We start from the raw sequence: 144,179 nt of genomic DNA on the forward strand, positions 1-144,179 counted from the left end.
TGGCCCACTATTTGAGAGAGATGGCACACAGGACTGGCACACAAGCACAAAGGCTAATATTAATCTCCCACTGTTTATTTTTTTTCATGGAGAATTTAAAAACCCAAAACAGACACTAGGCTTTCTGTGGCCCACTATTTGAGAGAGATGGCACACAGGACTGGCACACAAGCACAAAGGCCAATATTAATCTCCCACTGTTTATTTTTTTTCAGGGAGAATTTAAAAACCAAAACAAAAAAAAACAAAAAAAACAGACACTAGGCTTTCTGTGGTCCACTGTTTGAGAGAGATGGCACACAGGACTGGCACACAAGCACAAAGGCCAATATTAATCTCCCACTGTTTATTTTTTTTTTCAGGGAGAATTTAAAAACCCAAAAACAGACACTAGGCTTTTTGTGGCCCACTATTTGAGAGAGATGGCACACAGGACTGGCACACAAGCACAAAGGCCAATATTAATCTCCCACTGTTTATTTTTTTTTTCAGGGAGAATTTAAAAACCCAAAACAGACACTAGGTTTTCTGTGGCCCACTATTTGAGAGAGATGGCACACAGGACTGGCACACAAGCACAAAGGCCAATATTAATCTCCCACTGTTTATTTTTTTTTTCAGGGAGAATTTAAAAACAAAAACAAAAAACACAGACACTAGGCTTTCTATGGCCCACTATTTGAGAGAGATGGCACACAGGACTGGCACACAAGCACAAAGGCCAATATTAATCTCCCACTGTTTATTTTTTTTTTCAGGGAGAATTTAAAAACCCAAAACAGACACTAGGCTTTCTGTGGCCCACTATTTGAGAGAGATGGCACACAGGACTGGCACACAAGCACAAAGGCCAATATTAATCTCCCACTGTTTATTTTTTTTCAGGGAGAATTTAAAAACCAAAACAAAAAAAAAACAAAAAAAACAGACACTAGGCTTTCTGTGGTCCACTGTTTGAGAGAGATGGCACACAGGACTGGCACACAAGCACAAAGGCCAATATTAATCTCCCACTGTTTATTTTTTTTTTCAGGGAGAATTTAAAAACCCAAAAACAGACACTAGGCTTTTTGTGGCCCACTATTTGAGAGAGATGGCACACAGGACTGGCACACAAGCACAAAGGCCAATATTAATCTCCCACTGTTTATTTTTTTTTTCAGGGAGAATTTAAAAACCCAAAACAGACACTAGGTTTTCTGTGGCCCACTATTTGAGAGAGATGGCACACAGGACTGGCACACAAGCACAAAGGCCAATATTAATCTCCCACTGTTTATTTTTTTTTTCAGGGAGAATTTAAAAACAAAAACAAAAAACACAGACACTAGGCTTTCTATGGCCCACTATTTGAGAGAGATGGCACACAGGACTGGCACACAAGCACAAAGGCCAATATTAATCTCCCACTGTTTATTTTTTTTTTTCAGGGAGAATTTAAAAACCCAAAACAGACACTAGGCTTTCTGTGGCCCACTATTTGAGAGAGATGCCTCACAGGATTGGCACACAAGCAGAAAGGCCAATATTATTCTCCCACTGTTTATTTTTTTTTTTCAGGGAGAATTTAAAAACCAAAAAAAAAAAAAACAACAGACACTAGGCTTTCTGTGGCCCACTATTTGAGAGAGATGGCACACAGGACTGGCACACAAGCACAAAGGCCAATATTAATCTCCCACTGTTTTTTTTTTCAGGGAGAATTTAAAAACCAAAACAAAATAAAAAACAAAAAAACAGACACTAGGCTTTCTGTGGCCCACTATTTGAGAGAGATGGCACACAGGACTGGCACACAAGCACAAAGGCCAATATTAATCTCCCACTGTTTATTTTTTTTTTCAGGGATAATTTAAAAACCCAAAACAGACACTAGGCTTTCTGTGGCCCACTATTTGAGAGAGATGGCACACAGGACTGGCACACAAGCACAAAGGCCAATATTAATCTCCCACTGTTTATTTTTTTTTTCAGGGAGAATTTAAAAACCCAAAACAAAATAAAAAACAAAAAAACAGACACTAGGCTTTCTGTGGCCCACTATTTGAGAGAGATGGCACACAGGACTGGCACACAAGCACAAAGGCCAATATTAATCTCCCACTGTTTATTTTTTTTTTCAGGGATAATTTAAAAACCCAAAACAGACACTAGGCTTTCTGTGGCCCACTATTTGAGAGAGATGGCACACAGGACTGGCACTCAAGCACAAATGCCAAGATTAATCTCCCACTATTGATTTTTTTTCAGGGAGAATTAAAAAAAAAAAAAAAAACAGGGACTGTCCTACAATTACTATCTCCCTGCAGTAATCTCAGCCAGGTATTGCAGGCAGCAATAACAAGGAGTGGATTGCTGCACAAATTAAATCAAAAGTGTGGACAAACAAAAAAGATAGCTGTGCAGAAAGGAAGGAACAACAGGATTTGTGCTTTGAAAAAAGCAGGTGGTTTGCACAGCGGTGTACACACAGCAATGCAGCTATCAGGGAGCCTTCTAGGGCAGCCCAATGAGCTACAGCACTGAGGAAAAAAAATGTAGCTTCCACTGTCCCTGCAAACAAAAGGTGGTGTTGGACAGTGGAAATCGCTACAGCACAAGCGGTTTGGGGGTTAATGGACCCTGCCTAATGCTATCCCTGCTTCTGACGAAGCGGCAGCAACCTCTCCATATGCTCAGATCAGCAGCAGTAAGATGGCGGTCGGCGGGAACGCCTCTTTATAGCCCCTGTGACGCCGCAGACAGCAAGCCAATCACTGCAATGCCCTTCTGTAAGATGGTGGGGACCAGGACCTATGTCATCACGCTGCCCACACTCTGCTTCCACCTTCATTGGCTGAGAAATGGTGCTTTTTGCGTCATTGAAACGCAACTTTGGTGTGAAAGTCGCGTACCGCATGGCCGACCCCACACAGGGATCGGGTCGGGTTTCATGAAACTAGACTGTGTCAAAAGTCGGCGACTTTTGAAAATGACCGATCCGTTTCGCTCAACCCTACTGGGCATCCAAATTAGACACCTGGCCTGAATTGGCAGAATATGCATTGCAGGAGCATGCTTGCCCAGCAGCTAGTGTGCTATCAGAAAGAGTATTCAGTGCTGCTGGTTCAATATTGACCGAAAAAAGGACTCGTCTGGCTACCCAAAATGTTGATGATCTAGCCTTCATTAAAATGAACCACTCATGGATTTCAAATTATTTTGCCCCACCTTTCCCGGCTGACACCTAGCTTTCCTATAAAAAGGTCTTGCTTGTGGACTCATCTTACTGACTGTTCCAATCTCTTAATTTGCAGCAGCTGTTTGTCCAGCATACAACATGTTTACACCTCCCTAAATGGGCTAACTCCCCCCACAGGGCCGTGGTCGCGCCACTTGGCGCAAGCACCCATGAGAGTGCCGTTTGTCTGAAGAGGTGGGTGTGCCCGCTTTTGGTTGATGGCACTGCAACTGGGTCCCTCATAGTACAATAAAGTGTCTCTGGCGGTGGTGGTGCGCACCCAACGTCAGACACACCGTTGTAACATGAGGGGCCCTGGGCTTGTACCGCCGGCCACAAGAGAGTTCCCCCCCAGCTCAAACAGTGCTCTACCACTTGCAAAATTATCTCTCATAGCTCCACCAATGTTTAGTCTATGCGCTGACATCCTTCAATGCCTGGCACTGACAATACCAATTTGTTGACATGTATGATGCTAGTTAAAATAGTCAGGGTCAGTGTCCTATATTGACACCAGTAAATACTTAGCGCCAAATTACTATGTTTGAAACTCAGCAGAGGAGCCCACCCCTGTACCTAAGTATGCCACCCTTTTGTTTTTTGGTTTTGTTGTTTTGCGAGACATTAACATCTATTTATTTTTTGGGAGTACTAACTGTGTCAGACACTCCTTCCAATCGTCCTCCACTGACCACACCAATGCTGCATGTGTAACTCTGCAAGACAAATCAAACTGCTTTGAGCCTAATTTTTTCTTATGCCTACTAAGTGTCTGCGGTCCCTCCTTCCAATTGTCCACCGCTGACCACACCAATGCTGCCTGTGTACCTCTGCAAGATAATTGAAACTGCTTTGAGCCTATTTTTTTTTTATTTTAGGCCTACTAAGTGTCTGTGTTCCCTCCTTCCAATTGTCCACCGCTGACCACACCAATGCTGCCTCTGTACCTCTGCAAGATAATTGAAACTGCTTTGAGCCTAATTTTTTTTATTTTAGGCCTACTAAGTGTCTGTGGTCCCTCCTTCCAATTGTCCACCGCTGACCACACCAATGCTGCCTGTGTACCTCTGCAAGATAATTGAAACTGCTTTGAGCCTAATTTTTTTTATTTTAGGCCTACTAAGTGTCTGCGGTCCCTCTTTCCAATTGTCCACCGCTGACCACACCAATGCTGCCTGTGTACCTCTGCAAGATAATTGAAACTGCTTTGAGCCTTATTTTTTTTATTTTAGGCCTACTAAGTGTATGCGGTCCCTCCTTCCTATTGTCCACCACTGACCACACCAATGCTGCCTGTGTACCTCTGCAAGATAATTGAAACTGCTTTGAGCCTAATTTTTTTTATTTTAGGCCTACTAAGTCTGTCTGCGGTCCCTCCTTCCATTTGTCCTCCGCTGAGCACACCAATGCCGACCATGTACCCATGTAACTTTTTGTCATCCTGCAGTGAGCCTACTTTGTGGTGTAAGGCCTACTAGCAGTGTCTGTCTGCGCCACTTAATAGAGCTGTCCTCCTCTAAAAAAAAAAAGAAAAAAAAAAGGCGGATTTTCAGCTTGTCAGAATTATAAAACTGCATTGGGGCCACAAGTTTCGTCGTGGTCTACAAACTGAGTCTTCTGCTACAAGGTGTTCTCCAGGTTGCCTCTCCATAGCTTCAATCTTCATGCTCTTGTTAAGTAGTTGTTGAAACAACACTGCATTAGGCCTACAAGTTGGGTCTGGGTTGTAGAGATGGTGTCTGCCGCTCCAAGGTGTTCTCCAGGTTGCCTCTCCATAGCTTCTATCTTCTATCTCTCGTTAAGTAGTTGTTGAAACAACACTGAATTAGGCCTACAAGTTGGGTCTGGGTTGTAGAGACAGTGTCTCTCGCTCCAAGGTGTTCTCCAGGTTGCCTCTCCATAGCTTTTATCTTCATGCTCTTGTTAAGTAGTTGTTGAAACAACACTGCAATAGGCCTACAAGTTGGGTCTGGGTTGTAGAGACGGTGTCTGCCGCTCCAAGGTGTTCTCCAGGTTGCCTCTCCATAGCTTCAATCTTTATGCTCTTGTTAAGTAGTTGCTGAAACAACACTGCATTAGGCCTACAAGTTGGGTCTGGGTTGTAGAGACGGTGTCTGCCGCTCCAAGGTGTTCTCCAGGTTGCCTCTCCATGGCTTCAATCTTCATGCTCTTGTTAAGTAGTTGTTGAAACAACACTGCATTAGGCCTACAAGTTGGGTCTGGGTTGTAGAGACGGTGTCTGCCGCTCCAAGGTGTTCTCCAGGTTGCCTCTCCATAGCTTCAATCTTCATGCTCTTGTTAAGTAGTTGTTGAAACAACACTGCATTAGGCCTACAAGTTGGGTCTGGGTTGTAGAGACGGTGTCTGCCGCTCCAAGGTGTTCTCCAGGTTGCCTCTCCATAGCTTCTATCTTCTAGCTCTCGTTAAGTAGTTGTTGAAACAACACTGCATTAGGCCTACAAGTTGGGTGTGGGTTGTAGAGACGGTGTCTCTCGCTCCAAGGTGTTCTCCAGGTTGCCTCTCCATAGCTTTTATCTTCATGCTCTTGTTAAGTAGTTGTTGAAACAACACTGCAATAGGCCTACAAGTTGGGTCTGGGTTGTAGAGACGGTGTCTCCCGCTCCAAGGTGTTCTCCAGGTTGCCTCTCCATAGCTTCAATCTTCATGCTCGTGTTAAATAGTTTTTTAATCGAACAACTGCAGTGGGGCTACTAGTTTGGTTGGGGCCTACTAACAGTGTCTGCCGCTCCAAGGTGTTCTCCTGGTTGCCTTTCCTGAGCTTCAATCTTCATGCTCTTGTTTAGTAGTTGTTGAAACAACACTGCATTAGGCCTACAAGTTGGGTCTGGGTTGTAGAGACGGTATCTCTCGCTCCAAGGTGTTCTCCAGGTTGCCTCTCCATAGCTTTTATCTTCATGCTCTTGTTAAGTAGTTGTTGAAACAACACTGCATTAGGCCTACAAGTTGGGTCTGGGTTGTAGAGACGGTGTCTGCCGCCCCAAGGTGTGCTCCAGGTTGCCTCTCCATAGCTTCTATCTTCTAGCTCTCGTTAAGTAGTTGTTGAAACAACACTGCATTAGGCCTACAAGTTGGGTCTGGGTTTTAGAGACGGTGTCTCTCGCTCCAAGGTGTTCTCCAGGTTGCCTCTCCATAGCTTCAATCTTCATGCTCTTGTTAAGTAGTTGTTGAAACAACACTGCATTAGGCCTACAAGTTGGGTCTGGGTTGTAGAGACGGTGTCTGCCGCCCCAAGGTGTGCTCCAGGTTGCCTCTCCATAGCTTCTATCTTCTAGCTCTCGTTAAGTAGTTGTTGAAACAACACTGCATTAGGCCTACAAGTTGGGTCTGGGTTGTAGAGACGGTGTCTCCCGCTCCAAGGTGTTCTCCAGGTTGCCTCTCCATAGCTTCAATCTTCATGCTCTTGTTAAGTAGTTGTTGAAACAACACTGCATTAGGCCTACAAGTTGGGTCTGGGTTTTAGAGACGGTGTCTGCCGCTCCAAGGTGTTCTCCTGGTTTCCTTTCCTGAGCTTCAATCTTCAGGCTCGTGTTAAATAGTTTTTTAATCGAACAACTGCAGTGGGGCTACTAGTTTGGTTGGGGCCTACTAACAGTGTCTGCCGCTCCAAGGTGTTCTCCTGGTTGCCTTTCCTGAGCTTCAATCTTCATGCTCTTGTTAAGTAGTTGTTGAAACAACACTGCATTAGGCCTGCAAGTTGGGTCTGGGTTGTAGAGATGGTGTCTGCTGCTCCAAGATGTTCTCCAGGTTGCCTCTCCATAGCTTCAATCTTCATGCTCTTGTTAAGTAGTTGCTGAAACAACACTGCATTAGGCCTACAAGTTGGGTCTGGGTTGTAGAGACGGTGTCTGCCTCTCCAAGGTGTTCTCCAGGTTGCCTCTCCATAGCTACTATCTTCTAGCTCTAGTTAAGTTGTTGTTGAAACAACACTGCATTAGGCCTACAAGTTGGGTCTGGGTTGTAGAGACGGTGTCTCTCGCTCCAAGGTGTTCTCCAGGTTGCCTCTCCATAGCTTCAATCTTCATGCTCTTGTTAAGTAGTTGTTGAAATAACACTGCATTAGGCCTACAAGTTGGGTCTGGGTTGTAGAGACAATGTCTCCCGCTCCAAGGTGTTCTCCAGGTTGCCTCTCCATAGCTTCAATCTTCATGCTCTTGTTAAGTAGTTGTTGAAACAACACTGCATTAGGCCTACAAGTTGGGTCTGGGTTGTAGAGACGGTGTCTGCCGCTCCAAGGTGTTCTCCTGGTTTCCTTTCCTGAGCTTCAATCTTCAGGCTCGTGTTAAATAGTTTTTTAATTGAACAACTGCAGTGGTGCTACTAGTTTGGTTGGGGCCTACTAACAGTGTCTGCCGCTCCACGGTGTTCTCCTGGTTGCCTTTCCTGAGCTTCAATCCTCATGCTCTTGTTAAGTAGTTGTTGAAACAACACTGCATTAGGCCTACAAATTGGGTCTGGGTTGTAGAGACGGTGTCTGCCGCTCCAAGGTGTTCTCCAGGGTGCCTCTCCATAGCTTCAATCTTCATGCTCTTGTTAAGTAGTTGTTGAAACAACACTGCATTAGGCCTACAAGTTGGGTCTGTGTTGTAGAGACGGTGTCTGCCGCTCCAAGGTGTTCTCCAGGGTGCCTCTCCCTAGCTTCAATCTTCATGCTCTTGTTAAGTAGTTGTTGAAACAACACTGCATTAGGCCTACAAGTTGGGTCTGGGTTGTAGAGACGGTGTCTCCCTCTCCAAGGTGTTCTCCAGGTTGCTTCTCCATAGCTTCAATCTTCATGCTCTTGTTAAGTAGTTGTTGAAACAACACTGCAATAGGCCTACAAGTTGGGTCTGGGTTGTAGAGACGGTGTCTGCCACTCCAAGGTATTCTCCAGGTTGCCTTTCCATAGCTTCAATCTTCATGCTCTTGTTAAGTAGTTGTTGAAACAACACTGCATTAGGCCTACAAATTGGGTCTGGGTTGTAGAGACGGTGTCTGCCGCTCCAAGGTGTTCTCCAGGGTGCCTCTCCATAGCTTCAATCTTCATGCTCTTGTTAAGTAGTTGTTGAAACAACACTGCATTAGGCCTACAAGTTGGGTCTGGGTTGTAGAGACGGTGTCTGCTGCTCCAAGGTGTTCTCCAGGTTGCCTCTCCATAGCTTTTATCTTCATGCTCTTGTTAAGTAGTTGTTGAAACAACACTGCATTAGGCCTACAAGTTGGGTCTGGCTTGTAGAGACGGTGTCTCCCGCTCCAAGGTGTTCTCCAGGTTGCCACATAATCGAAGCTGCATAGAGCCTATTTTGTTATTTTAGGCCTACTAAGTCTTTCTGCGGTCCCTCCTTCCAATTGTCCTCCACTGAGCACACCAATGCAGACCGTGTACCCATGTAACCTTTTTTAAACCTGCGTTGAGCCAACTTTGTGGTGTAAGGCCCACTTGCAGTGTCTGGCTACGCCACTCAATACAGCTGTCCTCTTTAAATAAATGACCTGCAATTATCAGGTTTTCAGCCTATCGTAATTTTAAAACTGCAGTGGCGCTACTAGTTTGGTTGGGGCCTACTAACAGTGTCTGCCGCTCCAAAATGTTCTCCTGGTTGCCTTTCCTGAGCTTCTATCTTTAGGCTCTTGTTAAATAGTTGTTAAATGGAACAACTGCATTTGGCCTACTAGTTGGGTTGGGGCCTACTAACAGTGCCTGCCGCTCCTTGCTGTTCTCCTGGTTTCCTGTCCTGAAATTCCATTTTTTAACCCTTCCCGCATACCATACCAGCTTACACGGGGACAAAGAGGAAGGTGCAGATGAAAGTGCAGGTTCCTTCATCAGGTGGGGGGAGGAATACTCGTTGGCGACGTCTCTGGCACAGGGCCCCTCATAGTATGCAAAAGTGTCACTGCCGGTGGGAGGCGCCCCCGCCGTGCAAACACACCGCCGTACTTTGAGGGGCCCTGTGCCAGTGCCAATGCCAACGAGTGGGCCCCCCTGCTTGCTCAGGATCACAGCACTTGCAAAGTTGAAATACTTACCTCTCCCTGCTCCACTGCCGTGACGTGGTCCAGATTTCCTGGGCCCACTAAATACTTGAACCAGCCCTACCCCCCACAACTTTAGCCAAATGACCCCCAATTTCCAATGCCTTACTATTATTATAAGGTAAATTAAGATTGACAAGCTTCAGTAACAAGAATGTATGTTTTTGCCATTAAAATGGGCACTGTACATGTTTTCCTGGCCTCCACTCACTGCCGACTATGCTCCCCCATTGACTTGCATTGGGTTTCGTGTTTCGGTCGATCCCCGACTTTTCGCGATAATCGGCCGATTCCACTCGACTCGACTTTTGAGATAGTCGGGTTTCGCGAAACCCGACTCGACCCTAAAAAACTAAAAGCCGCTCAACCCTAGCCGCACGAATAACTTTCACTGGAGTAGGTGGTAACTGTACTGACCACAAATCCTGATCTAACACCGCAACTAGAAGTAGCCGTGGGGTGTGCCTAACAAACCCTAGACACCTTGTCACAGCTGAAGGACTAAATACCCATATAGATGGAAATAGGAATACTATCTTGCCTCAGAGCAGAACCCCAAAGGATAGGCAGCCCCCCACGAATATTGACTGTGAGTAGGAGAGGAAAGACACACACAGGCAGAAAACAGGACTTAGCAAAGGAGGCCACTCTAGCTAAAATAGGAAAGGATAGGACAGAATACTGTGCGGTAGGTATAAAACCCTTCCAAAAATATCCACAGCAGATTATACAAAAAATTCCTCCATCTAACTAAAGACGTGGAACGTATATATGTGCAACTCCAGAGAATCCTACACACAGAGCAGAAATAGAATCAAAAATCCAGCACACAGCATGTGTGCCATAGAAAAAAAAACAGACTCTTATCTTTGCTGAATGGGCAGCTAAGCAGGAGAAACCAGACAGAGGTCCAACACCTCCCAATAACCATTGACAACTGGCAAGGACTAATGAATCCTGCAAACCTAAATACCCCAGTCAGAATTGCAATCAGCAGATACACCTGACCAGGACTGCAGCCCAGGGACAACTGCATTACCACCTACAACCACCGGAGGGAGCCCAAATGCAGAATTCACAACAGGGAACCTCTGTTTTTCCATTGACAGATGATGGACCTGAGTGGGGACTTGTTTTTTGTGAGATGAGAATTAATATTATTTTCGCCTACATAAAATTAATTGGTTTCTTTTTATTTGATATTTGGGAGGCAGAATGAACAAACAGTTGAACACCACACACTACTGGTTCATCCAACAAGGTTTTCTATTAGACTGTGAACAGTCATTGTGTTGGTAAATAACACCATGGAACACAATCTTTGTTGCTGGCTTCCAAGTGTAATATTTCAAGTGCTTATGTTTAAAGACTATGGAAAAACGACTACAGTCAAAAATCTCTCAAAAAGGTTCAGAAATGAGTAGGTGTTTTATATTTGCAGGTGTACTGCAAATCACTTTCTCGATGAAGCTCCCAAATGTAGTCCTCCATCATGTTTTCGTTATACTGTCCTTGGTAACGTTCAAAGTCCAATATATCTAGATGAAAGCACTCGCATTGCTCCTCTGAGTTTTCTTGTTCTCCTTGAACTTGTCAAGATGAGCGTCAAGGATATGGACTTTGAGAGACATTCTGCATCCCATTATGGCATAATTCTTTGAAAGTCTGAACCAACTACACATAGTTTTCATAGTTTTGATGTCATCTAAAAAAAAATTGCTCTTTAACTACGATTCGTTATTCTCTTACTCAGCAATAGCAAATCGAAATGTTGGTTCGAGTCACCTGTGCTTTTATACTTGCATGACTACTATTGAACAGTCCTAGAATGTTCTTGAAAGTTCTAAAAGTTTCTAGAAACTTCTAGATAATTCTGGAATATTGTAGAAACCTCTCCACAATTCTAGCAGTTCAAGAATATTCTAGAAGACTACTCAGTATTGAATAAGAATCGAGATTTTTACAGAAAATATAAAAATTTCTAAATTTCATTGACTTGATCACAGAAGCAAAGTTTTGGTGGAACAACAACTATTTTCTATTTGTTTTAGGGTTAGGAAAACACACTGTCTACCCAGGAAAACAAATAATTGTTACATAGTGTAATTAAAGTTTTTTTTACATAGCATGCCATTTTTATGGACAGTTTAAGTAGAAATGTTCAAAAATATAAAACTCAAGGCTATTTTATTAAAAAATAATAGTTGTTTTTTATCTTAACAGATGACTGTACAAGGAGATCAGAGGGACAGTTGACATCTTCAATTTTCAAATCTAATGATCTTGAAATCCTCCAAGATACAACTAAATTGAATGCCGTTACTCCAGATATATCATCATCCATTCACAGCAAAGATCTGTCATCTGATCCTATGAAACAGGTCCCATCTTCTGATTCATTACTGACTACTAAGGAAAATCAAAGTTACAAAAGAGGCATTAGAAAACAAACTGCTCCTGAGGCAAAGAAGTCATTTTCCTGTTCAGAATGTGGGAAATGTTTTAACCAGAAATCAGATTTGGTTATTCACCAGAGAACTCACACAGGGGAGAAGCCTTTTTCATGTTCAGAATGTGGGAAATGTTTTAACCAGAAATCAGATTTGTTTAGGCACCATAGTACTCACACAGGGGAGAAACCTTTTCCCTGTTCAGAATGTGGGAAATGTTTTACTCTCAAAAAGAGTCTTGTTAGACACCAGAGAACTCACACAGGGGAGAAGCCTTTTTCATGTTCAGAATGTAGGAAATGTTTTATCCAGAAATTCGATTTGGTTATTCACTATAGAACTCACACAGGGGAGAAGCCTTTTTCCTGTTCAGAATGTGGAAAATGTTTTGCACATAAATTACAGCTTGTTACACACCATAGAACTCACACAGGGGTGAAGACTTTTCAATGTTCAGAATGTGGAAAATGTCTTCGCCAGAAATCAGAATTGGTTACTCACCAGAGAACTCACACAGGGGAGAAGCCTTTTTCCTGTTCAGAATGTGGGAAATGTTTTAAGAGGAAATCATATTTGGTTAATCACCATAGAACTCACACGGGGTAGAAGCCTTTTTCCTGTTCAGAATGTGGAAAATGTTTTAAGAGGAAATCATATTTGGTTGATCACCAAAGAACCCACACAGGGGAGAAGCCTTTTTTCTGTTCAGAATGTGGGAAATGTTTTAACCAGAAATCAGATTTGGTTAATCGCCATAGAACCCACACAGGAGAGAAGCCTTTTTTTTGTTCAGAATGTGGGAAATGTTTTAAATGGAAAGCACTTCTTGTTAGACATCAGTGCAGTCATACAGAGGAGAATCCTTTTTCATTTTCTTAATGTGGGAAATATTTTACTTGGAAATCAACTGTTAATAAACATCAGAGGTTTCACATAGGGGAAAAGCCTTTTTTATGTTAATAATGTTGGAATAGTTTTAACCAAAGTTGAATCTTATTAAAGGAGTTGTCTCTTGTCATTCCTCATGTTTGCTGTCAAAAGGATAAAACTAAACTTTATTAATTCCAAATGTAAAACTATACCCATAATTCACCCCCTGAAGATTAGTCAGTAGGTGACTAATAGAAAAAACATGTACCCCACAGTTCAGTAAATAGGGTGAGGTGACATATACACACTCACTCTCCAAGACTCTCATTTCTACGGGTTTCATCGTCCTCACCAAAGGCGACTCGTCAGGAGACAATTTAATATTGACCTATATTCAAGCGGGAATAGTATGTGACAATACAGTATAATTCTTGTGTTTTTTCTTCTATAGGGACTGCCCTAGTTTGGTATTGTAACAGCTGTTAATTTGTAGCGCAGACAAATTGTCCTAGACTAAACTCCGTCTTCAGATGGCCCAATATGTACCACTCAGGGAAAACTTACCTGCTCCAAAGATCAATAGCAGCTTCTAACTAATGGCCATGCTGCAGTCTGTCAAGGAATGAGTGCAGTATCGTTATAAAGACTAGGGATGTGTGCAATCATAATGTCTGGAAGATCTGTGCCATTATTTAGTATGAATATGGAGATTATCTCTGGAAGTTAAGTGTTCCCTGAGTGGTATATACTGTATTGTCTCATACTATGTATTCCTGACACTGGAGTGGATTATAAACTTACGAAGTATATAGTTTGAGGTCTGGGATATGCCAATATGTGGCTAGTTTTCTGACTGTTTCGGATAACATGATACATGATTTTAGGTTTTTTTTTGTCTAGTCTCACTTGAGTATAGGTCAATATTAAATATTCTCCTGATGAGTCTCCTTTGGTGAGGACGATGAAACCCGTAGACATGAGAGGCTTGGAGAGTGAGTGTGTATACGTCACCTCACCCTATATACTGAACTGTGGGGTACATTTTTTTTTTGTTAGTCACCTATTGACTAACCTTCAGGGCGTGAATTGTGGGTATAGTTGTATATTTGGAATTAATAAAGTTTACTTTTATCCTCTTGTCAGTGAATTTTATAATCCATGAATCATTTTATATATAATTATATCTTATTAGAATGTTTTTTCTCATTGAACTCATTCCTCATGTTTGGCCTCATTAAAATAAAAACACTCATACTCCTCTGGCGTGTCGCCTCCTCTTCAGCAGTGTCGAGACTCACTGTCTCGGGGCTTATGTGAGGTTGTTACATCACATGAGCCCTGCACCCGATCAGCGGCAGCTTCACTGCTCCTTCCTTCGGACATATCGAACATGAACAGGAAGCCAGGGCCGCGGTTGCTCTCTGACTCATGATGCTTGATTTGTCCGAAGGAGGGGACAGTGACGTCAGCGCTGATTGGGCACAGAGATCACATGACGTAACAACCTCAGAAGAGCCCCAAGAACACAAGCGCCAACACCAGTGAAACGGCGCCACCATGGGAGGTTTGTATGAGGATTTTTATTTTAACAGGACCAAACATGAGGAATGAGAAGGACTTGTCCAACTAGTTGTCAACCTTTATAAACAGCAAAAATCCCACACAGGGAAAAGCCATTATTATACCTAGAGGGTGAGAAATGAATTACAGGAAAATCGTATTTTGTTCACCTTCAAAAATAACTCAGACGGGAAGAACCTACAGTGGGGCAAAAAAGTATTTAGTCAGTCAGCAATAGTGCAAGTTCCACCACTTAAAAAGATGAGAGGCGTCTGTAATTTACATCATAGGTAGACCTCAACTATGGGAGACAAACTGAGAAAAAAAAATCCAGAAAATCACATTGTCTGTTTTTTTAACATTTTATTTGCATATTATTGTGGAAAATAAGTATTTGGTCAGAAACAAACAATCAAGATTTCTGGCTCTCACAGACCTGTAACTTCTTCTTTAAGAGTCTCCTCTTTCCTCCACTCATTACCTGTAGTAATGGCACCTGTTTAAACTTGTTATCAGTATAAAAAGACACCTGTGCACACCCTCAAACAGTCTGACTCCAAACTCCACTATGGTGAAGACCAAAGAGCTGTCAAAGGACACCAGAAACAAAATTGTAGCCCTGCACCAGGCTGGGAAGACTGAATCTGCAATAGCCAACCAGCTTGGAGTGAAGAAATCAACAGTGGGAGCAATAATTAGAAAATGGAAGACATACAAGACCACTGATAATCTCCCTCGATCTGGGGCTCCACGCAAAATCCCACCCCGTGGGGTCAGAATGATCACAAGAACGGTGAGCCAAAATCCCAGAACCACGCGGGGGAACCTAGTGAATGAACTGCAGAGAGCTGGGACCAATGTAACAAGGCCTACCATAAGTAACACACTACGCCACCATGGACTCAGATCCTGCAGTGCCAGACGTGTCCCACTGCTTAAGCCAGTACATGTCCGGGCCCGTCTGAAGTTTGCTAGAGAGCATTTGGATGATCCAGAGGAGTTTTGGGAGAATGTCCTATGGTCTGATGAAACCAAACTGGAACTGTTGGGTAGAAACACAACTTGTCATGTTTGGAGGAAAAAGAATACTGAGTTGCATCCATCAAACACCATACCTACTGTAAAGCATGGTGGTGGAAACATCATGCTTTGGGGCTGTTTCTCTGCAAAGGGGCCAGGACGACTGATCCGGGTACATGAAAGAATGAATGGGGCCATGTATCGTGAGATTTTGAGTGCAAACCTCCTTCCATCAGCAAGGGCATTGAAGATGAAACGTGGCTGGGTCTTTCAACATGACAATGATCCAAAGCACACCACCAGGGCAACGAAGGAGTGGCTTCGTAAGAAGCATTTCAAGGTCCTGGAGTGGCCTAGCCAGTCTCCAGATCTCAACCCTATAGAAAACCTTTGGAGGGAGTTAAAAGTCCGTGTTGCCAAGCGAAAAGCCAAAAACATCACTGTTCTAGAGGAGATCTGCATGGAGGAATGGGCCAACATACCAACAACAGTGTGTGGCAACCTTGTGAAGACTTACTGAAAACGTTTGACCTCTGTCATTGCCAACAAAGGATATATTACAAAGTATTGAGATGAAATTTTGTTTCTGACCAAATACTTATTTTCCACCATAATATGCAAATAAAATGTTAAAAAAACAGACAATGTGATTTTCTGGATTTTTTTTTCTCAGTTTGTCTCCCATAGTTGAGGTCTACCTATGATGTAAATTACAGACGCCTCTCATCTTTTTAAGTGGTGGAACTTGCACTATTGCTGACTGACTAAATACTTTTTTGCCCCACTGTATATATATTATCAACAAATTGTACAAAAACATGATGTGCGCGGCGTTCAAGGTGAGAATATTATATGGGAGTTTTATAGGATAAACCAAATACCAACAGAAAATAAATGACCCAAAACAAACATTTATCAGTAAAAAGTACTCATCTTTATTAGGTAAAGTATAAAGGAGAAAACAAAAGACCTTTAGGACAGTATAAGTGTAAATACCGGTGACTGCAGGCCTAAATATCCCTGCCACCACAAGCATTAGCCATGGAACCACTCCACACAAGATTTTTGACAAGAAGAAAATTTAGAGTGAAAAAATCCACCAAAGAATAATAAAATCCAAGAAGTTTATTATATAAACAATTACATATATGGCACTGTAAAATGTATATTACATCATGAAAAACAGGACATAAGCTACATTGAAGAAAGACTCTGATGCAGCACCACATGCAGACCAACAAGACACCAGGGTAAGTATTTAAATGATACTTATAGCACGAGCACTATATCAATTTATTATTGTTTTCTTACCCTGGTGTCTTGTCGGTCTGCATGCGGTGCTGCATCAGAGTCTTTCTTCAATGTAGCTTATGTCCTGTTTTTCATGATGTAAAGTATAAAGGAACATGCAATTAAAAACCGAGTTTAACCCCTTAACCACCAGAGGTATTTTTGGTTTTGCATTTTCATTTTTTGATCACCTTCCTCCCAGACCCATATCTTTTTTTTTTTTAATTATTATTTTTATTTTTTAGTCAAAATAGCCGTGTGAGGGCTTGTTTTTTGAGGCACGAGTTGTACTTTTGAACAACACCATTGGTTTTAACATAACATGTACGGAAAACGAGAAAAAAAAATTACATTTGGTGAAATTGCAGAAAAAAGTGCAATCCCACAGTTGTGTTTTTTTTTTACCATGTTCACTAAATGCTAAAACTGAGCTGCCGCTATGATTCTCCAGGTCATTATGAGTTCACAGACACCAAACATGTTTAGGTTCTTTTTTATTGAGGCGATGGAAAAAAATTCCAAGTTTGTTGGAAACTTTTTGTGTTGGGTGAGGGCTTATTTTTTGCGTGCCGAGCTGATGTTTTTAATGATACCATTTTGGTGCAGATACAAGCTTTTGATCGCCCGTTATTGCATTTTAATGCAATGTTGTGGCTACCAAAAAAAGTAATTCCAGCGTTTTCACTTTTTTTCGTTATGCTGTTTAGCGATGAGGTTAATTCTTTTTTCATATTGTTAGATTGGGCGATTCTGAATGCGGCGATACCTAATATGTGTATGTTTGATTTTTTTATTGTTTCATTTTGAATTGAGGCGAAAGGGGGGGTGATTGAACTTTTTTTTTTTTAATTATTTTTTTGTTGTGTTACTTTTGGTATTGTGAAGACAATAATCATTGTATCTTAATTAAGCAGAAGACTATTTTTAGCAAACGAAGAATAATAGAATGTTATCTGTATGTTGGCTTTCAAATTTAAGTGTTGATTTCTGGTTGGTCAAGAAAACAGACTTTTGTTTGTTTAAGTCGGTAATATTGACTTTTATTGTGCTCTTATCCTTGATCACTAGTGATGTTTGCTGATATGCTAATTATGCATTGTGTAAACTGTGCAAATAGTTTAAATAATAAGTAATGCTTCTTGATCTTATCTCCATTCTTACCCTTTATGTAAATACTGAATGAGGGACACTTGTTAAGTCTAAAAATAGGTTACATGCCTCTGTATAAAGAGACAGAGAGAGAAACAACCAGAGAGATTCTGCCAAGACATCCATGCATATCAAAAGAACCAGAGACAGGACAGCAGCCATTTTACATCATGGCTCCATCACGAGGAACACGGAGCTATTATTCTACAGGAAACAACCTAGGGGTTTTCGGCCTCAGTTGGAAGAATACAGATCTGCTATATTGGCCATCGCTGAACCATGAATACATTTGAAGAAGCCAGGTTGTGATTCTCGGCTCAACTGGCCTTGTACCATGTATGGACTTAATGGTCTGTCCTCTTCCTACACTTGTTGTTGCCTCCTCTCTGTACGTGCCACAAGTGGAGTAACTGATCCTGGAAGATGAAGCCAGGTTGTGGTCCTTGGATCAACTGGCCTTGTATGGACTGAATGGACTGTTATCTTCCTACCCTAGTCGTTGCCTTCTCTCTGTGTGTTCCACAGGTGAGGTAGCGACCCTTGAAGATCTGAAGTCACAGCAGCCATTCTCCCGGTGAGTCAGTGGAAGGGCGAGACTCTGTAATGTACACCATCTTGAGTATTTTGCTGGGACTGTTCTATGTGTTACCTGCCTGTTTTGTAGTTCAATAAAGCATTGCCACACTGTTATACCCTCACCCTGTGTTGTCTAAGTAGCTTTTTGCAATGTTAAAAGGAATGCGGGTGCGGAGGGACGATCCCTGGTCCATGCAGTTTCGGCTAGCCCACCGACCACCCCCCTTCCTCCCATGTGTCCACAGACATGCTTCAAAGTTTTCTTTGGAGATTAGAAGCTGTCATAACCCGATCGGCTCTGCTACATACAGGCGATGATCAGATTGCCTGTGTGTAGCAGACTTGATCACTTGCTATGAGCGCCGTCCACTGGGCGATGCTCATGGCAATCCGGCAGTGACAGCCACAGAGGTCTGCTGGAGACCGCTGGTTGTCATACCAACCCATCGGTGACTCGTGCCAGAAAAGATGTGGGCTTAGCGCCAGACCCCACATCAAAGGGAGGGGAGTCCGACATCAGCATACGTTTATACCTTGTGTCAGAAAGGCATTACAGGGGATTGTTTTAGTAGAAATAGAAGTGGTAATTAGGGTTGAGCGACTTTTCTTTTTTTAGGATCGGGTCGGGTTTCACGAAACCCGACTTTCTCAAAAGTCGGGTCGAGTGAAATCGGCCGATCCTATAGAAAAGTCGGGGTCAGGGTCGGCCGAAACACGAAACCCAATGCAGTGCAATGGGATACTAATGGTTCCCAGGGTCTGAAGGAGAGTAAACTCTCCTTCAGGCCCTGGGATCCATATTAATGTGTAAAATAAAGAATAAAAATAAAAAATATTGATATACTCACCCTCGGACGCGCCCTGGTTCTAACCGGCAGCCTGCGTTCCTAAAAATGAGCAAGTGAAGCACCTTCGATGATGTCGCGGCTTGTGATTGGTCGCGTGAGCGGTCACATGGGCGGTCACGCGACCAATCACAAGCCGCGACATCATCTAAGGTCCTTCACGCGCTCATTCTTAGGAAGGAAGGCTGCTGGTTAGAACCAGGGCGCGTCCGAGGGTGAGTATATCCAGGCGACTTCTGAAAATGGCCGACCCGTTTCGCTCAACCCTACATGTATACATACAAATAATGACAAAAATACACAGCTTAATAATAATTTTATTTATATAGCGCCAACATATTCTGCAGCACTTTACATTATAGATGGGATTTGTACAGACAATAGACATTACAGCATAACAATAATCCCAATTCAATAGATACCAAGAGGAGTGAGAGCCCTGCTGCTTGCAAGCTTACAATCTATGAGGAAAAAGGGGAGACACAAGAGGTGGATGGTAACAATTGCTTTTGTCATTCAGACCAGCCATAGTGTAAGAATCGAGTGTTAATGTAAAGCTGCATGAACCAGGTATCAGCCTGAATATGTAACAGTATAGACACAGAGGGCTAATAACTGTATAAAGTGTATGAGAACATGATGTGAGGAACCTGATTATGGTTTAAGTTTTTGAATGGGCCAGACAGGGATAGGTTAATGCGTTGAGGCTGTAGGCCAGTCTGAACAAATGCTTTTTTAGGGCATGCCTAAAACTGGGGGGATTAATCGTATTAACCTGGGTAGTGCATTCCAAAGAATTTGCGAAGCACGTGTAAAGTCTTGGAGACGGGAGTGGGAGGTTCTGATTATTGAGGATGTTAACCTCAGGTCATTAGCAGAAAGGAGAGCACAGGTAGGGTGGTAGACTGAGACCAGGGAGGAGATGTAGGCTGGTGCTGAGTCAAGAAGCGCTTTGTGAGTGAGGGTAATAAGTTTGTACTGAATTCTGCAGTGGATGGGTAACCAGTGTAATGACTGGCACAAGGTAGAGGCATCGGTGTAACAGTTGGTGAGGAATATGATCCTGGCTGCAGCATTAAAGACAGATTGGAGGGGAGAGAGTTTGGTAAGAGGGAGGCCAATTAGTAGAGAGTTACAATAGTCCAGACGAGAATGAATGAGTGAAACAGTAAGAGTTTTTGCAGAGTCAAAAGTAAGAAAAGGGCGAATTCTAGAAATGTTTTTGAGATTCAGATAAGAGCGAGCCAATGATTGGATGTGGGGGGTGAATGAAAGCTCATAATCAAGTATGACCCCAAAGCAGCGGGCATGTTGATTGGGAGTAATGGTGGAACTGCACACGGAGATGGCAATGTCAGGCAAAGGTAGGTCAGTAGAGGGAGAAAACACGAGGAGTTCAGTTTTTGACAGGTTCAGTTTCAGAGATCCCGCCCAGCAGTGTGTTCTGATTTATTCACACTGCGGGGCGGGATCTCTGGCCTCGGCTACATGCAGGCGCGAGATGAATACATCAGGTGATGTGAATTGAGGGCAGCACAAACGGCGCATGCCCGAAAAAGGAAAGCACGGCGCAGGCGCCGGGTAAGTGAATGAAGACAGAGGAGGCGGCGCCCGGTGCACTGAGGGGCTGACTGATGGCTGGGAGGCGGTTGTGTCCGGGGGAAAAGACATGCCCCCCGGACAGACTAAAGGTATGGTGTGAAAATTATAAAATTTAATATTGCAGCGTTAGAAGGGGGCACAAAAAGAAGAGCCACCTTCACAGAATACAGCCTTAATGCTGCACTTTTACTTAAAAATGCCAGGGGGGGTGACAAGTTCCCTTTAAGTGCACCATACAGTTGTTCTCAGAATTGTTGCTTTCTTGTTTTTTTTTCCAGAGAATACGATAGACAATACCAAACCTTTTTCTTCACTCAGTTAGTGGTTGGGTGAAGCCATTTATTGTCAAACTATTGTGCGTTCTCTTTTTAACCCCTTCAAGACCCTGCCTTTTTAGTTTTTGTGTTTAAGTTTTTGCTTCCCTTCTCCCAGAGCCATAACTTTTATATTTTTCAATCAATATGGCCACTTGAGGGCTTGTTTTTTGCGGTACGAGTTGTACTTTTGAATGACATCATTGGTTTTACCATGTTGTGTACTAGAAAACAATGAAAACATTCCAAGTGAAATTGCAAAAAAAAGTGCAATTCCATAACGTTTTTTTTTTGTTTGTTTTTTACCGTGTTCACCGAATGCTAAAACTGACTTGCCATTATGATTCTCCTGGTCATTACTATTTCATAGACACCAAACATATCTAGGTTCTTTTTTATTTAAGTATTAAAAGAAAAATTCAAACTTTTCTAAAAAAAATAAAAATTGTGCCATTTTCCGATACTGGTAGCGTCTCCATTTTTCATGATCTCAGGTTGGGTGAGGGCTTATTTTTCACGAGGTGAGCTGACGTTTAAATTGATACCATTTTGGTGCAGATACGATGTTTTGATTGCTCGTTATTGCATTTCAATTCAATGTCGCGGCGACCAAAAAACGTAATTCTGACATTTTGACTTTTTTCTTGCTGCGCTGTTTAGCGATCAGGATAATCTTTTTTTTATTGATTGAGCGATTCTGAACGCAGCGATACCAAATATGTGTATGTTTGTATTTATTTTTTTTTTTTAATGAGGCGAAAAGGGGGTGATTTAAACTTATATTTTTTAAAACATTATTTTTTTATAGTCTCCATGGGAGACTAGAAGCTGCCATAGCCCGATCAGCTCTGCTATATATAGAGTCAATGATCAGATCGCCTCTATGCAGTAGAATTACTTGCTATGATGCTATGGAATTTCTTGCTATGGATCACTATTCCACTCGCAGCTATTCCGGGCACGTCAGCTGTTCAAAACAGCTGACATGTCCCAGGAAAGATATGGGCTCAGCGCCGGAGCCCACATCAATGGGAGGGAAGCGACCTCTGCAGTACAAATGACCCTGATGAAAAGATCACATACTACATTTCTTAATACCGTGTATTGACCCCTCTGGCATCAATGACAGCTAGAAGTCTTTTGTGGTCGTTGTGGATGAGGTTCTTTATTTTCTCAGATGGAAACGCTGCCCACTCTTCTTGGAAAAAAGTCTCCAGTTCCTGCAAATTTATTCCTGGGCTGTCTAGCATGAACTGCGCACTTAAGATCTCCCCAAAGTGGCTCAATGATATTGAGGTCAAGAAACTGAGATGGCCACTCCAGAACCTTCACTTTGTTCTGCTGTAGCCAATGACAGGTCCACTTGGTCTTGTTTTGGATCGTTGTCATGTTGGAACATCCAAGTACGTCCCATGCGCAGCTTCCGTGCTGATGATTTGCCCCCAGTATTTGCTGATAACATGCTGCATTCATCTTTCTTTCAACTTTGACCAAGTTTCATGTGCCTTTGTAGCTCACACATCCCCAAAACAGCGATCCACCTCCGTGCCTTGCAGTAGGAATGATGTTCCTTTCATCATAGGCCTTGTTGACCTCTCTACAAATGTAATGTTTTTGGTTGTGGTCTCATCACTCCAAATTGCCTTGTTCCAGAAATTTTGAGGCTTGTCTCTGTGCTGTTTTGTGTATTGTAGGTGAGGTACTTTCGCAGTAATAGGTTTCTTGTGGCGACTCGACCATGCAGCCTATTTTTCTTCAAGTGCATCCTTATTATGCATCTTGAAACAGCTACACCACTAGTTTTCAGAGAGACCAATATTTCAGCTGATGTTATTTGTGGGTTTTTCTTTGCATCCCGAACCATTTTCCTGGCATTTGTGGATGACATTTTTGTTGGTGTACGTGACCGTGTTTTTGTCTTTACAGAGCCCCTGATTTTCCATTTGTTAATCAGTTTAAATGCTGCTGACTGTCATTACAATTCCTTGGATATCTTTTTGTATCCCTTTCCTGTTTTATACAATTCAACTACCTTTTCCATAGATCATTTGACAATTCTTTTGCTTTCCCCATGATTCACAATCCAGAAAAGTCAGTGGCTGGATGAAAGATGCAAGAGTCTCTCTGGATCCCAGAAACACACTCAGCTTTTATGCACACACACTGATTCACATGTGGAAAAACGAGAATCCAGCTCCAAGAGATAAAATCACTTAACTTTAATAGTATTCATTTAAAATAAAAATAGGCTATAAGACATACAAAAACTGGATATACCGGAAGGAGAGGGCCTGTGTAAATTGTTCGCCTTTCGAACACACAAGTGCTCTTATTCTGTTAGCTCTGGCCACGCATAGCATCAATTTATACAAAGACATAACAGGTGTGGAAAGAAAAAACACACATTACCACCTTCAACAAATATATAAGACAATTAACTAAATGTTAAAACTGGAATTGTCAAGTTAATGTTAATGAAATAAAAAAGAAAAGTCAATAATGTAACATGATTTCTTTTTTAAGATTTAACCCTGATGGAACACGTGTATTTAATAAATGTATCGAAAATGCTTCTTTATCACGTAATTTCATCTCTCTGTCCCTGCCCCGTGGATCTACATTAATTTGTCCTATTGCAAAAACTTGAAGGAACGCTGTTTGTCTATTGTGAACGGTAACAAAATGATTTGATAAATTAGAAATATTCCGTGTAGCTGGTTGTGAAATGTCATAAATGTTCCCTTGTTCTAATTTTTAATTTGCGAATAGTGGAACCAACATATTGGAGTTTACATGCTGAGCACTCAATAATATAGACCACATGGTCAGAACTGCAATTAAAAAATGTTTTAATTTTTTGGATTTTTTTTATTATCTGAAAAAGTCAAAGTTTTTTTACAATGTGAACATGTTTTACATGGAAATTGTCCACACTTGTAAAAACCTGTCGGGGTCAACCAATGAGATGGGTGGAATTCCTGTTTGGATTGTGGAAGCTTGGAGACAAATAACCATCTAACGTCGGTGCACGTCTGGCCAATATTTTAATGCCATTTTTTAAAATACTTTCATAGCATCATCATTTCTGAGAATATTCACAATATTCATATTGTCAATGCCAAACAGGTTGCTCTGATGAAGGGATTGCAATGGTATTACAGCCACTGTTCACACTAGGATCAGGACTGATCTAGAATCCACAATTTGTAAAGCTCCATTAATAGTCCGGCTGTGATATTTCCTTTTAATAAGACGGCTTTTTATATTGTTCTTTTCAGTTTGAAAAAAAGAACCATCATTAAAATTGCGCTTTGCCCTTATTGTTTCACCTAGTGGAATTGATTTAATGGTATGGAAAGGCTGGAGACCGCGGGTCTGCAGTGTGGCGTTCCTTGCAGTTGGTTTGTTAAGTGTGCAGCTGGTGATGATAAACAAAGATCAAGAAAATGTATTGACTTTTTATTGAAAAAATATGTACATTTTACATTGAATGGATTATTATTGATGTAATTGAAAAATATAAAATTTTAGAAACATTATCATTCCAAACTAGCAATAAGTCATCAACATATCTAGAATACCATTGTATGGACTCAAAAAATGGATTATCAGTATTAAAAATGTATAAATCTTCCCACCAAGCCATCCCCAAATTAGCCACCGATGGGGAGAATTTAGCACCCATGGAAACTCCACTGTTTGGAAGAAAAAAACCTTTTGTCAAATAAAAAAAATGATGAGTTAGTAAAAAGGACAAAACCATAATGATATAATTTTTTAATTCATCGGTGTAAGTACTATATCTGTTGTGGTAAAACTGTACTGCAGTGATGGCTATTATGTGTGGAATACACGAATATAACAAAATGACATCACATGTTAACCAAGTCCAGCAAGGATTCCAATCAACATTTTGAAACATAGCAAGAATGTCTCGAGTCTTTCAGAAAGTCATTGATTATTTTAACACAACAACTGAGCCCCAGCAACAAATGCGGTGGAGGAGTTGGCTTGCTCCTGTCTGACACCTGCTCCTTTACTCCAATCCCACTACAACCCGAGGTGCACTCCATCCGCATCTATTTCCCCTCCAACCTCCAGCTGGCTGTCATCTACCGCCCCCCAGAACTAGCCATCTCCACCTTTCTCGACCACTTCCCCACCTGGCTACTTCATTTTCTCTGTTAGAGATGGGATTTCTAACCTACTCAGGTGTTCTGTCTTATAGGTACCTAAGCAATGAAGCAATATTCAGAGAGACACACGCTCGTTGTCTGTCCAAGTAGTCTCTGGTCTTTATTTTCAGGGCTGGGCTTTTAAAGCCCCAAGATCAAAAGGAAATATAGAGTTACATAATATATTGGCAAGGATGTCAGCGTGCCCTGGTTCTGAGATTTTGGCTGAATATTCAGGATTTTTGGGTGGATGAAGACAAAAACAGACATATATCGTTAGTCTAGAAATAAACTACATGTTCTTGACCTATTCTGAGAAATTCTGACCACTACTATGTGGAATGTCCAGGAAATTGTCCACAAGGAGACCCAGATGATAACATCTTGCACAATACTTGTTTTTTCTGTAATTCTGTCATTTTTCTGTTATTTAAAAAGTGAAGATTAACCATTTCTTTAACAATTCCCCTCTTTTTATGATCTGATCTACCTTGCCCTAGCTGATTCCTTCCTATCCTTAGGCCTGCAAGATAACCCTACTTCACGAAATACATGGCTTATCCGGTGTATATCATGGGATACCGACATGCTGTGTATCCATTCAAATTATACTTGGGGGTCAGACCTTCTGTTCCTTCTAACCCTATTTCTATCGAGGGATTATTATAAGGGGATGATATAGATACATTTTTATGACATAGAAATATAGACATTTATGTTAATATATTAAAATATGTGTTAGAAAATAAAATATAATTTTTGTTTGTTAGTATAATTCATAGAGTCCATATTGTCAATGAGTCTTTGTAAGTTCTCTGTGGGCTCTTTGTCTTTTATCAGACCTTTGGTCTTCTGAAATACAATCCCCAAGTCTACTGAAGTTTGCTGGTTGCAGAATATGCATTCAGGTTGGAGTGCAGTTATTGAGGTAGTCATCACTTGAGTTTACTTTCTTATCATGGTAGTCATCACTTGAGTTTGCCTTATCTCAGAGTCAGTATCGATTTTAGCTTTACGTTTACCTGTAAAACATTTACAATTAGAACTGAGAATTTTCTTTATTGCATAACAAATAACTTTATCATCCCTGCAATGATTAGTATCACTAAAGCTGCTTGAATTAGGACATGAATTACACCCGATATCCATCCACCTATTCCTTTGAACAGGTTCACGGGGATCTCCCTCCCTCCTGCTGCAGGGGCGGGTTGTGTCTGCGCTTGCTGAATTTGTGAAGGAGGGGCTGCCTGTTCCGAGGGGGGCGAAGCTGCAGATTTCTTTACATACATCCTGCTTCTCAAGTGTGCTTCATCACTATCATCCTCATCATCCTTCTCAGTATTAAAATACAGATCATGTCGTTCAGAGGTTCTGATCCATACTGCAACTTGCATCCCATAGTCATATTTATCAGTCCATGTGGCATGCTTCTTACATAAATGCTTCCATCTCTCAGCATCCAAACATCCATTCCTTTGGCATTCCTGCCTTTTCCAGAACTATTAGCGGTATCCTTATCTGCTTTATTTCCCACCAGGTCCTTTATCTTATATCTCGGATCCGTAATCTATCCTGACCTGGTTAATGTATCACCCATAACAGCTGTCAAAGGTAGCGACCCCTATCTTCAGCCCTGTTATCTATAAGCTGGATCCCACTGGTCTACTATGATAGCCAGCAATCCTTCTTCCAAAGCAATAAGCTGAACCGCAACTCACTGTTCTGTCCTGATGCTGATGCACACTGTCCTGTAAAAGTAGATCACTATGAACAATGCAGATCCAACCACAAGCGCTATATACTCCTCATACATCTGGATCTGAGTCCTCACTAGACTCTGAATATGCAAGGTCTATTCCTGAACCTACTCCGGGTTCAATAAGATAATATTCGTCCGTGACATTATCTTTCCACCTTGGCATATACCATCTAGAGTCTAATATATCTACCCAGCTTCTCATCAATCCATGAGGATGAGTTACTTTATGACAAGAGTACTCTCTGCGCCTAAACTGGTGAACTCAATATAGACACTTTTCACACAGCACGTGCTGCACCCATGGGAAGCATTTGTCTGATTTTTCAATTACATCCATACACACATTACGTCTGTACTTTCTCGCTCCTCACATTTTATCAAAATGATCTAGTGCCAATGCACAAAAACATAAATCACATCTATTTATGGAATCTCTTACTTGGTTCACTATATCCTCTAATTCATTTACTATCTGAGTACGGGATTGCATACAAAAATGAGCATTCATGTTCACATAGATTGTCTTCACGTGCTCTTTCCCACTTCACTACAAACTCCCACCCGGGACCTTCCTGTAAGTTTTTTTTCAAGTAACAACTAACCGGAGAGTTTTATCTTACTCACTGCTTTTAATGAGAAGGCTATTTATACACTAAGCACACATCATTTAGTCTCCATACATCATGAGCGCTGCTCCGTACCCCACAACATAGATTCAGCAATATATCAGAAAGAAACACAGTATAATCAGAACAGTTCAGCACAGCTCTATCAGTACTACTTATCAATTATCAACTGACAAGGCACCACTAAACTCAACTAATATAATTAACTAACCAAAAGCAGAATAAGAGTGATAAAGAAGGAAAGAAATCTAGAACAATCATAGTACAAGTATAGCAGAGCAGAATCAAGACACTTCTATTACAATATTTACAGTATTAACATACATTGACATCGTTACAAACAGACAAACAAGAACCCTTATTATAGATATTGTCCAGAAAGATGAAGGCAGCACTCCAGTAGAAAAAATAAGAGTATTTTATTGGCCCATGTGTCACATGGGCCAATAAAATACTCTTATTTTTTCTACTGGAGTGCTGCCTTCATCTTTCTGGACAATAGCATGAGGTTTGGTATATACCTGGAAGGATTTTTTGCACCCTCTGTCTTCTTTTGGTGCTGCTTTTTGTTTTCTTTTCCTTATTATGGATAGAGACAAAACAAATGATGGAAAATCATTGTACTTCATAATGAAACAAAAACAATTGTTAACAGCACTTAAACAAACAACAAACAAAACAGACAAAAACAAGCAGGAGACAGCAAAACAAATAACAGATATTTTCAATTACCTGAGGGCTTTCCCGTTAGAAATCCCCAAAGACTGACTCTAGAAAGCCTCCTTTCTCGGAGAGAAAACTGTGTGAGTAATAAATCTACTCACTTACCCGGGATTTGGTTTTCTGTTCAGGATGGAGGCAGTCAATTGTTCAGTCTAAGATGAATGTCGAAGGAGAAATTATATTATCTCGCTGGGGCCTCCAAGTTGTTAGAGAAGAGATTTCCAACCTACTCAGGTGTTCTGTTTATTAGGTACCTACGCAATGAAGCAATAATCAGAGAGACACACGCTCGTTGTCTGTCCAAATAGTCTTTGCTCTTTATTTTTAGGGCTGGGCTTATAAAGGCCCAAGATCAAAAGGAAATGTAGAGTTACGTAATAAATTGGCACAAATGAATGTCTTATACAATAAGTTGTCAAAACATCCTGGGATATAAGATGGATGAGGTGAAAGAATGCGGGGAGTTGTGCATGTCTGCGGTATTATTAGATTTTGGCTGAACATTCTGGCTTTTGGGAATATTCTGACCACTACTATGTAAGATAAATCCGGGAAATGAGACTCAGATGATAATCTTGTGCAATACTTGTTTTTCTGTAATTCTGTTATATAAAAGTGAAGATTAACCATTTCTTTAACACAAGAAAAAAAATGTGCTGGAAGGTCGATTTCACAGCTACACGTGACACTAGCTGTCTAAACTATCTGACGTAGAAACAACCGCCTAGATAACTAGTAAAAATCTATCAGCCCACAGTCCCAGCATCAGGAGCAGCCTCTCTGCTCTGTTATATTGGCAAAATGGCACTAAAACAAGATGTTCACCCTTTATATACAGCCAATTACACAAGCCATTGTGACAGGACATTGTGGATGTTTCTTGTGCACTGATTATCTAGCCACAAAGTGCATATATAAAGTTAGAAAAACATTTTTTTCAAGCACACCACTCCTCTGAGCTCTCCCCCAACCCCTCCCCTCATCAAACACGTGCCCCCTGCTCATCATACATCACCTCTATCCTAGCCAAAGTGCTAAAAATACTTTAGCGGCAACGCAAATATTTTACCGCACTTTTACCGAATGTTACTTATTTTTCCCGATTTTATGAAAATTTGCTTGTTGTCATAGGATTACCGTGACAGAGAGGAGCCAGAAGATTGCAATGTCTGATTGCTCCTACTTCTGCACTCAAAAGAAGCACTTCACCTTATTTTTAAACAATATCAATTTCTTTTGACAGTACAGCGGTTAATTGGCCGTGTTGGGAGCTCTGGGAGTCTGGGCCCTCAGGTGAGCATGGTTAGCCACTCCTATCCTCTATATAATCTGGATCCTGACTGAAACACATCATCACACACTAGCTTACGCTTCATGGCTAGGAGGATAGTTGTTTGGTGGTTATATTAGAGAGAGTTTGGTCAATTTATCTGTGACTGTTGCTTGGGTTTGTAAGCGTGATAATTCCCTTTCCTTCTCCTACTTTTGTTTTTCCCCATCCTCCATACTCAGGTGTATTCCTCTGTTATATGTGAGTGAATATTTGTGTGCCTGGTATTTTCAGTGACCCTTGTTCGTGTTGCCTTGTTCGTCTAGTTGGTGTACTGCAGTGCACAACTGCTCCCCTCTTCCCTTTGTGGCGGAAGGGAACAGACAGAGGGCCGATTTAGGAGATAAGGTAAGGTACATGGCCCTGGCATCTTCACCTTCAGAAGTAACCTGAGGAACAGGGTGAGCTAGGGTGCCCTTTAGCGTTAGGGACAGGGAAGGATCCCCTGTCCTGGGTCACCCAACATCTGAGTTGTGACACTCGTGTTTCCGATCATGAATCTGAAAGTGCCAAATTTATGTTTGGCGATCATTTTCTGAACATATTCGCTCATCTCTACTACCTACCCATAAATTCTGTCTTGAAAAAGAGGTATTCACATCTACTCAGAAATTCAGACTTCAGCCTAAGAGAGGTATTCACACTAGACACGTAGGTTCCCAGCAATTTTGAGACCGCGTTATCATTGGCTGCTGTGCATGCATGAATTGGTCAAATCATGAACTAAGCATCTACTTTTTTCAATTTGATGGGAGTAGTAGTCCCATCAGCCGATAGCAGTGACCGGAGGAAAACTTTTTACTTACGGTCACAGCTGCGGACTCACCCTATCATTTATGTGAGAGCCACGGGTCTCTGACCAGCGGTAATGATTTAACCGCCGATCAGAGGCAGTGTTTGCTGCTCTGTCATGTACATGACAGTGTGTCCAATACCAGATGTTCGGGCTCCCTATTCAAGTGAAAAGTTTCCGTGTTCGCGTACTGTTTTTAACTGTTTGGTCGAACCCCGAACATCCAGGGGTGTGCCCATTACAACTTAGGAGAAATTGCAAAACCAATTTTGAGGTTCATTTTCTCCTGTTAACCTTGTTAAAATAAAAAATTGGGGACCAAAAACATTATTTTTGCTGGGAAAATGTGATTTTTTAATTTTCATTGCTCAACGTTATATACTTCTATGAAGCACCTGGAGGTTTAAGGTGCTCACCGTACATCTAGATAAGTTGGTTGAGAGGTCTAGTTTCCAAAATGTGGTCATTTCTGGAGGGGTTTCAACTCTGTGGGCACTTCAGGAGCTCTCCAAATGAGATACGGTATCTGCTAATGATTCCAGCATTTTTGGAGGATTCAAAAAGTAAAATAGCGCTCCTTCCCTTCCGAGACCTGCCATGCACCCAAACAGTAGTTTTCCTCAACATATCGAGTATTGGCGGGCTCAGGAGAAATTGCCCAACAAATTTTGCAGTTTATTTTCTCCTGGTACCCTTGTGAAAATAACAAAATGGTGCCTAATGTAAATTTTTTGTGAAAAAAAGTTAAATGTTAATTTTTTCCATCCACGTTCCACTTATTCCTGTGAAACACCTGAAGGGTTAATAAACATGTAGAATGTGGTTTTGAGAACTTGAAGGCTGCAGTTTTTAGAATGGTGTCACGTTTGGGTATTTTCTGTTATATAAGCCCCTTAAAGTCACTTTAAGGACGGCGTCACACTAGGCGTAGGGAAATACGGTCCGTATTTTACAGGTGTAATACGCAGAAATCCCAAAACAGTGATCCGTATGTCATCCATAGGCAGGGTGTGTCTGCGTATTTTATGCATGTTAACCTCCGTGTGTAATCCGTATGGCATCCGTAATGCGTTTTTTTACGCAACCTTACAAAATGGACATTTAAACGGTTTTGAGGCCTGAATAGAATTTAAATCATCAGCATAATCCTATTTAAGGCCTATACAACAGCTGCAATTCACACCAACTCAGCGGGTGTTATTTAATTGGGTCTTGTCACGCCGCTTTGGCCAGCTATACCCTAAGACAGTTGATCCGCGAAAGAGGAGAAGAAGAATGTGGGTGCATCCACTTTTGCGGCAATGCCTCACTAAAGGCCATTTTCACAGGCTATATTCAGCTCTGCGGACACATCTGGACAAATTCTTCCAGTACTGTCGCATGACAATACCCACCTTTGATATCTTGTAGGAGACAGTACATCCTGGAATCACCTATCAGGACACCAGGATGCGGAAATGCATATCCGCAGAGGAGCGTCTTCTCCTTACCTTACGGTATGTATTCATCATTCTCACATACTGTATGTTGATGATGTTTTTAGTACTATTTTTATTTTCATAGCATCTTATTTAAATTATATAAATAAATTTTTACTAAATCCTATACAAATATGTAGTAAATGGTAAATGTTAGTACCCAGTGTAAATTTAAAAAGGTGCACTGCCTTTTTATAGCCTCATATTACTTTGTTTTACTAGGGTTTTTTAAAAGCATTGTAACATAGCTAATTTTTTTTTGTTTTGTGTGTGCTTTCAGGTTCCTGTCAACTGGATTATCTCAGCGGGAATACATCTTAAATTTCTCATAGGGCGGTCCACTATTTCAGGCATTGTGAGGAATACATGTGTTCAAATATGGGGCAAACTACATGAACTTGTGATACCGATGCCCAAAATGGAGGATTGGCTGAAAATAGCCCGTGGATTTTCTGACTCTTGTCAATTTCCGCACTGTATTGGAGCCCTGAATGGGAAACATATCAGGGTGCGTAAGCTGCCCAACTCGGGCACCCAATTCTATACTTATAAGCAGTTTTTCTCTGTAGTTCTGTTAGCTGTAGTTGACAGTAACTACAGCTTTATAATTGTAGACATTGGGGCCTATGGGCGAACTGGAGACTCTAGAGTCTTCAATATGTCCATTATGGGTCGGCGGCTACGTGAAAACCTGTTTGACCTCCCACCACCACGACCACTCCCAGGCTCCAATGCTGAAGCAGTCCCATATGTACTTGTTGCAGATGAGGCCTTCCAATTTTCCAGGCATGTAATGAGGCCTTATCCCTGGCGCAACCTGGACCACCGGCGGCGTGTCTTTAATGTCAGACTTTCACGGGTGCGGCGACTGGTGGAGTGCGCCTTTGGCATTATGGCATCCAAATGGCGTGTTCTCCAGACTGCCATTCAGCTGAGTGAGACAAATGTTAGTGAAGTCATAAAAGCTTGTGTTGTTCTACACAACTTCACAAGAATTCATGAGTGCTCCTCAGCTGACAGTGGTGAAGGCATGTTGGCTAATGTGGGTAGGCCTACAACAGAAGTCCTTCCTCAGCGGAGTCCCCTTCCTGGCATAAAAGTTAGGGATATTTTGACAAATTATTTTGTTTCTCCTCAGGGAGCTACTCCCTGGCAAGATAATGATGTTTCTTTGTTGTAATTTTTTTCATATATATCTATATATATTTTCTGAAAAAATGCATACATTACTTAAATTACTTAACTATGTGTGTTTTATTGACTTATGTAACAGATGTTTATCAACTGAGTAATTGAGTATGATGTTGTAATGATTGGTCCAACAATCTGAAATTGATTTTTGACTATACTTTTTTATTATAGCAAAAACCTTTTTTTGTTTTTAAACACCGTATTAATATCATGTTGTTTTTTTTAAAAAAAACATGACAACCCATTTTGTAAGATAAATATAACAAAGTGCTATCACAGCAGAGTCAAACAAAAACATGTTTAGATCCAAAAAATAAAAAGAATCATCATAAAACAATTCTCATTAGAGATTTCTGTAAGTTGGTGGAGGTGATGGCAGAAGGTCCGGGTCCTGGCCGGTGGCCTTTGTTGGGCCAATTGTCCATCATCCTGTGTGTATGATGTCTGTCCCTGCTCAAAATGATGCCCTTGCTCATATTGGCCAGTTGGGTATTGGCTATAATAAGGGTTTTGTGTAGGGCCCTTATGAGGTTGAAAATAAGGCCTTGCCTCATACCCCCCCCCCCAATATGGCCATGTCGTCCAAACCCAGGTTGGGACCAGCCTCCAGCACTGGGTCTGGACAAGTGGCCATATTGGGAAGGTTGATGGTATGATGGCATATGGTAATTTGCTGGCCTTGGTGTGTTTTGGGTGGGAACTGGTAGAGGTGTAGGCACACGTGGAGGGGGTGCTTCAAATACTTGTTGAGCATGCATCTGTTGAGAAGATGGAAGGCGCAGGACGTTATTTGCTGACAGCTGCCACCTCTCAATGAACTCAAACATTTCATAGGGTTCATTGGGGGGGTGCATGCATCAATAAGTATTTGAAAACAACCTCTCACACGTAGCCTCACCTCACGGGGTATGGGACGGAGGTACCGGGCCAGGCTACTTCGATAGGCCTCCTCAGCATCATCCTGTGCAGCCCTGGCCAAATAATCAAGGACTCCAGTGTCCACATTCCTGCGACTTTCTTGCAGCTCTCTCCTTCTGCGGCTACGGTGGGAATTGACAGCAGGCTATGGGGATGTCTCCAGTGGAACAGTAAGGCTGCTACTATTTCCTGGATCATCCTGGCTTATTACTGGAACTGGTGCTGCTGTGGGTGGTGGAGCAGCTTTTTGGCCAGTTGTTGCCGAGTCTTGTGGTGCAACTGAAGAGGTCACTGGAAGGATGTGAAGATGGGCCAGCCACCTCTTCTCCTTCCCCAACCGGATCTATGATGGCCTCCGGGTCTGAGCTGCACTCCCTCTCAGTGAGGTTTGACTTATTCTGTTAGTAAAGTATGAGAATAATTAATTTAAATGTTACCTTTATAAAACATGTGTAATGTGTTTTGATGTTTTTACTTATGGTCTCAGACCCATACTGGGATCCAAAAAGGAGTCATAATAAATATATTTGCGCTTTTTTTTGCAGGCGCTGCTGACCCACTCCTGGCCCTCTGCTGCTGCCTTTCTCTCCTATATTCGTCCCTTATGCTGTGCCATCGTCTCATAACATCTTCCACTGCAATGAAAGAGAAGAAAATAATGTATAAGGCCATTGTGCACAGTGGTACCACAAGGTGTCAGTGATTTAACAGATTTTAATGTGGCCTAGTAACCTGCATTTCTTAAATAATACCATCAACATAAAGATTGAAAACACAAACAGCACAATACAATATAATGGAAAATACCAAGAATTTCAGGCCATAAGGACAGGGTCCTCTCCCCTCTGTACAGGTCTGTCATTGTAAATTTGGTTAATGTAAGCGATATCTATAACTCTGTATGTAACCACTTTCTCATGTCCAGCACCATGGAATTAATGATGCTATATAAATAAATGATATTAATCTTAATGAAAATAACAATAGGCCCAAACTCATGTAGGTAATGCAGTTTGCAATATTATTCATAGAGAAACGTGAGTGTACTTACTTATCTGCCTCTGGACCTCTCGTGGCTGCTGCTCATATTCTGGGAAAAGGATCCCACAGATGCTCCTCCAAGTCGCCTCTTTTCTGGCATCTCGGTGATCCCATATTTCTGGCCTCTCTTGCACCAGGACCAGCAGCATTTCGACATTAACAACATTAGACATGATGCAGGAGACTCCGTGGAGGCGTGCGGCAGACTTCCGGGATGTCTGGCATAAAAGTGAAAAATTTAATAATTTCAACATTTTCAAAATTTTCATCAATTTTTTTTCAAACAAACACAAGTCATATCAAATAAATTTTACCACTGTAATGAAGTAGAATATGTCACAAGAAATATGTCGGCACATAGTAGTATACGTCCAGTTAGCTTTGTGAAAATAAAAACAAATTGGGGCTAATAGTTCCCTCATGTGTGGGGTCTATTTGTCTCCAGAGAAATCACACGTTACATTCCACACAGAACATTGTGTAGAAAAGGCGGCGCGAGGTAATTGTGCCAGTAGTGAGGGCGAATAATGGCGGAAATGTCACTGACTGAGGAGAAGTCTCCATGTAGCGTCTTCACTGCGGATCACGTGACCCCTGACTCCTCCCTCCTGTGACCTCATCACAGGTCCTGTGCGCACAGAGCAGCCATATATGGGGAGTGCGGCTCTGCAGGTGGAGGTATGTGGAGATTCCCCATTACTGAGCGCGGGGATATTAACCCCTTCTGCACGGAGACTCTTTTGGGGTTGTTGTTGCCACTTTATAAGAATCATAACATTTTTGTTCTGTTTCCTGTAATAGATACATACGAGCCAACTATGGAGGACAGGAAGTGAGGGAGCGGATTGTTCTCCTAGTACAAGGCCCCTTTCTTGGCTCCTACACAGTGTAATGCTCCTTATGTAGTATGTATGATGCCCCCCACACAGTATAATGTTCCTACAGTACCGCCACAGTGTAATGCTCACACAGTACCGTCATCCCCACACACAGTATAATTTTCCCACAGTACCTCCATCTCCCAGAAAGTATAATGTTCCCACAGTACCTCCATCCCCCCACACCGTGTAATATTTCCACAGTACCTCCATCCCCCCACACAGTATAATGTTCCCACACTACCGCCATCCCCCACACAGTATAATATTCCCACAGTATCGCCATACACACACACACACACACACACACACACACAGTAATATTCCCACAGTACCTCTATCCCCCCACACAGTGTAATGGTCCCACAGTACCACCATTCCCACACACACACAGTGTAATGTTCCCACAGTACCGCCATCCCCCCACACAGTGTCATGGTCCCACAGTACCTCCATCCCCCCACATAGTGTATTGTTCCCACAGTACCACCTTCCCTCACACAGTGTAATGTTCCCACAGTACCGCCATCCCCACACACAGTGTGATGTTCACACAGTACCACCATCCCCCCATACAGTGTAATATTCCCACAGTACCACATCCCCCCACACAGTGTATTGTTCCCACAGTACCGCCTTCCCCCTACACACAGTGTAATGTTCCCACAGTGCCACAATCCCCCACCCAGTCTAATGTTCCCACAGTACCACTATACCCTCACACAGTGTAATATTCCCACAGTACTGCCATCCCCCACACAGTGTAATGCCCCCATTATGTCCCTGTATTGAGTGACCAGATACAACACACAAACAAACACAAGGCAGAAGTAACCAATATCATTACTTATTTCCCTGATAATGGTGGAATTGTGATAACTATAGCAACAGTGAATAATATAAAACATGGTGATTACGAGGTGAAATATACAATATCATAAATACACTTTTCAAAAAAATAAAGGGAACACTAAGATCCCACATCCTAGAAATCACCGAATTAAATATTCCAGTTGTAAATCTTTATTCATTACATAGTGGAATGTGTTGAGAACAATAAAAACTAAAAATTATCAACATAAATCACAACTAATATCCAACGGAGGTCTGGAGTTGGAATGATGCTAAAAACCAAAGTGGAAAACGAAGTTACAGGCTGATCCAACTTCAGTGGAAATGCCTCAAGACAAGTAAATGATGCTCAGTAATGTGTGTGACCTCCACGTGCATGTATAATCTCCCTACAACGCCTGGGCATGTTCCTGATGAAGCAACGGATGGTCTCCTGAGGGATCTCCTCCCAGACCTGGACTAAAGCATCCGCCAACTCCTGGACAGTCTGTGGTGCAACATGACGTTGGTGGATGGTGCGAGACATGATGTCCCAGATATATTCAATTGGATTCAGGTCGGCGGAACTGGCGGTCCAGTCCATAGCTTCAACTGCTGACACACTCCAGCCACATGAGGTCTGGCATTGTCCTGCATTAGGAGGAAGCCAGGGCCAACCACACCAGCATATGGTCTCACAAGGGGTCTGAGAATCTCATTTCGGTACCTAATGGCAGTCAGGCTACCTCTGGCAAGCACAGCCCTCCAAAGAAATTCCACCCCACACCATTACTGACCCACTGCCAAACCGGTCATGCTGAAAGATGTTGCAGGCAGCAGATCACTCTCCACGGCATCTCCAGAATCTGTCATGTCTGTCACATGTGCTCAGTGTGGACCTGCTTTCATCTGAAGAGCACAGGGCACCAGTGGTGAATTTGCCAATACTGGTGTTCTGTGGCAAATGCCAAGCATCCTGCGCAGTGTTGGGCTGTGAGCACAACCCCCATCTGTGGACGTCGGGCACTTAGACCATCCTCATGGAGTCAGTTTCTAACCATTTGTGCAGACACATGCACATTTGTGGCCTGCTGGAGGTCATTTTGCAGGGCTCTGGCAGTGCTCCTCCTGTTCCTCCTTGCACAAAGCCTGAGGTTGTGGTCCTGCTGCTGGGTTGTTTACCTCCTACGGCCCCCTCCACATCTCCTTTTGTACTGGCCTGTCTCATGGTAGCGCCTCCAGCCTCTGGACACTACGCTGACAGACACAGTAAACCTTGCCACAGCTCGCATTGATATGCCATCCTGGATGAGCTGCACAAACTGAGCCACTTGTGTGGGTTGTAGAGTTCATATCATGCTTACCACGAGTGTGAAAGCACAACCAACATTCAAAAGTGACCAAAACATCAGCCAGAAAGCATTGGTACTGAGATGTGGTCTGTGGTCCCCTGTTATGAACTGGTGGTTTAGGAGCAACATGGGACGAGCTCTGAAGGAGGTGGTACCTGTACTTACCGCAGTCCCTAAGCTCAACACAACACTAGAAGTAGCCGTGGGATGCTCCTGTCACTCCCTAGGCACCTCGTCACAGCCTGAGAACTAACTACCCCTAAAGATAGAAACAGGAAAACTATCTTGCCTCAGAGAAAATCCCCAAAGGATAGATAGCCCCCCACAAGTAATGACTGTGAGTGGAGAGGGAAAAGACATACATAGAATGAAACCAGGATGTAGCACAGGAGGCCAGTCTAGCTAAATAGATAGGACAGGATAGAATACTGTGCGGTCAGTATTAAAAACTACAAAAATCCACACAGAGTTTACAAAAATCTCCACACCTGACTAAAGGTGTGGAGGGTAAATCTGCTTCCCAGAGCTTCCAGCTTAACTGAATTAATCCATACTGACAAGCTGGACAAAACATAGAAAGCACAGAACGAATAAGTCCACAACCTGTGGACAGGAAAGAGCAAGCAAGGACTTAACTTTGCTGAACTGGTCAGGATATCAGGGAAATCCAAGAGAGATGTGAATCCAACCAGGAACCATTGACAAGTGGCACTGGCTGAAGAGAAGAGCCAGGCATAAATAGCCGAGCAGAAAGACAATCAGTGGAAGCAGCTGCAGACTGCTAAATCCAAGGAGCAGCCATACCACTTAAAACCACCGGAGGGAGCCCAAGAGCAGAACTCACAAAAGTGCCACTTACAACCACCGGAGGGAGCCCAAGAGCGGAATTCACAACAGTCCCCACCTGCAGAACCACTCCTTTATTGAGTGTGTCTTGATAATTGCCAATAGTTTCCATCTGTTGTCTATTCCATTTGCACAACAGCATGTGAAATTGATTGTCAAACAGTGTTGCTTCCTAAGCGGACAGTTTGATTTCACAGAAGTTTGATTTACTTGGAGTTATATTCTGTTGTTTAGGTGGTCCCTTTATTTTTTCAAACAGTGTATAGATAGATACAAGAAATAGAAAAATAGAGCAGCGCATGCAGCATGGAAAGAATCTGTGTGCAAAAGAGCTTCCACAGGCATATACCAAACCTTGCATGTAGTAGTCCAAAAAAGGAAGCAGCACTCCACTATCTGTGAATAAGGAGCTATTTTATTTAGCCCATGATGGCGACGTTTTGGTTCAGTGTAGCTTGAAAAAGGTTAGCTTTAAACCTGCAACGGTCAAAACCAAGAGATAGCAAGGTAACCTAGGGGTAAGGTTGAGGGATAGTGAGAAAGGGAGCCAAAGGTCAGAAAGCCAACAGAACAAACAAGTAGAGCAAAACAAGCAAATGCAAACCGAGCACACACTCAAGGGGTCAGACACACAGGCTAAACAAAAGTATAGCTGACATGGAATCCTAGTCTGGAGTGTGTATAAATACCCCTCCAGATCCAAAGAGAGGCCAGCAATATTAACCCTGAGAGAGCAGGACATGAACCGCGTCCTGTACCATGACACATAGTAGAAGAGGAAGATGTCACCCTCATCATTTAGTAGTTATTTTTCATGTCACGTGTAGTGAATATCTCCTGCAGTATTGCTAATGCCGATTCCAGGGTCGGTAAATGAGATGAGAATTAGCGTTATGGAAGATGAGTCTATGAGAAACGTATTCAGCTGCCGACTCCGAGGAGGAAACTGCTTGTTGTCTGTGGCCTAAATATATAGGTTTTATTAGTAGATGTGAAGAAGAAAACTAAATACTGTAAAATAATAAATCTCCTCATACGTTTCCCTTATTATCCCCAGTAATTGTATTATTACACAGGATTCTTATGATGTTACATCAGCTCATCTTCTCATTCAGGTCTCTACAATATCAGATCCTCTCAGTGAAGATCTTCTACAAAAGAAAAATTTCCTGATTTACCCATCAAAGATGGATATGGACAGAGACAAGATGGCTGAGAGGATATTACACCTCACCCTAGAGATCCTCTTCCGGCTTACTGGAGAGGTGAGAGATTCTGATGACGTCACATTACATCATTCTTATCTATGGGAATAACAGATGGACAGAACTGGAGAGGTGAGGACTCTGGAAATGTCTGTAGTGAGATTTATTAATGAGTCTCTCCATTACCAGGATTACACAGTGGTGAAGAAGACCTCTAGTGATCGCTGTCAGGACCCTGTGTTTGAGGGATGGAGAAGACCCCTGAGCCCAATCACGGGGCCTCCACCTCACCCCCTGATCCATGAGGACATCAATGACCAGAAGATCCTAGAACTCATCTACAAGATGATTGAGCTGCTGACTGGAGAGGTGACACTGCTGGGAATGCTGGGACATTATACAGTAACACTATGAAGAGATCAGGGGGGATGACGGTATCATTGTATGTGTCAGGTTCCTATAAGGTGTCAGGATGTCGCTGTCTATTTCTCCATGGAGGAGTGGGAGTATTTAGAAGGACACAGAGATCTGTACAAGAACGTCATAATGGAGGTTCCCCAGCACCTCACATCCCCAGGTAATAGACAGGACTAAATACACACGGCCTACAATTATCTGTATGTAAAGAATGAATTCACTCCCTGTATGTGTTTCCTCCAGATCTATCCAGTAAGAGGACAACACCAGAGAGATGTCCCTGTCCTCTTCTTCCACAGGACTGTAACCAAGAAGATCCCAATGCTCCTCAGGATCATCAGGTAGATGGAGAGAAGGTGTCAGGAGATCTCCCCTATGATGTGTAGACACCGGTGAAGGTCTTGTGCTCAGTCTTGTTTTATCCACCAGTATTATATGTTTTATACTTGTGTAATGAGAATGGTGGAGATGGCAGGATTAGAGCTGATCATAGATGTGACTTCTCCATCTGTCGGTGACTTTTATAATATTTGTTTCAGGGTGAAGATCTGACCCATATTAATACTGCAGAGACATATGTGAGGGGGGATGAGTGGTGTAAAGAGGAGATTCCCACATATGGCTACCCAGGTGAGTAGTGACCACTAGGGTTGAGCGAAACGGGTCGTTCATTTTCAAAAGTCGCCGACTTTTGGCAAAGTCGGGTTTCATGAAACCCGATCCGACCCCTGTGCGGGGTCGGCCATGCGGTACGCTGCTTTCGCGCCAAAGTCGCGTTTCAATGACGCGAAAAGCGCCATTTCTCAGCCAATGAAGGTAAACGCAGAGTGTGGGCAGCGTGATGACATAGGTCCTGGTCCCCACCATCTTAGAGAAGGGCATTGCAGTGATTGGCTTGCTGTCTGCGGCGTCACAGGGGCTATAAAGGGGCGTTCCCGCCGACCGCCATGTTACTGCTGCTGATCTGAGCTTAGGGAGAGGTTGCTGCCGCTTCGTCAGAAGCAGGGATAGCGTTAGGCAGGGTCCATTAACCACCAAACCGCTTGTGCTGTAGCGATTTCCACTGCCCAACACCACCTTCGGTGTGCAGGGACAGTGGAAGCTACATTTTTTTTTTTTTCCCTCAGCGCTGTAGCTCATTGGGCTGCCCTAGAAGGCTCCCTGATAGCTGCATTGCTGTGTGTACGCCGCTGTGCAAACCAACTGCTTTTTTCAAAGCACAAATCCTCTTGTTCCTTCCTTTCTGCACAGCTATCTTTTTGGTTTGTACACACTTTTTATTTAATTTGTGCATCAGTCCACTCCTTATTGCTGCCTGCCATACCTGGCTGAGATTACTGCAGGGAGATAGTAATTGTTGGACACTCCCTGTTTTTTTTTTGTTTTTTTTTGTGGGAGATTAAGATTGACATTTCTGCTAGAGTGCCATCCCTGTGTGTGCCATCTCTCACTCAGTGGGCCATAGAAAGCCTATTTATTTTTTTGCTTGATTTGGGTTATAAAATCTACCTGAAAAAATCACTACATCAATCAGTGGGAGAAAAATATTGGCCTCAGGGCTTGTGTGCCACTCTTGACTCCTGTGTGCATCATCACTCACTCAGTGGGCCATAGAAAGCCTATTTATTTTTTTGCTTGATTTTGGTTCTAAAATCTACCTGAAAAAATCACTACATCAATCAGTGGGAGAAAAATATTGGCCTCAGGGCTTGTGTGCCACTCCTGACTCCTGTGTGCATCATCACTCACTCAGTGGGCCATAGAAAGCCCATTTTTTTTTTTTTGCTTTATTTGGGTTCTAAATTCTACCTGAAAAAATCAATAAATCAATCAGTGGGAGATTAATATTGGCCTTTGGGCTTGTGTGCCAGTCCTAAGCGTGCCATCTCTCTCTCTCAGATAGTGGGCCATAGAAAGCCTATTTATTTATTTTTTTTTTAATGGGTTTATAAATTTTCCCTGGAAAAAAAAAAAAAAAGTGGGAGATTAATATTGGCCTCTGGGCTTGTGTGTCAGTCCTGAGCGTGCCATCTCTCTCACAAATAGTGGGCCATAGAAAGCCTATTTATTTTTTTTTTTTTGGTTTTATAAATTCTCCCTTAAAAAAAAAGGGAGATTAATATTGGCCTTTGGGCTTGCGTGCCAGTCCTAAGCGTGCCATCTCTCTCTCTGTCTCTCAGATAGTGGGCCATAGAAAGCCTATTATTTTTTTTATTGGGTTTATAAATTTTCCCTGGAACAAAAAAAAAAAAGTGGGAGATAAATATTGGCCTCTGGGCTTGTGTGCCACTCCTGACTCCTGTGTGCGTCATCTCTCACTCAGTGGGCCATAGAAAGCCTTTTTTTGTTTTATTTGTTTTCTAAATTCTCCCTGAAAAAATCATTTTATTTTCTTTGGTTTCTAAATTCTTCCTGAAAAAATCATTTTATTCTATTTTTTTTTTCCTAAAGTCTCCCTGAAAAAAAACAAATCAGTGGGAGATTAATATTGCCCTTTCTGCTTGTGTGCCAGTCTTGACTCCTGGGTGTGCCATCTCTCTCTCTCTCTCCAATTGTGGGCCATAGAAAGCCTATTATTTTTTTTAGCTTGATTTGGGTTCCAAAATCTACCTGAAAAAATCACTACATCAATCAGTGGGAGATAAATATTGGCCTCTGGGCTTGTGTGCCACTCCTGACTCCTGTGTGCGTCATCTCTCACTCAGTGGGCCATAGAAAGCCTTTTTTTGTTTTATTTGTTTTCTAAATTCTCCCTGAAAAAATCATTTTATTTTATTTGGTTTCTAAATTCTTCCTGAAAAAATCATTTTATTCTATTGTTTTTTTTTCCTAAAGTCTCCCTTAAAAAAAAAAAAAAAACTCAAATCAGTGGGAGATTAATATTTACATTTGTGCTTCAGTGACAGTCCTGCGTGTGTGGCATCTCTCTCATTTGTTGCCACCAACAACAGAGTGTGTAACATTGTGCCTGATTTTCGTTGTGGTCTCACTCACCTGTAAAGGGGTAGCTAAATCATACTGAAGTTATAGCTCACCGTGTAAGTTGTGTGACAGCAACAAATACCGTTAGTTTGGTTACGTTTTTAAAACAATGAGGAAGTCTGGTGGAAGAGGTCGTGGCCGGGGGCGTTCATTGTCAGCTGGTAATGAGGGTAGTGGTAGTGGTGGAGCATCAGCTGGTCGTGGGAAAAAAAATATTGCACCTAAGTCTGGAGCTGTGGAGCCAGGTTCGTCGTCTGGCTACACAAGGCCTCGAACGCTCCCTTTTCTGGGAGTAGGAAAACCGCTTTTAAAGCCGGAGCAGCAAGAGCAAGTTTTGGCTTATCTTGCTGACTCAGCCTCTAGCTCTTTTGCCTCCTCTCGTGAAACTGGTAAATGTCAAAGCAGCGCGTCGTTAGTGGATGTTCACGGTCAGGGACAAGTCGCTTCCTTGTCCTCTTCAGCAAAAACAACAACAGAGAAGAATGCAGCAGGCGACACAACGGGTTACTCCATGGAGCTCTTTACACATACCGTCCCTGGCTTAGAAAGTGAAGCAGTTAACAGTCCATGCCCATTACAAGTTGAATCTGACATGGAGTGCACTGATGCACAGCCACAGCCAGACTACTATGCTGGTCCTTTGACTCAGACCACAACATTGCCCTCGCAGGGTGCTGATCAAGAATCAGACCCTGATGAGACTATGTTGCCCCATCACGAACGCTATACCACCGACCGACACGGTGACACAGACGAAGTTGCACACGAGCTACAAGAAGAGGTAATAGATGACCCAGTTCTTGACCCCGATTGGCAGCCATTGGGGGAACAGGGTGCAGGCGGCAGCAGTTCTGAAGCGGAGGAGGAGGGGCCGCAGCTGGCATCAACATCGCAACAGGTTCCATCTGCCGGGCCCGTATCTTGCCCAAAACGCGTGGCAAAGCCAAAACCTGTTGGAGGACAGCGTGGCCATCCGGTTAAAGCTCAGTCTGCAATGCCTGAAAAGGTATCCGAGGCTCGAAAGAGTGCAGTCTGGCATTTTTTTAAACAACATCCAATTGATCAGCGCAAAGTCATCTGTCAAAAATGTTCAACTACCTTAAGCAGAGGACAGAATCTGAAAAGTCTCAATACAAGTTGCATGCATAGACATTTAACCACCATGCATTTGCAAGCCTGGACTAACTACCAAACGTCCCTTAAGGTTGTAGCACCCTCGGCCAATGAAGCTAGTCAGCAACGCAACATCCCTTCCGGCAGTGTAGGGCCACCATTTTCCGCACCACCTGCAGTATCTGTGCAGGTTTCTTTGCCAGGCCAAAGCAGTCAGGGTCAGGGAATCACCAGTTTCATAGTAGGAAACACTGCATCTAGGGCACCGGTGGCAACAATACCATCTCCCACCGTCTCTCAGTCTGCCATGTCCACCGGCACCCCCGCTAGTTCCACGATCTCCAGCTCTCCAGTCCAGCTCACCCTACATGAGACTATGGTTAGAAAAAGGAAGTACTTAGCCTCGCATCCGCGTACACAGGGTTTGAACGCACACATAGCTAGACTAATCTCGTTAGAGATGATGCCCTACCGGTTAGTTGAAAGCGAAGCTTTCAAAGCCCTGATGGACTACGCTGTACCACGCTACGAGCTACCCAGTCGACACTTTTTTTCCAGAAAAGCCATCCCAGCCCTCCACCAGCATGTTAAAGAGCGCATCGTCCATGCACTCAGGCAATCTGTGAGCACAAAGGTGCACCTGACAACAGATGCATGGACCAGTAGGCATGGCCAGGGACGTTACGTGTCCATCACGGCACACTGGGTAAATGTGGTGGATGCAGGGTCCACAGGGGACAGCAAGTTTGGGACAGTTCTGCCTAGCCCACGGTCTAGGAAACAATTGGCTGTAGCCGTTCGCACCCCCTCCTCCTCCTCTTCGTCCTCCTGCAGAAGCGAGAGCTCGTCCACAGACCGCAGTCGCACAACCACTCCATCCGCAGCTGCCACTGTTGCACACCAGGTCTCCCATTATGGGGCAGCTACTGGCAAACGTCAGCAAGCTGTATTGGCTATGAAGTGTTTGGGCGACAACAGACACACCGCGGAAGTTCTGTCCGAGTTCTTGCAGAAAGAAACGCAGTCGTGGCTGGGCACTGTAGATCTTGAGGCAGGCAAGGTAGTGAGTGATAACGGAAGGAATTTCATGGATGCCATCTCCCTTTCCCAACTGAAACACATTCCTTGCCTGGCTCACACCTTAAACCTGGTGGTGCAGTGCTTCCTGAAAAGTTATCCGGGGTTATCCGACCTGCTCCTCAAAGTGCGTGGACTTTGCTCACATATCCGCCGTTCGCCCGTACACTCCAGCCGTATGCAGACCTATCAGCGTTCTTTGAACCTTCCCCAGCATCGCCTAATCATAGACGTTGCAACAAGGTGGAACTCAACACTGCACATGCTTCAGAGACTGTGTGAACAGAGGCGGGCTGTTATGTTTTTGTGGGAGGATACACATACACGGGCAGGCAGTAGGATGGCAGACATGGAGTTGTCAGGTGTGCAGTGGTCGAAGATTCAAGACATGTGCCAAGTCCTTCAGTGTTTTGAGGAATGCACACGGCTGGTTAGTGCAGACAACGCCATAATAAGCATGAGCATCCCCCTAATGCGTCTGCTGATGCAAAGTTTGACGCACATAAAGGATCAGGCGTCTGCAGCTGAGGAAGAGGAAAGCCTTGATGACAGTCAGCCATTGTCTGGCCAGGGCAGTGTACAGGACGAGGTAGCGGGCGAAGAGGAGGAGGAGGACGAGGAGGATGATGGGGATGATTATATTTTTAATGAGGAAGCTTTTCCGGGGCCACTGGAAATTGGTGGCGCGGCAAGGCCGGGTTCTGGTTTTTTGAGGGACACAAGTGACGTGGATTTGCCTGAAACTGCCCCTCAACCAAGCACAACCGCAGATTTGAGAACTGGAACTTTGGCCCACATGGCGGATTATGCCTTACGTATCCTCAAAAGGGACACACGCATAACTAAAATGATGAATGACGACGATTACTGGTTGGCCTGCCTCCTTGATCCTCGCTATAAAGGCAAATTGCAAAATATAATGCCACATGAGAACTTGGAACTAATATTAGCAACCAAACAATCAACTCTTGTTGACCGTTTGCTTCTGGCATTCCCTGCACACAGCGCCCGTGATCGTTCTCACACGAGCTGCAGGGGCCAGCAGACCAGAGGAGTTAGAGGGTCAGAAATCAGAAGTGGCGTTGGCCAGAGGGGTTTTCTGACCAGGTTGTGGAGTGATTTTGCTATGACCGCAGACAGGACAGGTACTGCAGCATCAATTCAAAGTGACAGGAGACAACATTTGTCCAGTATGGTTACAAACTATTTTTCATCCCTTATCGATGTTCTCCCTCAACCGTCATTCCCATTTGATTACTGGGCATCAAAATTAGACACCTGGCCAGAATTGGCAGAATATGCATTGCAGGAGCTTGCTTGCCCGGCAGCTAGTGTCCTATCAGAAAGAGTATTCAGTGCTGCAGGTTCAATACTAACAGAAAAAGGGACTCGTCTGGCTACCCAAAATGTAGATGATCTAACCTTCATTAAAATGAACCACAACTGGATTTCGAGATCTTTTGCCCCACCTTGCCCGGCTGACACCTAGCTTTCCTATGAAAAGGTCTTGCCTGTGGACTATTCTGAATGCCTTTTCCAATCTCGTAATTTTCTGCACCTGATTGTCCAGCATACGACATGTTTACACCTCACTAAATGGCCAAACTCCCCACACGGGGCCGTGGTATCGACACTTGGCGACAGCACCCGTGAGAGTGCAGTTTGTCTGAAGAGGTGGGTGAGCCCGCTTTTGGTCGAAGGCACTGCCACTGGGTCCCTCCTAGTACAATAAAGTGTCTCTGGCGGTGGTGGTGCGCACCCAACGTCAGACACACCGTTGTAATATGAGGGGCCCTGGGCCTGTACCGCCGGCCACAAGACAGTTCCCCCCCCAGCTCAAACAGTGCTCTACCACTTGCAAAATTATCTCACAGCTCCACCAATGTTTAGTCTATGCGCTGACATCCTTCAATGCCTGCCACTGACAATACCATTGTATTGACATTTTTGTTATGTTAGGCCTTCGATGCCTGTCTGTGGTCACTCCTTCCACTAGGCCTCCACTGACCACACCACTGCTGCCCGTGTACCCCTGGAACCAATCTAAAATTGCCTACAGCCATGTGTTATTATTTTAGGCCTTCGATGCCTGTCTGCGGTCACTCCTTCCACTAGGCCTCCACTGACCACACCACTGCTGCCCGTGTACCCCTGGAACCAATTTAAAATTGCCTACAGCCATGTGTTATTATTTTAGGCCTTGATGCCTGTCTGCGGTCACTCCTTCCACTAGGCCTCCACTGACCACACCACTGCTGCCCGTGTACCCCTGGAACCAATTTAAAATTGCCTACAGCCATGTGTTATTATTTTAGGCCTTCGATGCCTGTCTGCGGTCACTCCTTCCACTAGGCCTCCACTGACCACACCACTGCTGCCCGTGTACCCCTGGAACCAATTTAAAATTGCCTACAGCCATGTGTTATTATTTTAGGCCTTCGATGCCTGTCTGCGGTCACTCCTTCCACTAGGCCTCCACTGACCACACCACTGCTGCCCGTGTACCCCTGGAACCAATTTAAAATTGCCTACAGCCATGTGTTATTATTTTAGGCCTTCGATGCCTGTCTGCGGTCACTCCTTCCACTAGGCCTCCACTGACCACACCACTGCTGCCCGTGTACCCCTGGAACCAATTTAAAATTGCCTACAGCCATGTGTTATTATTTTAGGCCTTCGATGCCTGTCTGCGGTCACTCCTTCCACTAGGCCTCCACTGACCACACCACTGCTGCCCGTGTACCCCTGGAACCAATTTAAAATTGCCTACAGCCATGTGTTATTATTTTAGGCCTTCGATGCCTGTCTGCGGTGACTCCTTCCACTAGGCCTCCACTGACCACACCACTGCTGCCCGTGTACCCCTGGAACCAACATCAGAAAATATAAAAATAAGTATTTTGCTTATAAAAAAGAAAATACTGGAGAGATATCAAATGCAGACATTTTAACATTTAAAACAAACACATACAACAAAAATCTGGTACAGTACTAAAAATGGCCACCAGCTACAATAACTTTCTCCTGCAAGTAGTTAACTGAAAGGTTTTTTCAATTTTAAACACAGATATGGCATCCACCGAGTGTTGTCCTGTCGCGTCTTCTTTATATTATTGCCAAGAAGATGCAAAACAATGAAAATAATAAAATCATTATTTACCAAAAAAATAGAGTAAGTCAAAACCACATTGCAAATAAACATTCATTACAAATAAAGAAGCAGGGCGCGTCCGAGGGTGAGTATATACCTAATAAGAATATAACCACCCTCGGACACGCCCTGCTTCTTTCCGACAGCCTTCCTTCCTAAGAATCAGCCCTTCCGTGGTGTAGAGAGAGGGTTTGTTACACTCCAAGGTGTTCCCCAGGTTGCCTTTCCTGAGCTTCGATCTTCCGGCTCTCGTTTAGTAGTTGTTGGAAACTACGCTGCATTAGGCCTACAAATTGGGTATGGGGTGTAGAGAGATGGTGTGTTACACTCCAAAGTGTTACCCAGGTTTCCTCTCCATTGCTTCGATCTTCCGGCTCTCGTTTAGTAGTTGTTGGAAACTACGCTGCATTGGGCCTACAAATTGGGTATGGGGTGTAGAGAGATGGTGTGTTCCACTCCAAGGTGTTCTCCAGGTTGCCTTTCCTGAGCTTCGATCTTCCGGCTCTCGTTTAGTAGTTGTTGGAAACTACGCTGCATTAGGCCTACAAATTGGGTATGGGGTGTAGAGAGATGGTGTGTTCCACTGTAGAGAGATGGTGTGTTCCACTCCAAGGTGTTCCCCAGGTTTCCTCGCCAATGCTTCGATCATCATGCTCTCGTTTAGTAGTTGTTGGAAACTACGCTGCATTAGGCCTACAAATTGGGTATGGGGTGTAGAGAGATGGTGTGTTCCACTCCAAGGTGTTCTCCAGGTTGCCTTTCCTGAACTTCTATCTTCAGGCTCTCATTAAATTGTGGTTAAACGGAACAACTGCATTTGGCGTACTAGTTGGTTTGGGGCCTACTATCGGTGTCTGCCGCTCCTTGCTGTTCTCCTGGTTTCCTGTCCTGAAATTCCGTTTTCAGGCGCTCGTTAAGTAGTTGTTAATGTTAGACTGCATTTGGCCTACTAGTTGGGTTGGGGCCTACTATCGGTGTCTGCCACTCCTTGCTGTTCTCCTCCACTGAACAAAGCTGTGCCGCCTGTTTACTATTGTTGCCAATTTTGAACTGCATTTCGACTACTTACTGATTTGGGCCTACTCTCTGTGTCAGCCTCTCATTCCAGTTGTCCTCCACTGCAATGCCCCCTGATTAGTCCTGTGTTACCAATTTTGAACTGCATTTAGCCCACTTTATTCTTTGGGCCTATATCTGTGTTTCCTCCTCATCCTGCCCATTGCCCAGCCAGTGATAGATGAGTCTGCTGGTACATTGACCCATAACGCAACATTTCCCGTGCACGCTACACTGCAAGATTGTGACCCTGCTGAAAGTCAGGTCCCCCTTCCCGCATACCATACCACCTTACACGGGGACAAACAGGAAGGTGCAGATGAAAGTGCAGGTTCCTTCATCAGGTGGGGGGAGGAATACTAGTTGGCGACGTCACTGGCACAGGGCCTCTCATGGTACGCAAAAGTGTTGCTGCCGGTGGGAGGCGCCCCCGCCGTGCAAACACACCGCTGTACTTTGAGGGGCCCTGTGCCAGTGCCAATGCCAACGAGTGGGCCCCCCATGCTTGCTCAGGTTCACAGCACTTGCAAAGTTGAAATACTTACCTCTCCCTGCTCCACTGCCGTGACGTGGTCCAGATTTCCTGGGCCCACTAATTACTTGAACCAGCCCTACCCACCACAACTTTAGCCAAATGACCCCCAATTTCAAATGCCTTCCAATTATTATAAGGTAAATTACGCTTGACAAGCTTCATTAAGAAGAATGGATGGTTTTGACATTAAAATGGGCACTCTAGGTGTTTTCCTGGCCCCCACTCACTGCTGACTATGCTGCCCCATTGACTTGCATTGGGTTTCGTGTTTCGGTCGATCCCGACTTTACGTCATAATCGGCCGATTTCACTCGACCCGACTTTTGAGATAGTCGGGTTTCGCGAAACCCGGCTCGACTCTAAAAAGGTCAAGGTCGCTCAACTCTAGTGACCACTAAATGCAGAGAAGTCACAGATTCTTCTCATCACCGGCTGTGGCTGCTTTATCGGTGGTGTAGTCCGGCCGTATTACCATGATCACCATTTTGCCTCTAGACCACAACATTCTCCTCCACCCAAAACTGTTCAAATGACTTTGGTCATTGAAAGCCCTTTTCTATAGAACTTACAACCTGGTAGATCCACCTACCCCCTGGGTTTAGGAGACGCTGTTACCTGCCCAGATCTGTGAACTACAAAGCCAAATGACAGCGTACGTAGAATGTGCTGACAAGATAGAAAATCACTTGAAGAAAAATATTATGATGGGCCTGTAAGAGAAAGCGGAGGGTAATGATGCTGTTGGCTTCCTAGAACCCTGAGATCTTATCGGATGAATCTCCCTTCTCTCCCTTCTGTGCTGCTGAATGTGATCATATGGTCCCTACAAGACCAGGTCCAGTCTTTCTGGCCAAACTTCCAGGAGGATTGTAATAATCTACATAAACCCATCACACCGGTGCCATGATATATCTCTGAGCTGTGCGTGACTGATGGCTGTAATATACATTTATTCCCGCCTGCAGGAGATGTGTTGGCTCCAGCCCTGGTTTAAGATCTAATTTAAAGGGAACCTGTCACCAGGATTGTGCTCAGTGACTACAGACACTGTCAGGTTGGTGCCGTTATACTGATTACACTGATACTTGGTGATGAAATCCGTCTTGTGGTTGTGTAGTCTGTATTTGTAGTTTTATTATGAGGCTTAGAAAAAAAAAATACATCCATCAAAATGACACTAGCAGCGCCTGTCCAGTAGCATCTATCTCTTACTTATAGACTGCGCAGGTGCTGCCATCGCCGGTGACATTTTGCTGGATGTAATTTTTTTTCTAAACCTACCAATAGCCACAATATTCTAGGCATTATCGAGAATAATTATCAATCCTGTTATATGCATTATGTAAAAATGGGGGCAGGTCAGTGAGGGATCAGCGACCTGTCATAAGCCAATACAGATGAATATGCAATCAGAGCACCACATAAAGCCCCACCCACAACCCGCCCCAGAGAACCACATAAAGCCCCGCCAACAGCCCCGCCCCAGAGAACGAGCATCTCATTAGCTGAAAACTACAAATACAGATTAAACAACAACCACAAGACGGATTTCATCACCAGGTATCGGTGTAATCAGTATAACGGCACCGACCTGACAGTGTCTGTAGTCACTGAGCACAATCCTGCTGACAGGTTCCCTTTAAGACATCTCCGCTCTGCACTATTATACACAGTTCTCTATAAATGTGTAATATTTCTTCTTGAAACTCATCTGACAGATAATATGGAGCTTATGATAGTTTAGATTGTGAAGTCACCGAGCCCCGTGCTCTAATTACCCCAGAGAGTTTTCACCACTAGCTGCTCATTTATTACTGATGGAGACTGTTCAGTTTGAGCATTTCAGTAGATGTTATTGTTTATAGTCAGTTTTTGATTACAGTAGTGTCCAGAATCCTCTGATTTATCCTCTTCCTGCAGCCAATTTTGTGTTCTTAATCCGGCCCCATTTCCCCTGGAGCTTTTTTTCATTTTTTTCCCTCTCCTCTTCCCGGAGCCATAACATTTTAATTTTTCCATCAATTTGGCCATGTGAGGGCTTATTTTTTGTGGGACGAGTTGTACTTTTGAACGCCATCATTGGTTTTACCATGTCTTGTACCCAAAAACAGGAAAAAAATATTTCAAGTGTGGTGAAATTGTCAAAAAGTGCAGTCCCACACTTGTTTTTTGTTTGGCTTTTTTGCTAGGTTCGCTAAATGCTAACGCTGACTTCCATTATGATTCTCCAGGTCATTACGAGTTCATAGACACCAAACATGTCTGGTTTTAATGTAATTGGTAAAAAAAATTCCAAACGTTGCTAAAAAAAAGAAAAAATTGCGCCATTTTCAGAGACCTGTAGCGTCTCCATTTTTCGTGATCTCGGGTTGGGTGAGGTCTTATTTTTTGCGTACCGAGCTGACGTTTTTAATGATAGCATTTTGGTGAAGATACGGTCTTTTGATCGCCCGTTATTGCATTTTAATGCAATGTTGCAGCAACCAAAAAATTTCTGGCTTTTGGATCTTTTTTCTCGCTACGCCGTTTAGCGATCAGGTTATTTTTTTTTCTTTGATAGATCAGGCGATTCTGAATGCGGTGATACCAAATATGTGTAGGTTTGATTTTGTTTTTTTTATTGTTTTATTTTGAATGGGGCAAAAGGGGGTGATTTGAACATTTATTTATTTATTTATTTATTTATTTATTTCATATTTAAAAAAAAAAATTTTTTTCTTTTGCCATGCTTCAATAGTCTCCATGGGAGACTAGAAGCTGGCATAGCCTGATCAGCTCTGCTACATAGAGGTGATGCTCAGATCACCTCTATGTATCTCAATTACAGCATTCCTATGAGCTCTGACCACAGGGTGGCGCTCACAGCAATCTGGCATCAACAACCATAGGGGTTTTCAGGAGACCCCTGGTTGTTATGCCAATGCACCGATGACCCCCGATAACGTGACGGGTGTCACCGGTGCGCTCATTTCTAGCCATATGACCAGAAGCGCTTATTAAATGCCGCTGTCAGCATTTGACATGAGCATTTAACTAGTTAATAGGTTAATAGTGGCGGGTGGATCTCGATTTCACCCGCCGGTATTGCAGGCTTGTCAGCTGTACAAATCAGCTGACATGTCCCGGCTTTGATGCGGGCTCACCGCAGGAGCCCGCATCAAAGCAGTGGCTCTGCCATCAGACGTAGTATTCCATGAGATGGCAGAAAGGGGTTAAAATCGGACGTGTGTCACTTTATGTGGTGATAACTTTGGAATTATTCACAAACGATAATAGAAAACAAATGGATCTTACAAATTATTTTCCACCTTCTCACAATACCCTACATACGATTGTACACTACTCTCTGGGCACACGGCCGTGTTTAGAAGGGAAGGAGCGCCATTTAGCTGTTTGAATGCAGATCTAGCTGGAATAGTTTGCAGACACAATGTATTGGGGGCACTGTTCATGGTCAACTGGCAGCTCAAAAGATCTCCACCATGAGCATGCTTGGCACTATCTTCTCTGCGTTCCATATCCCAAGGATCGCCTTGCTCATCGCCCTTTAACCCCTTTCTGAAATCAGACGTACTATCCCGTCGAGGTGGGGTGGGCCCCTATGACCACCGACGGGATAGTACGTCATATGCGATCGGCAGCGCTCACGGGGGGAGCGCCGCCGATCGCGGCCGGGTGTCAGCTGTTTATCACAGCTGACATCCGGCACTATGTGCCAGGAGCGGTCACGGACCACCCCCGGCACATTAACCCCTGGCACACCGCGATCAAAGATGATCGCGATGTGCCGGCGATATAGGGAAGCTTCCCGCAGGGAGGGGGCTCCCTGCGGGCTTCCCTGAGCCCCCCACAGCAACGCGATGTGATCTTACCTCCCTCCCTGCCTGCTCCAGCCTCGGATCCAAGATGGCCGCAGATCCGGGTACTGCAGGGAGGGAGGTGGCTTCACAGAGCCTGCTCAGAGCAGACACTGTGAAGGCTGCACTGCTCTAAGTGAGATCAGTGATCTGACAGAGTGCTATGCAAACTGTCATATCATTGATCTGTGATGTCCCCCTCTGGGAGAAAATTAAAAAAAAAAAAAAATTTCCAAATGTGTAAAAAAAATAAATAAAAAAAAATATTCCTAAATAATGAAAAAAAAAAATATTATTCCCATAAATACATTTCTTCATCTAAATAATAAAAAAAAAAACAATAAAAGTACACATATGTAGTATCGCCGCGTCCGTAACGACCCAACCTATAAAACTGGCCCACTAGTTAACCCCTTCAGTAAACACCGTAAGAAAAAAAAAAATGAGGCAAAAAACAACGCTTTATTATCATACCGCCGAACAAACAGTGGAATAACACGCGATCAAAAAGACAGATATAAATAACCATGGTACCTCTGAAAACGTCATCTTGTCCCGCAAAAAACGAGCTGCAATGCAGCATTATCAGCAAAAAAATAAAAAAGTTATAGTCCTGAGAATAAAGCGATGCTAAAATAATTATTTTTTCTGTAAAATAGTTTTTATTGTATAAAAGCGCCAAAACATTAAAAAATGATATAAATGAGGTGACGCTGTAATCGTACTGACCCGAAGAATAAAACTGCTTTATCAATTTTACCAAACGCGGAACGGTATAAACGCCTCCCCAAAAGAAATTAATGAATAGCTGGTTTTTGGTCATTCTTCCTCACAAAAATCGGAATAAAATGCGATCAAAAAATGTCACCAATAACAACATCAACTCGTCCCACAAAAAACAAGACCTCACATGACTCTGTGGACCAAAATATGGAAAAATTATAGCTCTCAAAATGTGGTAACGCAAAAAATATTTTTTGCAATAAAAAGCGTCTTTCAGTGTGTGACGGCTGCCAATCATAAAAATCCGCTAAAAAACTCGCTATAAAAGTAAATCAAACCCCCCTTCATCACCCCCTTAGTTAGGGAAAAATTAAAAAAATGTATTTATTTCCATTTTCCCATTAGGGCTAGGGTTAGGGTTAGGGCTAGGGTTAGGGCTATGGCTAGGTTTTAGGGCTAGGGTTAGGGCTAGGGTTAGGGTTAGGGCTAGGGTTAGGTTTGGGGCTACAGTTATGGTTGGGGCTAAAGTTATGGTTAGGGTTTAGATTACATTTACAGTTGGGAATAGGGTTGGGATTAGGGTTAGGGGTGTGTCAGGGTTAGAGTGTGGTTAGGGTTACTGTTGGAATTAGGGTTAGGGGTGTGTTTGGATTAGGGTTTCAGTTATAATTGGGGGGTTTCCACTGTTTAGTCACATCAGGGCTCTCCAAACACGACATGGCGTCCGATCTCAATTCCAGCCAATTCTGCGTTGAAAAAGTAAAACAGTGCTCCTTCCCTTCTGAGCTCTCCCATGTGCCCAATCGGGTTTACCCCAACATATAGGGTATCAGCGTACTCAGGACAAATAGGACAACAACTTTTGGGGTCCAATTTCTCCTGTTACCTTTGGGAAAATACAAAACTGGGGGCTAAAAAATAATATTTGTGGGAAAAAAAAAAGATTTTTTATTTTCACGGCTCTGCGTTATAAACTGTAGTGAAACACTTGGGGGTTCAAAGTTCTCACAACACATCTAGATGAGTTCCCTGGGGGGTCTAGTTTCCAATATGGGGTCACTTGTGGGGGGTTTCTACTGTTTAGGTACATTAGGGGCTCTGCAAACGCAATGTGACGCCTGCAGACTATTCCATCTAAGTCTGCATTCCAAATGGCACTCCTTCCCTTCCGAGCCCTCCCATGCGCCCAAACGGTGGTTCCCCCCACATATGGGGTATCAGCGTACTCAGGACAATTTGGACAACAACTTTTGGGGTCGAATTTCTCCTCTTACCCTCGGAAAAATACAAAACTGGGGGCTAAAAAATAATTTTTGTGGGAAAAAATTTTTGTTTTATTTTTACGGCTCTGCATTATAAACTTCTGTGAAGCCCTTTGTGGGTCAAAGCGCTCACCACACATCTTGATAAGTTCCTTAGGGGGTCTACTTTCCAAAATGGTGTCACTTGTGGGGGGTTTCTACTGTTTAGGTACATTAGGGGCTGTGCAAACGCAATGTGACACCTGCAAACCATTCCAGCTAAGTCTGCATTCCAAATGGCGCTCCTTCCCTTCTGAGCCCTCCCATGCGCCCAAACAGTGGTTCCCCCCACATATTGTGTATAATCTCACTCAGGACAAATTGGGCAACAAATTTTGGGGTCCAATTTCTCCTGTTATCCTCGGGAAAATACAAAACTGGAGGCTAAAAAAATAATGTTTGTGGGAAAAAATTTTTGTTTTATTTTTACGGCTCTGCATTATAAACTTCTGTGAAGCCCTTGGTGGGTCAAAGTACTCAAAACACATCTAGATAAGTTCCTTAGGGGGTCTACTTTCCATAATGGTGTCACTTGTGCGGGGTTTCAATGTTTAGGCACATCAGTGGCTCTCTAAATGCAACATGGCGTCCCATCTCAATTCCTGTCAATTTTGCATTGAAAAGTCAAACGGCGCTCCTTCCCTTCCGAGCTCTTCCATGCGCCCAAACAGTGGTTTACCCCCACATATGGGGTATCAGCTTACTCATGACAAATTGTACAACAACTTTTGGAGTCCAATTTCTTCTCTTACCCTTGGGAAAATAAAAAATTGGGGGCGAAAAGATAATTTTTGTGAAAAAATATGATTTTTTATTTTTACGGTTCTGCATTATAAACTTCAGTGAAGCACTTGGTGGGTCAAAGTGCTCACCACACCTCTAGATAAGTTCCCTAGGGGGTCTACTTTTCAAAATGGTGTAACTTGTGGGGGGTTTCAATGTTTAGGCACATCAGGGGCTCTCCAAACGCAACATGGTGTCCCATCTCGATTCCAGTCAATTTTGCATTGAAAAGTCAAATGGTGCTCCTTCGCTTCCGAGCTCTGTCATGCGCCCAAACAGTGGTTTACCCCCACATATGGGGTATCGGTGTACTCAGGACAAATTGTACAACAACTTTTGGGGTCCATTTTCTCCTGTTACCCTTGGTAAAATAAAACAAATTGGAGCTGAAGTAAATTTTTTGTGAAAAAAAGTTAAATGTTCGTTTTTATTTAAACATTCCAAAAATTCCTGTGAAGCACCAGAAGGGTTGATAAACTTCTTGAATATGGTTTTGAGCACCATGAGGGGTGCAGTTTTTAGAATGGTGTCACACTTGGGTATTTTCTATCATATAGACCCCTCAAAATGACTTCAAATGAGATGTGGTCCCTAAAAAAAAATGGTGTTGTAAAAATGAGAAATTGCTGGTCAACTTTTAACCCTTATAACTCCCTAAGAAAAAAAAAATTTTGTTCCAAAATTGTGCTGATGTAAAGTAGACATGTGGGAAATATTACTTATTAAGTATTTTGTGTGACATATCTCTGTGATTTAATTGCATAAAAATTCTAAGTTGGAAAATTGCGAAATTTTCATAATTTTCGCCAAATTTCCGTTTTTTTCACAAATAAACGCAGGTACTATCAAAGAATTTTTAAGACTATCATGAAGTACAATATGTCACGAGAAAACAATGTCAGAATCACTGGGATCTGTTGAAGCGTTCCAGAGTTATAACCTCATAAAGGGACAGTGGTCAGAATTGTAAAAATTGGCCCAGTCATTAACGTGCAAACCACCCTTGGGGGTAAAGGGGTTAACACCATTACATGGATCTGGACTTACACTGGGACCCCTAGGCTTGGACCATGGTGTTACCTGCTATTCTGTGGTATTAGATGGAAGGAAGAATAGTCAGGTAGCTGGGTCAGAACCGGAAGGACAGAATACAGAATCAGAAGACACAAGAGTAGTCAGTAAACGGGCCACGGTCACAACAGGGAACAAATACACAAGCCGCAAGCTGAGCACAGAGGACTGAACCAGAGGAGAACAACGCTGATTCTGGCAGATTCCGGCCATGTGCTTTGAGCTTTAGTAGGGTGTGGTACTTTCCAATTGGCTGAAGTAAGGAGCAGATTACTCCAGCTGGACAGCAGGATGACTCCCAGATGAGATTGGACGCACCATATGCAGGAGCCCTAATATGACTAAATGACATAAAACCAGAAGAGTCGAAATCCCCATAAAGTGATTCTATTTTATAAGTTAATTCACTGAGGGTTATAATCTATACATATGTGATCAAAATTGTTGGTGCCCCTCGTTTAATGACAGAAAAAAAACACAATGGTCCCAGAAATAACTTGAATCTGACAAAAGTAATAATAAATCAAAAATGTATGAAAATGAAAGTCAGACATTGCTGTTCAACCATGCTTCCATAGAATTAAAAAAAAAAATAAAAAAAAATCATGAAATAGGCCTGGAGAGAAATGATGAGAAATAAAAGATCTATGAAAATGAACAAATGAAAGTCAGACATGTATTTTTTTTAAATTCTGTGGAAGCATGGTTGAAAAGCAAACACATGAAATAGGCCTGGACAGAAACGATGGTACCCCTGAAAATAATGTGACAAAAGGGACATGATAAATTGCGGTGTGTCTACTAAGTAGCATCACAAGGGTCTACAATCTTGGAATCAGTGAGTGGCCTGTATATAGTGCTGAGGAGGTTAGAAAGAAAATTATAGACAAACACGTTAAAGGTAATAGTTATAAGACCATCTCCAAACAGCTTGAGGTTCCTGTGACTACAGCTGCACATATTATTCAGAAATGTAAGATCTATGGGACTGTAGCCAATCTCCCTGGATGTGGCCGCAGGAGGAATTTTGATGACAAATCAAAGAGACGGATAATACGAATGGTAACAAAAGAGACCAGAAAAACTTCTAAACAGATTAAAGGTGAACTTCAAGCTCAAGGAACATCAGTGCAAAGATAAACTTGGCACTCAGAATGATGAAAGATTAGGAAATGTCATTTATTTTGCATCCAGACAAAAACAGAAGAAATAACTGAATGTTTTCGGTCTCATATTGAACCTTCATCAGAGCTTCTTGCTGGTTCAGAAAGATAAGACAGTGTGCTTCAAATAAGCTTGGAGGATGATAAGAGGAAAATGCCTGAATGTTGTTTAAGGAGGCAAGATTAAATGTGGCTAAATTAAATGTAGCGCGTCCATAAATAGCGACTGCCGCCGCTGTGGTGGAGTACTGGATGCTGCGTGGGGAATCAGAATTCAGTTCAGCATGTCCTTTATAGGTAATTACTATCGCTGTGACCAAGTGCTGGTTGCTGTATATGTAGATCAGATGAAGTGCAGCGCATCCATGTGAGGGGACTGTGGACTGGTCACTGCTTTAAAGTACTGCGTGTGTGGAGGTCCTGGGAGCTGGACAGGAGGACTTCATCATTTTGAGCGTCAAGTTTATTTTTGCTTAGATTGCGGGTTGATACCCTACTTGAGCACCATCCACAAGTCATTTTTTGTTGAGTGCCTTGTTGTTCTCTACTATCGCACCATCCATCATTGTATGAGTCAAAGTGGACTTCATGGGAGACGACCAAGGAGGACACCATTGTTGAAAAAAAATAAAAAAGCCAGACTGGAATTTGCAAAACTACATGTTGACAAGCCACAAAGTTTCTGGGAGAATGTCCTATGGACAGATGAGACAAAAATTGAACTTTTTGGCAAGGCACATCAGCTCTATGTTCACAGATGGAAAAATGAAGCAGATCAAGAAAAGAACACTGTCCCTACTGTGAAACATAGAGGAGGCTCTATTATGTTCTGCGGCTGCTTTGCTGCATCTGGCACAGGGTGTCTAGAATCTGTGCAGGGTACAATGAAATCTCAAGACTATAAGGGGATTCTAGAGAGAAATGTGCTGCCCAGTGTCAGAAAGCTTAGTCTCAGTCGCTGGTCATGGGTCTTGCAACAGGATAATGACCCAAAACACACAGCTAAAAACACCCAAGAATGGTTAAGGCTACTTTCACACTAGCGTCGTACGACGCACATCGCAATTCGTTGTTTTGCAGAAAAAACGCATCCCGCAAGATTGCCCGCAGGATGTGTTTTTTCTCCATAGACTTTCATTAGCGACGCATTGCGACGGATTGCCACACGTCGCATCCGTTGTGCGACGGATGCGTTGTGTTTTTGCAGTCCGTCGGGACAAAAAAACATTCCATGCAACTTTTTTTGTCCGTCGGTTCCACTTTTTCCGACCGCGCATGCGCGGCCGGAACTCCGCCCCCACCTCCGCGGACCTTACAATGGGGCAGCGGATGCGTTGTAAAACTGCATCCGCTGCCCCCATTGTGATTTTATTTCACAGTATGCGTTGGTACGTCGGCCCGACGCACTGCGACGGACCTCTACCGACGCTAGTGTGAAAGTAGCCTAAGAGGGAAACATTGGACTATTCTGAAGTGGTCTTCTATGAGCCCTGACATAAATCCTATTGAGCATCTTTGGAAAGAGCTGAAACATGCCGTCTGGAAAAGGCAACCTTCAGACACGAGACAACTGGAGCAGTTTGCTCTTGAGGAGTGGCCAAAATACCTGTCGAGAGGTGCAGAAGTCTCATTGACAGTTACAGGAATCGTTTGATTGCCTCAAAAGGTTGTGCAGCAAAATATTAACCCTTTCACGCCAGAGCCTGTTTTTGCACATTTTTTAAATTCTGACCTGTGTCACTTTATGAGGTCATAACTCTAAAAGTTCAATGAATGCTGATGATTCTGAGACTGTTTTCTTTTGACATTTTTCTTTATGATAGTGGTAAAGTTTCTCTGATATAACTTGCGTTTATTCGTTACAAAAATGGAAATTTTCCGAAAATTTTGAACATTTCACAATTTTCAAAATTTTAATTTTTATGATCTTAAATCAGACAGTCATATCACACAATAGTTAATAAATAACTTTTCCCACATGTCTACTTTACATCAGCACAATTTTGGAAAGTTTTTTTGTTAGGAAGCTATAAGGGTTAAAATTTGACCAGCAATTTCTGATTTTTACAACAAAATTTACAAAACCATTTTGTTTAGGGACCACCTCACATTTGAAGTGCGTTTGGGGGGTCAATATGACAGAAAATGCCCAAAAGTGAAACCATTCTAAAAACTGCACCCCATAAGGTGCTCAAAACCACATTCAAGAAGTTTATTAACCCTTCACAGGAATGAATGGAATGTGGAAGGAAAAAATAAACATTTACTTTTCTTTCACAAAAATTTTCATTTAGACCTAATTTTTTTTACTTTCTCAAGGGTAACGGGAGAAATTGGACCCCAAAGTTGTTGTGCAATTTGTCCTGAGTATGCTGACATCCCATATGTGGGGGTAAACCACTGGGCGCATGGCAGAGCTCGGAATGGAAGGAGCGCCATATTGGAGAGCAGATTTTGCTGGAATTGTTTGTGGGTGACATGTCACATTGTCAGGGCCCTTGAGGTGCCACAACAGCATAAGCCCCCAAAAGTGACTGCATTTTACAAAATACTTCCCTGAATGAATTCTCCTAGTGGTGCAGTGAGCATACTGACACCACAGCTGTTCCATAGAAAATTATACCATTGGACAGTGAAGAAAAATAATTACATTTTTACCACTAAGATGTTGTTTTAACCCCAGAATTTAGGTAGATAGGTAAATGTCACTACACCCATAGATGAATTCGCAGAAGGGTGTCATTTCCAATTCCCAGAGGGGTGTAATTTCCAAAATGGGGTAACTTCAGGGGGAATTCTGCTGTTATGGCATTTTGGAGAGTCACTAAGTGCCAGAACAGCAGAATCTCGTTGAAGTGACCCCATTTTGGAAATGACACCCCTCTGGTTATTCATCTATGGTATAAAGCTGCAGTAGCATCGAATGTGGTGAAGAAGCAGTGACCCACAAATTCAAGCACAAAAGTCTCTTTTAATGTGTTTCTTCACAGCATTAAAGTCCAATTCACAGAAATGCATATAACTTCAGTGGATATTATCAGTGACCAGTTTACACCAGTTTAAAGCAATACATATCACATGGCTTTAGATTTGTGGTCCCTAAACAGGCCAGACTTTCCTTGTCCAGTTTCCCTGGGTGACCGCACGCCATCTCACAGTCTCTATACATCTCCATACACACAGCCTCATATGTTGCAGACACTACACACACCAGCCCTCCTCTGACTAGTTCTCGTGGGTGTCCTGCATCGCTGTATCACAGTCTTTTTACAGACTCTTTACTCACACAGTCGTACACAGTTCAGGATATCCTCCGGATAGCAGCCGGGCACCATATCCACCTGTTTGCAATCGTTGCACATGCTAGTCCTTTTTTGGGTACAGGACATCCACCTCCGGGTACAAGACTGTCCACATCCGACTCCTTCGGGCACAGGACATCCACCTCCGGGCACAGGACTGTCCATTTCCGAGACCAGTACCATGGACGACTTGCATCTCTGTGTACGCTGCGGGTGCCAGGCTATTCAGCTGCCCTGGGTGCTGGCTCTGCTGGCCTCCATGCACTCTGCAGACCAGAACACACCAGACTGACACTGACGTGCACCTCGCACACCTGGCCTGACCTGGCCAGACACCTGACACACCCATACCCCTTACTGCAGGGTTTTAAAACACACACACACACACCTGTGGCCTTCAGCCACATGGAAAACCCGGACCGGAAATCCATGACTCTCATGCACACCTATGGACTTCATCCATCTGCATGCACATTCTGGGGAGAACAAACAGCGCCCCCTAGCAGTATCAGAGGCCACAGCCTCACAATGGATATAGTGACCATTATCACTACATGGATGATTTCCAGAAACACGTAGTGGAAGCTTTAGAACAAAAATTGTCATTGTAGTGCCCAATATATTGTGCCCAGCTTGTGTCTCTGGAGACATCCCCCCACCTAGCCCCGGAAATTGTTAAGTCAGGTCTACTTAAATGTGTCTGTCACTAAATAAACCAAATGCTTGAATGTCAAAACAGTTTAAAAACGTGGTTTTGTGTGGAAGATTATAAATCAGTCATGGAGGCATAAAGCTGGCAATGATGGGCGTTGTGGGCAGTAATAGCGGGTATCATGCCTCATTCCTCTCTTGGAACATACACGACATCTCTTCTGGGGGTTCTTTCTTGTTTCAGTTTCTTGGAAAAGTGCAATAGAATGTCGCTCAGTGAGTCTTCTGACATCTTCAGATTCTGAAGGATTGGCGGAGACAACATTTTTAAAAACAAGATTTTCAATGACCTTTTCCTGATAATCAAGGAAAGTATCTGCATTTCCAGCTTTTTTCTATAACACAAAAGAATTATATGAGGCCACCTGAAACAAATGACAAACTTTTTATACCAGGTATATGATTTTCTTGATGCCTGGTATGGCTGTAGAACCTAATCTGCAAGGTCCACACCCCCCATATATTTGCTGTAGTCAATGACAGACACAGGTTTTGGAGTAGTGGATCCCTGATGGTCTGCAGTGGCCCTTGTGGCATCTGTGTGGATCGAGCGCAGGATAAAAATATCTTTATCCTTATTCTTAAGGGCAAGCATCTATCCATTGCGTAAAGCCCCTGACTGGCCCTTTCGGAACATTTCATTGACCAATGATTGTGGAAACCCCTTATGATTTTTGCGAATGGTCCCTTAAGCCCCCATGTTATGTTCAACCAGACTTTTAAACGGGGGTATGCTGGTGTAGAAGTTGTCAACGTACAGATTGTAGCCTTTTTGTAAATATGGAGTTATCAGCTTCCAAATGATTTTTCAGATGTCCCCAGATAAGTAGAACATCCTGGTGGGATCATAAATGTGAAAACCTTGCCCTCTTAGAAGGAATAAATTGCTCGAGGTGCAGTCTTCCTTTGAATTTTACAAGGGACTCAATGGAAATGTTTTCTGTTGGGGTGTAAAGCTTTAAGATCTTTTCTGTTATAGCCAAATCAGAATCTCAATTTCCAGACACTGCGTTTCGGGGTACTGCCCCTAGTCAGTGCAAAGCGGAGATCTGGTTTGGCTGTGCGAGAGGCGTCAGACCGTTATCCAAGAAGTATCGTTTCTCCTTGCGGAGATCGACATGCTAAACATGCCGAGATGAGGAGACTTAAAGCGGCAATGCTCTGACGCCTCACGCACAGCCAAACCAAATCTCTGCTTTGCACTGATGAGGGGTAGTAACCAAAAACACAGTGTCTGCAAACTGAGATTCTGGTTTGGCTATTATCCTAAGTCACGTGACAAGGTGTTAGGTGTCGAGTTCCCGCCTCTGCACAGGGGGAATCTCGAACCACCTCCGCTGCGGTGTCCCATTCTTCTCCAGCCGCAGTGGAGCCTGCTCAGCAGAGACGTCTGTCCCAGGGTAAGGCTCAAGCTGATACTGTGCGGCTGGTTACAGCTGCCGCCCCATGTTCAGCCTTTGTAACCAGCATTGATCAGCGGCGAGCAGACGTTCCAGGGACTAAGTCCTGCTTTTCATCTACTGAGCATGCCCATGGGACGATCTCTCACTGGAGTTCGGAGGTCACATGCTCAGGTCCTGTAGCAGCTCCGATTGGACCACTAGGATGGTCCTGGAAGGCTACATCTATAAAAGGCTCGCATGGCCGCTCGGCCATGCGCTAGTATAAATCAGTACTTGTGTGTGTGTGTGTGTGTGTGGATGTATGGCTGTTCTGGTGAAAGCTCCGAATCATTCCCATCCCTAGAGTTGATGAATGTTCGCGAATGTTGGAGCTGTCATCCAGCACCAAGCACAATCTATACTGCGTCTAAGCAGCAGTGTCCGCCAGTGCAGTGCTGTACGCACTCTGTGTGGCTATCTCCTGTTGCTCCTGACAAACCGTCAGTGTAGGGTGGGAACTCCCGCTTGGTCCCAGCATCTGACTCTGGGCGTCCTCAGGCGCAGGCTCAAAAGCCACCGATGGTCAGAGCGGAATCAACCAGCAGCATAGTGGGGATGAATTGCAGGGATCCCACTAGTATCCATTTGCTGCACCCTGTGTCTGCTAACAGGGCACAGCGCTACCTTTATTCCCGGCGACTCTGTGAAGCAACAGAGTTCGCTCCTATACAGACCGGGTGATGGAACCCGTGTCTATTCTGGCGTAGTACAGCCATATAGTGCCGCCATTTACCAGCAGCAGCTCCCACTCCTGCACGGTGGACCTCGGACTGCGAACGCACCTTTACTATCATTATATTTACTTGGTGCATTCCGCCAGCCCTAACACAAGGCTCGTTAAAGAGTCAACATTGACTTGTAGGATTGCTACCTTCCAATAGGTGGCACTAGAGTTCTAGAGCTCTTCCTCTCTGAAGAGACAATTTGCATAATTAGCATACTACCCAGAGGAGCATTGCGGCTTTAAGTCTCCTCATCTCGGCATGCTTAGCATGTCTATCTCCGCAAGGAGAAGCAATATTTCTTTTCTAGGACATTAGTTGGTGTCCATAAATGTGACCTAACATAATAGGATTGTGGATTCTAGCTGATGAATTGGGACATATATAAATTTGTTTGTAGGACAATTTGCTCTAGCAAGCTATCTGTCAGAAACAAATTAAAAAAATTAACTGGTCCAAAATTTTCCACCTCCACATTTATACTAGGAATGGCATTAAAATTAGGGATGAATGGAGTAGCCGAATCCGAAGCCTCCCATTTGAGAAATGCTACATCAAGAGGCATAACCCCTTGGACATTGGTGTGCGCCATTCACGAGCACTAGGGACATCGCTAGTACTGGACATTGTTCCCTGAGTTGGAGACATTTCTCCAGAAGCGCTATTTGTCCTTCTTGTTGTACTGGTCCTTGTGTGCGAGGATGGAGCAGAATCACTGCTCATTTCTGAGCTATCACTGTCGCTGCTACTAAAGCCCTCAAAATCCACATCGCCATCTGGCACTGCACTTTCTTCGCTGTCAGAAAAAAAAAGAGCATAAGCCTCCTCTGCACTATAATACTGAAAGGCCATTTTATTTGTTTTTTATTTATTTATTTTTTTCTGGAAGTAGAAAACTCTGATGTGACGAAATTATTGGGGAGACAATTGAGAAAAGCCTAGTTCTTTAGGCTAACGGCAACGCTAACTTTAGCCTAACGGCGAAGCTAACTTTAACCTAACGGCGACGCTAACTTTAGCCTAACGGCGACGCTAACTTTAGCCTAACGGCGACGCTAACGTTAGCCTAACGGCGACGCTAACGTTAGCCTAACGGCGACGCTAACGTTAGCCTAACGGCGACGCTAACGTTAGCCTAACGGCGACGCTAACGTTAACCTAACGGTGTTTTGTTAAGGTTCAAGGAATTGTGATGAATAAATAAATGCTCACACGAAAATTGAATAAACAAAATGAATTTACTTAATAAATAATAAGAAAATACACAGTCACTAAAAACAGTAAAATAACATTATTCATACATTACATTATGGTACAGGTCATCATCTCAGTGTCTCTCATCTCTCTTCCATATGAGTGTTCCCTATATCTCCTCTCTTGCATGTCTGTCTTTTATATCTTAAACTGTCCAATGTACTTGAGTGAAAAACTTTGGTCATTGGAAGGCCAGGAAGAAACCTCCTTAAAGGGGACCTGTCACCTGAATTTGGCGGGACAGGTTTGCGGTCATATGGGCGGGGTTTTCGGGTGTTTGATTCATCCTTTCCTTACCCGCTGGCTGCATGCTGGCCGCAATATTGGGTTGAAGTTCATGCTGTGTCCTCCGAAGTACACGCCTGCGCAATTCCAACCCTAAGGCTATGTGCCCACGTTGCGGATTTTTTCGCCCCGTTTTTGAAAGTGTTTTTTGTGCGGATTTCACCTGCGGATTCCTATACAGGAACAGGTGTAAAACCGAGCGGTATTTTCCTCACCATGGGCACAGCGGATTTGGTTTTCCACAGGTTAATATGGTCCTGTAAATGTGATGGAAAAGTGCTACGAATCCGCAGCGGCCAATTCTAACCGTAACCCTAATTCCAACCCTAATTCTAACCCTAACGCTAATTGCAACCCTAACCCTAGTTGCAACCCTACCTCTAATTGCAACCGTTTCCCTAGTTCTAACCCTAATTGCAACCCTAACCCTAATTGCAACCCTAACGCTAATTGCAACCCTAAGCCTATCCCTAGTGGAAAAATAAAAATAAATATATTTTCTTTATTTTATTATGTTCCATACCTATGGGGGTGCTAAAGTGGGGGGTTATATACTATTTTTGTAATTTTGATCACGGTGATAGAACCTATCACCGTGATCAAAATGTACCTGGAATGAATCTGCCGGCTGGCAGATTCGGCGGGCGCACTGCGCATGCGCCCGCCATTTTTGAAGATGGCGGCGCCCATGGAGAAGACGGATGGACACCGGGAGGGACACCGAAACTCGGTAAGTATGTGGGGGTGAGATCGGACAGCGGGGGTGACAGCAGCGGGTGACATCGGACTGTGGGGGGAGCGGACGGGAGGACGGAGGGGAGCAGAGGACAGGACAGAGGATGAAGGGGAGCAGAGGCAGATCGTGGTGTCCAGCCATGGCCGATGATATTGCAGCATCGGCCATGGCTGGATTGTAATATTTCACCAGTTTTCATTGGTGAAATATTACAGATTGCTCTGATTGTCTGTTTCACTTTCAACAGCCAATCAGAGCGATCGTAGCCACGGGGGGGTGAAGCCTCCTCCCGGGCTGAAGTACCACTCCCCCTGTCCCTGCTGGTTGGGTGAAATTACAGTTAACCCTTTCACCCGATCTGCAGGGACACGATCATTCTGTGATGCAACATATGCATCACAGGTCGGATTGGCACCGACTTTCTTGACGCATACGCTGTGTCACAGGTCGGGAAGGGGTTAAACGAGTCAGTTACTGATAACAAGTAGCTGGTCAGTTACTAATAACAAATACATTCACTAATAACAACTAAGTGGTCAGTTACTAAACAACAAATGATCTTCTGCTAGATGGGTCATCTGGTTGGACATTTAAACTTCAATGACCTTATGCAAACTCCATACAGTAAGGATATACTGAATATTAGAACTGATTGAAACCATATCAAAGTATCAATAATTAGTATTAATTAATCGGAGTGTTTGAAACCATTAAAGATAACTTACTACACAAACAGCAAAGCTAACTTTAGCCTAACAGCAACGCTAGCTTTAGCCCCAACACTAACCCTAACTATAGCACTAACCCTAACCTGCCTTATCTGTTTTTTTTTACTTTATAACAAGATCGCTGACTGACTCAGCTGTTGCCAGCAGCACTTGTAACACTGTTTCTCCTCTAGTCTCTCACTGACAGGAGATCTGAGGAGAAACAGCGTTTTTATGAGGCAGATCGCCCGGGAAAGTTCGTTGCTATAACAAAGTTCCTAGTGATGTCTCATTGGCTTCTGTGACGCTGACATCATCAGGACCTGAACCAATCAGGTCTCGATGAAGTCAGAGGAAGCGTTATAAGGTACGTGGGGGTCCTGATGAGCACAAAACCGCCATCTGTAGAGAAACGTTGGTGCTGCACAAAGCCCTGCTAGCGCCGACATTTACCTACCATTGGCGATCACGAAATGGTTAAGTTAAGGGTACCATCATTCCTCTCCAGGCATATTTCATGAGTTTTTTATTTTTTAAAAAAATTCTGTGGAAGCATGGTTGAAAAGCAATGTCTGACTTTCATTTTCATACATTTTTGATTTATTATTACTTTTGTCAGATTCAAGTTATTTCTGTGACCATAGTGGGTTTTTCTGACATTAAACGATGGTTACCAACAATTTTGACCACGTACAGTATGTAGGAGGAGTGAATATTTTGACTCCACAGCCACTTTCTGGAAATTAACCCCTTACCGGCATCGGATGTACTATACCGTCCGATGCCGCCTCCCCTGCTTTGATGCAGGGCTCCGCGGTGAGCCCGCACCAAAGCCGGGACATGTCAGCTGTTTTGAACAGCTGACATGTGCCCGTAATAGGCGCGGGCAGAATCGCGATCTGCCCGCACCTATTAACTAGTTAAATGCCGCTGTCAAACGCAGACAGCGGCATTTAACTACTGCTTCCGGCCGGGCGGCCGGAAATGACGTCATCGCCGACCCCCGTCACATGATCGGGGGTCGGTGATGCTTGTGAATGGTAACCATAGAGGTCCTTGAGACCTCTATGGTTACTGATTGCCCGTCGCTGTGAGCGCCACCCTGTGGTCGGCGCTCACAGCACACGTGCAATTCTGCTACATAGCAGCGATCAGCAGATCGCTGCTATGTAGCAGAGCCGATCGTGCTATGCCTGCTTCTAGCCTCTCATGGAGGCTATTGAAGCATGGCAAAAGTAAAAAAAAAAAGTTTAAAAAAATGTGAAAAAAATAAAAAAAACATAAAAGTTTAAATCACCCCCCTTTCGCCCCAATCAAAATAAATCAATAAAAAAAATATCAAATCTACGCATATTTGGTATCGCCGCGCTCAGAATCGCCCGATCTATCAATTAAAAAAAAGTATTAACCTGATCGCTAAACAGCGTAGCGGGAAAAAAATTCGAAACGCCAGAATTACGTTTTTTTGGTCACCGCAACATTTCATTAAAATGCAATAACGGGCGATCAAAAGAACGTATCTGCACCGAAATGCTATCATTAAAAACGTCATCTCGGCACGCAAGAAATAAGCCCTCAACCGACCCCAGATTATGAAAAATGGAGACGCTACGAGTATCGGAAAATGGCGCAACTTTTTTTTTTTTTTTTTTAGCAAAGTTTGGAATTTTTTTTCACCACTTAGATAAAAAATAAGCTAGTCATGTTTGGTGTCTATGAACTCGTAATGACCTGGAGAATCATAATGGCAGGTCATTTTTAGCATTTAGTGAACCTAGCAAAAAAGCCAAACAAAAAACCAATGTGGGATTGCACTTTTTTTGCAATTTCACCGCACTTGGAATTTTTTTCCCGTTTTCTAGTACACGACATGCTAAAACCAATGATGTTGTTCAAAAGTACAACTCGTCCCGCAAAAAATAAGCCCTCACATGGCCAAATTGACGGAAAAATAAAAAAGTTATGGCTCTGGGAAGGAGGGGAGCGAAAAACGAACACGGAAAAACGAAAAATCCCCTGGTCATGAAGGGGTTAAAATGCAGTGGATGTTGGAGAGTGAAAATTACATATTTTCCATTTGTTAACCCAGCACATAGTGCCCAGATTGTGCTCCGGGAGACACACACTGCAAATTAAGTGGATTCATCTCACTATATAATATTGCTAAATACAGGGATCTTAATGGTATGTGCACATGTTTTGGATTTCCTGCAGATCCGCAGCATTTTTTTCCGTGCAGAAACGCTGCAGTTCCTCAAGTGATTTACAGTATAATGTAAATCAATGGGAAAAAAAATGCTAATGGATTGGAAAAATCCACACAGAAAACACAGCAGATTCAAAAAGGACCATGTCAATTCTTTTTGCGGAACTGCAGCATTTTTGCACCCATTCCATAACAGAAATCTGCAGGGGTAAAAAACGCCTGAAATCCGCAGCAAATCCACAAAACAAACCTGAAAAAACGTGCAGATTCTGACCTGTGTTTTCTGCCAAGAAATGCAGAATCTGCACAGAAAATTCCACAGCCAAATCCGCAACTTGTGGATATAGCCTTCATGTTGTTTGAGCACACTGCAAGACTCAGAAGCGAGAGCGGATTTTGCTGGATTGGTTTATAGAAACTCTGTTGCTTTTCAACAGCCTTTGAGCCACTAATAGTGTGGGAGCCTCTGTTTTTCCATTGACAGATGATGGACCTGAGTGGGGACTTGTTTTTTGTGAGATGAGAAAATGGTATTATTTTCGCCTAATAAAGTCACAGAGAAAAAAGCAGAGATGATTACGTGCTGAAGCCTCCAAACAAATGCACTGGCAGGGTGCAGCAGACCTGATTAATGATGGCAAAAACACAGGTGCAAAGAAATACCTATGAAACAACCACTTTTAATCCAGTGTTGGCTGTTTGGTATTAGTGCACAAAAAGATAAGAAATAATAGTCTGTATGTGGCATTGTTCACACAGGCAATGCAGAGCATCTGGTTTACAGCCTATTACTAACGCACATACAGGCTGGCCGCCCAGTGCTATTATTTTCGCCTACATAACATTGATTGGTTTCTTTTTATTCTCTATTTGGGAGGCAGAATGAACAAACAGTTGAACACCACGCACTACTGGCTCATCCAACACGGTTTTCTATTAGACTGTCATTGTCTTGGTAAATAATTAAAGTTTTTTACATAGCTTGCCATTTTTATGGAGAGTTTAAGTAAAAATGTTCAAAAATATAAAACTCAAGGATATTTTATTTAAAAAATAGTTGTTTTTTATCTTAGCAGATGACTGTACCAGGAGATCAGAGGGACAGCTGACATCTTCAATTTTTAAATCTGATGATCTTGAGATCCTACAAGATACAACTGAAGTGATCACTGTTACTCCAGATATATCATCATCCATTCACAGCAAAGATCTGTCATCTGATCCTATGAAACAGGTCCCATCTTCTGATTCATTACTGACTACTAAGGAAAATCAAAGTCACAAAAGAGGCATTAAAAAACAAATTGCTCCTAAAGCAAAGAAGTCGTTTTCATGTTCAGAATGTGGGAAATGTTTTAACCAGAAATCAGATTTGGTTTATCACCATAGAACTCACACAGGGGTGAAGCCTTTTTCCTGTTCAGAATGTGGAAAATGTTTTAAGCAAAAAGGGAATCTTGTTACACACCAGAGAACTCACACAGGGGAGAAGCCTTTTTCATGTTCAGAATGTGGGAAATGTTATAGCCAGAAAGGGAATCTAGATGAACACCAAAGAACTCACACCGGAGAGAAGCCTTTTTCATGTTCAGAATGTGGGAAATGTTTTACCGACAAAAGGAATTTTGTTAAGCACCAGAGAACCCACACAGGGGAGAAGCCTTTTTTCTGTTCAGAATGTGGGAAATGTTTTAACCAGAAATGGCATCTTGTTAGTCACCAGAGAACTCACACAGGGGAGAAGCCTTTTTCCTGTTCTGAATGTGGGAAATGTTTTAACCAGAAATCATATTTGGTTACACACCAGAGAGCTCACATAGGAGAGATGCTTTTTTCCTGTTCAGAATGTGGGAAATGTTTTAAATGGAAAGTGCATCTTGTTAGACATCAGAGAGCTCACACAGGGGAGAAGCCTTTTTCCTGTTCAGAATGTGGGAAATGTTTTAACCATAAATGGCATCTTGTTAGTCACCAGAGAATTCACACAGGGGAGAAGCCTTTTTCCTGTTCAGAATGTGGGAAATGTTTTAACCAGAAATCATGTTTGGTTACACACCAGAGAACTCACTCAAGAGAGAAGCCTTTTTTATGTTCAGAATGTGGGAAAGGTTTTAACCAGAAATGGCATCTTGTTAGTCACCTCAGAACTCACACAGGGAGGAAGCCTTTTTCCTGTTCAGAATGTGGGAAAGGTTTTAACCAGAAATGGCATCTTGTTAGTCACCAGAGAACTCACACAGGGGAGAAGCCTTTTTCCTGTTCAGAATGTGGGAAATGTTTTAACAGGAAAGTGCTTCTTGTTAGACATCAGAGCAGTCACACAGGAGAGAAGTCTTTTTCATGTTCAGAATGTGGGAAATGTTTTACCAACAAAGGGAATCTTCATGAACACCAAAGAACCCACACAGGAGAGAAGCCTTTTTCCTGTTCAGAATGTGGGAAATGTTTTACCTACAAAGGGAATCTTGTTAGTCACCAGAGAACTCACACAGGGGAGAAGCCTTTTTTCTGTTCAGAATGTGGGAAATGTTTTACCTACAAAGGGAATCTTGTTAGTCACCAGAGAACTCACACAGGGGAGAAGCCTTTTTCCTGTTCAGAGTGTGGGAAATGTTTTACCTACAAAGGGAATCTTGTTATTCACCAGAGAACTCACACAGGAAAGAAGCCTTTTTTGTGTTCAGAATGTGGGAAATGTTTTAACAGGAAAGCGCTTCTTGTTAGACATCAGAGCAGTCACTCAGGGGAGAAGCCTTTTTCATTTTCTTAATGTGGGAAATATTTTACTTGGAAATCAACTGTTAATAAACATCAGAGACGTCAGTCACATAGGGGAGAAGCCTTTTTATGTTCATAATGTTGGAATAGTTTTAACCACAATTGAATCTTCTTAAATGGGTTGTCTCTTCATGTTTGCTGACAAAAGGATAAAACTAAACTTTATTAACCCCTTAATGACAGCCAATACGCCTTTTAACTGACCTGAGATATAAGAGAATAGCCTCCCCATACAGGTGACAATCCAGCAGCTATCGGCTGTACACTATAGCTGACAACTTGCTGCATCAGCCACGATCAGTGTTTGCACCGTCCAACTCTGTTTAACCCCTTAGATGCTGCTGTCAATAGAGAGGCTTGGAGAGTGAGTGTGAAAACGTCACCTCACCTTATATACTGAACTGTGGGGTATATGTTTTTTCTATTAGTCACCTACTAACTAACCTTCAGGGGGTGAATTATGGATACAGTTTTACATTTGGAAATAACCCCTTAGTGACTGAGCCAAATTTTTGAAATCTGACCAGTGTCACTTTATGTGGTAATAACTCTGCAACGCTTCAACAAATCCCAGTGATTTTGAGACTGTTTTTTCGTGACACATAATACTTTATGATAATGGTAAATTTAGGTCAATATGTTTTGTGTTTATTTATTAAAAATATCAAAAATTTGAGAAAAATGTTAAAAAATTAGCAATTTTCTAAATTTGAATGATTATCCCTTTAATCCAGATGGTCATACCACAGGAAAATATTAATAAACTAGATGGCAGCCCGATTCTAAAGAATCGGGAGTCTAGAATCCATATATACTTTATTTATTCAAATGTAAAAATAATACAATTAATAAATAATAGTAAGAAAGAACAAAAAATGGCTGCACTCACCAGCTCTTGACAATTCTTGTTATTTAAGGTACAGTTACACAGGATCCATGAACATGCTTATGAGGGGAGGGATGAAAGACATCAGACGACAACTTTGCGTGTTGTGGCAAATGCCACAACAACGGTTCTTTGCTTAAGAACAATGTCAGGTAGTAGGAAAATACCCAGTTAATAATAGGCAATAGTTCTTTGCAGGATTGCAGATATTAATAAATAGGCAGTTTATATTGCAGAGAAATTGCTGGGCAATAATGGACAATGTCCTTATGTGGCAAATAATAGAGCAATATACCCAATGTGGCAAAGAAGAGGTTAATAAACGGCAGTCTCTCAGTATAACAGTCAGTGAATAATAGGCAGTATATGGAGAAAACACCAAACAAAAGTTCAAAATTGGTGTGAAAATGTCACTGAACCACTTCACAACTAAATATATATAGTTTTGGTAAATGGTATTATCATTTTTTTGACGAAATTCGGCAGGAGCTTGAAGAGCAACGTCACTGGGCCCGCCTCCACGCAGTAGAAACTTGCTGTGAGGTAAAAATTCAAAAATCACACCAAAATGGCGGGCGGAGTGTGTCACAGTACGGCACGTTTCTGATTGGTCGCTCGCGAGCAGGCGGCAACCAATCAGACACTGGACACTGTTGACGTCACTTATCTCCGGACATTAGCTCCGGACATTAGCTCCGGACATTAGCTCCGGACAGGAAGTTGGCACAAATTGCAGGAAGTAGTATTCTAGGCAATTATATATTAGATAACATTTCCCACATGTCGGCCTTACATCAGCACCATTTGTAAGATGTTCTTTTATTTTTTTAGCATTTTAGGAGGTTTAAAAATGTAGCAGCAATTTTTCATTTTTTCAAGGAAATTTACAAAATTTATTTTTTTAGGGACCTATCCATGTTTGAAGTGACTTTAGGGGTCCTATATATTGGGAAACCCTCAAACGTGATACCATTTTCAAAACAGCACCCCTAGACATATTGAAAACTGCTGTCAGGTAGTTTATTAACCCTTCAGGTGCTTTACAGGAATTAATGCAAAGTGGTATGAAAAAAATTAAAATGTGTATTTTTACCACCTAAATGCCTTTAACTTTTAAACAGATTACTACAGCTGTCAGACTCTAAGGCCGCTATTTGGTTGTGAATTGCCATGATAAACACCAGGACCACAAAATCAAGATCTGCGGGCACAAGTTTGGATAAAGAGGAAGCCCCCACACTCTGTTAACCATTTATAATGATGTAGTCACTCATTTCTATGGGTTTCACCATCCTCACCAAAGGCGACTCATCAGGACACTATTTAATATTGACCTATATTCAAGCGAGACTAGACAAAGAAAAAATTAAAATCATGTATCATGTTATCGGAAACAGCCAGAAAGCCAGCCACATATTGCAAATTCCAGACTTCAAACTATATACTTTGTAAGTTTATAAGCTACTCCAGTGTCAGGAATAGATAGTATGTGACAATACAGTATAATTCTTGTGTTTTTCTCCCGTAGGGACTGCCCTAGTTTTGTATTGTAACAGCTGTTAATTAGTAGTGCAGACAATTTGTCCTAGACTAAACTCTGTTTTCAGACGGCCCAATATGTACCACTCAGGGAAAACTTACCTGATCCAAAGATCAATAGCAGCTTCTAACTAATGGCCATGCTGTGGTCTGTCAAGGAATGAGTACAATATCATTATAAAGATTAGGGATGTGTGCAATCATAATGTCTGGAAGATCTGTGCCATTATTTAGTATTAGTATGAATATGGAAATTATCTCTGAAAGTTACCGTATATACTCGAGTATAAGCCGAGATTTTCAGCCCAAATTTTTAGGCTGAAAGTGCCCCTCTCGGCTTATACTCGAGTCACGGTCGGCGGGTGAGGGGGAGAGAGGTCTAAGGCATACTTACCTGCTTCCGGGGCTCCTGGCGCTGTCCCTGCAGTCCCACGGTCTTCGGGTGCCGCAGCTCTTCCCCTGTTCAGCGGTCACATGGTACCGCTCATTAAAGTAATGAATATGGACTCCACTTCCATAGGGGTGGAGCCGCAAATTCATTCCTCTAATGAGCGGTAACGGTGACCGCTGATAGAGGAAGAGGCTGCGGCACCCGGAGACCAGCTGTCCGGGGGAAGGAGCCAGGGACGCCAGGAGCAGGTAAGTATTACATATTCACCTGTCCGCACTCCACACGCCGGGCGCCGCTCAGTCTTCCCGTCCTCTGGCTCTGACTGTTTAGGTCAGAGGGCGCAATGACGTACTAGTGTGCGTGCCGCCCTCTGCCTGAATAGTCAGTGCGGAGAGACGCCGAGACCGGACGCTGGGGAGCTGCAAGCAAGAGAGGTGAGTATGGCATTTTTTTTATTGCAGCAGCAGCAGCAATGACACAGCTTTCTATGGCACATCTATGGGGCAATAATGAACGGTGCAGAGCAATCTATATATGGCACAGCTTTCTATGGCACATCTATGGGGCAATAATGAACGGTGCAGAGCAATCTATATGGGGCACAGCTTTCTATGGCACATCTATGGGGCAATAATGAACGGTGCAGAGCAATCTATATGGGGCATGGCTTTCTATGGCACATCTATGGGGCAATAATGAACGGTGCAGAGCATTGTATATGGTGCACAGCTTTATATGGAGCATCTATAGGGCCATATTGAACGGTGCAGAGCATTATATGGGACACAGCTTTATATGGAGCATCTATGGGGCCATAATGAACGGTATGGAGCATCTATTTTTATTTTTGAAATTCACCGGTAGCTGCTGCATTTCCTACCCTAGGCTTATACTTGAGTCAATAAGATTTCCCAGTTTTTTGTGGCAAAATTAGGGGGGTTGGCTTATACTCGGGTCGGCTTATACTCGAGTATATATGGTAAGTAGTGTTGAGCGATACCGTCCGATACTTGAAAGTATCGGTATCGGATAGTATCGGCCGATACCCGAAAAATATCGGATATCGCCGATACCGATATCCGATACCAATACAAGTCAATGGGACATCAAGTATCGGAAGGTATTCTCATGGTTCCCAGGGTCTGAAGGAGAGGAAACTCTCCTTCAGGCCCTGGGATCCATAGGGATGTGTAAAATAAAGAATTAAAATAAAAAATATTGATATATTTACCTCTCCGGCGGCCCCTGAACTCAGCGCGGGTAACCGGCAGGCTTCTTTGTTCAAAATCAGCGCTTTTAGGACCTGAGAATCACGTCCCGGCTTCTGATTGGTCGCGGGCCGCCCATGTGACCGCCACGCGACCAATCACAAGCCGTGACGTCATTCGCAGGTCCTTAACGCGCTCATTTTTTAAAAATGAGCGCGGTAATGACTTTCAAAGACGTAGCGGCTTGTGATTCGTCGCGGCCACGCGACCAATCACAAGCCGCGACGTCACCGCAAGCTATTAACGCGCTCATTTTTAAAAATGAGCGCGTTAATAGCTTGCGGTGATGTCGCGGCTTGTGATTGGTCGCGGCCACGAGACCAATCACAAGCCGCTACGTCTTTGAAAGTCATTAACGCGCTCATTTTTGAAAATGAGCGCGTTAATAGCTTGCGGTGACGTCGCGGTTTGTGATTGGTCGCGGCCACGCGACCAATCACAAGCCGCTACGTCTTTGAAAGTCATTAACGCGCTCATTTTTAAAAATGAGCGCGTTAATAGCTTGCGGTGACGTCGCGGCTTGTGATTGGTCGCGTGGCCGCGACCAATCACAAGCCGCTACGTCTTTGAAAGCCATTAACGCGCTCATTTTTAAAAAATGAGCGCGTTAAGGACCTGCGAATGACGTCGCGGCTTGTGATTGGTCGCGTGGCGGTCACATGGGCGGCCCGCGACCAATCAGAAGCCGGGACGTGATTCTCAGGTCCTAAAAGCGCTGATTTTGAACAACGAAGCCTGCCGGTTACCCGCGCTGAGTCCAGGGGCCGCCGGAGAGGTAAATATATCAATATTTTTTATTTTACACATCTCTATGTATCCGATACCGATACCCGATACCACAAAAGTATCGGATCTCGGTATCGGAATTCCGATACCGCAAGTATCGGCCGATACCCGATACTTGCGGTATCGGAATGCTCAACACTAATGGTAAGTGTTCCCTGAGCGGTATATACTGTATTGTTGGATCACCCCCAGACGCAGGGCCGCGGGTTACTCAGTACCGGTCCTCTGCTGGCTCAGTTCTGGGGATGTCAGGGTGGCTGGGCCCGGTCCATGACCCTGCTAAGGGGCGTCCAATAAGGGGGTGATGGTGCGTAGTGCGAGGAATAACGAGGACACAGGGTTCAGTTTCTTTACCTTTTACTGAAGGTTTCAGGATCCTCAATCTAGGGCACTGTTAACGGGCTGTCTGAGACCGGCCGGTCCGAAGGCACATCCGGAGTTCCCTTTGCAGGTGGAAATCAGTTTCTACCCACTAGCGCCTGTGTGTTGTAGTGCTTCCCTGCTGAGCATTCAGGATAGTCCTCATAACCTCTGTTCTCGTTCTCTTTAGATCTTTCCTTTCTCCGTCCCCCAGGTATGTTATGGCTAGGACGCACCTTTATGACAGGTAGGCCTGGAGTTATTCTGGAACCCTAGTGTCGCCCCTCTCCCACGATTGCCTCCTATGTCCTTCTTAGGTGTTGTATGGTAGACAGCCAACCTGTAATTAACTGTCCTGCCGCTGTTTGAAGTAATGCGTGGAGACTGTTACTTCCTCGGTGCTCCGGCCACCGCTATGCGCCTCAGTAGAATGTTGCCGTTCTCGGGGCACGACTCCTACTGGATCTCCTTTGTGCTGATCTCGTTTCTCACTGTTCCACAATATCCTTCGCTTCGTGTCTCTTTCTTAGGATACCGCCGCAAGGTAGTGCAGGCGCGGTTCCGTAATGTTCTGTTCTGTTCGCTAGGTACCTGCCAGATTTCCCAGTTCTGACAGGTCCTCCCTGGAGCTCTCCCAGGCTTTGTTCTGCCTAACTTCCTGTCCGACCCCTAGTTTTACCAATGTGAGGAGTGGCCCAATAAATTAGCCTTTTACTCCCACCTAGTGGCCGGAGTGTGAAGTGTAATGTGTGCTGGTGATACCTGGTCAAAGAACTCCTTTAGTGCAGTCAGACGTACCATCACTCCCCTTAGTGGCAGAGCGACGTTACTGCAACGACCAGATCTCTGGGGCGCTGCATTGCCACATACTATTTATTCCTGACACTGGAGTGGCTTATAAACTTACGAAGTATATAGTTTGAGGTCTGGGATCTGCTAATATGTGGCTAGTTTTCTGACTGTTTCGGATAACATGATATATGATTTTAGGGTTTTCTTCGTCTAGTCCCGCTTGAATATAGTTCAATATTAAATAGTCTCCTGATGCATGAATCCAATGAATATTCAATTCTCTTAAGTAGCGGCACACGTGACCGCTGGCAGCAGCAGGAAGCCGGTGGCTGACACTGCGCACTACTGAAGAGTAATGAATACTCACCACTCTCTGTGCACAGTCCCTGCGAGTACTCCGGCAGCTGTGCTCTGCTTGTGACATCCCTGCCATGTGCTGCTTACAAGCATAAAGCAGCTTCTGGCATCTGAGCAGGACGCTGCTAGGGAGCGACGGGTAGGTAAGTGTAATGCTTTGGCTTTTTTTATGTTTTCTGATGGGGCCATGCAGACCAGGATGAGTGTGGGGGGAGTTATAAGGATTAGGCAATGCATACCAGGACCGAGATGGGGGCCAATCATACCAGAATTGGGATGGGGCCCTGCATACTAGGACGATATGGGGGCACTACATTCCAGGATAGGGATGAGGGCCATGCATACCAGGATAGAAATGAGGGCTATCATTCCTGCCAGCATAGTGATGAGGGCCATGCATACCAGGATGGGGATGAGGCCATGCATACCAGAATAGGGATGAGGGCGATCATTCCTGCCAGGATAGGGATGAGGAGACATGCATACCAGGCTAGTGATGAGGGGCCATGTGTTGTGAATTCTGTTGTCGGGCTCCCTCCTGTGGTCATGAATGGTACTTCGGCTGGTTCTGTCCATGGACTTCCTCTGGTGGGTGTTTCTGAGTTTCCTTCCACAGGTGACGAGGTTAATTCGTTAGCTGGCTGCTCTATTTAACTCCACTTAGATCTTTGCTCCATGCCACCTGTCAATGTTCCAGTATTGGTCTAGTTCACTCCTGGATCGTTCTTGTGACCTGTCTTCCCAGCAGAAGCTAAGTTCCTGCTTGTATTTTCTTTGGTTTGCTATTTTTCTGTCCAGCTTGCTATTTTTATTGTTGTCTTGCTTGCTGGAAGCTCTGGGACGCAGAGGGAGCGCCTCCGCACCGTGAGTTGGTGCGGAGGGTCTTTTTGCGCCCTCTGCGTGGTCTTTTTGTAGGTTTTTGTGCTGACCGCAAAGCAACCTTTCCTATCCTCAGTCTGTTCAGAAAGTCGGGCCTCACTTTGCTAAATCTATTTCATCTCTGTGTTTGTATTTTCATCTTTACTCACAGTCATTATATGTGGGGGGCCGCCTTTTCCTTTGGGGAATTTCTCTGAGGCAAGGTAGGCTTTATTTTTCTATCTTCAGGGCTAGCTAGTTCCTTAGGCTGTGCCGAGTTGCATAGGGAGCGTTAGGAGCAATCCACGGCTATTTCTAGTGTGTGTGATAGGATTAGGGATTGCGGTCAGCAGAGTTCCCACGTCCCAGAGCTCGTCCTTTATTATCAGTAACTATCAGGTCATTCCGTGTGCTCTTAACCACCAGGTCCATTATTGTCCTGACCACCAGGTCATAACAGTACAGGTGGCCCAAAGTACTAATGCATCTCAATAGAGGGATAAGAGAAGTTCTGAGACCATTTTTTTTTATTTGCAGTGTGTTTTGTCTCTCTTTTCCCCTTTACCTCTGGGTGGTTCAGGACACTGGTGTAAACATGGACATTCAAGGTCTGTCCTCTTGGATGGATAATCTCACTACAATGGTACAAAACATTCAAGATTTTGTGGTTCAGAATCCGATGTCAGAGCCTAGGATTCCAATTCCTGATTTGTTTTTTGGTGATAGATCTAAGTTCTTGAATTTCAAAAATAATTGTAAATTGTTTCTTGCCTTGAAACCTCGCTCCTCAGGTGACCCTGTTCAACAAGTAAAGATCATTATTTCTTTGTTACGTGGTGACCCTCAAGACTGGGCATTTTCCCTTGCGCCAGGAGATCCGGCATTGCGTGATGTTGATGCGTTTTTCCTGGCGCTTGGATTGCTTTATGACGAACCTAATTCAGTGGATCAAGCAGAGAATATCTTGCTGGCTCTGTGTCAGGGTCAGGATGAAGCGGAGATATATTGTCAGAAGTTTAGAAAGTGGTCTGTGCTCACTCAGTGGAATGATTGTGCCCTGGCAGCAATCTTCAGAAAGGGTCTCTCTGAAGCCCTTAAGGATGTCATGGTGGGATTTCCCATGCCTGCTGGTCTGAATGAGTCTATGTCTTTGGCCATTCAGATCGATCGACGCTTGCGTGAGCGTAAAGCTGTGCACCATTTGGCGGTACTATCTGAGCATGGGCCTGAGCCTATGCAATGTGATAGGACTTTGACCAGAGCTGAACGGCAAGAACACAGACGTCGGAATGGGCTATGCTTTTACTGTGGTGATTCCACACATGTTATCTCCGATTGTCCTAAGCGCACTAAGCGGTTCGCTAGGTCTGCCACCATTGGTACGGTACAGTCTAAATTTCTATTGTCCGTTACTCTGATTTGCTCTTTGTCATCCTATTCTGTTATGGCATTTGTGGATTCAGGCGCTGCCCTGAATTTGATGGACTTGGAGTATGCTAGGCGCTGTGGTTTTTTCTTGGAGCCCTTGCAGTATCCTATTCCATTGAGAGGAATTGATGCTACGCCTTTGGCCAAGAATAAGCCTCAGTACTGGACCCAATTGACCATGTGCATGGCTCCTGCACATCAGGAGGATATCCGCTTTCTGGTGTTGCATAATCTGCATGATGTGGTCGTTTTGGGGTTGCCATGGCTACAGGTTCATAATCCAGTATTGGACTGGAAATCTATGTCTGTGTCCAGCTGGGGTTGCCAGGGGGTACATGGTGATGTTCCATTTTTGTCTATTTCGTCTTCCACTCCTTCTGAAGTTCCAGAGTTTTTGTCGGATTATCGGGATGTATTTGATGAGCCCAAAGCCAGTGCCCTACCTCCTCATAGGGATTGCGATTGTGCAATTAATTTTATTCCTGGTAGTAAATCCTAAGGGCCGATTGTTCAATTTATCTGTGCCAGAACACGCCGCTATGCGGAGTTATATAAATGAATCCTTGGAGAAAGGCCATATTCGCCCATCGTCATCAACATTAGGAGCAGGGTTCTTTTTTGTGGCCAAGAAGGATGGTTCTTTGAGACCTTGTATTGATTACCGCCTTCTTAATAAAATTACAGTCAAATTTCAGTATCCTTTGCCGCTGCTGTCTGATTTATTTGCTCGGATTAAGGGGGCTAGTTGGTTCACCAAGATAGATCTTCGAGGGGCGTATAATCTTGTGCGTATTAAACAAGGCGATGAATGGAAAACAGCATTTAATACGCCCGAGGGCCATTTTGAGTACCTGGTTATGCCATTCGGGCTTTCCAATGCTCCATCAGTATTTCAGTCCTTTATGCATGACATCTTCCGAAAGTACCTGGACAAATTCCTGATTGTGTATTTGGATGATATTTTGGTCTTTTCGGATGATTGGGAGTCTCATGTGAAGCAGGTCAGAATGGTGTTCCAGGTCCTTCGTGCGAATTCCTTGTTTGTGAAGGGGTCAAAGTGTCTCTTTGGAGTTCAGAAGGTTTCATTTTTGAGGTTCATTTTTTCCCCTTCTACTATCGAGATGGACCCTGTTAAAGTCCAGGCCATTTACGATTGGACTCAGCCGACATCTGTGAAGAGCCTGCAAAAGTTCCTGGGCTTTGCTAATTTTTATCGGCGCTTCATCGCTAATTTTTTTAGTGTTGCTAAACCGTTGACTGATTTGACCAAGAAGGGTGCTGATGTGATCAATAGGTCTTCTGCAGCTGTAGAGGCTTTTCAGGAGTTGAGGCGTCGTTTTTCTTCTGCCCCTGTGTTGTGCCAGCCAGATGTTTCGCTCCCGTTTCAGGTTGAGGTTGATGCTTCTGAGATTGGAGCAGGGGCTGTTTTGTCGCAAAGAAGTTCTGATGGCTCGGTGATGAAGCCATGTGCTTTCTTTTCTAGAAAGTTTTCACCTGCTGAGCGTAATTATGATGTTGGTAATCGAGAGTTGTTGGCCATGAAGTGGGCATTCGAGGAGTGGCGTCATTGGCTTGAAGGAGCCAAGCATCAAGTGGTGGTCTTGACAGATCATAAGAATTTGACTTATCTTGAGTCTGCCAAACGGTTGAATCCGAGACAGGCTCGATGGTTGTTGTTTTTCTCCCATTTTGATTTTGTGGTTTCGTACCTTCCGGGCTCTAAGAATGTGAATGCTGATGCCCTGTCAAGGAGTTTTGTGCCTGACTCTCCGGGTGTTCCTGAGCCGGCGGGTATTCTCAAAGAGGGGGTAATTTTGTCTGCCATCTCCCCTGATTTGCGGCGGGTGCTGCAAAAATTTCAGGCCGATAGACCTGACCGTTGCCCAGCGGAGAAACTGTTTGTCCCTGATAGATGGACTAGTAGAGTTATCTCTGAGATTCATTGTTCAGTGTTGGCTGGGCATCCTGGAATCTTTGGTACCAGAGATTTGGTGGCTAGATCCTTTTGGTGGCCGTCTTTGTCACGGGATGTGCGTTCTTTTGTGCAGTCCTGTGGGACTTGTGCTCGGGCTAAGCCCTGCTGTTCTCGTGCCAGTGGGTTGCTTTTGCCCTTGCCGGTCCCGAAGAGGCCCTGGACGCATATTTCTATGGATTTTATTTCGGATCTCCCCGTCTCTCAAAAGATGTCGGTCATTTGGGTGGTTTGTGATCGCTTTTCTAAGATGGTCCATTTGGTACCTTTGTCTAAATTGCCTTCCTCCTCTGATTTGGTGCCATTATTTTTCCAGCATGTGGTTCGTTTACATGGTATCCCAGAGAACATCGTTTCTGACAGAGGTTCCCAGTTTGTTTCGAGGTTTTGGCGATCCTTTTGTGCTAGGATGGGCATTGATTTGTCTTTTTCCTCGGCTTTTCATCCTCAGACAAATGGCCAAACCGAACGAACTAATCAAACTTTGGAAACATATCTGAGATGCTTTGTTTCTGCTGATCAGGATGATTGGGTGTCCTTTTTGCCGTTGGCTGAGTTCGCCCTTAATAATCGGGCCAGCTCGGCTACTTTGGTTTCGCCGTTTTTCTGCAATTCTGATTTCCATCCTCGTTTCTCTTCAGGGCAGGTTGAGTCTTTGGACTGTCCTGGTGTAGATACTGTGGTGGATAGGTTGCAGCAGATTTGGACTCATGTGGTGGACAATTTGACATTGTCCCAGGAGAAGGCTCAACGTTTCGCTAACCGCCGGCGCTGTGTGGGTCCCCGATTTCGTGTTGGGGATTTGGTTTGGTTGTCGTCTCGTTATGTTCCTATGAAGGTTTCCTCTCCTAAGTTTAAGCCTCGTTTCATTGGTCCGTATAAGATTTCTGAGGTTATCAATCCTGTGTCATTTCGTTTGGCCCTTCCTGCTTCTTTTGCCATCCATAATGTGTTCCATAGGTCGTTATTGCAGAGATACGTGGCGCCTGTGGTTCCGTCCGTTGATCCTCCTGCCCCGGTGTTGGTTGAGGGGGAGTTCGAGTATGTGGTGGAGAAGATTTTGGATTCTCGTATTTCGAGACGGAAACTCCAGTACCTGGTCAAGTGGAAGGGTTATGGTCAGGAAGATAATTCCTGTGTTTTTGCCTCTGATGTTCATGCTGCCGATCTGGTTCGTGCCTTTCATTTGGCTCATCCTGGTCGGCTCTGGTGAGGGTTCGGTGACCCCTCCTCAAGGGGGGGTACTGTTGTGAATTCTGTTGTCGGGCTCCCTCCTGTGGTCATGAATGGTACTTCGGCTGGTTCTGTCCATGGACTTCCTCTGGTGTGTGTTTCTGAGTTTCCTTCCACAGGTGACGAGGTTAATTCGTTAGCTGGCTGCTCTATTTAACTCCACTTAGATCTTTGCTCCATGCCACCTGTCAATGTTCCAGTATTGGTCTAGTTCACTCCTGGATCGTTCTTGTGACCTGTCTTCCCAGCAGAAGCTAAGTTCCTGCTTGTATTTTCTTTGGTTTGCTATTTTTCTGTCCAGCTTGCTATTTGTATTGTTGTCTTGCTTGCTGGAAGCTCTGGGACGCAGAGGGAGCGCCTCCGCACCGTGAGTCGGTGCGGAGGGTCTTTTTGCGCCCTCTGCGTGGTCTTTTTGTAGGTTTTTGTGCTGACCGCAAAGCAACCTTTCCTATCCTCAGTCTGTTCAGAAAGTCGGGCCTCACTTTGCTAAATCTATTTCATCTCTGTGTTTGTATTTTCATCTTTACTCACAGTCATTATATGTGGGGGGCTCTTAACCACCAAGTCCATTATTGTCCTGACCACCAGGTCATAACAGCCATGTGTATCAGGATAGGGGATATTAACCCCTTCCCGACCTGTGACTCCACGTAGGCATCATGAAAGTCAGAGTCAGTGCCAATCCGACCTGTGATGCGTATGTGACATCATGGTGGGATCGCGTTCCTTCAGGTCGGGTGAAAGGGTTAACTCAAATGTCACCCGACCTGCAGGTGCAGGAGGAGTTATACTTGAGCCAAGAGGGTGGTTCATCTCCCTCCCCCGGCTACGATCGCTCTAATTGGCTGTTTCACTTTCAACAGCCAATCAGAGAAATTGTAATATTTCACCAATGAAACCTGGTGAAATATTACAATCCAGCCATGTCCAATGCTGCAATAGCATGCTGGAGACCCTGATCTGCCCCCGCCACCGACTGACGGCAGCGATCTGCCGCCGCCATCAGTCTTTCCTCTCCTCCTTCTTGTCCTCCACTGCCCTACTCTCCCCTCTGACCTGTCCTCCGCTCCCCCGCAGTACGATCCCACACTCCCGTACCTCCCGAGTTCCGGTGTCCTTCCATCTTCCCTCATGGGCGCCGCCATCTTCCAAAATGGCGGCAGATTCATTCATTCATTCCCAGTACATTTTTATCACTGTGATAAATCTTATCACAGTGATCAAAATAAAAAAAATAGTAAATACCCCCCTTCCTTTATAACCCCCATAGGTAGGTAAAAGAATGAAATAAAGAAAATATATTTATTTTTATTTTTCCACTAGGGTTAGGGTTAGAATTAGGGATAGGGTTGGAATTAAGGTTAGAATTAGGGTTAAGGTTGGAAGTAGGGTTAAGGTTGGAATTAGGGTTATGTTGGAATTAGGGTTAGGGTTGGAGTTAGGGGTGTGTTGGGGTTAGGGTTGGGATTAGGGTTGTGGTTAGAGTAATGGTTAGGGTTAGGGGTGTGTTGGAGTTAGGGTTGTGGTTAGGGATGTGTTGGGGTTAAGGGCTATGTGTCATGCCGTTGCTGCCGCCGCCTCTCCCCACTGCAGCTCGCCGGGTGCGCGCGCGCGTCGCATTCAGCTCTGCGCGTGCGCACATCTGATTCCTCTGTTGGCGCTCTTTCCTGTCCTCTCCGTCATCCTGGAGGACTGTAACCCGGAAGTAGCTCCCATGCTGCTATGTAAACTGCTTCCTGCTGCTTCTCTGTGCCTGATGTTCATTTGTGTTTACAAGTGCTTCTGGCCACCTGTGGTCTCTGTGTGTTCCTAGCTCTCTGACTTTGGGTCTCCTCCGCCCTCTGCAGTGCCTGCCTTTTTCCTGTGTTCCTGCCTTGTTCCTTCAGTTCCTTTTCCTCTGCGGTACCTGCCCGGCTCATATACAGTGGGGCAAAAAAGTATTTAGTCAGTCAGCAATAGTGCAAGTTCCACCACTTAAAAAGATGAGAGGCGTCTGTAATTTACATCATAGGTAGACCTCAACTATGGGAGACAAACTGAGAAAAAAAAATCCAGAAAATCACATTGTCTGTTTTTTTAACATTTTATTTGCATATTATGGTGGAAAATAAGTATTTGGTCAGAAACAAAATTTCATCTCAATACTTTGTAATATATCCTTTGTTGGCAATGACAGAGGTCAAACGTTTTCTGTAAGTCTTCACAAGGTTGCCACACACTGTTGTTGGTATGTTGGCCCATTCCTCCCTGCAGATCTCCTCTAGAGCAGTGATGTTTTTGGCTTTTCGCTTGGCAACACGGACTTTCAACTCCCTCCAAAGGTTTTCTATAGGGTTGAGATCTGGAGACTGGCTAGGCCACTCCAGGACCTTGAAATGCTTCTTACGAAGCCACTCCTTCGTTGCCCTGGCGGTGTGCTTTGGATCATTGTCATGTTGAAAGACCCAGCCACATTTCATCTTCAATGCCCTTGCTGATGGAAGGAGGTTTGCACTCAAAATCTCACGATACATGGCCCCATTCATTCTTTCATGTACCCGGATCAGTCGTCCTGGCCCCTTTGCAGAGAAACAGCCCCAAAGCATGATGTTTCCACCACCATGCTTTACAGTAGGTATGGTGTTTGATGGATGCAACTCAGTATTCTTTTTCCTCCAAACACGACAAGTTGTGTTTCTACCAAACAGTTCCAGTTTGGTTTCATCAGACCATAGGACATTCTCCCAAAACTCCTCTGGATCATCCAAATGCTCTCTAGCAAACTTCAGACGGGCCCGGACATGTACTGGCTTAAGCAGTGGGACACATCTGGCACTGCAGGATCTGAGTCCATGGTGGCGTAGTGTGTTACTTATGGTAGGCCTTGTTACATTGGTCCCAGCTCTCTGCAGTTCATTCACTAGGTCCCCCCGCACGGTTCTGGGATTTTTGCTCACCGTTCTTGTGATCATTCTGACCCCACAGGGTGGGATTTTGCATGGAGCTCCAGATCGAGGGAGATTATCAGTGGTCTTGTATGTCTTCCATTTTCTAATTATTGCTCCCACTGTTGATTTCTTCACTCCAAGCTGGTTGGGTATTGCAGATTCAGTCTTCCCAGCCTGGTGCAGGGCTACAATTTTGTTTCTGGTGTCCTTTGACAGGTCTTTGGTCTTCACCATAGTGGAGTTTGGAATCAGACTGTTTGAGGGTGTGCACAGGTGTCTTTTTATACTGATAACAAGTTTAAACAGGTGCCATTACTACAGGTAATGAGTGGAGGAAAGAGGAGACTCTTAAAGAAGAAGTTACAGGTCTGTGAGAGCCAGAGATCTTGATTGTTTGTTTCTGACCAAATACTTATTTTCCACCATAAAATGCAAAAAAATGATAAAAAAAACAGACAATGTGATTTTCTGGATTTTTTTTTCTCAGTTTGTCTCCCATAGTTAAGGTCTACCTATGATGTAAATTACAGACGCCTCTCATCTTTTTAAGTGGTGGAACTTGCACTATTGCTGACTGACTAAATACTTTTTTGCCCCACTGTATCTTTTCCTTGCTCCCGTCAGCCTCGGTGTCTCCATATTGTCCTGCCAGCCTCCGTGCCTCTGTAGCGTTCCCATCTTCTCCCTTGTCTCAGTATTTCCTTTCTGTTCCCTCTTTCCCTTTGTGCCTGCTGTGTTCCCATCTGATCTCAGTCGACCCTCCAGCTTCCGTGGCGATAGTCCCTCACGGGCCTGCCCCTAACTCTCCCTGTATAGGGGGCGGTCCACCTGGTCAGCTCGTCCGAGAGGGGTTCGTCATCACGGTCCAGTGGGTCCACTCTCCGTTTTTCACTGTTTGAATCTACATGCTCTAATAGGACTGCACTCGGGTGACATCCGAGTGCAGCCAGATTCTAACAGCGTCACAGTAACATCAGGCCATGGACCCCGCTGGAGTCTCCGCCACTCAAAAGGAGTTACTCTTTTTGCGTGAAAACCAGACTAGGATCATGTCATTTTTAAAGAATATGGAGTCTCGCCTAGCGGCTTTACAGCCTTCTGATCCTGGTATTGCTCCGCAGTTGGTTGCCCTTCAGCAGGAACTAGGTCAACAACGGGACACTCGGTCCCATATTTTGAATTTTATGGCCTCCATTAATGATCGGCTTCTCTCCCTCCAGAATGTGGCCTCTGTTTCCACTCCTGTCTCTGCGCCACAACCCTCGCCCCGACTTGCTAGACCTCCTCGGTATGGTGGGGATTCTAAAGCATGCCGCGGTTTTCTTAATCAATGCCAGTTGCATTTTGAATTATCTCTGCTACTTTATCCTACCGACCGAGCTAAGGTTGCTTTTATAGTATCCCATTTGGAGGGTGAGGCTTTGGCGTGCGTTAATCCCCTCTGGGAGCGTGATGATCCTTTGGTCTCCCAACTCAATCCGTTCCTGGATACCTTCCGTAAGGTTTTTGATGAACCTGGTTGTCTGGTCTCTATCACTGAGTCCCTCTTTAACCTTTACCAGGGTACTCTCTCAGTAGCCCAGTACGCCATCCGTTTCCAGACTCTGTCCTCAGACCTTGGGTGGAATAATGAGGCTTTGGTTGGAGCGTTTTGGCGTGGTTTGTCTTCACGGATTAAGGATGAGTTGGTGGGACAGGACACGCCCACCTCTTTGGATGATCTTATCTCCTTGGCCATACGCATTGATCTGCGCTTTCAGGAGCGCACTCGTGAGCTTGCCAGAGAGAGGAGACCTCTTCGCCAGACCACTGTTGCTCGAGGGACTTCTTTTTCTCAAGCAGCCCCGGTGGCTTCTTCATCTTCTCCTGAACCCATGCAGGTCGATTGCCTTAAGTCTTCTGAGCAACGCCGCAAGGAGAGACTCGCACAAGGTCTTTGTTTTTACTGCGGCAGTGCCTCTCATCTCTTACGCGCTTGTCCTCAGAAGCCGGGAAACGCATCCGCCTAGGACAGGTAAGAGAGGCCTTCCTAGGTGGTTATGATTCCTCTCCGCCTCTGGTTTTGTCTGTTATTCTACATTTAGGTTCCCGTCACTTTTCTCTGGAGGCTTATGTTGATTCAGGAGCGGCTGGGAACTATGTTCAGCTCGAGGTTGTTAACAGGCTTGGGATACCTGTTAGACCCTTGGAGACTCCTAGACAAATATCTTCCGTCGATGGTCAGCCTTTGCGGGAGACCGTCAACTTGGTCACGGAGGAAGTCGAACTTCAGATTGGAGCTCTTCATCGTGAGAAACTGGCCTTTTATGTTTTACCTTCTTTGTCTCATTCTGTCCTTTTGGGTCTTCCTTGGTTGAGAGATCACGAACCCACGCTGGACTGGCGTACTGGAGATGTTCTACGGTGGGGACAGTCTTGTCTGAACAGGTGCCTGCTTCCAGTCAAGCCTGCGTCCTCCTCTCGGTCTGCTTCGGAATCCGTGGGAATTCCTCCAGCCTATTTCGTTTTCTCGGACGTCTTTAACAAGAAGGAAGCGGAGATTTTGCCGCCGCACCGCTCTTATGACTGCCCGATAGACCTTGTTCCTGGTTCTACTCCACCTAGGGGTCGTATTTACCCATTGTCTCCTACCGAGACTCAAGCCATGTCCGAATATATTCAAGAGAATCTGGCCAGAGGCTTCATTCGAAAGTCTTCCTCACCTGCAGGAGCTGGGTTCTTCTTCGTTAAAAAGAAGGACGGTTCTCTTCGCCCATGTATAGACTACCGGGGTCTCAACACCATCACGATCAAAAACAAGTACCCACTTCCTCTCATACCAGAACTCTTTGATCGTCTACGTGGAGCACGAATCTTTACCAAATTGGATCTCAGAGGAGCTTATAATTTGATCCGTATCCGTTCTGGTGACGAGTGGAAGACTGCGTTTAATACCAGAGATGGTCATTATGAATATTTGGTTATGCCATTCGGTTTATGTAATGCACCCGCAGTCTTCCAGGAGTTCGTAAATGATGTTTTTCGGGATCTACTTTACACCTGTGTTGTGGTGTACTTGGACGATATCCTTGTGTTCTCTCCAGATCTGTCTACTCACAGAAGAGATGTACGGCAAGTACTTCAGCGTTTGAGAGAGAATCGGCTGTACGCAAAACTGGAAAAATGTGTCTTCGAACAGTCATCTCTACCCTTCTTGGGTTTCATCATTTCCGACGCTGGTTTGTGTATGGATCCGGGAAAAGTTTCTGCCGTGCTCAACTGGCCGCGTCCTCTTGGAGTGAAAGCAATTCAGCGATTTCTTGGATTTGCTAACTACTATCGGCAGTTTATACCTCACTTTTCCTCTCTTTCAGCTCCAATCTCCTCCATGATTCGGAAGGGTGCCAATCCTCATCTGTGGTCGTCTGAGGCCGAAGAGGCTTTCCGGTCCATCAAGCAAGCCTTTGCCTCAGCTCCTATTCTTCATCGTCCAGTGGCCAATAAACCCTTTATCCTTGAAATAGATGCTTCTACAATTGGAGCTGGAGATGTGCTCTCGCAGAAATCCTCTTCTGGTCGGCTTGTGCCCTGTGGTTTTTTCTCTAAGATCTTCTCCTCAGAAAAAAATTATTCCATCGGTGATAAAGAACTTTTGGCAATCAAGTTGGCATTAGAGGAGTGGCGGTACCTCTTAGAAGGGGCTTTACATCGTTTTATAATCTACAGCGATCACAAGAATCTGGCGTATATTCGTTCTGCGCAAAGACTTAATCCTCGGCAGGCCAGGTGGGCCTTGTTTTTCGCCAGGTTTGACTTCGAACTTCGTTTCTTGCCAGGAAATAAAAACTCCAAAGCCGACGCTCTGTCTAGGTCATTCCAGGTGGTGGATTTGGAGGACGAGCCTGCACACATCATTGATCCTGCCAGAGTCATCACAGTTGCTCCAGTCTCTCTCACTTCGTTGCCTCCGGGTAAGACCTTTGTCGCTGAAGGGAACAGGAGACGTGTCTTACTTTGGGGTCACGCCTCTAAACTGGCTGGACATGTTGGTTTCAAAAAAACCTTTCGTTTGATCTCTCGTTTTTACTGGTGGCCAACGTTGTCTAAGGATGTCCAAAGTTTTGTCGCCTCTTGTCCTTCCTGTGCCAAGAATAAGATTCCCAGGCAACTACCTTCTGGGCTTCTACATCCTTTGCCAGTACCTTCCACTCCGTGGCAACATTTATCTATGGATTTCATCACTGATCTGCCTCACTCTTCTGGTTCCACCGTCATCTTCGTGGTCATGGACCGTTTCTCCAAGATGGCTCATTTCATCGCTCTCCCAGGTTTACCTTCTGCTCCCGAATTGGCAAAGATTTTTGTTCACCATATTTTTCGTCTTCATGGTCTTCCTTTACATATTGTTTCTGACCAACGTGTTCAATTCACCGCCCGCTTCTGGAGATCCCTCTGCAAATCTATGAACATTTCGCTTGATTTTTCTTCGGCCTACCATCCACAGTCCAATGGCCAGGTGGAACGTACTAATCAGACCTTGGTAACTTATCTCCGTCATTTTTCCAATTCTCATCAGACCGACTTACTGCCATGGGCTGATTTTTCTTACAATAACCATCCCAGCGAAGCCACTAACAAATCTCCATTTTTTATCGTCTACGGTCAACATCCTGGTCTTCCTCTTCCTCTGGTTCCTCCTGTCTCTACTGTACCAGCGGCTGATCTCCTGTCTAGAGAGTTCTCCAGGGTCTGGCAGGAGACCAAGTCCACCCCTGAGTTGGCTCAAGTTAGGATGAAGAGACATGCGGACAAAAGACGTCTTGATTCTCCTATATTCCATCCTGGGGACAAGGTTTGGGTTTCTTCTAAATTTATCCGTCTCAAAATCCCTTCACATAAGCTGGGTCCTCGCTATATCGGTCCATTCGAAGTTTTGTCTGACGTTTTAATGACGTTTCTTACAAGCTTAAGTTGCCTGCCTCTCTACGTATTTCTAATTCTTTTCATGTGTCTCTCCTTAAACCTGTAGTTTTTAATCAGTTTCATTCTTCTAACCTTTGTTCTCCTTCGCCTGTTTCCGAGGATGATGTCTTTGAAGTTAGGGACATTTTAGCCATGAAAAAACTTAGAGGGAGAACTTTGTTTTTGGTTGACTGGAAGGGTTTTGGTCCTGAGGAGAGGTCCTTGGAGCCTCGAGAGAACATTCGGGCTCCTCGTATTTTGTCCCGGTTTCTTTCTAGTCTTAAAAAGGAGGGGCGTAAAGATGAGGGTACTGTCATGCCGTTGCTGCCGCCGCCTCTCCCCACTGCAGCTCGCCGGGTGCGCGCGCGCGTCGCATTCAGCTCTGCGCGTGCGCACATCTGATTCCTCTGTTGGCGCTCTTTCCTGTCCTCTCCGTCATCCTGGAGGACTGTAACCCGGAAGTAGCTCCCATGCTGCTATGTAAACTGCTTCCTGCTGCTTCTCTGTGCCTGATGTTCATTTGTGTTTACAAGTGCTTCTGGCCACCTGTGGTCTCTGTGCGTTCCTAGCTCTCTGACTTTGGGTCTCCTCCGCCCTCTGCAGTGCCTGCCTGTTTCCTGTGTTCCTGCCTTGTTCCTTCAGTTCCTTTTCCTCTGCGGTACCTGCCCGGCTCCTATATCTTTTCCTTGCTCCCGTCAGCCTCGGTGTCTCCATATAGTCCTGCCATCCTCCGTGCCTCCGTAGCGTTCCCATCTTCTCCCTTGTCTCAGTAGTTCCTTTCTGTTCCCTCTTTCCCTTTGTGCCTGCTGTGTTCCCATCTGATCTCAGTCAACCCTCCAGCTTCCGTGGCGATAGTCCCTCACGGGCCTGCCCCTAACTCTCCCTGTATAGGGGGCGGTCCACCTGGTCAGCTCGTCCGAGAGGGGTTCGTCATCACGGTCCAGTGGGTCCACTCTCCGTTTTTCACAGTTTGAATCTACATGCTCTAATAGGACTGCACTCGGGTGACATCCGAGTGCAGCCAGATTCTTACAGCGTCACACTATGGTTAGGGTTCGGATTAGGGTTAGGGGGAGTTAGAATTGAGGGGTTTCCACTGTTTAGGTACATCAGGGGCTCTCCAAACGCGACATGACGCCACCATTGATTCTAGCCAATCTTGCGTTCAAAAAGTCAAATTGTGCTCCCTCCCTTCTGAGCCCGGACGTGCGCCCAAACAGTGGTTTACCCAAACATATGGGGCATCAGCGTACTCAGGAAAAATTGCACAACAACTTTGGGGTCTAATTTCGCCCGTTACCCTTGTGAAAATAAAAAATTGCAGGCTGCAATTTGCATTTTGCAATTGCATTTTTTTTTAAATCATTTTTGAGGAAAAAAATGATTTTTTATTTCCACAGCTCTGCGTTATAAACTTCAAAGTACAAAGTTCAAATTCAAAGTACTCACCACACATCTAGATAAAGTTCCCTGGGGTCACTTGTTGGGGAGCTCCAATGTTTAGGCACACAGGTGCTCTCCATACGCGACATAGTGTCCGCTAACGATTGGAGCTAATTTTCCATTCAAAAAGTCAAATGGCGCTCCTTCCCTTCCGAGCCCTGCCGTGCACGCAATCAGTGGTTTATGACCACATATGAGGTATCGGTGAACTCTGGAGAAATTGCCAAACAAATTTTTATGATCCATTTTATCCTGTTGCCCATGTGAAAATGAAAAAATTGAGGCTAAAATAAAATTTTTGTGGAAAAAAAAAAGTACTTTTTCATTTCTATGGATCAATTTGTGAAGCACCTGGGGGTTCAAAGTGCTCAATATGTATCTAGACAAGTTCTCTGGGGGTCTAGTTTCCAAAATGGGGTCACTTGTTGGGGAGCTCCAAGGTTTAGGCACACAGGGGCTCTCCAAATGTGACATGGTATCCGCTAAAGATTGGAGCTGATTTTCTATTCAAAAAGTCAAATGGCGCTCCTTCCCTTCCGAGCCCTGCCGTGCGCTCAAACAGTGGTTTACCCCCACATGTGGGGTATCAGTGTACTCAGGACAAATTGGACAACAACCTTTGGGGTCCACTTTCTCCTTTTACCCTTGGGAAAATAAAAAAAATTGTTGCTAAAATATCATTTTTGTGATGAAAAATGTAAATGTTCCTTTTTTTGCTTCCATGTTGCTTCTGCTGCTGTGAAACACCAGAAGTGTTAATAAACTTCTTGAATGTGGTTTTGATCATCTTGAGAGGTGCAGTTTTTAGAATGGTGTCACTTTTGGGTATTTTCTGTCATATTGACCCCCCAAAGTCACTTCAAATGTGAGGTGGTCCCTAAAAAAATGGTTTTGTAAATTTAGTTGTAAAAATGAGAAATCGCTCAAAAAAAAATGTGTTTCCAACATTGTGCTGTTGTAAAGTAGACATGTGGGAAATGTTATTTATTAACTATTTTGTCACATAACTCTCTGGTTTAACCCCTTCCCGACCTGTGACACAGCGTATGCGTCATGAAAGTCGGTGCCAATCCGACCTGTGACGCTTATGCTGTGTCACAGAATGATCGCGTCCCTGCAGATCCGGTGAAAGGGTTAACTCCCATTTCACCCAATCTGCAGGGACAGGGGGAGTGGTAGTTTAGCCCAGGGGGGTGGCTTCACCCCCCCCCCCCCCCCGTGGCTACGATCGCTCTGATTGGCTGTTGAAAGTGAAACTGCCAATCAGAGCGATTTGTAATATTTCACCTATTATAACTGGTGAAATATTACAATCCAACCATGGCCGATGCTGCAATATCATTGGCCATGGCTGGAAACACTGATGTGCCCCCACCTCCCCACCCCACCGATCGCCCCCCCAGCCCTCCGATCTGTCCTTTACACTGCTCCGTTCCCCTCCGTCCTCCTGTCCGCTCCCCCCGTGCTCTTGTCCGCTCACCCCCGTGCTCCAATCCCACCCCCGTGCTCCAACCACCCCCCCTGCACTCCGATCCACCCCCCCTGCACTCCGATCCACCCCCCTGCACTCCGATCCACCCCCGATGCTCCAATGCACCCCCCCGTGCTCCGATCCACCCCCCCTGTGCTCCGATTTACCCCCCCATGCTCCAATCCACCCCCCCGTGCTCCCCCCCACCCCATCATACTTACCGAGCCTCCCGTGGTCCGTCCGTCTTCTTTCCTGGGCGCCGCCATCTTCCAAAATGGCGGGCGCATGCGCAGGGCGCCCGCCGAATCTGCCGGCCGGCAGATTCGTTTCAAGTGCATTTTGATCACTGCGATAAAACCTATCGCAGTGATCAAAATAAAAAAAATACTGAATGACCCCCCCCCTTTGTCACCCCCATAGGTAGGGACAATAATAAAATAAAGATTTTTTTTTTCTTCCACTAAGGTTGGGGTAAGAACTAGGGTTAGGGTTAGGGTTAGGGTTTCGGTATGTGCACACGTATTCTGGTCCTCTGCGGATTTTTCCGCTGCGGATTTGATAAATCCGCAGTGCTAAACCGCTGCGGATTTATGGCAGATTTACCGCGGTTTTTCTGCGCATTTCACTGCAGTTTTACAACTGCGATTTTCTATTGGAGCAGTTGTAAAACCGCTGTGGAATCCGCAGAAAGAAGCGACATGCTGCGGAATGTAAACCGCTGCGTTTCCGTGCAGTTTTTCTGCAGCATGTGTACAGCGATTTTTGTTTTCCATAGGTTTACATTGAACTGTAAACTCATGGGAAACTGCTGCGGATCCGCAGCGTTTTCCGCAGCGTGTGCACATACCTTTAGAATTAGGCCATATGCACACGGTGCGGATTTGGCTGCGGATCCGCAGCGGATTGGCCGCTGCAGATTCGCAGCAGTGTTCCATCAGGTTTACAGTACCATGTAAACCTATGGAAAACCAAATCCGCTGTGTCCATGGTGCTGAAAATACCACGCGGAAACGTTGCATTATATTTTCCGCAGCATGTCAATTCTTTGTGCGGATTCCGCGGCGTTTTACACCTGTTCCTCAATAGGATTCCGCAGGTGAAATCCGCACAAAAAACACTGGAAATCCATGGTAAACCCGCAGGTAAAAAGCAGCGCCTTTTACCCGCGGATTTTTCAAAAATGATGCTGAAAAATCTCACACGAATACGCAACGTGGGCACATAGACTTAGGGTTAGGGTTGGAATTAGGGTTGTGGTTAGGGTTAGGGGTGTGTTGGGGTTAGGGTTGTGGTTAGGGGTGTGTTGCGGTTAGGGTTGTGATTAGGGTTATGGCTACAGTTGGGATTAGGGTTAGGGGTGTGTTGGGGTTAGTGTTGGAGGTAGAATTGAGGGGTTTCCACTGTTTAGGCACATCAGGGGTCTCCAAACGCAACATGGCGCCACCATTGATTCCAGCCAATCTTGTATTCAAAAAGTCAAATGGTGCTCCCTCAATTCCGAGCCCCGACGTGTGCCCAAACAGTGGTTTACCCCCACATATGGGGTACCAGCATACTCAGGACAAACTGCGCAACAATTACTGGGGTCCAATTTCTCCTTTTACCCTTGTGAAAATAAAAAAATGCTTGCTAAAACATCATTTTTGAGGAAAGAAAAATGATTTTTTATTTTCACGGCTCTGCGTTGTAAACGTCTGTGAAGCACTTGGGAGTTCAAAGTGCTCACCACATATCTAGATAAGTTCCGTTCGGGGTCTAGTTTCTAAAATGGGGTCACTTGTGGGGGGTTTCTACTGTTTAGCTACATCAAAGGCTCTGCAAACGCAACGTGACGCCCGCAGAGCATTCCATCAAAGTCTGCATTTCAAAACGTCACTACTTCACTTCCGAGCCCCGGCATGTGCCCAAACAGTAGTCTACCCCCACATATTGGGTATCACCGTACTCAGGAGAAACTGGACAACAACTTTTGTGGTCAAATTTCTCCTGTTACCCTTGGGAAAATAAAAAATTGCAGGCTAAAAGATCATTTTTGAGAAAATAATTTTTTTTTTTATTTTCATGGCTCTGCGTTATAAAATTCAGTGAAGCACTTGGGGGTTCAAAGTCCTCACCACACATCTAGATTAGTTCCTTTGGGGGTCTAGTTTCCAAAATGGGGTCATTTGTGGGGGATCTCCAATGTTTAGGCACACAAGGGCTCTCCAAACGTGACATGGTGTCCGCTAATGATTGGAGCTAATTTTCCATTTAAAAAGCCAAATGGCGTGCCTTCCCTTCCGAGCCCTGCCGTGCGCCCAAACAGTGGTTTACCCCCACATATGGGGTATCAGCATACTCAGGACAAACTGGACAACAACATTTGGGGTCCAATTTCTCCTAATACCCTTGGCAAAATAGGAAATTCCAGGCTAAAAAATCATTTCTGAGGAAAGAAAAGTTATTTTTTATTTTCATGGCTCTGCGTTATAAACTTCTGTGAAGCACCTGGGGGTTTAAAGTGCTCAATATGCATCTAGATAAGTTCCTTGGGGGGTCTAGTTTCCAAAATGGGGTCACTTGTGGGGGAGCTCCAATGTTTAGGCACACAGGGGCTCTCCAAACGCGACATGGTGTCCGCTAACAATTGGAGCTAATTTTCCATTCAAAAAGTCAAATGGCGCTCCTTCCCTTCCGAGCCTTACCATGTGCCCAAACAGTGGTTTACCCCCACATATGAGGTATCCGCGTACTCGGGAGAAATTGCCCAACAAATTTTAGGATCCATTTTATCCTGTTGCCCATGTGAAAATGAAAAAAATGAGGCTTGAAGAATTTTTGTGAAAAAAAAGTACTTTTTCATTTTTACGGATCAATTTGTGAAGCACCTGTGGGTTCAAAGTGCTCACTATGCATCTAGATAAGTTCCTTGGGGTGTCTAGTTTCCAAAATGGGGTCATTTGTGGGGGAGCTCCAATTTTTAGGCACACGGGGGCTCTCCAAATGTGACATGGTGTCCGCTAAAGAGTGGAGCCAAATTTTAACTCTCTGGTTTAACAGAATAAAAATTCAAATTGTGAAAATTGTGAAATTTTCAAAATTTTCGCCAAATTTCCATTTTTATCACAAATAAACGCATAATTTATTGACCTAAATTTACCACTAACATGAAGCCCAATATGTCACGAAAAAACAATCTCAGAACCGCTAGGATCCGTTGAAGCGTTCCTGAGTTATTACCTCATAAAGGGACACTGGTCAGAATTGCAAAAAACGGCCAGGTCATTAAGGTCACCTCCCCGCACCTCACAATGGGGCAGCGGATGCGCCGGAGAATGCATCCGCTGCACCCGTTGTGCGGCGCTAACAATGCTAGCGTCAGAATCTCGGCCCGACGCAATGCAACGGGCCGAATTCCGATGCTAGTGTGAAAGTAGCCAAACATGAAACCCAATATGTCACAAAAAAAATTCTCAGAATCGCTAGGATCCAAGAGTTCCTGAGTTATTACCTCATAAAGGGACACTGGTCAGAATTGCAAAAAATGGCCAGGTCATTAAGGTCAAAATAGGCTGGGTCATGAAGGGGTTAAGTACAGAATTGACCACATTTTTTGCTTCTTCTTTTTTTTGCCTAATTTCCTCCTATAAAACCTAGGTGCATCTTATAATCCAAAAAATACAGTATATACAGGTCCTTCTCAAAAAATTAGCATATAGTGTTAAATTTCATTATTTACCATAATGTAATGATTACAATTAAACTTTCATATATTATAGATTCATTATCCACCAACTGAAATTTGTCAGGTCTTTTATTGTTTTAATACTGATGATTTTGGCATACAACTCCTGATAACCCAAAAAACCTGTCTCAATAAATTAGCATATTTCACCCATCCAATCAAATAAAAGTGTTTTTTAATAACAAACAAAAAACCATCAAATAATAATGTTCAGTTATGCACTCAATACTTGGTCGGGAATCCTTTGGCAGAAATGACTGCTTCAATGCGGCGTGGCATGGAGGCAATCAGCCTGTGACACTGCTGAGATGTTATGGAGGCCCAGGATGCTTCAATAGCGGCCTTAAGCTCATCCAGAGTGTTGGGTCTTGCGTCTCTCAACTTTCTCTTCACAATATCCCACAGATTCTCTATGGGGTTCAGGTCAGGAGAGTTGGCAGGCCAATTGAGCACAGTAATACCATGGTCAGTAAACCATTTACCAGTGGTTTTGGCACTGTGAGCAGGTGCCAGGTCATGCTGAAAAATGAAATCTTCATCTCCATAAAGCATTTCAGCCGATGGAAGCATGAAGTGCTCCAAAATCTCCTGATAGCTATCTGCATTGACCCTGCCCTTGATGAAACACAGTGGACCAACACCAGCAGCTGACATGGCACCCCACACCATCACTGACTGTGGGTACTTGACACTGGACTTCAGGCATTTTGGCATTTCCTTCTCCCCAGTCTTCCTCCAGACTCTGGCACCTTGATTTCCGAATGACATGCAAAATTTGCTTTCATCAGAAAAAAGTACTTGGGACCACTTAGCAACAGTCCAGTGCTGCTTCTCTGTAGCCCAGGTCAGGCGCATCTGCCGCTGTTTATGGTTCAAAAGTGGCTTTACCTGGGGAATGCGGCACCTGTAGCCCATTTCCTGCACACGCCTGTGCACGGTGGCTCTGGATGTTTCCACACCAGACTCAGTCCACTGCTTCCTCAGGTTCCCCAAGGTCTGGAATCGGTCCTTCTCCACAATCTTCCTCAGGGTCCGGTCTCCTCTTCTCGTTGTACAGCGTTTTCGGCCACATTGTTTCCTTCCAACAGACTTACCATTGAGGTGCCTTGATACAGCACTCTGGGAACAGCCTATTTGTTGAGAAATTTCTTTCTGGGTCTTACCCTCTTGCTTGAGGGTGTCAATGATGGCCTTCTTGACATCTGTCAGGTCGCTAGTCTTACCCATGATGGGGGTTTTGAGTAATGAACCAGGCAGGGAGTTTATAAAAGCCTCAGGTATCTTTTGCATGTGTTTAGAGTTAATTAGTTGATTCAGAAGATTAGGGTAATAGGTCGTTTAGAGAACCTTTTCTTGATATGCTAATTTATTGAGACAGGTTTTTTGGGTTATCAGGAGTTGTATGCCAAAATCATCAGTATTAAAACAATAAAAGACCTGACAAATTTCAGTTGGTGGATAATGAATCTATAATATATGAAAGTTTAATTGTAATCATTACATTATGGTAAATAATGAAATTTAACACTATATGCTAATTTTTTGAGAAGGACCTGTATATCTTTTTTTTTTTTTTTCTCAGTGAACTCATTCCTCATGTTTGGCCTCATTAAAATAAAAACACTCATACTCCTCTGGTGCGCCGGTTCCACTTCAGCGGTGTTGAGACTCACTGTCCCGGGGCTTATGTGAGGTTGTTTCATCACACGAGCCCTGCACCCGATCGGCGGCAGCTTCAATGCTCCTTCCTTCGGACATATTGAATATGAACAGGAAGCCAGGGCCACGGCTGCTCTCTGACGGCCTCATGATGCTTGATTTGTCCGAAGGTGGGGACAGTGACGTCAGCGCTGATTGGGCACAGGGCTCACATGACGTAAAAACCTCAAAAGAGCCCCAAGAACACAAGCACCAACACCAGTGAAAGGGCGCCACCATGGGAGGTTTGTAAGAGGATTTTTATTTTAACAGGACCAAACATGAGGAATGAGAAGGGCTTGTCCAACTAGTTGTCAACCTTTATAAACATCAAAAATCCCACACAGGGAAAAGTCATTATTATACCTAGAGGGTGAGAAATGAATCACAGGAAAATCGTATTTTTGTGACTTTTTTTCTCACTACGCGATTGGGTTAATTCTTTTTTTATATTGATAGATCAAGCAATTCTGAACGCGGCGATATCAAATATGTGTATGTTTGATTTTTTTATTTTATTTTGAATGGGGCAAAAGGCAGTGATTTGAACTTTTATATTTTTTTATTTTTTTAATATTTTTTAAAACGTTCTTTGTTTACTTTTGGCATTGTGAAGACATACAGCATTGTACCTTAATTAACCAGATGACTATTTTTACAAACGAAGAATAACAGACTGTTATCTGTATGTTGGCTTTAAAATTAAAGGGAACCTGTCACCCCCCCCCCTAGAGTTTTTAACTAAAAGAGCCAACTTGTGCAGCACGGATGCTGCATTTTGTCAAGGTGGCTCTTTTATTCGGGGTCCCTTCCAACACTGCAAAATTTGTTTTTTTAATTTGCCCGCTATACCTGTAGTCTGTCCGGGGGGCATGTCTTTCCACCCGAACACAAACGCCTCCCAGCCATCACTCGGCCTCTACTGGGCGCCGCCTCCTCTGCCTTCATTAACATCCCCGGCGCCTGTGCTGTAAGTTCCCATCATGTGATGACAGGGCCGGCATCAGCACCCGGGCAAGTGCCGGGGCCCTAGCGAGACGGGGGCCCACTTTGACAAGTGGGATCAACTTTTTACTATTGATGCTGCCTAAGCCGCATCAATAGTAAATAGATATAATGTTAAAAATAATGACAAAACTTGGTTTCATATACTGTGAAATGAACCGTCAGAAGAACTGGGGGAACCTCCCTATTTGTTGAAATCCACTTGACCATGTGTGCTTCTTCCCAATTAGAGTCTGTGCGCGTTTGGGTATTGTACTATATCATTTCATTACCTCCGATGTTATAGCTATAAGTATGACGACAGCAATGATGCTCCCAGCCCTGTTGTTTCTTCCCTTTGTCCATGTCTATGTTGTTGCCACTGTGTTCTTTTTTTTTTTTTATCTGTTTGATTCAGTTTGAGTTAATTTGACTCAAGTATTATACGTGCCAATAATTTGAATATTCCTTCCGCATGGAACAACATCTGTGCACTGTTATGTTATGTTATATGTTCAAAAATCTGAATAAACATATTGAAACTAAAAATAATGACAAAAATAAAAAATTGTGCTATTCTCACCTTCCGGAGGCCCCCACAGCATTCCCGATCCTTGCGATGCTCCCATTCCCAGTGATTCCTTGCAAAATAACCCCAGATGACGTAGGATCACGTGAGACCGCTACTTTATCACAGGTCATTGCCGCAAAGCATCACTGGGAACAGGAGCTGGCGGGAGCATCATGGCTCCATTACGAGGGACACGGATCTATCATTCTATAGGAAACAACCTAGGGGTTTTCATGCTCAGTTGGAAGAATACAAATCTGCTTCATTGACCATCGCTGAACCATGGATATGTTTAGAGAAGCCAGGATGTGATCCTCAGATCAACTGGCCTTGTACCTTGTATAGACTCAATGCACTGTCATCTTCCTACACTTGTTGTTACCTCCTCTCTGTGTGCGTGCCACAGGTGGAGTAACCGACCCTGGAATATGAAGCCAGGTTGTGATCCTCAGATCAACTGGCCTTGCAACTGGCCTTGCATGGACTGTCATCTTCCTACGCTTGTCGTTACCTCCTCTGAGATAGATAGTTAGATAGATAGAAGGAATGAGATAGATAGAACTATAGATACATAGATAGATCTATTCATATATCTATCTATAGATATATCTATGGATAGATAGATATATGGATAGATATATTTAAGTATCTATAAATATATCTATAGATAGATACATATATCCATATCTATCTCAAGATAGATATATCAATTGATAATAGCAAGACCGATATTTATTAATGAACAATGTTTTATTTTTGGAAAAAAAATGTAGGCTCCCGCACAATTTTCTGCGCCAGAGGGGGAAGCCAACTGCCTGGGGCATTATATTTGTAGCCTGGGAATGGGGTAATACCCATGGCCCCTTCCCAGTCTATGATGTCAGCCCGCAGCTGTCTGCATAGCCTTTACTGGCTATTAAAATAGGGGGACCCCCCAAAAATGACATGGGTTCCCCCTATATTTTATAGCCAGAAAGGCTACGCAGACAACTGTGGGCTGATATTCATAGCCTAGAGAGGGGCCATGGTTATTTCCCCCCCCCCCCCCGGCTACAAATACCAGCTATCTAAGATGCACCAATTCCGGCACTTAACCCCTCTCTTCCCACTCCCATGTAGCATTGGGATATGGAGTAATAAGAGGAGGTTAATGTCACCTTTGTATTGTAAGGTGACATTAGGCCCGGTTAATAATGGAGAGGCGTCAATAAGACGCCTATCCATTATTAATCCTATAGTAGTGAAAGTTAAAAAAGACACAGCCAGAAAAAAAGTATTTTAATATTCTTAATTTCATCATACTTACAACTTGATCGCCTGCAAAAAAGTAAAAACAATAAACCAACAGTATACTTCCTGTCCGACGCTGTCCAATTAATAACGAGTGTCCCACAACGATCTCCCATATAGAACAGTGACATCGAGTGATGTCACCGCTCTATAGGGCCTCCAGTGATGTACTGCAGAAGCCATTGTCTACTGTCAGTGTATCACTGAAGAGGTTATTCTAGTTCAGGCTCTCACTTTATGGAAAAGCTGCGTGGGAATTTTCCCACACAGCAGTCTTGCAAGTGAGAGTAGGAGCTATTTCTCACAGCGGCAGAGGGATACAGTGCGGAAGGATACCTTCTGTCATTGTATCGTCGGAGCCCCTGGAGAGTGGTCGCATCAGCTGATGTGACAGCTCTCCACGGGAGATCATTGTGGGACACTCGTAGTAATTGGATTTATGCGGATCAGGGAGTATATTGTTTGTTTATTATTTTAATATTTTTTGCAGGTGAGTAATGGCTTCGGGGATCAAGGTGATGGTGAATATGTACTCTATGTTGTATGTACTGTATGTCTATATGTTGTGTTATGACCTGGTGGTCAGGACAATAATGGACCTGGTGGTTAAGAGCACACGGAATGACCTGATAGTTACTGATAATAAGGACGAGCTCTGGGACGTGGGAACTCTGCTGACCGCAATCCCTAAACCTATCAAACACACTAGAAATAGCCGTGGATTGCGCCTAACGCTCCCTATGCAACTCGGCACAGCCTAAGAAACTAGCTAGCCCTGAAGATAGAAAAATAAAGCCTACCTTGCCTCAGAGAAATTGCCCAAAGGAAAAGGCAGCCCCCCACATATAATGACTGTGAGTAAAGATGAAAATACAAACACAGAGATGAAATAGATTTAGCAAAGTGAGGCCCGACTTACTGAACAGACCAAGGATAGGAAAGGTTACTTTGCGGTCAGCACAAAAACCTACAAAAAGACCACGCAGAGGGCGCAAAAAGACCCTCCGCACCGACTCACGGTGCGGAGGCACTCCATCTGCGTCCTAGAAATTCCAGCAAACAAGACAACAAATTAAATAGCAAGCTGGACAGAAAAATAGCAAACCAAAGAAATACAAGCTGGAACTTAGCTTCTGATGGGAAGACAGGTCACAAGAACGATCCAGGAGTGAACAGACCAATACTGGAACATTGACAGGTGGCATGGAGCAAAGATCTAAGTGGAGTTAAATAGAGCAGCAGCTAACGAATTAACCTCATCACCTGTAAAACTCAGAAACACCCACCAGAGGAAGTCCATGGACAGAACCAGCCGAAGTACCATTCATGACCACAGGAGGGAGCACGACAACAGAATTCACAACAGTACCCCCCCCCTTGAGGAGGGGTCACCGAACCCTCACCAGAGCCCCCAGGCCGACCAGGATGAGCCAAATGAAAGGCACGAACCAGATCGGCAGCATGAACATCAGAGGCAAAAACCCAGGAATTATCTTCCTGACCATAACCCTTCCACTTTACCAGGTACTGGAGTTTCCGTCTCGAAACATGAGAATCCAAAATCTTCTCCACCACATACTCCAACTCCCCCTCAACTAACACCGGGGGCAGGAGGACCAACGGATGGAACCACAGGCGCCACGTATCTCCGCAATAACGACCTATGGAACACATTATGGATGGCAAAAGAAGCAGGAAGGGCCAAACGAAATGACACAGGATTGATAACCTCAGAAATCTTATACGGACCAATGAAACGAGGCTTAAACTTTGGAGAGGAAACCTTCATAGGAACATAACGAGACGACAACCAAACCAAATCCCCAACACGAAGTCGGGGACCCACACAGCGCCGGCGGTTAGCGAAACGTTGAGCCTTCTCCTGGGACAATGTCAAATTGTCCACCACATGAGTCCAAATCTGCTGCAACCTATCCACCACAGTATCTACACCAGGACAGTCTGAAGACTCAACCTGCACTGAAGAGAAACGAGGATGGAAACCAGAATTGCAGAAAAATGGCGAAACCAAAGTAGCCGAGCTGGCCCGATTATTAAGGGCGAACTCAGCCAACGGCAAAAAGGACACCCAATCATCCTGATCAGCAGAAACAAAGCATCTCAGATATGTTTCCAAAGTTTGATTAGTTTGTTCGGTTTGGCCATTTGTCTGAGGATGGAAAGCCGAGGAAAAAGACAAATCAATGCCCATCCTAGCACAAAAGGATCGCCAAAACCTTGAAACAAACTGGGAACCTCTGTCAGAAACTATGTTCTCCGGGATACCATGTAAACGAACCACATGCTGGAAAAATAATGGCACCAAATCAGAGGAGGAAGGCAATTTAGACAAAGGTACCAAATGGACCATCTTAGAAAAGCGATCACAAACCACCCAAATGACCGACATCTTTTGAGAGACGGGGAGATCCAAAATAAAATCCATAGAAATATGCGTCCAGGGCCTCTTCGGGACCGGCAAGGGCAAAAGCAACCCACTGGCACGAGAACAGCAGGGCTTAGCCCGAGCACAAGTCCCACAGGACTGCACAAAAGAACGCACATCCCGCGACAAAGATGGCCACCAGAAGGATCTAGCCATCAAATCTCTGGTACCAAAGATTCCAGGATGCCCAGCCAACACTGAACAATGAATCTCAGAGATAACTTTACTAGTCCATCTATCAGGGACAAACAGTTTCTCCGCTGGGCAACGGTCAGGTCTATCAGCCTGAAATTTTTGCAGCACCCGCCGCAAATCAGGGGAGATGGCAGACAAAATTACCCCCTCTTTGAGAATACCCGCCGGCTCAGGAACACCCGGAGAGTCAGGCACAAAACTCCTTGACAGGGCATCAGCCTTCACATTCTTAGAGCCCGGAAGGTACGAAACCACAAAATCAAAACGGGAGAAAAATAATGACCATCGAGCCTGTCTTGGATTCAACCGTTTGGCAGACTCAAGATAAGTCAAATTCTTGTGATCTGTCAAGACCACCACGCGATGCTTGGCTCCTTCCAGCCAATGACGCCACTCCTCGAATGCCCACTTCATGGCCAACAATTCACGATTACCAACATCATAGTTACGCTCAGCAGGCGAAAACTTTCTAGAAAAGAAAGCACATGGCTTCATCACCGAGCCCTCAGAACTTCTTTGCGACAAAACAGCCCCTGCTCCAATCTCAGAAGCATCAACCTCAACCTGAAACGGAAGCGAAACATCTGGCTGGCACAACACAGGGGCAGAAGAAAAACGACGCTTCAACTCCTGAAAAGCCTCTACAGCCACAGAAGAACAATTGATCACATCAGCACCCTTCTTGGTCATAGTACCATAGTAACATAGTAACATAGTTAGTAAGGCCGAAAAAAGACATTTGTCCATCCAGTTCAGCCTATATTCCATCAGTCAACGGTTTAGCAACACTAGAAAAATTAGCGATGAAGCGCCGATAAAAATTAGCAAAGCCCAGGAACTTTTGCAGGCTCTTCACAGATGTCGGCTGAGTCCAATCGTAAATGGCCTGGACTTTAACAGGGTCCATCTCGATAGTGGAAGGGGAAAAAATGAACCCCAAAAATGAAACCTGAACTCCAAAGAGACACTTTGACCCCTTCACAAACAAGGAATTCGCACGAAGGACCTGGAACACCATTCTGACCTGCTTCACATGAGACTCCCAATCATCCGAAAAGACCAAAATATCATCCAAATACACAATCAGGAATTTATCCAGGTACTCTCGGAAGATGTCATGCATAAAGGACTGAAATACTGATGGAGCATTGGAAAGCCCGAATGGCATAACCAGGTACTCAAAATGGCCCTCGGGCGTATTAAATGCTGTTTTCCATTCATCGCCTTGTTTAATACGCACAAGATTATACGCCCCTCGAAGATCTATCTTGGTGAACCAACTAGCCCCTTTAATACGAGCAAACAAATCAGACAGCAACGGCAAAGGATACTGAAATTTGACTGTAATTTTATTAAGAAGGCGGTAATCAATACAAGGTCTCAAAGAACCATCCTTCTTGGCCACAAAAAAGAACCCTGCTCCTAACGGTGATGACGACGGGCGAATATGGCCTTTCTCCAAGGATTCCTTTATATAACTCCGCATAGCGGCGTGTTCTGGCACAGATAAATTGAACAATCGGCCCTTAGGAAACTTACTACCAGGAACAAAATTAATTGCACAATCGCAATCCCTATGAGGAGGTAGGGCACTGGCTTTGGGCTCATCAAATACATCCCGATAATCCGACAAAAACTCTGGAAATTCAGAAGGAGTGGAAGACGAAATAGACAAAAATGGAACATCACCATGTACCCCCTGGCAACCCCAGCTAGACACAGACATAGATTTCCAGTCCAATACTGGATTATGAACCTGTAGCCATGGCAACCCCAAAACGACCACATCATGCAGATTATGCAACACCAGAAAGCGGATATCCTCCTGATGTGCAGGAGCCATGCACATGGTCAATTGGGTCCAATACTGAGGCTTATTCTTGGCCAAAGGCGTAGCATCAATTCCTCTCAATGGAATAGGATACTGCAAGGGCTCCAAGAAAAAAACACAGCGCCTAGCATACTCCTAGTCCATCAAATTCAGGGCAGCGCCTGAATCCACAAATGCCATAACAGAATAGGATGACAAAGAGCAAATCAGAGTAACAGACAATAGAAATTTTGACTGTACCGTACCAATGGTGGCAGACCTAGCGAACCGCTTAGTGCGCTTAGGACAATCGGAGATAGCATGAGTGGAATCACCACAGTAAAAACATAGCCCATTCCGACGTCTGTGTTCTTGCCGTTCAGCTCTGGTCAAAGTCCTATCACATTGCATAGGCTCAGGCCCATGCTCAGATAGTACCGCCAAATGGTGCACAGCTTTACGCTCACGCAAGCGTCGATCGATCTGAATGGCCAAGGACATAGACTCATTCAGACCAGCAGGCATGGGAAACCCCACCATGACATCCTTAAGGGCTTCAGAGAGACGCTTTCTGAAGATTGCTGCCAGGGCACATTCATTCCACTGAGTGAGCACAGACCACTTTCTAAACTTCTGACAATATATCTCCGCTTCATCCTGACCCTGACACAGAGCCAGCAAGATTTTCTCTGCCTGATCCACTGAATTAGGTTCGTCATAAAGCAATCCAAGCGCCAGGAAAAACGCATCAACATCACGCAATGCCGGATCTCCTGGTGCAAGGGAAAATGCCCAGTCTTGAGGGTCACCACGTAACAAAGAAATAATGATCTTTACTTGTTGAACAGGGTCACCTGAGGAGCGAGGTTTCAAGGCAAGAAACAATTTACAATTATTTTTGAAATTCAAGAACTTACATCTATCACCAAAAAACAAATCAGGAATTGGAATCCTAGGCTCTGACATCGGATTCTGAACCATAAAATCTTGAATGTTTTGTATCCTTGTAGTGAGATTATCCATCCAAGAGGACAGACCTTGAATGTCCATGTTTACACCAGTGTCCTGAACCACCCAGAGGTAAAGGGGAAAATAGAGACAAAACACACTGCAAAGAAAAAAAAATGGTCTCAGAACTTCTCTTATCCCTCTATTGAGATGCATTAGTACTTTGGGCCACCTGTACTGTTATGACCTGGTGAACTCTGCTGACCGCAATCCCTAATCCTATCAAACACACTAGAAATAGCCGTGGATTGCGCCTAACGCTCCCTATGTAACTCGGCACAGCATAAGAAACTAGCTAGCCCTGAAGATAGAAAAATAAAGCCTACCTTGCCTCAGAGAAATTCCCTAAAGGAAAAGGCATCCCCCCACATATAATGACTGTGAGTAAAGATGAAAATACAAACACAGAGATGAAATAGATTTAGCAAAGTGAGGCCCGACTTACTGAACAGACCGAGGATAGGAAAGGTTACTTTGCGGTCAGCACAAAAACCTACAAAAAGACCCTCCGCACCGACTCACGGTGCGGAGGTGCTCCCTCTGCGTCCCAGAACTTCCAGCAAGCAAGACAACAAATTAAATAGCAAGCTGGACAGAAAAATAGCAAACCAAAGAAATACAAGCTGGAACTTAGCTTCTGATGGGAAGACAGGTCACAAGAACGATCCAGGAGTGAACAGACCAATACTGGAACATTGACAGGTGGCATGGAGCAAAGATCTAAGTGGAGTTAAATAGAGCAGCAGCTAACGAATTAACCTCGTCACCTGTGAAACTCAGAAACACCCACCAGAGGAAGTCCATGGACAGAACCAGCCGAAGTACCATTCATGACCACAGGAGGGAGCCCGACAACAGAATTCACAACAATGTTGTATGTATTGTATGTTGTATGTACTGTTAGATGTACTGTATGTTGTATGTAATGTATGTATGTTGTATGTTCTGTATGTATGTACTGTATGTATGTTGTATGTTCTCTATGTTGTATGTTCTCTATGTTGTATGTTCTCTATGTTGTATGTTCTGTATGTTGTATGTACTGTATGTGTGTAATGTATGTAGTAGGTTCTGTTTGTATGTTGTATGTTCTCTATGTTGTATGTTCTCTTTGTTCTATGTTCTCTATGTTGTAAGTTCTGTATGTTCTCTATGTTGTATGTTCTCTATGTTGTATGTTCTGTATGTTGTATGTACTGTATGTATGTACTGTATGTTGTAGGTTCTGTTTGTATGTTGTATGTTCTCTATGTTTTAGTTCTCTATGTTGTATGTTCTCTGTGTTGTAAGTTCTGTATGTTTTCTATGTTGTATGTTCTCTATGTTGTATGTTCTGTATGTTGTATGTACTGTATGTATGTACTGTATGTTGTAGGTTCTGTTTGTATGTTGTATGTTCTCTTTGTTGTATGTTCTCTATGTTTTAAGTTCTGTATGTTCTCTATGTTGTATGTTCTCTATGTTGTATGTTCTGTATGTTGTATGTACTGTATGTATGTACTGTATATTGTAGGTTCTGTTTGTATGTTCTCTATGTTGTATGTTCTCTATGTTGTATGTTCTCTATGTGCTAATTTGTTTTTTTTGCACACTTGAACACAGTAGCCGGATGAAGGGACTATACTGTCCGATCATCCGGCTACCTGTCACTGTAGCAGGCATAGCCGGATGGGACTAGTAGTCCCATCGGACGATGCCTGCCTACATGCAGACCCGCACACACACAGAGCCCCGCAGATCCTGCAGTTTTGCTGCAGATTTGACAATCAATGCAAGTCAATAGGTGCAGAAACGCTGCAGATCCGCAAAAAGAATTGACATGGTCCTTTTTTGAATCTGCTGCGTTTTCAGTGCAGAGTTTTCGCACCACTAGCATAGCATTTTTTACCCCATTGATTTACATTGTACTGTAAATCACTTGTGGGTCTGCAGCGTTTCCGATCCGACAACTCCTGGACAGTCTGTGGTGCAACGTGACATTGGTGGATGGAGCGAGAAATGATGTCCCAGATGTGTTTAATCGGATTCACGTCTGGGAAACGGGTGGGCCAGTCCATAGCTTCAATGCCGTCATCTTGTAGGAACTGCTGAAACACTCGAGCCACATGAGGTCTGGCATTGTCCAGCATTAGGAGGAACTCAGGGACAACCCCACCAGCATATAGTCTCATAAGGGGTCTGAGGATCTCATCTCGGTACCTAATGGCAGTCAGGCTTCCTCTAGCGAGCACAGGGAGGGCTGTGTGGCCCTCTGAAAAAATGCCACACCACACCATTACTGACCCACTGCCAAACCGGTCATGCTGAAGGATGTTGCAGGTAGCAGATCGCTGTCCACGGTGTCTCCAGACTCTGTCACATGTGCTTAGTGTGAACCTGCTTTCATCTGTGAAGAGCACAGGGCGCCAGTGGCGAATTTGCCAATCCTAGTGTTCTGTGGCAAATGCCAAGTGTCTTGCACGGTGTTGGGCTGTGAGCACAACCCCCATCTGTGGATATCAGGGACTCAGACAATCCTCATGGAGTCTGTTTCTCACCGTTTGTGCAGACACATGCACATTTGTGGCCTGCTGGAGGTCATTTTGCAGGGTTCTGGCAATGATCCTCCTGTTCCTCCTTGCACAAAGGCTGAGGTAGCGGTCCTGCCGCTGGGTTGTTGCCCTCATACGGCCCCCTCCACGTCTCCTGGTGTACTGGCCTGTCTCCTGGTAGCGCCTCCAACTCCTCCAGCTGACACACAGCTATTGTGAATTCATCTTTTGGGCTCCCTCTGGTGGTTGTAGAGGGTAATGCAGTTGTGCCTGGACTGCAGGAGTGGACAGGTGTATCTGCTAATTGCAAAACTGACTGGGGTATATAGCTTTGCTGGATCGTTTAGTCAGTGCCAGTTGTCCATTGTTCTTGAAGGATTCACTTCCCTGCTGGTCTCTCCAGTTTGCTGTGGTTTTCTACAAAAATAAGTCCTGGCTTTGTTTTTGCTGTCCACCTGCAGTGGACCTTATAGTTCTGTGCATTTTCATGTTTTTGTCTTGTCCAGCTTGGTCTGTGAAGGATTTTTTTGCAGCCTAGCTATTTCTCTGGAGATGCAGATATACCCCCCATGTCTTTAGTCAGATGTGGTGATCCGTATTTTCTGCGGTGGATATTTTCTAGTGTTTTTATACTGACCGCATAGTACTCTGTTCTATTCTTTCTTTTTAGCTAGTATGGCCTCCTATGCTAAAATCTGATTTCATATCTGCGTATGTTATTTTCCTCTCGTCTCACAGTCAATATTTGTGGGGGGCTATCTATCCTTTGGGGATTTTCTCTGAGGCAAGATAGGTTTCCTGTTTCTGCCTTTAGGGGTAGTTAGATCTTTGGCTGTGCCGAGGGGTCTAGGGAGTGTTAGGTACCCCCCACGGCTACTTCTAGTTGCGCTGCTAGGTTCAGGGTTTGCGGTCAGTACAGGGACCACCTTCTCCAGAGTATGTCTCATGCTGCTCCAAGGCCACCAGATCATAACAGTACAACTGGCCAACAATGAGTTAATTGCATCTCAGAAGAAGGGTGGAAAGATTTTGAGCCTTTTTTTTTCCTTAGCCTGTTTGGTCTGTTCCTCCCTCTTTACCTCTGGGTGGCTACGGAGTCTAGAATTAACATGAATGTTCAGGAATTAGTTTCTCGGGTGGATCAGCTTGCTGCTAGGGTAGAGGGTATTTCAGATTTCATTGTTCAGACTCCTGCCTTAGAGCCTAAGATTTCCACTCCTGATTTATTCTTTGGTGACAGATCCAAATTTTTGAGTTTCAAAAATAACTGTAAACTGTTTTTTGCATTAAGACCCCGGTCTTCTGGTGATCCTATTCAGCAGGTTAAAATCATCATATCTCTGCTGCATGGTGACCCACATGATTGGGCATTTTCTCTGGAATCTGGCAGTCCTGCTTTGCTTAATGTTGATTCGTTCTTTCAGGCATTGGGGTTATTGTATGATGAGCCTAATTCTGTGGATCAGGCTGAGAAAATCTTGATAGCCCTGTGTCAAGGTCAAGAAGCGGCAGAATTGTATTGCCAGAAATTTAGAAAATGGTCTGTACTGACTAAATGGAATGAGGATGCCTTGGCGGCAATTTTCAGAAAGGGTCTTTCTGAATCCGTTAAAGATGTTATGGTGGGGTTCCCCACGCCTGCTGGTCTGAGTGATTCTATGTCTCTGGCCTTTCAGATTGATCGGCGCTTGCGCGAGCGCAGAATTGTGCACACTGTGGCGTTGTCCTCTGAGCAGAACCCTGAGCCTATGCAGTGTGATAAGATTTTGTCTAGAGTTGAACGTCAAACATTCAGGCGTCAGAATAGGTTGTGTTTTTACTGCGGCGATTCTGCTCATGTTATTTCTGATTGCCCTAAGCGTACTAAGAGAATCGCTAGTTCTGTTGCCATCAGTACTATACAACCTAAATTTCTGTTATCTGTGACCTTGATCTGCTCATTATCATCATTTTCTGTCATGGCATTTGTGGATTCAGGCGCCGCTCTGAACTTAATGGACTTAGAATTTGCCAGACGTTGTGTTTTTCCCTTGCAGCCTTTGCAGAACCCTATTCCTTTGAGGGGCATTGATGCTACACCGTTGGCTAAAAATAAACCTCAGTTTTGGACACAGCTGACCATGCGCATGGCGCCAGCCCATCAGGAAGATTGTCGTTTTCTGGTGTTGCATAATTTGCATGATGATATTGTGCTGGGTTTTCCATGGTTGCAGCTACATAATCCGGTGTTAGATTGGAAATCCATGTCTGTGACTAGTTGGGGTTGTCAGGGGGTTCATGATCAGGTTCCTTTGATGTCAATCTCCTCTTCCCCCTCTTCTGAAGTTCCTGAGTTTTTGTCTGACTTCCAGGATGTATTCGATGAGCCCAAATCCAGTTCCCTACCACCGCATAGGGACTGTGATTGTGCTGTTGACTTGATCCCAGGTTGTAAGTTCCCTAAGGGCCGACTTTTCAACCTGTCTGTGCCTGAACATACCGCCATGCGGAGCTATATTAAGGAGTCTTTGGAGAAAGGGCATATTCGGCCATCTTCTTCACCGTTGGGAGCGGGGTTCTTTTTTGTTGCCAAGAAGGATGGCTCCTTGAGACCCTGTATTGATTATCGCCTCTTGAATAAGATCACGGTCAAATTTCAATACCCCTTGTCTTTGCTTACTGATTTGTTTGCTAGGATTAAGGGGTCTAGCTGGTTTACTAAGATTGACCTTCGAGGGGCATATAATCTTATTCGTATCAAGCAGGGTGACGAATGGAAAACTGCATTTAATACGCCCGAAGGCCATTTTGAATACCTTGTGATGCCATTCTGACTCTCTAATGCCCCATCTGTGTTCCAATCCTTCATGCATGATATCTTTCGGAGTTATCTTGATAAATTCATGGTTGTATATTTGGATCATATTTTGATTTTTTCCAATGATTGGGAGTCTCATGTGAAACAGGTCAGGATGGTATTTCAGATCCTCCGTAATAATGCTTTGTTTGTGAAGGGGTCAAAGTGCCTCTTTGGAGTGCAGAAGGTTTCTTTTTTGGGTTTCATTTTTTCTCCCTCATCTATAGAAATGGATTAAGGTTCAGGCCATTCATGATTGGATTCAGCCCACATCTGTGAAGAGCCTTCAGAAATTCTTGGGCTTTGCTCATTTTTATCGTCGTTTCATTGCCAACTTCTCCAGTGTGGTTAAACCTCTAACCGATTTGACCACGAAAGGCGCTGATGTGACGAATTGATCCTCCGCGGCTGTTTCTGCCTTTCAGGAGCTTAAACGCTGTTTTACTTCTGCCCCTGTGTTGCGTCAGCCGGATGTTTCTCTTCCATTTCAGGTTGAGGTTGACGCATCTGAGATTGGGGCAGGGGCCGTTTTGTCTCAGAGGAATTCTGATGGTTCCTTGATGAAACCGTGTGCCTTCTTTTCTCGGAAGTTTTCGCCTGCGGAACGCAATTATGATGTCGGCAATGGGGAGTTGTTGGCTATGAAGTGGGTATTTGAGATGTGGCGACATTGGCTTGAGGGGGCCAAGCACCGTATTGTGGTCCTGACCGATCATAAGAATCTGATTTACCTCGAGTCTGCCAAACGGCTGAATCCTAGACAGGCTCGATGGTCCCTGTTTTTCTCCCGTTTTGATTTTGTGGTCTCGTACATTCCTGGTACTAAGAATGTTAAGGCGGATGCCCTCTCTAGGAGTTTTTTTCCTGATTCCCCTGGGGTTCTTGAGCCAGTCGGCATTTTGAAGGAAGGGGTGATTCTTTCTGCCATCTCCCCTGATTTGCGACCGGTTCTTCAGGAATTTCAGGCTGATAAGCCTGACCACTGTCCTGTGGGGAAACTGTTTGTTCCTGATAGATGGACTAGTAAAGTGATTTCTGAGGTTCATTGTTCTGTGTTGGCTGGCTATCCTGGGATTTTTGGTACCAGAGATTTGGTTGGTAGGTCCTTTTGGTGGCCTTCTTTGTCACGGGATGTGCGTTCTTTTGTGCAGTCCTGTGGGATTTGTGCGCTGACTAAGCCTTGCTGTTCCCGCACTAGTGGGTTGCTTTTGCCATTGCCGGTCCCTGAGAGACCTTGGACGCATATTTCTATGGATTTTATTTCCGATCTTCCTGTTTCCCAAAGAATGTCGGTTATCTGGGTTGTCTGTGACCGATTTTCTAAGATGGTTCATTTGGTGCCATTGCCTAAATTGCGTTCTTCTTCTGATTTGGTTCCGTTGTTTTTTCAGCATGTGGTACGTTTGCATGGTATTCCGGACAATATTGTGTCCGACAGATGTTCCCAGTTTGTTTCTAGGTTTTGGCGGGCCTTCTGTGTCAAGCTGGGCATTGATTTGTCTTTTTCCTCTGCATTTCATCCTCAGACAAATGGCCAGACTGAGCGAACTAATCAGACCTTGGAGACCTATTTGAGATGCTTTGTGTCTGCTGATCAGGATGATTGGGTGGCTTTTTTGCCATTGGCCGAGTTTGCCCTTAATAATCGGGCTAGTTTGGCTACTTTGGTTTCGCCTTTTTTTTGTAATTTTGGTTTTCATCATCGTTTTTCTTCTGGGCAGGTTGAGCCTTCTGACCTTCCTGGTTTGGATTCTGTGGTCGACAGGTTGCAGCAGATTTGGGCTTGTGTGGTGGACAATTTGGTGCTGTCTCAGGAGGAGGCTCAGCGTTTTGCTAACCGTCGTCGGTGTGTTGGTTCCCGGCTTCGGGTTGGTGATCTGGTTTGGTTATCTTCCCGTCATGTTCCCCTAAGTTTAAGCCTCGATTTATTGGTCCTTATAGGATTTCTGAGATTATTAATCCGGTGTCCTTTCTGTTATGACCTGGTGGTTAGGAGCACCCGGAATGACCTGATAATTAAACCTCATACAGGACGAGCTCTGGGATGTGGGAGCTCTGCTGACCACAAGCCCTAATCCTATCACACACACTAGAAATAGCCGTGGAGCGCTCCTGACCAGACCTAGGCGCCTCGTCACAGTTTAAGAACTATCTAGCCCTAGAGATAGAAAATAAAGCCTACCTTGCCTCAGAGAAATTCCCCAAAGGTAAAGGAAGACCCCCACAAATATTGACTGTGAGTAAAGATGAAAGTCACAAACGCAGAAATGAAACAGGTTTCAGCAAAGGGAGGACAGACTTACTAAATAGACAGAGGATAGGAAAGGTAACTTTGCGATCAGCACAAAAACCTACAAAAGGCCACGCAGAGTGTGCAAAAAAGACCTCCACACCGACTCATGGTGCGGAGGGGCCACTCTGCATCCCAGAGCTTCCAGCTAGCAAGACAAAATCATGAAAACCAGCTGGACAAGAAAACAGAGAATAAAATAAGACAATAAGGAACTTAGCTTCTGCAGGAGAAGGCAGGTCACCAGAGAGATCCAGGAGCGAACTGTACGAATGCAAAAAGATTGACAGCTGGCATGGAGTAACGATCTGAGAGGAGTTAAATAGAGCAGCCAACGAAAGGATAAACTACGTCACCTGTGTAAGGAACCTCAGAAGCAGCAGCTTCACTCATAGCCACCAGAGGGAGCCCATAGACAGAAGTCGCCGAAGTACCATTCACGACCACAGGAGGGAGTTCGACAACAGAATTCACAACACCTTTCGCCTGGCGCTTCCGGCCTCTTTTGCTATTCATAATGTCTTCCATAGATCTTTGTTGCGGTAATTTGTGGAGCCCGTTGTTCCCTCTGTTGATCCTCCGGCCCCTGTATTGGTCGATGCGGAGTTGGGATATGTTGTTGAGAAGATTTTGGATTCCCGTTTTTCGAGGCAGAAGCTTCAGTACCTTGTCAAGTGGAAGGGTTATGGCCAGGAGGATAATTCTTGAGTTTCTGCCTCTGATGTCCATACTGCTGATTTGGTTCGTGCCTTTCATCGGGCTCATCCTGATCGGCCTGGGGGCTCTGGTGAGGGTTCGGTGACCCCTCCTCAAGGGTGGGGTACTGTTGTGAATTCAGCTTTTGGGCTCCCTCCGGTGGTTGTAGAGGGTAATGCAGTTGTGCCTGGACTGCAGGAGTGGACAGGTGTATCTACTAATTGCAAAACTGACTTGAGTATATAGCTTTGCTGGATCCTTTAGTCAGTGCCAGTTGTCCATTGTTCTTGAAGGATTCACTTCCTTGCTGGTCTCTCCAGTTTGCTGTGTTTTTCTACAAAGATAAGTCCTGGCTTTGTTTTTGCTGTCCACCTGCAGTGGACCTTATAGTTCTGTGCATTTTCATGTTTTTGTCTTGTTCAGCTTGGTCTGTGAAGGATTTTTTGCAGCCTAGCTATTTCTCTAGAGATGCAGGTATACCCCCCATGTCTTTAGTCAGATGTGGTGATCCGTATTTTCTGCGGTGGATATTTTCTAGTGTTTTTATACTGACCGCATAGTACTCTGTTCTATTCTTTCTTTTTAGCTAGTATGGCCTCCTATGCTAAAATCTGATTTCATATCTGCGTATGTTATTTTCCTCTCCTCTCACAGTCAATATTTGTGGGTGGCTATCTATCCTTTGGGGATTTTCTCTGAGGCAAGATAGGTTTCCTGTTTCTGTCTTTAGGGGTAGTTAGATCTTTGGCTGTGCCGAGGGGTCTAGGGAGTGTTAGGTACCCCCCACGGCTACTTCTAGTTGCGCTGCTAGGTTCAGGGTTTGCGGTCAGTACAGGGACCACCTTCTCCAAAGTACGTTTCATGCTGCTCCAAGGCCACCATATTATAACCCACAGCAAACCTTCTTGCCACAGCTCGCATTGATGTGCCATCCTGGATGAGCTTCACTATCTGAGCCACTTGTGGGTTGTAGAGTCCGTCTCATGCTACCACGAGTGTGAAAGCACAACCAACATTCAAAAGTGACCAAAACATCACCCAGAAAGCATTGGTACTGAGATGTGGTCTGTGTTCTCCACCTGCAGAACCACTCCTTTATTGAGAGTCTTGATAATTGCCAATAATTTCCATCTGTTGTCTATTCCATTTGCACAGCAGCATGTGAAATTGATAGTCAATCAGTGTTGCTTCCTAAGTGGACAGTTTGATTTCACAGAAGTTTGATTTACTTGGAGTTATATTCTGTTGTTTAAGTGTTCCCTTTATTGTTTTGAGCAGTGTATGTAATATCTAATATATCTATTTCATAGGCACATTGTCACGGGGCTGCCGCGACAGAGAGGTTCCAGAGAACCGCAGCGCTCCGGGCCTCGTTCACACACAGTGAACAGAAGCTCTTCACCTGTGTTCTAACCTGGCTGCTTTGTGCCAGCAGTGCAGGAGTTAACCTTATTGCTGAGAGCTGGGTATCTCAGCTGTACTGGATTTTGTAATCTGATCCTCTATTTAGACTCAGTCCTGACTTCAGCTATTTGTCAGTGATCAGTTCTACTGCCTAGCTTGGAGGTTGATGGAGCGTAGTGTTGAAGTTGGAGGTTTATTTACAGAGATTGGTGTCTGCTGTTTTGGATACATGTTTAATCTGTTTTCCTTCCTAGTTTATTCCTTCTCTTCCCTTCTTTGTGTTTCCTCTGTGGTTGTGTGAGCATTTGGCGAGTTTGAGACTTTTTGTTACCTTGTCTGTATACCCTGTTTAGTTGTATTGTTATACTGGTGCAGTCCACCTCCTTTGGGGGAGAGGGGGCCACTGATAGGGCCTCCACAGGAGACAGGGATACGCTGGCGGTTCGGGCCTCCTAACCATCATAGGTACCCCCGAGATAAGGGAAAGCCAGGGCCCCTTTATAGAGGCATGGACAGGTGCGGGTTCCAGTATGCCGTCCTGTCCCTTTATCGCCCCGCATACGGTGTGACAGTATCACTGACCTTAAAAATTTTCCATTGCTGCTTTAGCTGGACAAATGCAGCAACTCAGTCTAAAGGTGGCTGACCTCCGCTCGGCGGTTGTGCAGTGCACTCCAGTGGCCACTGCAGGGGTTGCTACACCTCCACAAGCTTCGCTGGAGCCTAATATTGCATTACCTGACAGGTTCTCTGGGGGGAGTAACAAGTTTGTTACATTCAGGGAGGCCTGTAAATTACATTTTAGGTTGCGTCCTCACACTTCTGGTTCAGAAGAGCAGAGGGTTGGTATTATTGTATCGCTCTTACAAGGTGACCCTCAGGCCTGGGCATTTTCACTTCCCGCTGACGCTTTGCCGTTACGGACTGTGGAGGAGTTTTTTCAAGCCTTAGGTCAAGTGTATGATGATCTGGACCGCGTCTCCCTCGCTGAGTCCACTATACGCCATCTTACACAGGGAGACCGGCCTGTAGAGGAATACTGCTCTGAGTTTCGGAGATGGGCTACTGACACAATGTGGAATGACCCTGCACTCCGCAGTCAATTCTATCAGGGCCTATCTGATAAAGTAAAGGATGCTTTCGCCCTACAGGAGACATGAAATGAATTGCCGCTTTTCAAGGGTAATTCAGATTTGGTCTCGCCAGAATCTGAGTCTCTAGGAGAACCTATGCAGTTGGGTGGCGCTTCTCGTTCTAAGGGGGCTGCAGTAGTACGGCGTAAGGAAGGTGCATGTTTTTTTTGTGGCAGAAGGGGTCATTATGTGAATGTGTGTCCTTCTAGAAGACAACCGCCGGAAAACTATTGAGCCCGGGTTGCGGGGAGGTTGGCAACTTGGGTGTACCAATTTCCTCCTTAGGTAAACCTCAATTTTTCCTACCAGCCGAGATACGTCTTGGTGAAAATAGGTTCAATATCTCTGCCTTTCTGGACTCTGGCGCAGGGTTTAATTTAATTGATGCTGGGTTTGTTCAGGCACATGGGCTTTAGACTCAAGAGTTGTCTAGACCCATACCAATAATTGCCATTGATTCTGCACCTTTGAGTCAGGGGACTTTCACTCAGATCGTCCGTGGGGTGAGCCTACAGATAGGGGCGTTGCACTCTGAGTCATTAGATTGTTATGTGTTGGGGGGTTTGCCGTCGCCTGTAGTTCTCGGTTTACCATGGCTCACATTACTCAACCCGGTGTTAGACTGGCAGACTCGGGAGATTACTAGATGGAGTGAGTTTTGCCTGGGTACTCGGCTGGCCGGATTGAGTTCTCAGGTTTTGCCAGAGTTCATCTCAGATTTTGAGGATGTATTCTCTGAGGAGGGGAGTCGAGAGCTACCTCCACACCGCCCTTATGATTGCGCCATACGTCTCATTCCTGGTGCTAAACTGCCTAAGAGTAGGCTATACAACATCTCTGCCCCAGAGAGACAGGCCATGAAGGACTATATCACGGAGAGTCTGGCCAAGGGTCAAATCATACCTTCGCCATCACCTGTTGCTGCCGGGTTCTTCTTTATTAAGAAGAAAGACGGGGGTTTGCGCCCATGCTTGGACTTCCGTGAACTAAATTAGATTACGGTCCGGGATTCTTTCCCGCTCCCTCTTATTCCGGACCTCTTTAACCAAGTTGTGGGGGCTAAATGGTTCTCCAAATTAGATTTCAGGGGGTCATATAATCTCATTCGGATGAAGGAAGGGGATGAATGGAGGACGGCGTTTAATACTCCAGAGGGACATTACGAGAACTTGGTTATGCCTTTTGGGTTAAGCAATGCTCCTGCTGTGTTTCAACACTTTGTCAATGATATATTTAGTCACTTAATAGGTAGGTTTGTGGTGGTATATCTCGATGACATCTTAATTTACTCCCCTGACCTCGAGTCTCATCAAAATCATGTACGGCAGGTCCTTCAGGTACTCAGGGACAATAAACTGTTTGATCGCGAACATGCATTTCTCAAGTTTGGCAAAGAGATTCCGTTTCTGGGTTATTTCTTATCCTCCACAGGTTTTCGTATGGATCCGGCTAAGGTCAGGGCGGTCTTAGAGTGGGATCGTCCTGAAGACCTTAAGGCTTTACAGAGGTTTTTAGGGTTTGCAAATTTCTATCTCAAATTTATTAAAGATTTTTCAGTGGTAGCCAAACCATTGACAGACATGACCAAGAGAGGCACGGATTTCTCCGTATGGTCCAGTGCGGCCAGTAAAGCTTTTGAAACTTTGAAAAAGTGTTTTCCCACTGCACCCATATTAATACAGCCTGACATCTCTCAGCCTTTTGTGGTAGAGGTGGATGCCTCTGAGGTAGGGGTGGGAGCTGTATTGTCTCAGGGGATTTCTCCAAGTAAGTGGCGTCCGTGTGCATTTTTCTCGAGAAAATTATCTCCTACGGAGAAGAATTATGACATTGGTAACAGGGAGCTGTTGGCAATTAAATGGGCTTTTGAGGAATGCCGTCATTTTTTGGAGGGAGCACATCACCCTGTCATGGTGATAACAGATCACAAAAATCTCTTGTATTTGGAATCTGCAAAGCGTCTAACACCTAGGCAGGCAAGGTGGTCTCTGTTCTTTGCCAGGTTCAATTTCTACATTATGTACCGGCCAGGAAATAAGAATGTCAAGGCTGATGCGTTATCCCGTTGTTTCCTGGGGGGTGGGGATAATTATGAACCAGGTCCTATACTGCAGAAGGGTGTAGTAGTCGCCGCAATTAATTCTGATCTTGAAAAAGAGGTGGTAGAGGCACAGGGGGACGCCCCAGCAGCCTGTCCATTAGGAAAACTTTTTGTTCCGGCTAATCTCCATCTCAGGGTCATAAATGAGCATTATGACTCGGTTTTGGCCGGACACCCTGGAAGTAAGGTTACCGTGGACCTTCTCTATCGGCGTTTTTGGTGGTCTGGAGTAAGACATGATGTACAGGAATATGTCGCTGCCTGCAGTGTGTGTGCGTGTTCCAAGTCCTCTCGTTCTCGCCCGTCTGGGTCTCTCCAACCTTTGGAGATTCCCAATAGACCTTCGACTCATTTGTCAATAGATTTCATCACTGACTTACCGGTTTCGGAGGGAAATACAGTTATTTTAGTCGTAGTTGATAGATTTAGCAAGATGTCTCATTTCATTGCGCTCCCCGCATTACCAAATGCTAAGACTCTGGCACAGGTCTTTATTAAGAAGGTTGTGAGACTGCATGGTATTCCTTCAGATATTGTCTCAGACCGGGGGGTGCAGTTTATTTCCAAGTTTTGGAGGGCTTTCTGCAGCCTGCTGGGGACTCATTTGTCGTTTTCTTCAGCTTTTCATCCTCAATCCAATGGTCAGACTGAACGCGTAAATCAAAATCTTGAGACTTATCTTAGGTGTTTCATCTCAGAGAATCAGGAGGACTGGGTTAAGTACTTACCGTTAGGAGAATTTGCTATAAACAATCGTACTCATGAGTCTACTGGTAAGTCCCCGTTTTTCGGAGCATATGGTTTTCATCCTCAATCTAGTGCATTTAATAGGAGGGATTCCCCAGGTGTTCCTGAAGATGAGAGGTTTTCTTCATCCATCACATCCGTGTGGCAAGGAGTTCTGGATAAATTAAAGAGGATGGGTTCCAGGTATAAGAATGTGGCTGATCGGAGACATGTGGAAGGTCCGGACCTGTGTGTGGGTGATTGGGTTTGGTTGTCCTCGAAAATTATTAAGCTGAGAGTTCCCTCATGGAAATTGGGCCCTAGGTTGATTGGCCCTTATAGGATTGTGGCCGTCGTGAACTCCGTTGCTTGTCGGCTGGCTTTACCCCAGTCATTTAAGATTCATAATGTTTTTCATCGCTCTTTACTCAAAAAGGTTGTTGCGCCATCAAATCAGTCTCCTTCACCTCCATCTCCGGTCCTTGTTGATGGAAATCTCGAGTTCCATATTTCCAGGGTTATGGATTCTCATTTAGTTAGTCGATCCCTACAATATCTGGTACACTGGAGAGGGTACGGTCCTGAGGAAAGGACGTGGGTACCTGAAGCCGATGTCCATGCGGTTAGGTTGGTTCGGGCATTTCATACAGCTCATCCTGAGAAACCTGGTCCTGAGGTTCCGGAGGTCCCTCGTAGAAGGGGGGGTACTGTCACGGGGCTACCGCGTCAGAGAGGTTCCAGAGAACCGCAGCGCTCTGGGCCTCGTTCACACATAGTGAACAGAAGCTCTTCTCCTGTGTTCTAACCTGGCTGCTTTGTGCCAGCAGTGCAGGAGTTAACCTTATTGCTGAGAGCTGGGTATCTCAGCTGTACTGGATTTTGTAATCTGATCCTCTGTTTAGACTCAGTCCTGACTTCAGCTATTTGTCAGTGATCAGTTCTACTGCCTGGCTTGGAGGTTGATGGAGCATAGTGTTGGAGTTGGAGGTTTATTTACAGAGATTGGTGTCTGCTGTTTTGGATGCATGTTTAATCTGTTTTCCTTCCTAGTTTATTCCTTCTCTTCCCTTCTCTGTGTTTCCTCTGTGGTTGTGTGAGCTTTTGTCGAGTTTGATACTTTTTGTTACCTTGTCTGTATACCCTGTTTAGTTATATTGTTATACTGGTGCAGTCCACCTCCTTTGGGGGGAGAGGGGGCCACTGATAGGAGACAGGGATACGCTGGCGGCTCGGGCCTCCTAACCATCATAGGTACCCCCGAGATAAGGGAAAGCCAGGGCCCCTTTATAGAGGCAGGGACAGGTGCGGGTTCCAGTACGCCGTCCTGCCCTTTTATTGCCGCATACGGCATGACACACATCTTCTTGACCACAACAGCTTACACTGTCTGTGTTGCCCATCATAGTAACCAATCACTAAGCATCTTTCATTTCATCAGAGCTGTTTGTAAGAAGCTGAGCTGTGATTGGCTGCTATGAGCAACAGTTTTCCTTGTAGACAGTTGTGGTTACTGAGGCCTATTATTCTTCTCATTTCTATGGGGTTATCGTCCTTCTGTGAAGCTGGAAATAACACAATTTATTACTGTGACGACACAGACCCCCCTCTGCCACAGACTGCAGGGGGCCCAGAATCAGGAACTTCTCTTTGGGATGAAGCATCTCATTAATGAAACACAAGACGGATTTCTCCAACCCAGGATCCATTTTACTCGGTGTAACAGCGTCACCCTGCCAATGCTGGGCTCACTGTATACCTATTTATACAGCTACAACTAATGCCACTCTGCATGAATCCTTCCATACAATGTCTAACTAATGGGATTACTGAAATGCTCTGTGCTGCGGGGACACCGTGTACAGACGGGAGGAACCTGGAGACGACACACAGGTATATACTATATACAGGGGAGAGGACACAGGTATATACTATATACAGGGAAGAGGACACAGGTATATACTATATACAGGGGAGAGGACACACAGATATATACTATATACAGGGGAGAGGACACACAGATATACAGTGGGGCAAAAAAGTATTTAGTCAGTCAGCAATAGTGCAAGTTCCACCACTTAAAAAGATGAGAGGCGTCTGTAATTTACATCATAGGTAGACCTCAACTATGGGAGACAAACTGAGAAAAAAAAATCCAGGAAATCACATTGTCTGTTTTTTTATCATTTTTTTTGCATATTATGGTGGAAAATAAGTATTTGGTCAGAAACAAACAATCAAGATTTCTGGCTCTCACAGACCTGTAACTTCTTATTAAGAGTCTCCTCTTTCCTCCACTCATTACCTGTAGTAATGGCACCTGTTTAACCCCTTAGTGACAGAGCCAATTTGGTACTTAATGACCAGGTCAATTTTTGCAATTCTGACCACTGTCACTTTATGAGGTTATAACTCTGGAACGCTTCAACGGATCCCGCTGATTCTGAGATTGTTTTTTCGTGACATATTGTACTTCATGTTAGTGGTAACAATTCTTCGATATTACTTGCGATTATTTATGAAAAAAACGGAAATATGGCGAAAATTTTTAAAATTTTGCAATTTTCAAACTTTGTATTTTTATGCCCTTAAATCAGAGAGATATGTCATGAAAAATAGTTAATAAATAACATTTCCCACATGTCTACTTTACATCAGCACAATATTGGAAACAAAATTTTTTTTTGTTAGGGAGTTATAAGGGTTAAAAGTTGACCAGCAATTTCTCATTTTTACAACACCATTTTTTTTTAGGGACCACATCACATTTGAAGTCATTTTGAGGGGTCTATATGATAGAAAATAATGAAGTGTGACACCATTCTAAAAACTACACCCCTCAAGGTTCTCAAAACCACATTCAAGAAGTTTATTAACCCTTTACGTGCTTCACAGGAACTGAAACAATGTGGAAGGAAAAAATGAACATTTAACTTTTTTTTGCAAACATCTTAATTCAGAACCATTTTTTTTATTTTCACAAGTGTAAAAACAGAAATGTAACCATAAATTTTGTTATGCAATTTCTCCTGAATACGCCAATACCCCATATGTGGGGGTAAACCACTGTTAGGGCGCACCGCAGAACTTAGAAGTGAAGGAGCGCCGTTTGACTTTTTCAATGCAGAATTGGCTGGAATTGAGATCAGACACCATGTCACATTTAGAGAGCCCCTGATGTACCTAAACAGTGGAAACTCCCCACAAGTGACACCATTTTGGAAAGTAGACCCCTTAAGGAACTTATCTAGATGTGTGGTGAGCACTTTGAACCCCCAAGTGCTTCACAGAAGTTTATAACGTAGAGCCGTGAAAATAAAAAATCGCTTTTGTTTACACAAAAATGATCTTTTCGCCCACAAATTCTTATTTTTACAAGGGTAACAGGAGAAATTAGACCACAAAAGTTGTTGAGCAATTTCTCCTGAGTACGCTGATACCCAATATGTGGGGGTAAACAACTGTTAGGGCGCACCGCAGAGCTTGGAAGAGAAGGAGTGCCGTTTTACTTTTTCAATGTAGAATTGGCTGGAATTGAGATTGGACGCCATGTCGCGTTTGGAGAGCCCCTGATGTGCCTAAACAGTGGAAACCCCCCACAAGTGACACCATTTTGGAAACTAGACCCCTTAAGGAACTTATCTAGATGTGTGGCGAGCACTTTGAACCCCCATGTGCTTCACAGAAGTTTATAACGTAGAGCCGTGAAAAAAAAAATTGCATTTTTTCTACAAAAATGATCTTTTTGCCCACAAATTTTTATTTTCACAAGGGTAACAGGAGAAATTAGACCACTAAAGTTGTTGTGCAATTTCTCTTGAGTACGTCGATACCCAATATGTGGGGGTAAACCACTGTTTGGGCGCACCGCAGAGCTTGGAAGAGAAAGAGTGCCGTTTTACTTTTTCAATGTAGAATTGGCTGGAATTGAGATCGGACGCCATGTCGCGTTTGGAGAGCCCCTGATGTGCCTAAACAGTAGAAATCCCCCACAAGTGACCCCATTTTGGAAACTAGACCCCCCATGGAACTTATCTAGATGTGTGGTGAGAACCTTGAATGCCCAAGTGCTTCACAGAAGTTTATAATGCAGAGCCGTGAAAATAAAAAATATTTTTTTTTTCCACAAAAAAGATATTTTAGCCACCAAATTTTTATTTTCACAAGGGTAACAAGAGAAATTGGACCCCAAAAGTTGTTGACCAATTTGTCCTGAGTATGCTGGTACCCCATATGTGGGGGTAAACCACTGTTTGGGCGCACGGCAGAGCTCGGAAGGAAGGAGCGCCGTTTTGGAATGCAGACTTTGATAGAATGGTCTGCGGGTATTATGTTGCGTTTGCAGAGCCCCTGATGTACCTAACCAGTAGAAACCCTCCACAAGTGACCCCATTTTGGAAACTAGACCCCCCAAGGAACTTATCTAGATGTGTGGTGAGAACTTTGAATGCCCAAGTGCTTCACAGAAGTTTAGAATGCAGAGTCGTGAAAATAAAAAATATTTTTTTTTCCACAAAAAAGATATTGTAGCCCCCAAGTTTTTATTTTCACAAGGGTAAAAGGAGAAATTGGACTGCAATAGTTGTTGTCCAATTTATCCCGAGTACGCTGATGCGCCATATGTGGGGGTAAACCACTGTTTGGGCGCACGGCAGAGCTCGGAAGGGAAGGAGCGCCTTTTTGGAATGCAGACTTTGATAGAATGGTCTGTGGGCATTATGTTGCGATTGCAGAGCCCCTGATGTACCTAAACTGAAGTAACCCCCCCAAGTGACCCCATTTTGGAAACTAGACCCCCCAAGGAACTTATCTAGATGTGTGGTGAGAACTTTGAATGCCCAAGTGCTTCACAGATGTTTAGAATGCAGAGTCGTGAAAATAAAAAATATTATTTTTTTCACAAAAAAGATTTTGTAGCCCCCAAGTTTTTATTTTCACAAGGGTAACAAGAGAAATTGGACCCCAGAAGTTGTTGTCCAATTTATCCCGAGTACGCTCATGCCCCATATGTGGGGGTAACCCACTGTTTGGGCGCACGGCAGAGCTCAGAAGGGAGGGAGCACCATTTGACTTTTTGAGCGCAAAATTGGCTGTCGTATTTGGAGACCCCCTGATGTACCTAAACAGTGGAAACCCCCCAATTCTAGCTCCAACCCTAACCCCAACACACCCCTAACCCTAATCCCAACCTCATCCATAATCCTAATCACTAACCCTAACCATAATCACAACCCTTACCCCAAAACAACCCTAATGTCAACCCTAACCATAACCCTAATCAAAACCCTAAATCCAACACACCCCTAATCCTAATCTCAACCCTAACCTCAAACCTAACCCTAATCCCAATACACCCCTAATCACAACCCTAACCTTAACCCTAATCCCAAACCTAACCCTAATCCCAAGCGTAACCCTAATGCCAACCCTAACCCTAATACCAACCCTAATCCAAACCCTAACCCTAATCCCAGCTCTAACCCTAACTTTAGCTCCAACCCTAGCCCTAACTTTAGCCCCAACCCTAACCCTAGCCCTAGGGCTACTTTCACACTTGCGTCGTTTGGCATTCCGTCGCAATCCGTCGTTTTGGACAAGAAACGGATCCTGCAAATGTGCCCGCAGGATGCGTTTTTTGCCCATAGACTTGTATTGCCGACGGATCGTGACGGATGGCCACACGTCGCGTCCGTCGTGCACTGGATCAGTTGTGTTTTGGCGGAGCGTCGGCACAAAAAAAGTTCAATGAAACGTTTTTTTGTACGTCGCATCCGCCATTTCTGACCGCGCATGCGTGGCCGTAACTCCGCCCCCTCCTTCCCAGGACATAGATTGGGCAGCGGTTGTGTTGAAAAACTACAGCTGCTGCCCACGTTGTGCACAATTTTCACAATGTGCGTCGGTATGTCGGGCCGACGCATTGCGACGGCCCCGTACCGACGTAAGTGTGAAAGAAGCCTAACCCTAAGTTTAGCCCCAACCCTAACCCTAAATTTAGCCCCAACCCTAACCCTAAATTTAGCCCCAACCCTAGCCCTAACCCTAGCCCTACCCCTAACCTAACCCTACCCCTACCCCTAACCCTAACCTAACCCTACCCCTAACCCTACCCCTAACCCTACCCCTAACCTAACCCTAACCCTACCCCTAACCCTAACCTAACCCTAACCCTACCCCTAACCTAACCCTACCCCTAACCCTACCCCTAACCCTAACCCTACCCCTAACCCTAACCCTACCCCTAACCCTAACCTAACCCTACCCCTAACCCTACCCCTAACCTAACCCTACCCCTAACCTAACCCTACCCCTAACCCTAACCCTACCCCTAACCCTAACCCTACCCCTAACCCTACCCCTAACCCTACCCCTAACCCTAATTTTAGCCCCAACTGCTGTTCTCCTGCCGGCCGGCAGATGGAGACAGATGGCGGGCGCACTGGCCATGCGTCCGCCATGTTCTGCTGCCGGCGGCCAGGAGGAGCAGCAAGAGGATCCAGGGACCTAGGTGAGTATGCTAGGGTCCCCGAATCCCCCTATTTCTCTGTCCTCTGATGTGCGATCACATCAGAGGACAGAGAATTACACTTTACTTTTTTTTTTTTTTTTGCGGTCTCCGGTAAACAGTTAATTACCGGCGATCGCAAAACAGGGGTCGATAATACCGACCCCGATCATGCTCTTTGGGGTCTCGGCAACCCCCGGCAGCTGAGACCCCAAAGATTCTCCCGGTGCCGGCCGGCGGGCGCACTGCGCATGCGCCCGCCATTTTGAAGATGGCGGCGCCCACCGGGAGACACGAGGAGCATCGGGGGAGCTAGGTGAGTATTGGGGGGCGACATGGGACCCCTTTTCTCTGTCCTCCGATGTGCGATCACATCGGAGGACAGAGAAATTAAAAAGAGATCGCTTTTTTTTTTTTTTTTTTGCGATCGCCGGTAAACGGTTAATTACCGGCGATCGCAAATGCGGGGTGGGTTAAAAAACCCCCGAATCATGTTCTCTGGGGTCTCGGCTACCCTCGGCAGCCGAGACCCCGGAGAAAATCGGCCTCTGGGGAGCGCTATGGATTTTTTCCACAGCGCCGTTAATTAACGGCGCAGTGGTTTAAGTACCCTTAGCGGCCGCCGTTAAAAGGCGTATCGGCGGTTGCTAAGGGGTTAAACTTGTTATCAGTATAAAAAGACACCTGTGCACACCCTCAAATAGTCTGACTCCAAACTCCACTATGGTGTCAAAGGACACTAGAAACAAAATTGTAGCCCTGCACCAGGCTGGGAAGACTGAATCTGCAATAGCCAACCAGCTTGGAGTGAAGAAATCAACAGTGGGAGCAATAATTAGAAAATGGAAGACATACAAGACCACTGATAATCTCCCTTGATCTGGGGCTCCACGCAAAATCCCACCCCGTGGGGTCAGAATGATCACAAGAACGGTGAGCAAAAATCCCAAAACCACGCGGGGGGACCTAGTGAATGAACTGCAGAGAGCTGGGACCAATGTAACAAGGCCTACCATAAGTAACACACTATGCCACCATGGACTCAGATCCTGCAGTGCCAGACGTGTCCCACTGCTTAAGCCAGTACATGTCCGGGCCCGTCTGAAGTTTGCTAGAGAGCATTTGGATGATCCAGAGGAGTTTTGGGAGAATGTCCTATGGTCTGATGAAACCAAACTGGAACTGTTTGGTAGAAACACAACTTGTCGTGTTTGGAGGAAAAAGAATACTGAGTTGCATCCATCACACACCATACCTACTGTAAAGCATGGTGGTGGAACATCATGCTTTGGTGCTGTTTCTCTGCAAAGGGGCCAGGACGACTTATCCGGGTACATGAAAGAATGAATGGGGCCATGTATCGTGAGATTTTGAGTGCAAACCTCCTTCCATCAGCAAGGGCATTGAAGATGAAACGTGGCTGGGTCTTTCAACATGACAATGATCCAAAGCACACCGCCAGGGCAACGAAAGAGTGGCTTCGTAAGAAGCATTTCAAGGTCCTGGAGTGGCCTAGCCAGTCTTCAGATCTCAACCCTATAGAAAACCTTTGGAGGGAGTTGAAAGTCCGTGTTGCCAAGCGAAAAGCCAAAAACATCACTGCTCTAGAGGAGATCTGCATGGAGGAATGGGCCAACATACCAACAACAGTGTGTGGCAACCTTGTGAAGACTTACAGAAAACGTTTGACCTCTGTCATTGCCAACAAAGGATATATTACAAAGTATTGAGATGAAATTTTGCTTCTGACCAAATACTTATTTTCCACCATAAAATGCAAAAAAAAAAATGATAAAAAAACAGACAATGGGATTTTCTGGATTTTTTTTCTCAGTTTGTCTCCCATAGTTGAGGTCTACCTATGATGTAAATTACAGACGCCTCTCATCTTTTTAAGTGGTGGAACTTGCACTATTGCTGACTGACTAAATACTTTTTTGCCCCACTGTATACTATATACAGGGGAGATGACACACAGGTATATACTATTTACAGGGGAGAGGACACACAGGTATATACTATATACAGTACGGGAGAGGACATACAGGTATATGCTCTATACAGGGGAGAGGACACACAGGTATATACTATATACAGGGGAGAGGACACAGGTATATACTATATACAGGGGAAATGACACACAGGTATATACTATGTACAGGGGAGTGGACACAGGCATATACTGTATACAGGAGGAGATGACACACAGGTATATGCTCTATACAGGGGAGAGGACACACAGGTATATACTATATACAGGAGCAGATGACATACAGGTATATACTATATACAGGGGAGATGACACACAGGTATATACTATATACAGGGGAGATGACACACAGGTATATACCATATAGAGGAGGAGATGATACAGATATATACTATATACAGGAGGAGATGACATACAGGTATATACTATATACAGAGGAGACGACACACAGGTATATACTATATACAGGAGAGACAGCACAGGTATATACTATATACAGGGGATAGGACACACAGGTATATACTATATACAGGGGAGAGGACACACAGATATACACTATATACAGGGGAGATGACACACAGGTATATACTATATACAGGGAAGATGACATACAGGTATATATTATATACAGGGGAGATGACATACAGGTATTTACTATATACAGGGGAGATGACATACAGGTATATACTATATACAGTGGAGATGACACACAGGTATCTATATATATAAGAGGCATCGTGATTACTCGCTAATCCCGCCCCTGCACAGTAGCTCCGCCTCTCACCACACACAATCTCGCCCCCAACACATTACCACACTCAATCCCACCCCCACCCCATTACCACATATAATCCCGCCCCTCACCACACATAATCCCACCCCCAACACATCACCACACATAATCCCGCCCCCCAACACATCACCACACATAATCCCACCCCCCAACACATCACCACACATAATTACGCCCCCCACCCCATTACCACACATAATCACACCCCCCACCCCATCACCACCCACAATCCCGCCCCCCCACCCCATCACCACCCACAATAACGCCCCCCCACCCCATCACCACCCACAAAACCCGCCCCCTCCACCCCATCACCTCCCACAATACCGCCCCCCCACCCCATCACCACCCACAATCCCGCCCCCCCATCACCACCCACAAAACCCCACCCACCCCATCACCACCCACAATCCTGCGCCCCCACCCCATCACCACCCACAATCCCACCCCCCCACCCCATCAATACCCACAAAACCCACCCCCCCACCCCATCACCACCCACAATCCCACCCCCCACCTCATCACCACCCACAATCCTGCCCCCCCATCACCACCCACAATCCCGCCCCCCCACCCCATCACCACCCACAATACCACCCCTCACCCCATCACCACCCACAATACCGCCCCCCCACCCCATCACCACCCACAATCCCGCCCCCCCACCCCATCACCACCCACAAAATCTGCCCCCACCCCATCACCACCCACAATACTGCCACCCCACCCCATCACCACCCACAATCACGCCCCCCCACCCCATCACCGCCCACAATCCCAACCCCCCTGTTGTGAATTCTGTGGCAGAGCTCCCTCCTGTGGTCACGAGTGGTACTTCGGCTGATTCTGTCTGTGAGCTTCCGTTGGTGGAGGAGAGTGGTACTGCGGCTTCTGAGTTTCCTTCCTCAGGTGATTTGGTGAAGTCGTTAGGTGCTGCTCTATTTAACTCCACCTGGTGCTCTGATCCTGGCCTCCAGTCAATGTTCTAGTATAGGACTTGCTTCTTCCTGGATCGTTCCTGTGGCCTGCTGCTCTGCATAGCTAAGTTCCGCTTTTGTTATTTTGTTTGCTGTTTTTTCCTGTCCAGCGTGCGTATTTGTTTTTTCTTGCTTGCTGGTAGCTGTGGGACGCAGAGGGTGTACCTCCGTGCCGTTAGTTCGGTACGGAGGGTCTTTTTGCCCCCTTTGCGTGGTTGTTTGTAGGGTTTTGTGTTGACCGCAAAGTTATCTTTCCTATCCTCGCTCTGTTCAGAAAGTCGGGCCTCACTTTGCTTAATCTATTTCATCTCTACGTTTGTCTTTTCATCTTAACTCACAGTCATTATATGTGGGGGCTGCCTTTTCCTTTGGGGTATTTCTCTGAGGCAAGGTAGGCTTATTTTCTATTTTCAGGCTAGCTAGTTTCTCAGGCTGTGCCGAGTTGCATAGGGAGCGTTAGGCGCAATCCACGGCTGCCTCTAGTTGTGGTTGGAGAGGATTAGGGATTGCGGTCAGCAGAGTTTCCACGTCTCAGAGCTCGTTCTATGTTTTTGGGTTATTGTCAGGTCACTGTATGTGCTCTGGCTTCTATGTCCATTGTGGTACTGAATTGCCTTATCATAACAGTACTGGAGGCCCAAAGTACTAATGATTCTCAATAGAGGGAAAAAAGAAGTTCTGAGACCATTTTTTTTTCTTTGCACTGTGTTTTGCCTTTTTTTTCCCCTAGACATTTGGGTGGTTCAGGACACAGGTGTAGTGATGGACATTAAAGGTCTGTCTTCATGTGTGGATCAGCTCACGGCAAGAGTACAAAATATTCAAGACTTTGTGGTTCAGAATTTTATGTTGGAACCAAGAATTCCTATTCCTGATTTGTTTTTTGGATATAGAACTAAGTTTGTGAATTTCAAAAATAATTGCAAACTGTTTCTGGCCTTGAAACCTCGCTCCTCTGGTGACCCAGTTCAACAAGTGAGAATTATTATTTCTTTTTTGCGTGGCGACCCTCAAGACTGGGCATTTTCCCTTGCGCCAGGAGATCCTGCATTAAGTAATATTGATGCATTTTTCCTGGCGCTCGGATTGCTGTACGATGAACCTAATTCGGTGGATCAGGCAGAGAAAAATTTGCTGGATCTGTGTCAGGGTCCGGATGAGATTGAGATTTACTGTCAGAAATTTAGAAGGTGGTCCGTGCTCACTCAATGGAATGAAGGTGCGCTCGCAGCTATTTTCAGAAAGGGTCTCTCTGAAGCCCTTAAGGATGTCATGGTGGGATTTCATATGCCTGCGGGCCTTAATGAGTCTATGTCTCTGGCCATTCAGATCGGTCGACGCTTGCGTGAGCGTAAATCTGTGCACCATTTGGCGGTATTATCTGAGCATAAACCTGAGCCTATGCAGTGCGATAGGACTTTAACCAGAGTTGAACGGCAAGAACACAGATGTCGGAATGGGCTATGTTTTTACTGTGGTGATTCCACTCATGCTATCTCCGATTGTCCTAAGCGCACTAAGCGGTTCGCTAGGTCTGCCACCATTGGTACAGTACAGTCAAAATTTCTTTTGTCCGTTACTTTGATCTGCTCTTTGTCATCCTATTCTGTCATGGCATTTGTGGATTCAGGCTCTGCCCTGAATTTGATGGACTTGGAGTATGCCAGGCGTTGTGGGTTTTTCTTGGAGCCCTTGCAGTGTCCTATTCCACTGAGAGGAATTGATGCTACGCCTTTGGCCAAGAATAAGCCTCAGTATTGGACCCAGCTGACCATGTTCATGGCTCCTGCACATCAGGAGGATATTCGCTTTCTGGTGTTGCATAATCTGCATGATGTGGTCGTGTTGGGGTTGCCATGGCTACAGGTCCATAATCCAGTATTAGATTGGAAATCCATGTCTGTGTCCAGCTGGGGTTGTCAGGGGGTACATGGTGATGTTCCATTCCTGTCTATTTCATCATCCACCCCTTCTGAGGTCCCAGAGTTCTTGTCTGATTACCGGGATGTATTTGATGAGCCCAAGTCCGATGACCTACCTCCGCATAGGGATTGTGATTGTGCTATCGATTTGATTCCTGGTAGTAAATTTCCAAAAGGGCGACTGTTTAATTTATCTGTACCTGAGCACGCCGCTATGCGGAGTTACGTGAAGGAGTCCTTGGAGAAGGGGCATATTCGCCCGTCATCGTCGCCATTGGGAGCGGGGTTCTTTTTTGTGGCCAAGAAGGATGGTTCGCTGAGACCTTGTATAGATTACCACCTTCTAAATAAGATCACGGTCAAATTTCAGTACCACTTGCCGCTGTTATCTGATTTGTTTGCTCGGATTAAGGGGGCTAGTTGGTTCACCAAGATAGATCTTCGTGGTGCATATAATCTTGTGCGTATAAAGCGAGGCGATGAATGGAAAACTGCATTTAATACGCCCGAGGGCCATTTTGAATACCTAGTTATGCCATTCGAACTTGCCAATGCTCCATCAGTGTTTCAGTCCTTTATGCATGACATCTTCCGAGAGTACCTGGATAAATTCCTGATTGTGTACTTAGATGATATTTTGGTCTTCTCGGATGATTGGGAGTCTCATGTGAAGCAGGTCAGAACGGTGTTTCAGGTCCTGCGTGCTAATTCTTTGTTTGTGAAGGGATCAAAATGTCTCTTTGGTGTTCAGAAGGTTTCATTTTTGGGGTTCATTTTTTCCCCTTCTACTATCGAGATGGATCCTGTTAAGGTCCAGGCCATCCATGATTGGACTCAGCCGACTTCTCTGAAGAGTCTGCAAAAGTTCCTGGGCTTTGCTAATTTTTATCGTCGCTTCATCTGCAATTTTTCTAGTATTGCTAAACCATTGACCGATTTGACCAAGAAGGGTGCTGATGTGGTCAATTGGTCTTCTGCTGCTGTGGAAGCTTTTCAAGAGCTGAAGCGTCGTTTTTCTTCTGCCCCTGTGTTGTGTCAGCCAGATGTTTCGCTTCCGTTCCAGGTCGAGGTTGATGCTTCTGAAATTGGAGCGGGGGCTGTTTTGTCGCAGAGAAGTTCTGATGGCTCGGTGATGAAGCCATGTGCTTTCTTTTCTAGAAAGTTTTCACCTGCTGAGCGTAATTATGATGTTGGTAATCGAGAGTTGTTGGTCATGAAGTGGGCATTCGAGGAGTGGCGTCATTGGCTTGAAGGAGCTAAGCATTGCGTGGTGGTCTTGACTGATCATAAGAACTTGACTTATCTCGAGTCTGCCAAACGGTTGAATCCTAGACAGGCTCGCTGGTCGCTGTTTTTCTCCCGTTTCGACTTTGTGGTTTCGTACCTTCCGGGCTCTAAAAATGTGAAGGCGGATGCCCTGTCTAGGAGTTTTGTGCCCGACTCTCCGGGTTTATCTGAGCCGGCGGGTATTCTCAAAGAGGGAGTAATTGTGTCTGCCATCTCCCCTGATTTGCGGCGGGTGCTGCAAAAATTTCAGGCTAATAAACCTGATCGTTGCCCAGCGGAGAAACTGTTTGTCCCTGATAGGTGGACGAATAGAGTTATCTCTGAGGTTCATTGTTCGGTGTTGGCTGGTCATCCTGGAATCTTTGGTACCAGAGAGTTAGTGGCTAGATCCTTTTTGTGGCCATCTCTGTCACGGGATGTGCGTTCTTTTGTGCAGTCCTGTGGGATTTGTGCTCGGGCTAAGCCCTGCTGTTCTTGTGCCAGTGGGTTGCTTTTGCCCTTGCCGGTCCCGAAGAGGCCTTGGACACATATCTCCATGGATTTTATTTCAGATCTTCCCGTCTCTCAAAAAATGTCAGTCATTTGGGTGGTTTGTGATCGCTTCTCTAAGATGGTCCATTTGGTACCCTTGTCTAAATTACCTTCCTCCTCTGATTTGGTGCCATTGTTCTTCCAGCATGTGGTTAGTTTACATGGCATTCCGGAGAATATCGTTTCTGACAGAGGTTCCCAGTTTGTTTCAAGGTTTTGGCGAGCCTTTTGTGCTAGGATGGGCATTGACTTGTCTTTTTCCTCGGCTTTCCATCCTCAGACTAATGGCCAGACCGAACGAGCCAATCAGACCTTGGAAACATATCTGAGATGCTTTGTTTCTGCTGATCAGGATGACTCGGTTTCCTTTTTGCCTTTGGCTGAGTTTGCCCTTAATAATCGGGCTAGCTCGGCTACCTTGGTTTCGCCGTTTTTCTGCAACTCTGGGTTCCATCCTCGTTTCTCTTCAGGGCAGGTTGAGTCTTCGGACTGTCCTGGTGTGGATACTGTGGTGGACAGGTTGCAGCAGATCTGGACTCATGTAGTGGACAATTTGACCTTGTCCCAGGAGAAGGCTCAACATTTTGCTAATCGCAGACACTGTGTGGGTCCCCGACTTCGTGTTGGGGATTTGGTTTGGTTGTCATCTCGTCATATTCCTATGAAGGTTTCCTCTCCTAAATTTAAGCCTCGTTTCATTGGTCCGTATAGGATTTCTGAGGTTCTTAATCCTGTGTCTTTTCGTTTGACCCTTCCAGATTCTTTTTCCATCCATAACGTTTTCCGTAGGTCATTGTTGCGGAAATACGTGGCACCTATGGTTCCATCTGTTGATCCTCCTGCCCCAGTTTTGGTGGAGGGGGAGTTGGAGTATATTGTGGAGAAGATTTTGGATTCTCGTGTTTCGAGACGGAAACTCCAGTATCTGGTTAAGTGGAAGGGTTATGCTCAGGAAGATAATTCCTGGGTCTTTGCCTCTGATGTCCATGCTCCCGATCTTGTTCGTGCCTTTCATATGGCTCATCCTGGTCGTCCTGGGGGCTCTGGTGAGGGTTCGGTGACCCCTCCTCAAGGGGGGGTACTGTTGTGAATTCTGTGGCAGAGCTCCCTCCTGTGGTCACGAGTGGTACTTCGGCTGATTCTGTCTGTGAGCTTCCGTTGGTGGAGGAGAGTGGTACTGCGGCTTCTGAGTTTCCTTCCTCAGGTGATTTGGTGAAGTCGTTAGGTGCTGCTCTATTTAACTCCACCTGGTGCTCTGATCCTGGCCTCCAGTCAATGTTCTAGTATAGGACTTGCTTCCTCCTGGATCGTTCCTGTGGCCTGCTGCTCTGCATAGCTAAGTTCCGCTTTTGTTATTTTGTTTGCTGTTTTTTCCTGTCCAGCGTGCGTATTTGTTTTTTCTTGCTTGCTGGTAACTGTGGGACGCAGAGGGTGTACCTCCGTGCCGTTAGTTCGGTACGGAGGGTCTTTTTGCCCCCTTTGCGTGGTTGTTTGTAGGGTTTTGTGTTGACCGCAAAGTTATCTTTCCTATCCTCGCTCTGTTCAGAAAGTCGGGCCTCACTTTGCTTAATCTGTTTCATCTCTACGTTTGTCTTTTCATCTTAACTCACAGTCATTATATGTGGGGGCTGCCTTTTCCTTTGGGGTATTTCTCTGAGGCAAGGTAGGCTTATTTTCTATCTTCAGGCTAGCTAGTTTCTCAGGCTGTGCCGAGTTGCATAGGGAGCGTTAGGCGCAATCCACGGCTGCCTCTAGTTGTGGTTGGAGAGGATTAGGGATTGCGGTCAGCAGAGTTTCCACGTCTCAGAGCTCGTTCTATGTTTTTGGGTTATTGTCAGGTCACTGTATGTGCTCTGGCTTCTATGTCCATTGTGGTACTGAATTGCCTCATCATAACACCCCCACCCCATCACCACCCATAATCATATTCTGCAGCGCTTTACAGTTTTGCACACATTATCATTTTATATCATTTTATACATGATGTCCTACTCCAAGCTGTTCAGGCTTGAGAGCCAACTACCAATTAAGTAAATCAGGTGATGTGCATCTCTGTAATGAGGAGGGGTGTTGTCTAATGACATAAAACCCTATATAAGGTGTGCTTAATTATTAGGCAACTTCCTTTCCTTTGGCAAAATGGGTCAGAAGAGAGATTTGATGGGCTCTGAAAAGTCCAAAATTGTGAGATGTCTTGCAGAGGGATGCAGCAGTCTTGAAAATGCCAACCTTTTGAAGCGTGATCACAGAACAATCAAGTGTTTCATGGCAAATAGCCAACAGGGTTGCAAGAAGCGTGTTGGGCAAAAAGGTGCAAAAAAACTGCCCATGAATTGAGGAAAATCAAGCGTGAAGCTGCCAAGTTGCCATTAGCCACCAGTTTTGCCATATTTTAGAGCTACAACGTTACTAGGCTAACAAAAAGCACAAGGTGTGCAATACTCAGGGACATGGCCAAGGTAAGGAAGGCTGAAAAACGACCACCTTTGAACAATATTTAGAATTGAGAGTCCTCAGTGGTTGATACCTTTTAATGGCTAACTGAAAAGATGGTAACAAATTGCAAGCTTTCGAGACTATACAGGTCTCTTCATCAGGCAGACACCTTTGAACAAGAAACATGAGATAAAACTCTGGGCCAAGAAATATTTTAAGACTGACTTTTCAAAGGTTTTATGGACTGATGAAATGAGAGTGACTCTTGATGGGCCAGATGGATGGGCCAGAGGCTGGATCAGTAAAGGGCAGAGACCTCCACTCCAACTCAGACGCCAGCAAGGTGGAGGTGGGTGTTATGTTTGCTAATGACAGGTGTTTATGAAGGCAATCCAGAAACACAGTGTGCTTAGCGATCAGAGCGCACACAGTGATCTGACAAATACCCAAAAATACAAGAACGAGCTCTGAGACGTGGAAACTCTGTAGACTGCACACCTGATCCTATCCTAAACACAACTAAAAGCGGCTGTGGATTGCGCCTAACAACTACCTAGGCAACTCGGCACAGCCTAAGAAACTAGCTAGCCTGAAGATAGAAAAATAGGCCTGACTTGCCCCAGAGAAATTCCCCAAAGGAAAAGGCAGCCCCCACATATAATGACTGTGAGTAAGATGAAAAGACAAAACGTAGGGATGAAATAGATTCAGCAAAGAGGGGCCCGATATTCTAGGACAGAGCGAGGACAGTAAAGCGAACTTTGCAGTCTACAAAAAACCCTAAAGCAAAACCACGCAAAGGGGGCAAAAAAAAACCCACCGTGCCGAACTAACGGCACGGCGGTACACCCTTTGCATCTCAGAGCTTCCAGCAAAACAAAAGACAAGCTGGACAGAAAAAAAGCAACAAAAAAGCAAAAAGCACTTAGCTATACAGAGCAGCAGGACACAGGAACAATCAGGAGAAGCTCAGATCCAACACTGAAACATTGACAAGGAGCAAGGATAGCAGCATCAGGCGGAGTTAAGTAATGAAGCAGTTAACGAGCTCACCAGAACACCTGAGGGAGGAAGCTCAGAAGCTGCAGTACCACTAGTGACCACAGGAGTGAATTCAGCCACAGAATTCACAACAGTACCCCCCCCTTGAGGAGGGGTCACCGAACCCTCACCAGAGCCCCCAGGCCGACCAGGATGAGCCGCATGAAAGGCACGAACAAGATCGGAAGCATGAACATCAGAGGCAAAAACCCAGGAATTATCTTCCTGAGCATAACCCTTCCACTTAACCAGATACTGGAGTTTCCGTCTAGAAACACGAGAATCCAAAATCTTCTCCACAATATACTCCAATTCCCCCTCCACCAAAACCGGGGCAGGAGGCTCAACAGATGGAACCATAGGTGCCACGTATCTCCGCAACAACGACCTATGGAATACATTATGTATGGAAAAGGAGTCTGGGAGGGTCAAACGAAAAGACACAGGATTGAGAACCTCAGAAATCCTATACGGACCAATAAAACGAGGTTTAAATTTAGGAGAGGAAACCTTCATAGGAATATGACGAGAAGATAACCAAACCAGATCCCCAACACGAAGTCGGGGACCCACACGGCGTCTGCGATTAGCGAAAAGTTGAGCTTTCTCCTGGGACAAGATCAAATTGTCCACTACCTGAGTCCAGATCTGCTGCAACCTATCCACCACAGAATCCACACCAGGACAGTCCGAAGACTCAACCTGTCCTGAAGAGAAACGAGGATGGAACCCAGAATTGCAAAAAAATGGAGAAACCAAGGTAGCCGAGCTGGCCCGATTATTAAGGGTGAACTCAGCCAACGGCAAAAAGGACACCCAATCATCCTGGTCTGCAGAAACAAAACATCTCAGATATGTTTCCAAGGTCTGATTGGTTCGTTCGGTCTGGCCATTAGTCTGAGGATGGAAAGCCGAGGAAAAGGATAGGTCAATGCCCATCCTACCACAAAAGGCTCGCCAGAACCTTGAAACAAACCGGGAACCTCTGTCAGAAACAATATTCTCAGGAATGCCATGCAACCGAACCACATGCTGAAAGAACAAAGGTACCAAATCAGAGGAGGAAGGCAATTTAGCCAAAGGCACCAGATGGACCATTTTAGAAAAGCGATCACAGACCACCCAAATGACTGACATCTTTTGAGAAACGGGAAGGTCAGAAATGAAATCCATCGAAATATGTGTCCGAGGCCTCTTTGGGACCGGCAAGGGCAAAAGCAACCCACTGGCACGAGAACAGCAGGGCTTAGCCCTAGCACAAATCCCACAGGACTGCACAAAAGTACGTACATCCCGTGACAGAGATGGCCACCAGAAGGATCTAGCCACTAACTCTCTGGTACCAAAGATTCCAGGATGACCAGCCAACACCGAACAATGAAGTTCAGAGATAAGTTTATTAGTCCACCTATCAGGGACGAACAGTTTCTCTGCTGGACAACGATCAGGTTTATTCGCCTGAAATTTTTGCAGCACCCGCCGCAAATCAGGGGAGATGGCAGACACAATGACTCCTTCCTTGAGGATACCCGCTGGCTCAGATAAACCCGGAGAGTCGGGCACAAAACTCCTAGACAGAGCATCCGCCTTCACATTTTTAGAGCCCGGAAGGTACGAAATCACAAAGTCGAAGCGGGCAAAAAATAACGACCAACGGGCCTGTCTAGGATTCAAGCGCTTGGCAGACTCGAGATAAGTCAAGTTCTTATGATCAGTCAATACCACCACGCGATGCTTAGCTCCTTCAAGCCAATGACGCCACTCCTCAAATGCCCACTTCATGGCCAGCAACTCTCGATTGCCCACATCATAATTACGCTCAGCGGGCGAAAACTTCCTGGAAAAGAAAGCACATGGTTTCATCACTGAGCAATCAGAACCTCTCTGTGACAAAACCGCCCCTGCTCCAATCTCAGAAGCATCAACCTCGACCTGGAACGGAAGAGAAACATCTGGCTGACACAACACAGGGGCAGAACAAAAACGACGCTTCAACTCCTGAAAAGCTTCCACAGCAGCAGAAGACCAATTAACCAAATCAGCACCCTTCTTGGTCAAATCGGTCAATGGTTTGGCAATGCTAGAAAAATTACAGATGAAGCGACGATAAAAATTAGCAAAGCCCAGGAACTTTTGCAGACTTTTCAGAGATGTCGGCTGAATCCAATCCTGGATGGCTTGGACCTTAACTGGATCCATCTCGATAGTAGAAGGGGTAAAGATGAACCCCAAAAATGAAACTTTCTGCACACCGAAGAGACACTTTGATCCCTTCACAAACAAAGAGTTAGCACGCAGGACCTGAAAAACCATTCTGACCTGCTTCACATGAGACTCCCAATCATCTGAGAAGATCAAAATGTCATCCAAGTAAACAATCAGGAATTTATCCAGATACTCACGGAAGATGTCATGCATAAAAGACTGAAACACAGATGGAGCATTGGCAAGTCCGAACGGCATCACTAGATACTCAAAATGACCCTCGGGCGTATTGAATGCAGTTTTCCATTCATCTCCTTGCCTGATTCTCACCAGATTATACGCACCACGAAGATCTATCTTAGTGAACCAACTAGCCCCCTTAATCCGAGCAAACAAGTCAGATAACAATGGCAAGGGATACTGAAATTTAACAGTGATCTTATTAAGAAGGCGGTAATCAATACACGGTCTCAGCGAACCATCCTTCTTGGCTACAAAGAAGAACCCTGCTCCCAGTGGTGATGACGATGGGCGAATATGTCCCTTCTCCAGGGATTCCTTCACATAACTGCGCATAGCGGCGTGTTCGGGCACGGATAAATTAAATAATCGACCTTTAGGGAATTTACTACCAGGAATCAAATTGATAGCACAATCACAATCCCTATGCGGAGGTAGAGCATCGGACTTGGGCTCTTCAAATACATCCTGATAATCAGACAAGAACTCTGGGACCTCAGAAGGGGTGGATGACGAAATCGACAAAAATGGAACATCACCATGTACCCCCTGACAACCCCAGCTGGATACCGACATGGAATTCCAATCCAATACTGGATTATGGGTTTGTAGCCATGGCAACCCCAACACGACCACATCATGCAGATTATGCAACACCAGAAAGCGAATAACTTCCTGATGTGCAGGAGCCATGCATATGGTCAGCTGGGCCC

The 144,179-nt window shown here is 44.6% G+C and overlaps 1 protein-coding gene and 1 long non-coding RNA gene across 2 annotated transcripts; one reads left to right on the forward strand and one right to left on the reverse strand.

Moving 5' to 3' along the window:
- Window positions 1-33,154: 33,154 nt before the first annotated feature.
- LOC138662814 (uncharacterized) lies at window positions 33,155-35,559 on the reverse strand. Its single transcript, XR_011318074.1, has 3 exons — window positions 35,278-35,559; window positions 34,974-35,181; window positions 33,155-34,557 (listed from the first exon to the last, which is right to left on the reverse strand). It is a non-coding gene; the product is annotated as an uncharacterized lncRNA (long non-coding RNA).
- A 22-nt stretch (window positions 35,560-35,581) lies between these two features.
- On the forward strand, window positions 35,582-74,334 carry LOC138662815 (zinc finger protein 665-like). The gene is made up of 7 exons (XM_069748774.1): window positions 35,582-35,641; window positions 39,986-40,135; window positions 40,265-40,444; window positions 40,529-40,652; window positions 40,736-40,833; window positions 41,032-41,122; window positions 71,743-74,334. The coding sequence occupies exons 1-7, from the start codon at window positions 35,615-35,617 to the stop codon at window positions 73,437-73,439; spliced, it is 2,367 nt and encodes a 788-aa protein (XP_069604875.1). The 5' UTR covers window positions 35,582-35,614; the 3' UTR covers window positions 73,440-74,334.
- The last annotated feature ends 69,845 nt before the right edge of the window (window positions 74,335-144,179 follow it).

This window comes from Ranitomeya imitator, chromosome 2 (assembly GCF_032444005.1).
Source record: "Ranitomeya imitator isolate aRanImi1 chromosome 2, aRanImi1.pri, whole genome shotgun sequence".
Classification (NCBI taxonomy): Eukaryota; Metazoa; Chordata; class Amphibia; order Anura; family Dendrobatidae; genus Ranitomeya; species Ranitomeya imitator.

Coding starts and splice junctions, on each gene's coding strand:
- LOC138662815 (XM_069748774.1), top strand. CDS start 35,615: ATGGGGAGTGCGGCTCTGCAGGTGGAG. Junction 35,642..39,985: donor GTGCGGCTCTGCAGGTGGAG/GTATGTGGAGAT, acceptor CTTCTCATTCAG/GTCTCTACAATATCAGATCC. Junction 40,653..40,735: donor CCAGCACCTCACATCCCCAG/GTAATAGACAGG, acceptor TGTTTCCTCCAG/ATCTATCCAGTAAGAGGACA.